Here is a 144,179-nt window from a genome sequence, read left to right as displayed (position 1 = left end):
GAACCGCGCCGCCGGGCACGGAGCAGCGGACCGCGCCGGGACGGCACCGCCCCGGGCACCAGGGGAAGCACCCCAACACCGCACCCCACAGGGGGCCCAGGGAGCGGCCAAGACGCAACCGCCACCGAGCAGACAACGGGGGGGGGCGGAACCACCCCCGCCCGACCACAGGGGACGGCGTCAAGAAAATTGACTAATTAGCATGCAGTAACACCAAGTGTTGATGCTTAGTGCCCACTAGAAATAGATCTTAAGGAGTTATTGAGTATAGTGTCGTATAGTGTGGTATGCTCGAGCCCACTAGCAGCAACTAGGTTCCTGACTATATAAAAATAAAAACAATCAGATACAAAATACCAAATACAGGAGCAGCGAAAACAGAAGTTGTAACGATGTGGTGGCTCTCGTTAACAGGCAGAATCTTGGCAGGATTAAGTCGCCAAATTTAGATTAAAATATTCTATGTACATAGACCATATTTGTTTAAATCTTGATACTTGATTTTTATTTAAGGCAGAGATTTTTTCCATTGAGATATAATTTATTAGTAAGTTTAACCAGTGGTCGATATTTAGAGATTGTTTATTTTTCCAATTGACAAGGATTATTTTTTTAGCAATAGTAAGGGCTATAAATATAGATTGAGATTGTTTACATGGTAGCTCAGTTATTGTTAAGTCACCTAGTAAACACAATCTTGGAGATAAAGGAAGCCTACAGTTTAATATATCAGCGAGCTTTTCCAAGATTTTAGTCCAGAAATGCAGCACTGGAGTACATGACCATAAAGCATGAAGATAAGTATCGGCAGTGTTTTGTGAGCACTGGAGACAAATGTCGGAGTCAGAGAGTCCCATTTTTTTCATCATATATTGTGTAATATATGTTCTATGAAGTATCTTATATTGGATAAGTTGCAAATTTGTCTGTTTGGTCATTTTAAATACATTTTCACAGATTTGGGTCCAAAAGTCTGGTTCCGGAACTTCTTCCTATTCCTTTTCCAAACGTGCAAATGCTATCCGTTGTCGATGCTTTTATTTTATTTTTTGTACATTTGTTTTTTCATTTTATACATGTTCGAAATAAATTTATTCACTCATTCCATATCCATTGTGGTGGCATAAAGGCTTTTTTTTTTTTTTTTTTTTTTATTTTTTTTTTTTTTAAATGTCATCTGCACAGTTTTAGACTTGTGCCATTTAGTGCTCTCCTCCTTTGTCTGCCATCTCAGTGCGTCGACCACAGCACCAAATATCAAGTGCGTGTGTGGCAGAGGTGGCGGGATACAGTTATAAATGGCCATCATTTCCCCAACCACTCCGTCGTTCTCCATTGTGGAGCGGACGTCGCCGCGGGGCGTAAGGGAGGTGATGTGTGTGTGAGTGTGGGAGGGCGTAGAGGGTGTGTGTGTGTGTGGGATGGGGTTGGGGGGAGAGGGGGGGGGGGGGGGGGGGTAATGGAGGAGGCAGAGGGGTCGAGAGTCCCACAGGAAAACTGTGACAGCAGAGAGTCGCGGCACAAAGCTGCGATGACATCATGTGTGGAGATGGGAAGACAACCGGGTAAATTTACGAGGTGCGATTTCATTTCATCCTGCGGTACAGCAATTTGGAGGTCAGGAGTCGGAACTTTATCGGTCAAACAAACACGTTCATTTCACTTAACTCTTTGACTGCCAAAAACGTTTAATAACGTATTCTAAAATACTAATGAATGCCGCCAAAAACGTTAATTTACGTTTATTACAGGGGGGTTTTTCTCACGTCTTGTGCAGCGCTGCCTTGTCACTAAACAAAAAATAGTGTTAAAGTCACTGTTGTGCAAAAAAAAATTATCTTTTCACAAAAAGCTTGTTTTTCTCTTAATATTTTTGTATTTTCACTTATGTCACTCAAATGACCTAATTTCAAATGGTGATTACTAAAGAACGGAATAAGTTAGAAACATACTTTTTTTTCCCATGAAAGAATGGAATACAATCTTTCATATGGTATCCACCATATTTATGTCGTCATACCGCACAATATTCTGTTTGCTTTGCAAGATGAGTGCAAATGCTCCAAATCGGCTGGTACCGTTGGGGTTTTTTGGATAACGTTTGGCAGTCAAAGAGTTAATAAATATATCAATACCAGCATGTTTATGAAATTGTGCTCTTCAACATGAGGATGGCCAAATAGCACCCGTATGTTCCCCTTTTATGTTTTTCAAAAATGATTCTTTTCCACATAATATGTTTTAAATACAATTCTTCGTGGGGGGTTTTTTTTATCAGCTGGAAAATGTGCTAAGTAAAAGGTGTTTTTTATTTTTTTTGGTTACTAATATAATGAGTGTGGTTAAGCCCTTCGTTTAATGTTGAAGCATCCCCCGCCTCACAATCTTTATTTAAACACATTGTCTATTGTTTATTGTTATAACCCTCTTTGCCATTCCCTCCACCGCTTCTGCCTCCATTGAATTCACTTAAGAACTGTTTCTTAATTGCATTTCATTTGGTTTCCACAGACTTTCCGACTTCAAACTGTTGAAGACTGTTGGCTGTGTGCACCAATTATGAGCTTATACATTATCTCCTTTTCTCTCTGATGGTTTTAAACCAGTTGGGTAGCTACGTCCAAGAGATTAAATTGAGCTGTAAAGATAAACACTTTGACCAGGATGGTCCAGGAGCTCAGTCACTTCCCGATTTCACGAGTTACTGTGAGAAATGTGAAATTGTTTTGGGATTCTTAGACTTTGCTTTTGTCTAATTAAGTAGGACTCTTCTGTCGGACACATTTGCATTTATTTCATTTTTTATTCAAATGCAAGCACAACTGTCGTTTTGAACACTGCACTACAGGGTCACAGTGCGCACAAAATACTCATTTTTGACCACATTACTTCGTTCTGGTACTGGCAGCCAATGTATGCTTCATTTTCTTAACCAGATGTCCAAGTTGTTCATGTAAATTGTAATTAAACCCACAAATGAAGTTTTTGCACGCATGTATTCCATGTCACAAATTTTTATTCCATGCAAACACGACACTTATTTAGAGATCACAAGTTTCATGTGAATTGATATACCTATTTCGTGATTGCAAATTAATATTTTGCATGCACGTTGTACCGGTTTCATGGCCACGCATTCTTTAATATTGCAAGAAAAAAATTGTATATTGGTGACATCATAATGGGGCAAATTTGCGAGAAAAAAAATGAAATGTAAGAGAAATAAACTCACAGTTTTGTGACATTATAAAGTGGCAAATTTGACAGAAAATACATTTACTTTTTTTTTTTTTTTCCCTTAAAAAAAAAAAAGAGATTAAAAAAAAAAGAAAAAAGAAAAAAAAGAAAATACATTTACGAGAAATAAACTTGCAGATTTGCAACAAAGAAAAACTCAGAAACTTGAGAGATGTAGCGTAGCTATAGTCAGGATAAGGTGCTGGCTTTTATCCACCAGGAGCAATATAATGTGAAGATTAGTTGGTAGTTAATAGAACAATCTTTATAAAATGAAAAAGTCAGTTTAGAGACAGATTTCTAAACTTTTGTTACACATGGCAATCTACAACCCTTCCTGACCCACTATCAGCTGACTAACACTAACCAATCAGAAGCTAGCAGTCGTTTTTATCCATCACAGGGGGTGGCCATTTTGCCACTTGCTGTCGATTGAAGGTGACGTCAATGTTGCTCAGGGCTCAGGCAACGACCAATTACATCCCACCTGTTTTCTGAACCTGCACTGAGACCTGAGCAACATTTGATGTCAACTTCAGTCTGACAGCAAGTGGCAAAATGGTCGCCTCCAGAAATGGTTAAAAACTGCTGGATTTTGCTGCTTAACTCATTAACACAATATTAACCAGAATACTGTATTTAGTCTAGTGGGGCTGCATAGAACATATTATTGTCAAAAAATGTTTTGGGTTGACTTCTGCTTTAACCATTCACTGCCAGCCCAGTTAAAAATTATCTTTGACGTTTATATCCGTCAATGGCAGTGAATGAGTTAATTGTGGGGGATTAGTGATCATCCAATCCCTTAAAGATAATAACAATAATACATTTCCACATTTCATTTTTATTTGCGAGAACTAATTCATGTGCAGTTATAGCAACCCATTTGTATTGTTACACAGATATTTTCTGTGTTTTACTATCAAACAAAATCGGAACACTAAATGTGTATGCTGCTTGTTATATTTAAAAAAAAAAAAAAAAAAAAAAAAAAAATCAGGATCAGCAAAAATCGGAACCGGTTGGTCAGACTTTTTAAAAGATTGGGCATTGCTGATTGAACGGAAAATTGTAATCGGTGCGTAGCCACATATTTGGTTTTCGTCATCACAAATTTATATTTTGTACACCTATTATAACATGGCCACAAATTGATATTTTGTCTGCACGTTATGTCTACTTCATGGCCACAAATAACCTTCTGTGTCCATATTTACTCATTTCGTTGCCACAAATTAGCATTTCGTGCACACTTTATACGTCATAGTGACTCATTTTTATTTCATGTGCTTTTTATACCTATTTGATGGTGTCAAATTTGCATTTTTGATTACGTTATATCTATATTTGTGACCACGGTTGAATTTCTCCCCCCCCCCCCTATGTCATGTTAATATGAAGCATTACAATATATTTGAAACGTCTTCTAATCAGCGGCCATTTTAAGTGGCGGGCCGCTGATAGACGAGACCCGTGAGAGGAAAGCATGGGAGAGGAGGCCGCTGTTTGACAGGAGGCCTTTCTAAATCCCACACTCATCCATCATAAGTGGCGTTTTGCGCGCTCCGAAGGCCTCATAATAGCCTTTTGCATTTTGTGCCTTCTGGATTCCATCGAGGGGGGAGAAAAGAAAAGGTGCAGAAGAAGGCGGGGGTCCATTTATTCTCTCTTTTTTTTTTTTTTTTTTTAAACTCATCATCATCCAACTCTCTCCTTCATGGTCTTTTCCCTACATTTTGGGGAAAATCACTATCTGAATTGGAAAAGGGACCCTGGGGCCACAAGGTGCGGCGCCCGTGTATTTTTTATTTTTTTTTCTTCCTTTGGATAATTGACTCTTTGCCTGCTTGCATATAATTCGTCAGTCGAAGAGACGCTGACGACCTCGCAACCTTGCAAACACTCACTTCCTATCTCCTCACGCGCATTACTCACTCGCATATGCACGTGGACACAAACACGCACATTAAAGGCGAGGGTTCTGTTTGACCCCCCCACCCCCTTGCCCCTCCTCCACCTGCCCCAGAGGAGCCAGCAAGCTGGAATGAGAAGAGGGAGCAAGCGGCGAGTTATCGGATGAAAAAGCTGAGATGATAGATGGGCCGCATTGTGGCATTATGAATGAATTAGACCTCCCAAATACCTTGAGCAGTGCAAACTGTCAGCCGGTGTCTTTGATAATCTGCGAGCTCTTTCTACATTCAAAGGGTCCGAGCGGCGTGCGGGCAGAATTAATTGAGCAATCAGGCTATTAGAGAGAAACATCATCCTGAGCCCTTTTTCCTCGTGTAGCGCAATTCATCACGAATGCGATCTCCTACTCCACTTCTGCTCTTCAAACATGAACATTATTGTGATAAGACGCAGGAAGCTTTTGTCTTCTTCCGTACTTTATCATGGCTGTCAGCGGTTTCTTGAGGCCTTCGTCTCACACAACCTGCTCTATTTTTCAAACCATTTATTTTTGGAAAACATACCGCGATGATGTAGACTTCTTTACCTCCTCTTTCTTTACCTTTTTAGTTTTGTGGTTAGTCATAAGCTTTATTCAGAGGTGGCAAAAGTATTCGCACCCTGTGACACACAGATTTTAAAATGTAATTAAGTACAAAAGTTAAAATTTAATGTATTTTTACTGGCAATTATATCCATACAATACCTGTTTTGATAACTGATTCTTCTCTGACTTGATGACTTGATTTGAATACATTTTTTTTTCTTCAGTAGGTCTTGAAATGTGGTATGAAGTACCACTAGTGGTACACAGCTCCTTCTCGTGGTACATAATATATTTTCATGTAACTTTTTTTTTTTTATATATATATATATATAATATTATACATCCATCCAGCCATCCATCCATTTTCTTGACCGCTAATTCCTCATAAGGGTTGCAGGGGGTGCTGGAGCCTATCTCAGCTGGCTTTGGGCAGTAGGCGGTTGACACCCGGAAATGATTGCCAGCCAATCGCAGTTTTTAAGAAAATATTTTCGGCAATTTTAATTCAATTGAAATTTTATGTGCAATGCAGTTATTTTTTTTCCATTATATTTAAGCATAATGTTAATTTCTAAACTCTGTAATACCATGGATTAAACTTTATTATTATTTTTTTCCCACCTTTCGAAGAGTGCATGTTTTAAGTACAGTTCAGTTGTATTTAACTTTTAACTACAATGCATTTTTGAATTTAACTTTTGGAAATATATTTTTTTCTCAAACATTTATTTTGGTGCAATTGTTATTCTTTGTGCAATGCCGCACAGTTTCCTTCAGGAGGTTATATTTAAGCCACAGTGTCAATGTTGAAACTGTGCAAAATGTACCATGCTTTTACTAACAATGAGAAAAAAAAGAAAAACGAAAAAAAAAAAAAAAAAAAGTCTTGTTACATGTGTTTTTTTTTTGTTTTGTTCTTTTACAGAATGGATAAAACGAAAGTATGACTATAGTTATATTATAACATTAATTTCATCATTCAGTTGTTCATCTCAACCTTCTATTATTTATTGAAAGGAATCCTGCTATGACGCAAGCACACGCACAAACACACACAATGACCATATCGCAAACACACGGGCATCTAGCGCCCTCTGGCGGAAAACATAGAAAACTGTTAAAGGATTAATGCTACTATGCTGTGACACATTTCATATACTTACTGTTACTTATGATAACAATGAGTGTATAGTTAAAGTTATTCAGGAAAAAATGAATTTATTTGTATTTTTTAGCATTCTCTATTGTTCAATAAAGCATATTTAACCTAACAATACAATAATTAATAATTCACAGTAAACACATAAATTGTTTAATTAAATGCAGACTGATTTAAACGTTTAATCCAAAGTTGGTACATTTTAGAGTTTGTTGGGGGGAGTATTCCTGGCCAAAAATAATATTTGCTTATCTACGGTACATAAGACACAGTATATTTATCATTTGATCCACGTTACATTATCCTTAAATACACCCATTATGTTACATGTGTCTTGTTTGTCCACGTCTGCCGGTCTTTACTCCTTTTCGAGACGTACTTCTGACTTGATCCAGTGAAATTTTTCAGACTCCACTGACACACAGAGTGACCTGTCTGTTGGCGTCGTCAACGCTATTATTCTCTGTAAACGGGGGGAGAGGCGCCATTATTGCCATTAATATTTTTTTTAAAAATGGAGATAAGACCAACAATGAGCCCTGTGATGCGTATGACACCTGAGGGATTGATCCCGGCGTTTTAGCCACACTGTAGAGAATCCACAGAGGAACCATGATAACTGAAGACAATGCAAGTAATAGTCCCAGAGCATGTCCCCACCAGGGGTACTGGTAGGTGTTATTGTATTTCAAAGGCGTCAATTGGACAAGAAAGGAAAGTAATACACCCTATGGATGTAAGACACAAGAAAAGATGCAGTTATGATGGGCATAACAAAGAGCTGTATCCAAAATTCTGCTTCGATAATAATGCCCACTTTTGACATATCAGAGAGGTACTTAACAATGTGGTATAATCTGGTGGCTTGTGATAGAAAAAAAAAACAAAAATTTATACAGTAATGTGTTTCTTCATACTATTTTGCCTCATAAAAAAAAAAACTTTCATATTTTAAATGTATTGACAAGAAATTAAAAGGCTTCAACTCCATTGACATTGTGCTGCTCCTTCACATGTTGGCCACCTGGGGGCAGTATAATACATATACAGTATATTGATATACATGTACATGTAAACGATTCCAGCTGCTCAGTAAACTGCAGTAATAAATGTCTTTTTTTCACAGACGATAAAGACTATAAGGCCTGTGACGATGCTTACAAATTCTGCCTACATGTGTTTCTCCACTGTTCAAATATACACTGATTAAAGTAGCACTAAGGAACTTTTCAACCTTAATCAAATATTTTCATAACTCTTCTGATGAAACATGGACTTCAAACTAGTTGAATGGTACCTTTGCCACGGCTTGAGGGGCTCTGTATCATTGTTACTGGCACGAAGCAACTTTGAGGAGGACGGTAGGAACACGGAAAACTACAATTGTGCTGACTGCTTTATGGCATACGTCACTTCCCCTTTTCCCCATTTGTTACAAAGACAGAAGTCAATTTGAATGTTGATGCACGATTACTGCTTTCCTGGCAGAAGCTGCAAAACAACTGAAAAGTTTTGTCTGAGGAAACAGCAAAAGGGAAGCTATCGGGATAAAAGGACAATCAAGGATCAACATTGGCCCAGATTTCACTCGCTGCCGTGAGCTCAAAAACGATACAATGCGGGTGTCCTCAAAGGAAATGCGGTCTTCCTTCAGGCATACCATTACCACTTTTGTCCGTATGGGGCGGCTATAATAAACGTAAGTTGAAAGTTCCTCAGTGTTGCTTTAATGAAGGTTTGTAACACAGCAACACCAATGCTATTCGTTAGCCTCTCTATGGTATTTCTCATTATTTGTTAGCATTGAGCCAGCAGAGTGGTGGTTTTAAATACACAACATGGACTCTTAAAGTTGTTGTTTTTTTTTAAATGATTGTTCTATCTGCCAAACTGTTCCTTGATTTGAAGTGAGTTGAGTTCCCTGCAAGTAGATTTTATTTATAAAGCACCTCTCACGGTGAAAGCAGAAGTGGTTGACAGTTAACTCATTCACTCCCAGCCATTTTCACATTTCGCAATCCCGTTCACTCCCGGCTGTTTTACTGGATTTTGACTGATTTTGCAAGGCCCACAGAATATTGTGTTCTATTGCTATAAAAGCATGGGACCTATCAAAAGAAAGATTAAAGTTTCTTCTTTTATCAGGAAAAAAAAAAGAAAAAAAAAGAGTATGTTTCTATCTGTTTCCGTTTTGCAGCAATTAGGATTAGAAGAGAGCTAAGTTTAATCAGTTTTCACAAATCTATTTAAAATTGTAAGTAATTGAGCTTTTTTTCTCGATGGCCCTGGTTGATCTCCTTTGCTCTGCTGCCACCAGCTGGCCGTTTGTGTAATAACTACCATTTCTGCAGCCGTTCTTTGCAGTTGAGAGGCTGCATCAAAGCCTTCTGTATGCTCTAGCATAAAAACAAACAAACAAAAAAAAAAAAACATGTATAAATACGTCTTTGGGACACTTAAAACGTAAAAAAAAAAACTTATTTACACGTTATTGGGAGCAAATGAGTTAAGATCCAAAATAGTAGTCGTGAAAATATTACAAACATTTCTGCAATTGTTATTGCAGGGTCAGAGGACTGAAAGAATGGAGTTTACTTACAGTAGATAAAAAAGGAGTAACGTACTTCCAACAATATTTCATATAAAATGAAGGCCGATAGCCAATCATATCCTTGATTCTATTGTAATAATTATCAGCACCTTGGAGACAGATAGAAAGTTATCAGGTTATGTTATGGATCACATACAGTATCGTGATGGTTTTTTTTTTCTTTGTGTGTGTGTCCTTAAAGCTCACCATATATCCATCCTATGCAAAGTGACTCCAGAAGGGCAAACGTGATCAGGGGGATGCCACTGCAGGCATAATAGTCAAAAAGCTGAAACACATACAGTCCTCCCTGCAGGCCATAAAATCAACATCAGAAAGTGGCACCAGAAATCTGAGGCATCAAAAAAAAAATCACTAATATCTGTCCAGTAAATCGCAAACACAAACATGAGCTGTAAATATTTGAACGCACTCACCTCAGTGACCATACATAGACCGACGCAAAAGGAAATGCCACACAGAACCAGCAGCAGGATTTTACGTCGGTGTCCAGTGAAAAACACGGACGGGTACAAATCTGATATCGTTGTGACCAGTCCTTCAAGATACACAAACTGTGGGGGGGGGAAATTATTTTTTTTATCAATATTTTTGAAACAGAAGTAAATGTTTTGAAGCTATCATTAGTTTGTTTATTTATTTACTCTATTATTGTTTATGTACTTTCATATCACGACTAATGTGCAATAAGAGGGTTTTAGTAAACAAGCACAATGTCAATAATTAATTGAATACTGATTTAATTATCTCTTTATTTATCTTCATAATGATGGGCAGAATTATTGACACAGCACTTGGATAGCATTAGATTGTACCTACCTAGCGTAGTTTTGTGGCGAATTAATGTTTTGAAAATAATTTTACCTCACTGTCGATTCCCAGGAAGATAATCATGATGAAAAAGAAGGCAGCCCAGAGTTGCGGCAAAGGCATCATGGCTACTGCCCGAGGGTATGCGATGAATGCGAGGCCCGGACCTGCAAGTGACCCGTAGCGGAGGTCAATACGTGTCATTGAGGTAAGGAATGACAAATGAGGAGAAACCGCATCTGTCATTGTGTGAAGAGCACACTCGTGCAAATAAATAAGATGGCGAAAATAAAAGTCGCAGTATGATTTCAATAAACAAACATACAGTGTTGGAATGTAATTTGTGCAATATCGTTGTACGGGCAACAATTGTAAAACAAATTGTGCAGTGGTGTACAATTGTACTACATAATATGAAAAAAAAATCCTGTCACACACACACACACTACTGAAATGCTCTCTCATGAACTATTGAAATGTTTACACAAAAACTACTGATGGGCTTTCACTCACTACTGATTTTTTTCTTCTGAAATGCATTAAATAAATTTTTGCACTTCTAAAACGCTCGCCAATATACTACTCAATCACTCTCATGCACTAATAAAACGTTTTGTTCACATGCTGTACACTACTAAATTGCTCACACAAAACTGAAACACTCATACTACTGAAATGCTACTACGGAAATGCACGACTCAAACACTCTCTTATACTACAGAAACGCTCATGCACCACGGAAACACTCTCATACACCTATGAAAGGCTCTCTCACACACTCCTGAGATTCTCTCACACAATGATTTTGTCACTTTTTAAAACTTCAGAAACACTCATACACCACTGAAAGACTCTCACACACTTATGAAGCGCTCTCACACACTACTGAAATTGTTTTACACTATGAAAATGCTCTCACACAATTTTTGTGACTTTCTCAAAATACATAACCACTCATACACCACTGAAACACTCTCATACACTTATGAAGCCCTGTCACATGCACTCCTAAAATGCTCTCACACTATTATTTTGTCACTTTCTTAAACTATAGAAACACCCGTACACTACTGAAAGACTCTCACACTCTTAAGAAGCGCTCTCACGCACACTACTGAAATGCTCTTACACAGTTTTTTCACTTTCTAGAACTTCAGAACTCATACACGACTGAAACCCGTCATACACTTTAAGCACTCTCACAAACATTACTGAAATGCTCTCACACATTATACTTAAATGTCTCGCACAAACTGCTCAAATGTTTTTCACTCACTCACTCACTCACTCACTCACTTCTAAAGTGCTCTCAAGCAAGTTACTGAAACACTCACCCACATACTACTGAAGTGAGCTCTAATACATACCATTCACATACACTACTGAAACACTGAATTGCCTCAGTCACGTTTTTTTCCAGTTGCTCATACTACAGAAACGTTCACAAATTACTTTTATATGTTTTTTGTAGGGCAGCACGGTGGATGACTGGTTAGCACGTCGCCTCCCAGTTCTGAGGACTCCGGTTCAAGTCCAGGCTTCGGCCATTCCTGGGTGGAGTTTGCATGTTCTCCCCGTGCCTGCGTGGGTCTTCTCCGGGTACTCCGGTCTCCTCCCACATTCCAAAGACATGCATGGCAGGTTAATTGGACGTTCCGAATTGTCCCTAAGTGTGCGTGTGAGTGTGGATGTTTGTTTGTCTCTGTGTGCCCTGCGATTGGCTGGCAACTAGTCCAGGGTGTCCCCCGCCTACTGCCCAGAGCCAGCTGAGATAGGCGCCAGCACCCCCCGCGACCCTTGTGAGGAATAAGTGGTCAAGAAAATGGATGGGTGGATGGATGTTTTTTGTATTTAATATGTGTGAGAGATAATTTTCAGGTTTTCTGTTGTGAGTGTTTTAGTAGTGTGTGAGGTAACCCTGAATTATGTCTCTAAATGAGACTGTTGTCGTCGTCAAAACATTACAAACTTGTTACTGTCACGCTTGGTGTCTTTGTCATTTCAAAGCATATAGCAAATTTTCTACAATGCACATTATTTTGATGGTTTAAATTTGACAACAGGAAATTGGTCACACCTGATTCAGCAACTTCCGAGATGTCCACACCCAGCTCATAGGACATAAAGCCAAGCACTGAGAAGATTGCAATGCCAGCGACAAGGCTGGTTGAACTGTTCAGGACGCACAGTGCAAACGTGTCTCTGGAATGAAGAAAGTCACACGTGGAAGACGGATGAACAAAGCAAGTGCGAGAATGAGTTGTTCTTACTTGTAGCAGTTGTTATTGAATTGGTTGTAACTTCCCAAAGATGCCAAACAGCCTGTGCAGACAGCATAAGAGAACAATATCTGGCTGGCGGCATCCATCCACACCTGTGTTGTATATACAATACAGAACAGTGATCCAACTCTGACATGAATGTAAATAAATTTGACATGCCATTGGTGCAGATCGGGAAGAAATCACGCGTTTGCTGTCTTTCCGAGAAAGTCTGGAATATATTTGACTTACTTGCGGCTCAGACAGACGTGCGGGATCAGGAGAGAGGTAAAAGCGAATTCCATCCATGGCCCCGGGCAAGGTCAGACCACGGACAAGCAAAGCAATCATCATCACGTAGGGAAACGTGGCCGTGAAGTAGACGACCTGGAAGGAGGTCGCTATCAGTACAATAGTTTGACTTTTTTTTTTGGTGTGCTATTTTTGGTGTCGTTATTGTTTGGCATATCACCTTTCCTGAAGACTTGACACCTTTCCAGACACAGAAGTAGCATATAATCCAGCTGAGCACGAGACACCCGGCCAGATCCCAGCGAATACTTCCCATTTCTTCAATCCCTCCAGACAAATTCAGGACCCTCCTCCTAAAAAAAAAAAAAGACATTTCGGAAGACGTTTAGCCAGTCTCACTGATTGGCTCATGTCGACAGTGAAAGAATACATACTGCCAGAATTCTTCAACTGAAGATGTTGCATTTGCGGAGATGTTGGATTTGGAGTGACTGTTACGATAATCAACACAGTCGCCTTAAAAAAAAAAAAGAAGAAGAAGAAATTACGTTAGTGTTTTTGTCGAATTTGTCTTTTACAGTGTTAATCACTCGGGGGGAAAAAGAAACACACATCCGGCATGGCAAATAAAGAAACTCTCTTGTGCTATGTGATCTGCAGGTATGTTGCGTTATCATTAGCGTTGTTCCGATACCGTTTTTTGGCTCCCGATACCGATACGCAGCTTTGCATTATCGGCCGATACCGATACCATACCGATACTTAAGGTTTTTTTTTCCTCAACATGAAAAAGCTGTCCTGTCATTGGTTCAGAGCATTCAAGGGCCAATAGGATATCTTAGATCGGCATGCAGTGAACATGTCACATACCAGTGAATGTCGTGCACCAGCAAGACACAAGATGCTGCATCCAAAATTATATATTAGCGTTGGAATTAATGGTATCGGCATGTTACTTGTGAGTAGTCACCGATACTGATACCACTGTTTTAATGTAGTATCGGCACCTCTGCCGATACCAGTATCGGTATCAGAACAACACCAGTTATCATTCATGACGTCAGGTGAATATGGCGTACCTGTGTTCCAGGTGTTGTTACAGCTGGCCCAGGGGAGTTCATCATGGAAGGACGAAAAGAAGTAGAGGAAGCCCCATGCCAGGATGATGACGTAATACATTACCGTGAACAACATGACCACAAGACTGCCATACCCTAACCCTGTAAACAGTATGGATGTAACGATATCTAAACATCACGATACGATATTATCACGATATTGTGGGGGTGTTGGCGATATTTAAAAAAGATCACTATATTGTACAAAAAAAAGACCTCATACTAAAAAAAAAGCACAAAATTGTACTTTTGTACATAACAGCAATGCATATAAACCACCTATAATCTCTAATTACAATATTGAGGCACTTACTTGCTAATGCAAGCACACATTGATTGCTCCACAAGCAAATTCGGTTCCCCTTCATCTGCCAATTAGCATAGATTTGAAACATAGAAGGCCAAAACATCCCTAATGAAAATTACATTGCACTAATAAACTACCCACTAGAGGGTGCTAGAACTGCACAAATGGAAATCAACCTGACTTTTTTAACTCATTTGCTCCCAATAACGTGTAAATACGTTTTTTGTTTTATGTTTTAAGTGTCCCAAAGACGTATTTATACATTTTTTTGTATTTTTATCCTAGAGCATACAGAAGGCTTTGATGCAGCCTCTCAACTGCAAAGAACAGTTGCAGAAATGGTAGTTATTACACAAACGGCCAGCAGGTGGCAGCAGAGCAAACAAGATCAACCAGGGCCATCTAGAAAAAAAGCTAAATTACTTGGAATTTTAAATAGATTTGCGAAAAGTGATGAAACTTAGCTCTCTTGTAATGCTAATTGCTGCAAATCGGAAACAGATAGAAACATACTTTTTTTCCTGATGAAAGAAGAGACTTTAATTTTTCTTTTGGTAAGTTCCATGCTTTTATAGCAATTGAACACAATATTCTGTGGGCCTTGCAAAATCAGTCAAAATCCAGTAAAACAGCCGGGAGCGAACGGGATCATTTCTGTGAAAATGGCTGGGAGTGAATGAGTTAACAGATGTGTTCCTTTTAATTATTGTGAACATGACGACGACGATATTGTGGCAGTTTAAATATCACAATATCACGATATTGCCCATATCGTTACATCCCTAGTAAACAGTTAAGCAATACTAATGTCAACCAAAATTCTCTGTCGTCTGCCTCTGTGTTGAATGTTCGACCGTGTACCTTCAAGTAAAGGACAAATTTTCCTCCAGCACGTGATACCACCTTGACCGGTTAACTGTCCCAAAGATACTTCCATGAAGAAGATGGGGATTCCGCAGGTGACCAGGAACAGCACGTACGGGACCAGGAAGACACCTAAGGAGACAACTGGGTGACAAGTGCAGTGTGTGACGCTGATGTTGCATCCTTACCGCCTCCATTCTTGAAGCACAGATAAGGAAATCTCCAGACGTTCCCCAGACCGATGATTTCGCCAACCACTGCGAGAATGAACTCTCTCTTGTTGGCCCATTTGCCTCTCTTGATCAACAGAGGGTCCTTCGGATCTTGGTCACCTCTCAGTGGATTCACTTCGCCACTATTTGTTGGCTCCATTTGCAGTTTGACCTTGATCTTGAGAATGTCAATGCGATTTAACGGACCTCACGCATTCAGCATCCGGTGGCAAAAGTCCGATGACAAAATAGTTTCCACTGTCAATATGTTACGAGCTACTCGGACTTCATTTGACTGAAAAATGACCCCCGCAAATTCGAATCCCGAACCTCAGACCTGTGAGGCTGATATACTAACGGTATTCATTTCGTAGAACGGACTGTCTAACTAAATTCTAAGGAGTACCTAGGTTGTAGTTTGCGATTTATAACTCAAGATATTCATTATTAACTCCTCACTAACCATCTTAACCAGGTGGTTTATTCATTGACTGTATGCTTCGCAGTACCAAAGTCAATTTAAAGTGCTTTTATTATCATTTTTCCTTAACCAATTAAATTACATCAGGTTTATTATTCCACGTCTTGTGCACCCAATCAAAACACTGCACAAATTTGTGAACTATTAAAAAAATAATAATAATTATTACACGCTACTGCAGTGATCAATTGAATTTGAATCGTGTTAAAACGACACTAAATGACAGAGAATAAATTTTAGCAGAAATGACCAGATAATATTTATCAGTAAAACTCAATTGAAACATCAATCATTTAAGGATTTCATTGAATCATGTGACAACAAACAGCATTAATCATGATTAAAATGTCCCGTAAATGTACCTTGAGCTGTAAATGTACCTTTTTTTTTCTTCTTTTTTTTCTGATGATGTGTTTTAACAGATTGTTAAGTATCAGTGATACTTTCATAAACTTGACGCCCTCCAAGTGGATTGGACCAATCGGAAAAGAGTGATACGATCTCTGCTCCTCAGTGCAGTATATCCACTGTTCTTTTTTTTTTCCATTTGACAATTCATGCCTGTAAAGCTGAGTTTGAGACACCCAACTTTGATCGATAGTCAATAATCAAACTATATTCAATAAAAAGCAGTTGGTGTAAATATATACAGTAGTTTATCAAATTGTTCTATGTGTGAATGTTCTCTGGTTGCTTTCTCTCTATACTGAAAAAATATTATGTCCTAATGATATAAAATGATAGCCAAAGCCTGAGTTTTGACAAAAGCGAGCCTTTTCATAAATAAATTAGCCTCATTTCCACTTGAATGCTCTGAGTAGAAAAATTAGCACTTGTTCACTTGTTTGTCTCCTTCAGCTAAACTTTGTGGTACATCTTGAGTAATAACCTTGGTTATTGTTTCACCAGTGAACACACGAGACACGACACGTGTTAGCATTTAGGTGGAATAGTGGGAATAGTGTCAGGTTGTAAGTAGTGTATAAAAGCGCTCCATGTTAGATTATTAGCCATGTTTAGTCTTCTTTTGTCAAAAACTTTATTAATTAGGAACTATTTTCATACTCCACGTGCAATTACTTTTAAAATGATACAAAAACAAAGAGAGTATAGAGTATATGCCACAGAATTGGCGGAACGGTTTTTGCACATCAGTTTGTTTCCGGTTCGGTTTGCGACGTGTGGGCTGCGTCAAAAATACTTGTGCTTACGATTTTGTGCCCCTCGGTTGCGCGTTCCGATTTTATGCCCCTCGGTTACGCGTTCGCAACCCGGACCGGAAACAAACTGATGTGCAAAATCACGTCCCGCCTCTTCCGTGGCATATACCCCATTGTGTTACTTTTGCCTATGACTAGCATACAAACCAGGCGGATTGTTATAGTAGTCAAATGACATTTCATTACGTTTTAAAATCAAAATAAACAAATCAAATTGCAACAATACAAACTCCAATGCTTTTCAATGAGCGGAGCGCTTCCTTTTACCAAGTTGACCGCCATTTTGACTTGTGACGTACGCTTGGAATTGCCAGTGGGTATGAATGCGGCGGTTCTTTGTCTATATGTGCCTGGTGATTGACTGGCGGCCAGTCCAGAGGTTACCCTGCCTCTTGCCCAGTTGGGATTGAGCGCCAACGACCTTTGATCCTGATCAAGCGCTGTACAAAATGGATGGATGGATGGATGGATGGATGGATGGGTTGGTTGGATGGATGGATGGATGGATGGATGGATGGGTTGGATGGATGGGTTGGATGGATGGGTTGGATGGATGGATGGATGGATGGATGGGTTGGTTGGATGGATGGATGGATGGATGGATGGATGGATGGATGGATGGATGGATGGATGGATGGATGGATGGATGGATGGGTTGATGGATGGATGGATGGATGGATGGGTTGGTTGGATGGATGGATGGATGGATGGTTGGATGGGTTGGATGGATGGACTTGGATGGATGGATGGATGGATGGGTGGGTTGGATGGATGGATGGATGATGGATGGATGGATGGGTTGGATGGGTTGGTTGGATGGATGGATGGATGGATGGACTTGGATGGATGGATGAATGGATGGTTGGATGGGTTGATGGATGGATGGATGGATGGGTTGGTTGGATGGATGGATGGATGGATGGTTGGATGGGTTGGATGGATGGACTTGGATGGATGGATGGGTGGGTGGGTTGGATGGATGGATGGATGGAGGAATGATGGGTGGATGGATGGGTTGGATGGGTTGGTTGGATGGATGGATGGATGGATGGACTTGGATGGATGGGTTGGTTGGATGGATGGATGGATGGATTGATGGATGGATGGACTTGGATGGATGGATGGATGGATGGATGGATGGATGGATGGATGGACTTGGATGGATGGATGGATGGATGGATGGATGGATGGATGGATGGATGGATGGATGGATGGATGGATGGGTGGGTTGGATGGATGGATGCATGGATGGATGGATGGATGGTTGGATGGATGGATGGATGGATGGGTTGGTTGGATGGATGGATGGATTGATGGATTGATGGATGGATGTTGAAGTTGTTATAAACAGGTGTTCTTTTAGTAAATCTCCTGACATATTGCAGCCAATGGGTATGCTAAATAATTCATAATTCAACCAAATGATTGTTGTGTAGAAATGACATTTTAATAAATAAATAATATGAAACAAATAATAATAATAAGGGTCCCTGCAGGTAGTCTGATACATTGCATGCGCTTTCACTTTCAAATGGTGATATTTTAATGTCATCACAAGAGGGCAGCAACATATCCCTAAACTTCCACAGTCGGCCCGTCATTCACAACCTTGATGTTCAGAATCCCATAATGTATGTAATTTTTGATTATGGCATTTTTTGACATCTATTAGCTTTGCTGTGTCAGTGAAAAGCGTTAAATCTCTTTCGGCAGTAATATGAATGATGGAGTAATTTGTGTAAACGGCCATATGAATTTGTCCCCACTGTGCCAGGTTCAATGTCTGACTTCTAAAAACAACAAGTAAGTTGTTGGGGGGTTTTTGGGGGGGCGGGTTTGGAGGAGGGGGAGCGGTTATGACATAGATGATTGGATTTTGACAGATGAAAGGATCAAAGGTCGTTGGATCACGTGACAGCCTGACTCGCGCCGTTCTTTTGGATCTTGTGCGCGCTTCCGGTTGGCTTTCGCGTCGACCAGAGCGTACCAATCAGAGAGCTTCCTTTCCTCAGCGAGCGTCCCGTTGCTATGCTGTTGCCATTGGCTGGAAGTTGGAATCTGTCCAGGGACCACCTTATTCGCAGCAAGGTGGTTGAGCATCAGCTCCTGTCAGTTCCCCCGGTGTGTTGAACTCTAAACGACAGCTGAGTGAGTAAAAGTTTTTAATAGATACGTAAACTTAAATTCGTTAATATTGTGACGTTTGGTGATTTTTATTTTTATATTTTTTTCCGAGGTGGGCGGACAGAAGGAAAGAGTGGGTTAAAAAGCTACGTTCGACACATGTGTCGCGAATACAAAATGGCAGGAGGATAGTAACGTTACTTTTCTGTTATTTTGCGCAGGTGTCAAAAGGACTCTCACATAAGTAACTAACACTGCTAACTGTGAACAAACCAACAATTAAATGCTACATTAGCCAGTTGTGACTAAAAAATATCTATATTTTTCTTGTACCGTGTGTCTTTTTCAGGTTTGAGAATCTTTAAATGCCAGAAGCTGGCACAAGAAACACGTTCGACAAGAATCTTACACGCAGTAAGTATATGTGGCTAGCCAATCGCAGGGCAGGTATTGACAAACAACCATGACACTCACATGTACAATTTGAAGTCTTCAATGAATCTGACGTGTGTTTTATGGGATGGGGGAAGAAATAAAAGTACCTGGAGAATACTCAAACACGAAAACTCGTGAAGGCTGGAGCTCGAACACAGAATCTCAAACCTGTGAGGCGAGCATGCTAGCCACTTATCCAGAATTTATACAACATGCAAATTAAACTAAGAGACATTTACAGCAAGCAAGTAGAGCCAGAGCCCAGATTTGAACCCAGTATTTTAGAACTGTGAGACACTTGTGCTAACCACTCTGGCACTGCACCATCAACATCAAACAGCTTAAGACCATAAATGGGGATATAGTTTTAGAAATTTTCTTAGTAACATGGAGGTAACTTCTGAGTTTTTAAATACACAAAAATATAAAAATGGAATAAAACTTCATGTATTGCCCAACTGTATCGCTAACTTTAAAAAGTATTATATTTCCTAAAACACATGAACTGAGGCAAATTCAGCTGTCTTAAATGAATTCTTTGTTTACACTTAGGAAACATAGGAGCATGACAGGCTCACCAGGAGATTATTACATAATTTTATGAAGCTAAAAATACATGAAGCAAGTGGATGGTAGCTTAGTGTAATTAAGTACAAGTAGGCTACTCAAGATATAGAAATTTGTTGCATTCAAACTAGTATGTCAAGTACAACGTATGCAAATATTTACTTCGGGAAATGTAACGACATAAATGTAGCATGTTGCCGCTTACCTCTGGTAATATGATAAAGTATGATAAGGGCAAAAATTTGTTTACCACCGTTCAAGTAGAAAGAACAGATAATTGTTTTCAAATGTACTCAACTTAACTTTATGTATATAGTACTTGAAAAAACAACTTCACTTGAAATAAAGTATAATACCAACAACAAAATCATACATCAAATACGTACAATTATTGTATTACAATATAATCTTTTAGGGTTAAAAGCAGTAGGGGGTCAAAGAGACACTCCTGCAGCGACTCGTCTGTGTATTAACAGGCATAACATCTACTTTATACAGTGGATGTAAAGTTCATTGGAAAATGTCAACTATTTTTTTTTTTTTTATTTTATTTTTTTTTTAATGGGAACGTCTCAGAAGCGTGGAACTGCCCATGTGGATAACATGTTTGACTAGCAAATACTTTTGAACATACTCGCAAATACATTAAAACATTTAAATATGTTTGAATGTGCTTGCAAATATGTTCAAACTAGTGTTGTTCCGATACCGGTATCAGGAGAGGCCCCGATACTGCATTAAAACAGTGGAATCGGCATCGACAAGTACTAACAAGTAGTTATTTCCGACACTAATATAGGACTTTGGATGCAGCATCTTGTGTCTTGCTTGTGCACGACATTCACTGATGTCTGACGTGTTCACTGCATGCCGAGTTAAGATATCCTATTAGCCCTTGAATGCTCTGAACCAATGGTAGGACAGCTTTTTCATGTTGAGGAAAAAAAACAAAAAACAAACTAGGTATCGGTATCGGGTGCCCAAAAAATGGTATCGGAACAACACTAGTTCAAACGTACTTGCAAATATGTTTAATTTGCAAAGTACTATACGTTTCAATGTACTTGTTGGCTAAATGCTTCAAGTGCAACTCTCCCCCCAACCAGACTTTGGTTCCACGGTCCACCCCTCACTAATTTTGCTTGGAGGACCGTTGGGGCTTGCGAGGGGGGAGAGGGTTGAGCGAAATCTGGTTGTGATTGACAGCAGCAGGGAAAACTACAATCTAAATAATTTATATACTACAATAAGCTAAATAAATTCACCAAATGCTATGCTAATAAATCATCCATCTATCCATTTTCGTGACCGCTTATTCCTCACAAGGGTTGCGGGGTTGCTGGAGCCTATCCCAGCTGTCTTTTGGCAGTAGGCCGCGTACACCCTGAACTGGTTGCCAGCCAATCCCGGCGCTAATAAATCACTAACCGGAAAATCGATATAAATATGTTTGCAAATGCTACAATGCCAACTCCAACTAGTGAAGGAGGCGTGTACAAGTGTGATCCGGTGGGTGGCAGACAACTACATCAGTTTCACTGGGATGTTGGGAGGTCGCTACTAGTCCGTGCTCATCTAATGAGAGGACAAACAGCCAAATTGTGTTTATCCCAATGTTTAACCTGAAGATGGCGCCACACAGCCGGTTTTTACCCCCACATTCAAGCGTTCAACATGCATGCACTAAAATGTCAAAATGACCAGAACATGTAGACAGCATTGGTAGACACCCAGTTTATCAGAAAAAAAAAGAAAGAAAAAAACATTTTGATTTGGCAATATAGGAAAAAAAAAAATGTCCAACGGAACTCATGCACTACAAACATGATATTAAAATAAAAAATATATATATATATATTAATAATGGAACTCATGCACTACAAACATTATATTAACATTTTAAAAAATTATATTAATAATAATAATAATTTTTACTTATTAATTTTCAAACATATTGGTAAAATGTAGGCCAAATACTAAAAATAGATAGCAATATTTTTTTAAACATGTGCATGTCTTAGTCAATAGTACCCTGATACATTATGGTGGCTAAGTTTTAAGTATTTAGCCTACAAAAATGTTCAAACGTACTTACAAATATACTTAAACGTATTTGCAAATACGTTTAAAGGTATTTCCAAGTACCTTCGCGTGTACCAGCAAATACTTTGGGACATATACGTTCAAACGTACTTGCAAATGTGTTTAAGCATGCTTACAAATTATTATTTAACTATTTTCAAATACGTTTCAGCATATTTGTAAATGTGTTGCAGGTACATTCGAGCATACCAGCAAATACATTGGAACGTATTTAAACACGTTCCAACATACTTGCAAAAGTTTAAGCTAATGGGCAGTTCCATACTTTTTATTGACAAACATGCAGGCATTTCTGATATTTCCACAATGCAACACAATGCAAAAGCTTCCTTTACACGGTGTAAACAAATGGCATATTGCATTTCTTTTGCCTGTGACTAGCATACAAAGTAGGCAGATTGTTATAGTAGTCAAACGACATTTAATTAATCACATTTCACACAAAAAAAAAAAAAAATCCTCAAAAAATCAAATTTCAACGATGCAAAATCCAATGCTTTGCAATGAGCGGAGAACGTCATTTCACCGAGTAAGACCGCCATTTTGAATTGTGACGTAAGCTCGGAATTGTCCACTGTACAGTAGAAGTTAAATAAATAAATAAATAAATAAATAACCACTCAAGCAAAGTGCATCTCGTATCAAAATGAAAGACACCTGGAAAATCTAGTTAAGTACAATAATAAGAAGTATTTTCAGTTTGTTACTTTCCACCATGAGAGTCCAAACTTTTTTTTTCTTTTTTTTTTTTTTTTCCCAACGGCTGCAGAAGCAACAAGAGTCAGGTTGGGCCCGCCCTCCGTGCAATCTCACTGGAGGTTCGTCCTAGAAATTAGCATAGGGCCAATCAGGACCGCATATGCAAATGTCTCCCGTGACTGCCATTGTCCTCGGACGCTCTTATGTGAAGTTGCTAGATTTTCACGCCTCAGTTCAGTTGCACTCGAAGCAAGCGACGCTCAACACGCCTGTGTTTAGAAGACAAGAGAAGCCTCCAGAAATTCGCTTGAAATTGGATTTGGGATTGTATGTACAACATGACATTTGAGGAAATAAGTGGGGATTACTCTCAAGAAAGGTATGGATTCACTTTTGCAGCACTCTTCCCTTGATCATTTTATTTTTATTTTTGCTGTGTGTGGTGCGTGCATGCAGACTTGCCGGCCGGCGTGTGAGTATGTAGACGCGACGAATATGTAAATGAAGTGAGCGAAAAAAAATGGATATCAAAGTATTCAGCAAAATCTGGTGCACTTTATTACCTCAAACGACGCCGCAAACGGCTTGAAAGTGAGGAAACGGCACTGTGCATGTACACGTTCAAAAAAGTGCTAACATCTGCCTCTTGCGTTTGCAGTCGTTGGCCAAAAGACGTTCAAAGACAACAAAAGAGGATTTTTTTTTTTTTAAGAGTCGTCTCGCAATAGCATCGGCAGTAAATTACAACTTTTCATGTGTCCTTTTGCTAACGAGTCCACTTTTTTTGGACGCCGTTGCAGAATGGATTCAGTGGCGAAAGCCTTAGAAGAAATCCTGACCAGAGCCTTGCCACAGGACTGCATAACTGTGGGCGTCTATGAGGCAGCAAAGTCCCTCAATGTGTAAGTACAGGATAATAAATTCCTATCATCACACCATTCATCCTTTCATGCATATCTACATTTTTTTTTAAATTGTATGCACAAGACTTTTCTGTTGTTGTCAACAATCGTCTATTGTCACGTTTTCCTCCCCAGGGACCCCGACAATGTGGTCTTGTGCATCTTGGCGGCCGATGACGAAGACGTGAAAGACGTGGCCCTGCAGATCCACTTTACGCTCATCCAGGCTTTCTGCTGCGAGAATGACATCAACATCCTGAGAGTGAACAACACCCGGCGCCTGGCTCAAATTCTGGCGGCGGGAGGAGGAGGAGGAAAGCAGAGCGGGGGCGAGCCCTTGGACCTGCACTGTGTGCTTGTCACTGTAAGTACATCGTGATGTCATCACTGCGCTCAAGTCTATTTATCTTTTATTTATTTTTTACCCTTTACATTTGAAAGTAGATCTCTACTGTCTGAATATGCTCATTCATGCAGTCATCTCCGTCTCAGGGAATTAAATTGATTGCAATTTGCAACTGGACTATTCAATTTATTTTCTAGAAGACGTTTCGCCTCACAGCAGTGCAAGGCGTCGTCAGGTCATGCACATAAGCTCGAAAACCCAAGTCAGAGGCAAACCCCACCAAGAATGGTATCAAGCTGTCGGGATGCTAAATGACTGTTTTTCAAGTACAATCGGCATTTGGGTGGAAGTACCATTGTTATTATTCCATTTTATTGTAGGAAAAAAAGGTTGTGGAGCTTCCTCAAGGCCACATTTGTTCTTTGAAGGGAAGACTTTGTCTAAGTACGCCAATAGGTCAACTACATACGTTTGAAATTTTGATTGATTGAGAGCTTGTATGAACATGAACCAGGGAGCATTGACAAAAGCAACAGATTCAGAGGAGCAAGATTTCCCCCATCCTCTGTTTTAAATTACATGCACTTGCCATTGAAAAATTCCCTGTCTAACTTGAGAAAGAAAAATCCACAGTTTAGCCAAATAGCTATTAGAAATTAGCAATTAAGAAAAAAAAAAATCAACAAACAACAATAGTCCAGTTGCCTTTATTCAGCCTTTGTGGATTACCATGAAGTGGATGACTGACAAACTACTCACACAAAATTTTAGCAAGCACACGAGTATTATTTTTATTCCTTTTGTCAATAAGTAAGTAATTAAAAGTAATTTTTGAGTAATTATGCTATTAAGTGACAAGTCAGTTTTAGTTTTTCTACTTATTAGCTAATGTTGCATTTCTATGTGAGTCCGTTCACATAAGCAAAGCTATGAGAACACGTTCTGATAGAATGTCCACTTGTCTTTTTTTTCTACTCAATTACAACCACTATGCAAGATAGAAAAGAAAGCTTTATTTTGTGTGCGCAGGGTTTTTCAGTCATTGCACCAAGTTCTCCAAACTGCTAATGGCCTTGGTTAAAAAAAAACAACTTTTTGTTATTAATGTACATTTCAGAGTCTATACTATATATTAGCGGTATTAGTAGAGTTGCAATTAATGAAGTAATCGATTTGTCAAATTAATCGACAACTATTGTGATATGTGATTTGTCATTGAGGGATGTTTACCTTGAAATTATCCCAATCCGAAATTCTGAATTTCCACCTCAGTAAACAGTAAATATTCTCCGATTTCTGTCATCCTTCACAATAGCAGACTGATCATCTTTGAAGTGAATGAAAAGACATTTGGACACATCTGATTTTGCTTTGAAAATCCATTTTCTGATACATTATGGATCAAAACAGTAACTATATATTTAGAAATATTGATCTTTTTAATCCGCTGCATCAGATCAGATTCAGTATTGTCCGACGCTGAAAATCAAGCTCCTCAACTTGGGGTACAAAAAAAGTAACGGGACATCCCGACTTCTACAAAAGTAGAATGTCAAATACCTTTGCCAGATGTGCAGTATAAATGTGCACAACAGCATATTAATAACATGCAGTTAAACAAGAAATGCAGACTCTTGACCGGTAGCATGCATGAAGACGACATCAGGTGACTGAAAGTCCCGTGCGCGTTTCGGTAAACACGCACACGACTCCTCCCGCCTGCGACTTGCGAGGAATGTCGGTAGAAGGGAATACCTCATGCGCGCACACACTGACGCACACAGAGGCCGCTTGTCCGTCGAGGTGCCGCGTACATGACTCAACTCCTCCTTTCTTTTCCAGAGCCCCGAGTCTTCCGTGTGGAAGGACCCCGCCTTGAGCAAAGTCAACGTCTTCTGCAGGGAGAGCCGATGTATGGACCAGTGGGTGCCCATCATCAACCTGCCCGAACGATGAGAACAAAACCAAGAAAGGACGTTGAGAATCTGCACCCGCAGTGGATGTAAAATCAGCTGCAGATCAAGTTCCGAAGCACTACTTGGGTTGGATAAAAACAAAACCAAACAAACCAACAAAAAAAAAAAAGACAGACCCTGTTGTGTAGTTGCGATGAATTTAAAACAAAGAAAAAAAAAGTGGGATGGGGATTTCCACTTGTTCAGGAGTTGTTGTCTGTCTGTTGTGGCCCGGTGTCGTCACGGATGACGAAAATGGAGCCAGCTGGTTTGCTTTTGTTGGCGTCAGAGCCGGACGGACGTGGCGCACGCAAGAAAAGATTACATCACGCGCGACGGCCGCTGTTGTTGCTTCACGGCCCCGCGTGACGCCTTTCAGGAAAGGCGGGACGCCGAGCTCGGCGTCTCTCTTCAAACGAAGCACTTAAAGCACTGGAGCTTTTTTTTGCTATTTGAGTTCATATTTCACTCAACTGTTCATATTGATGTTGATATTTTTTTAAAAAAAAAAGGGAAGGGCTGTTAAACATCCAGTGAAGTGTGTATTTAATAATTCCTATGCCAAGTTCAATTGTTGTGTTACCATTTAAATTATTTTCAAATATATTTAAGGATATTTATGTTCTTCTTTTGTTTTTTACTTTTGCAGAGTTTGACTGGACACTCATGTTTTGATGTCAATAAAAAAAAAAAGTATTTGTTCTGAGCCAAAACAGCGTTTCTCCTTTCATTTGCGCAAAATAAGCGTTGTGACCTTTAGCATGCGGTTGTAAAGGGCGAGTCACGTGCGGATCACGGGGGTCACGTTGGCCTCGCTGCCATCTCGGAGCGAAAGGGAACAATAATCCTCCGCGCTCTCGCCGCTCGGCTTCTGCCTGGCTCAGCACCACCGTGCTCATTCATCCGTTCATTCTATTTGTTGTAAGCGCTCGCTTCGCAGTCTTCCCAGCTGATTTCCTTCACGGAAGCATGATGGCCTACTTTTGACATTTTCACATGTACCGTGTGATCCAGCAGGGACCTTTAGTGACAACTTAATACAGTTTTGATATAGTCACTATGACGTTGCCATTTTTCAGTTTTGTCTGACCAATCGATCAGAGGATGTCAAAATGCTGACATCCAAGGCCGGTGCAGTGGCCCCTTGAGGACAAATTTGAAATGTGATTGGTAATAGAAACGGTGCCATTGCTAATTTACACAAGAAAATCAGTGTATACCAGGGGTCAGCAACCTTTCCTGTCAAAAGAGCCATTTTAGCCCAAATAAATTAAAAACAAAAAAACTGTGATGAAGGAAACACTGTTTTGTGACAGCTAAGGCTGTTTGAAAGCGCTATATAAATAAAGATGACTTGACTTTAGTGTTAGTCTAATGCACTGATAATGCAAGTGATAATTAGAGCTGCAAAATAACAGAAAAATGTGCAGCATTCAACACTTGAAGGTTCATTTTCTTCTACCTTTTATCTTCCATTTTTTTATTTTTATATACTTTTATTTTTGATGCTTTGCTTTTCATACTTTTTTAGACTTTGTTTTTCTGTCAAATTTCCGACATTTTTGACAATTTTATGGCTATGTTATGGTAATTTTCTGCCTTCTTCCTTTTTAGGACTTGCAATAGCTTTTTTTTTTTTTTATATATATATATATATATATATATATATATATATATATATAATGGTAATTTTCTGCATTTCTTGTTACTTTTTTGGATGGTACAGCTATTTATTTTTTTTTATTACACTTTTTTTCTGCCTTTTTTCAATTTCTGACATTTTGTGGACATTTTATGGTCATTATCGGGATCTTGTTTTTGGAAATTTTATGGTTACTTTTAGAACATTTTATTTCCTGTGTTTTCTTAATTACATTTTCTGACTTTTTTTTTGGTTTTTTTGTTGTTGTTTTTTTTCAATTTCACGGACATTTTATGGTAATTTTCTGCTTTTCCTCTTCCCTTTTGGAAATTTTATGGTCACTTTTTGGACATTTTATTGTATTTAAAAAAAGAAAAAAAAACTTTTTCATCTTGAATATTTAATTATTCTTTAAAAAAAATCAAAATCATTACTTCATTTCTAGATTATTTATCTAAAAAAAACACAATATGTACCAAAAATATTTAATTTCTACTTCTTCCCCCCCGAGATCCATAGGAGAAGGACTAAAGAGCCACAAATGGCTCCAGAGCCGCAGGTTGCAAACCCCTGGTATATACCTAATTAAACCACAAAAATCTCAACAGCTGTTTGAGCCCAACGGCCAACCCATAAGTGAGTAGCGTCACCACATATTGTCGTGAAGTTTGAGTACGCTTGTGATTCTTGTTTGCTACACCGATTATACTCTCAAATAAATTCTTGTTGCATAAATTGATGAAGCCTAATTAGAGGAGAGGCAAAACGTCTTCCCAATTGCAATCGATTCAATGACCTGAGAATCAAGTAAGAGTAATATTTTACGTTTACGTACATATCAGTGAAAAGAAATTCCATACTTTCTCCAGCAAATAGAATGAAAACAGCTGGGGCCCCAAAATTGAACCCTGTGGAACACCATCCGAAAGTGCAACCAGGCTGACACAAAAAGGCCTGCCTGCCAAAGTAGAATCTAAAATGCTAAATACAGACAGATACATTAATACATTAGGCTCATCCTGAAATGTTGTGCAATATCCCTGCCAAGTTGAGTAGTCATGTTGCAATGATGACGTCACATGAACCACTGGCACTACTGATTCTCAAGGTCCTGCCAAATTGTTGTTGAAGCCTGACTAGAAGAAGCTCATCGCACGGGTCTCCACTCATGCGCTCCAAACGCCTCTTGCGCTTGGCTCCGCCGTTCTCATAGTGCTTTTCCAGCTGCGCCACAAGCAGGTGATGTCACCGGGTTGAAATCAGGCAGGCAATCCCCTTGCAAGGTGATGAGTCACCATCACGAGAAAGCTACGTGGTCTTGCGGGGTTGCACAATGCAACCCGGAGGTGTCATGTGATACTTCACGTTGCAAGACAACACCTTTTGTTATAGGATCCAAAATAAAAAACAAGAATGGGCTGGATCACATTTGCTAACAGATTATTCAATGTGTCATCATTCACAATATCCACCACTAAACTTTGCCTTTTTGTCTATTAGCTTAATGCTAACACATAACGTTAGCTTGATGGAAGAGTGTGACCCTAATGAGGACACACGCGTCATACAAAATGGAAGTGCAGGCTTGTCATCATTCTATCAACGAATGTACAAATCGAGCAATAAAAATAATAAGTAGTGTGCAAGTCAACAAAGAGCAAATGATGTATCCACCCATGACTCTGATGACATGTGGTGGCTAAGTGACGAAATTTTCGAATGAAGAGGAGAGGACAACGCGAGTCTGGGAGGCGTGTCCCCAAATAACATTTGACCGCTAACAAGCTTTGCAGGGCACATTCCATTCTTTTCATTTATTACCAATGCTGACTTATTGTCATTTTCAGCCATCTATTGTTCTCAAATGCAGGCAGGACTAAAACTGCCAAAATAAAAAAATAAATAAATGACTAAATAAATAAATAAATAAATAAATGACTAAAATATATTTCAAAAATTAAACACAAATGTATTTATGTATGTATGTGTATGTATGTATATATATATATATATATATATATATATATATATATATATATATATATATTTATATGTTCTTCTCATTTCCATTTTTATTTATTTTTTGGGATATAATTTTCAAATCATGTTTTTTTTATATTAATTTTTATTTTCGGTTTTAGTCATTGATTTATTTAGTCGGTCATTTATTTATTTTGAATTTTGGCTGTTTTGGTCCACCATACAAAACTGCCAAAATTAAAAATAAATAATTAAATAAATAATTTAATAATAAATAAATAAATAAATGACTAAAAGTGAAAATAAAAAAAAATATTTTTCACTTCAAATCATAATTTTCCTAAGCATTTAAAAAAAAAAGAAAGAAAAAAAAAAAGAAAGAAAGGCTGACCCATGCCCAAATCACTTATTTGAAAAGGAAAAGCCTACTAGAACAGCTGAACTTTATTTGGGGTTAATCAAAGGCCCTTAAAATGGAGGCAGCTGTGTGAGCTTGAATGTGATTGGTTCATTCTCAACACAGCCACGTCCCAGTTATGAGGGTGTGCACACTTGTGCAACATTAGCTCAGTTGTTTATTCTAACTTCCTCTCTTGAAAATATTTTTCTTTGATTTTATTGAGTTGTCTAATACAGGTTAGTAGTTTTGGATTTTTCCATTCGAGTTAGTTTTTATTTTGTTTTTGTTGACTTTTATTTTTTTAAATCCAGAAATTCTTTTTTTTTTTTTTGTGGCAAGTTTTTTAGTTTTGATTTTATTTTTAATGCTGATTTAATTGAGTTTTATACAGAAGCATTTATAATTTTTGACAGGTGAGTATATACGTTTGAACTTAATTGCAAATACTTTCAAGGCTAAATGCTACAAACGGAGCATATTTTCCCATAATGCTATGGGGCATTACTTGCATATACATGCACAAGTGGAAAAATAAATTGTCTACATTATACCAATACGTTTGAAATTAAGTAAAATAATGTTTTTTCATCACTTTTATGATTTATTATTCCGTTTGCAACGCATGATTTAGGTTCGCCTTTTTTTCTTTTTTTTTTAGCATAATGTAACAGGTTATTGTGGCATTATTGGAAAATATGCTACGTAAAATGTGGTTTTAATTAGTTTTAGTTTTCTTAAAAGCATTTGCATTTTTATTTTATTTAATTGAAAAAAAAAAGTTTTTTAAAAACAATGATTTTAAATGTTTTTATTTTGTTAGTTTCAATCAATTGTAATAAGTTTTGAACCGGTTTACCTTGCTCTCATTTCTGCATATGACAAAAACATTGCATTTGAACAGGGGTGTGTAGACTTTTCTATCATGTGATAAAACTTGCTGCCAACAACACATTCAATAGTGTGCAAAAGTCAACATGGTGTAGTATAATAGGGGGAATTGGGGTGGGGGGGCTAAAGTTTAAACAAACTGCCGAGTGGCGATTTAAAAATAGCCCACAAGAGCAAATAGTCAGTAGTGGATTCCAAGTATGACCCCGCCCCCGAGGCTTGTGGGCCCCTGTGAGTCCAGTTGGCACTGTGTGAAAGGTTGCGTGGCGTGTGACTCAACAGCGTGATACCTTGGAACTGCTGCGGCTCATTGCAAATCGGGGCGGGGTCGCGCAGAACTTGAGGCTTCCGGCAAAAAAAAAAAAAGCGAATCCTAGAAAGTCTGCCAGGGTTCACGTGCGGCCTTTTATCTGGGACACTGAACCGGGAATAAAGTTTGAGAACATTGTCAAAAAGCTGCTTTGAAAGTCAAAAGGTAAATGTTAGCTTATAGCATATGTCACGTAGCGCAGGATGGTTGACATCAAAAGGAGGATAAAAGTGTGAACATTCAAATGAAAATGATTTGGTGCACTCCACCCAAAACGTTTTTCAATGTTACTTCCCTCATCGTAATGCATCCCGCACTACTGTCGTGACAAACCTTATCAACAACAAACACTGAAGTGGAACTGGAAGGCAAATTCCATCGAAGGGCGGGTTGTCACATCTAGTTGGCCATTTAGGCTTGCATAAAAAAATGCAGAATGAAATATTACTCAAGTATTATTACAGTAAGCAGTGAGTAGAGGAATATCATTATATATATATATATATATATATATATATATATATATATATATATATATATATATATATATATATATATATATATAAAACAATCTGTTGCATAATAAGTTTCATGTTTGAACAGCATTGAAAGGCTTAATGTTCCATGAATATAATATTTTTCCATACTTAATGTGAATCCTAACCCTAAGTAAGACATTATGTAGAATATTTCCATCAAAAATTCATGTTTACACATCGATTTGGCTGCATATTGAATTAATTCAAGAATTGTGCACTGTTAATATTGCGATATATTGCCCAATAGATTTTTTAGATTTTTAGATTTTTTTTTTTTTTCCTATAGTATATATATACATTAGTGCTGTCAAAATCAGACATTAACACATTAATTAATCACCAAAATGATGAGAGCATGCATGGATCAAAAAAATGCTGAAAATGTCCTCATGACATTAAATGTTGAAATAATTAACACAATAACAGGCACTTTTCAAATTTAGTGTCGATAAAAAGCCTTTTTAATTAAGTGCTTTAATCGTGATGAATCAAAATCGAAAGCTGTAATTAATCTGATTAAAAAAGACAAATTCTGTACTCATGATTATGATATAATACACTTTCACCGAAACTGTAGTTTGCGTCAACGCTCAACATAATGACATGTGTCGGTCGTACATTAGGTTTTACATTTATGATGAAATGTTTCCAGTTTTGCAACACGACTTTCACTGCGGTTGTTGTGAAGGCAAGGCGGGCCCACTGTTGTACATTTCCACTGGAAGCAAGGTGCCACTGCAGTCCATTCACTCGACCCCCCCCCCCCCCCAACCCCCCCCCCCCCCCCCCCCCACGCCCCCTTCCACGTCGCTCCCCCCTCTCATCAGCACATTCCAACACAGTGACACTGTAACTGCCACGCTGGATTGTCACACTGTGGCACATTATTGCGCATGCGTGCTCGGCATGTTGCGCGGCCGCTCAGTGGACACTTGATTAGGTACACCTGGCACAAGCGGGAATATCGAAGGTGAGAACGGCATACAGAGTTTTGCATAAATACTAGTATTATCATTATGATTATAAATATTAATGTAATAATTTGCCATCCTTTTTGTACTGCTTATTCTCTCTAGGCTTATTGTATAACAAAAATATACAAGTAATTATTAGCAGTATAAGTTTTCAATCAAAGTGTTTGTCAATGCTTAATTAAAAACAACAGGTTTTTATTTTGGATATTTCACAGTTAAATAAAAAAAAAATGGAGAAACTTTTGTTGACTTAGAATACATGCACATTTAAATATATGTGGGAAAAATCAGCTTTCATATTTCTGATTACGTAATAACTAATGTGATGCTATTCCTGCCATCTTCCCATTGCGTGCAACTGAAGAGAAGAAAATCAGGTCCTCCGGTCGGACAGAAACAAAGTGAGAAACACCCAAAGAGGCCACCGACAGAGAAGTGAAACAAAGCAGGCCTTTTCCCAAAATAGTAACGCGACTCTCCCAGAGCTAAAAGCGGCCTTTCTGCATTGAAACATCTGCTGTGTGGTTTTTAACAGCCGTGGTGACGGACGGACAGACGCCCAAGTTTTTCCAGCCCCCAGTCCGATACACTTTGATATACAGTTCATACACTATTTGCAAAAAGTTTGGCATTTTGGGCTCAAATAAGGAGCAGAACGGCAGTTTCCAAGTATGTCCAGTTTAATGCCTTTCTGTGACTCTTCCAGTCTCTCTGATGATGCACACGTTTATGTGTGAACTTATGTTTGACCTTCCCATAGAACTGCATGCAACTTTCTGCTGACCATGTGACTTGTGCAATTTTCCTATTTTTTCTTGTATTAGGGCAGTGCTTCTCAATTATTTTCTGTCATGCCCCCCCTAGGAAGAAGAAAACATCTCACGACCCCCCCCATGACTATAAATATAAATAAGTAAATATAATTATCTCCGTCTCTCTCCACCTGTCTTCTCCTCCGTGTCAAATATTTTTTCATGGTGTCACTTGCGGGTCCGCGAAACTTCGTGCCTACACTTCATACTCATACTCTGTGCTGTGTGCAAAGCGCGCATGCTCAGTGCAAACAAAACCCCTACACCACCATGCGAATGCTTCCTGCGCACACTCTGCCAATGAGAGCGCCACTGCCCCCTAATGTAGTGGAGGTGCAATTGCACTTTATTCTAAGACAGTAAAAAAAAAAAAATCTAAACAAAAAAAGCATGTTCCCCGAGGTCAAACACGCCCCCTTCAAAAAAAAGCTCTGGTGTTTTCTAGTAGGCTGTTCTTGACATTTGTTTTCCATTGAGCAGAAGCCTTAAGGTTTTGTGCTAACACCAGTGCTATTTAAGAACTGTTCATAATTCGCTTGAAGCTGAGGAAAATTTTGCTCCGCCAAAAGTTGAACCTTGGTCTCATCAGACCACATTTTTTTTTTTTTAATAGTAGGATTTTTTTTCTTGATTTCATTTTTTGTTTTACATCACAAAAAAAAATGACATTTGAACAGGGGTGTGCAGACTTTTTATATCCACTTTCACCTCACTTGCATTACGAGACTGTGAACAAAATCACGCAAGCACGAACAGACTGCATTTCAAGCACCAACCTCTGACACAACACATCTTTATTGAGATATTAGAACATACATCATCGCAACGCTTCACTTGGTTCATCTTCATCCGAAGGCCGGCCGGTATATATTATTAATTAATAGTCAAGCTGTCCCTCAAAAAGCAGATTTGGACAGTTACTCTATCAAATAGAACAGTTGCTTCATGGACACGAATGACGACGCGGCAGTGGCAAGCTAAACATTTCATAAGAGGTTGATGGGAATTATTGCAAATAAGGGGAATTAACTGGGTGAAAAAAATACAGTTAGATCTCAATAACTGCAGAAAAGAGAAGCACCAGGCAATTCTAAGACACACGCAGACACAAAGATGGCACAGTACAGTATTATCAAAAATGACTTTCTTCTTGCAAATACAAACAAAGTTGTTCTCCCAGTAAGTGTTCTTCAGAATACAAGGCAAGCACACAGTAAGGCTGTCAAGAGTGAGAGTGTACGACATTTTTTTTCTTGTTCCAATAGACCACCAGAATGTGGATTGATTTGCATGTTTCCACCACTCGTACAGTTCAGCATAAAGTTTTTTTGTATTTTTTTTTATTTATTTTTTTGCACCCTAACACTGAGGTGCCAAATTTGTATGATATGAGGTCGACTTTGGTACTCAAGGGTCAGATTAGGTCCAAAAATAAAATAAAAACGTGTATTTAAAACATGAAAAATAATTCAATTTAATACTAGAATTTTAATATAATTATTTTAATTATATTTACAGTGGTGCCTTAAGGTTTGAGTTTAATTTGACCATGCTCAACTTTCACGAGAAAAATTACTGTATAAAAACCCCCACAAAGTAATAACATTTAATCTCCACCAGAGCCGCAAAACACAATTGTGTGTACGAATGTATTGTAATCATTCTTCTTCTGCAGTGTCTATTTAATTGGTGGTTGGCAAAAAGAGTTTAATGGCACATTAGCGCCACCAGCCGATATTGTCCTTCCACTGCAAGGAAGCCAACATGGCCGCCGGATGCCGAGAAGTGTGCTGCCGTCATCTCACATTTTTCTAAAAAAGAAAGTCAAGAAACTCATATCTCAAAGGCACCAATGTTTATGTAAAATTTACAATCAATCTATTGAGCAATTTGGCTATTAAATGAAATGAATAAAAAAAATACATTTAAATTAAGCAATTTTACAGAGAATAAAACAGCTAAATTAATGCAATAAATAACAGAGAAAACTGTTAATTGGTCCAAAAATAATCACGAGGAACACGTTTCGATTATGATTTATGCTGAATGGGCTTGTTTGTGAAATTCATAGGCAGACTAAACTGCTATGACGTCAATTATTATTATTATTTTTTTTTATTTTGCACTAATGACACAGCTGTCATCATAGCAACCTGCATTGGAATACGGAATGCCGGAAACTCAAAATGTGTCAAGGTTGATCAATTCAAACTGTAGCGAGGTGAGCTGAACTCAACAATTTGCTGTAGGTGGTCTTAAAAGGCTGCATGACACGTTTGGTCCATGAAGTTTAATGTCATCATCATAATTACACAACATTAGAAGGATGTCAGCTGACCAAGGAATCGTTTCCGTCCGGAACATTACATACAGGCAATCTATTATACAGTGAACCCCCACTAAAATGTATGATTTTTATGCATATATATATTTTAATTGGGCGATCAATTTAAAAAATATATATATTATGACTAAAATATATATATATATATATATATATATATATATATTATTTTTTTTTACTCATTTAACACTTTTAACAGATCAATAGAGAAGTGAATTGTAGGCAGAACATTTAAGTACTTATTTTCTCCAGGAGAGAAAAATCACTGAAAAATCGTACAATTTTATAATATACAATTAAATCCGAATTAGTGTCGTACCATATTGTGCCACAGCATGCTGAGTATGCTTGTTTTGTGTTAAAATAGCAGTTGTTAGAGAGTTTACAATTATTGTAACATTTATGCTAATTTTGTTTCATTTGCATCTATTGTGTTTTGCATTATGTGTCATTGAATTGAGAGTATTTGTTAAATAAATGATATGACATTTTGGTGTAAATATACATTTTATTTATTTATTTATTTTTGTGTGTGACAGTTTTACTGGAAGCTCCAACTGGCACTAAGGAAGGACTACTTAAATACATTTCAATTTTAATGGTCTCAATATATTCTGAATGGTTTTGAAAAGTATCCCAGTATTCACTGTATTTAATCTCCAAAGCAAAAACGATGTTAGACTATGAAATAACACTTAAAAAAAGGAAACTAGTCTGAACCTGACGTTTCAAGGTGATAACCACCTCAATATCCATTACACGGAATGTGGATTGTCATGGCCGCCACGATAACGAGCTCAACTGAGAAACCCTGAATCTGCAGCCATATGAACCGGATCGTAAAGGTCAAAATTGGAAGACAAAAAAAAAAAAGGTCAAATTGAAGCAAAAGGGCTGCATGAACCTGCTGAGTGATGATAACAGTCGCTGCCCAGTACGAGAACTCAAGTGAGCTGAGGACCACCAGTGAGCGACACCAGGAGGTGCCTGTTGTCATGGTAACTCATGCAGGTGGTCACAGAAGCAGACCCAAGAGTGGCATTTACAACATTTAAAGACTTGAGTGTTGGGAGCTGCAGAACACGTTCTTGGCTCTGTACAAAAAGACATTTTAGAGGAAAAAAAACAGGAAAAAAAAAAAAAAAAAAAAAACCCAAAACAGAGTTGCGTCAGTAATTTGTTAACACAAACAGACGAACGAGCCCATGGTAATGTTTACGATCACCATCCACCCCGAACACAGCAACATTTAATAAGCGAAAAACGACTCCCGTGAAGGCAGAGTGGGATCCCCCTACAATATAGTGCAGGGTTTTTTGTCCTTAAAGGGATTGTCTGACGCGGGGATGCCCATGAGGAGAGGATCGGTTTTGGAGTGATCATTGCAGTAAGTCATAAGGTCCGCAGACGCCTTGGATACCTACACACATACAAAAAATGAATTTTTGAAACATTCAAATACGAGGCACAAGTGATGGAACTTCTCCTGTAACGTCCCCCATCAAATTTCCACGTCCTAGCATTCCATTAGCTGTATGTTGTTGTGTATACATGTGTGCCTGTTTACTGAGGTTTTTTTCTTCTTTTCTGCTACCCTGAAGTAACCTGGCATTAGTTGTTTAAAAACATGACACAGCATGAAAAGATGTATGGAGAGTTTTAGTGGTGACGGTACCTTTATCCTCTCGATGTTGGCCTCTATCCTCAGCTGCTGCACAGTCCGCCTGGCATGGGCGATGTTATTCGAACTGTGAGGCTTTGAAGACATCTTTGTTGGGCGATCAACGCTGGAAGAGAGCATAGCAAGGGACGCACTGTTAGCATGGAACATAACAGCAATATGTCAAAAATCCTTAGAGATGACGTACATAAATTACATTTGAAAAATATCACAGCAGACTACCAAACAGTAAATGTCAAAAAATACATTGCAGATTTTAAGGGTGGAACTGTATCTACTTGTCTAAAAGTTTCAATCTTCTGCCAATTTCAACAATATACAGATATTTCCACGATAATTTTCATTTTATTTATGCTTTGAAACACTTTTTTTTTGCCAGCATGTTTTTCCTAGCAAGTCTCATCAAAATAATTTTCATTATTTACAGATAATATAAAATTAAAGGCTTTCACAAGAATGTTTTCAAATGTAAATTAAATTAAAATTATTAATATGTATTACATTTTATTTTATTATAATTATATATTCATTATATATATGTTATGTTATTAAAATGTATTAAAAGAACTGATTATTAAATTAAATTAAAGGGCTTACACTTGAATTTTTTTAATTTAAATTAAACTAAAATTATTAAAAGGTATTACATTTTATTTTACTATAATTATATATTTATTATATATGTTATTAAAATGTATTAAAATAATTGATTATTCAATCAAATTAAATGTAAGGGTTTCCCTTGATTTTTTAAAATTTAAATGAAAATTATTAAAAGGTATTACATTTAATTTTATTATAATTATATATTTATTATATATTGTATATGTTATGTTATTAAAATGTATTAAAATAATTAATTATTAAATTATATAAAAATAAATTTAAAGGCTTTCGCTTGAATTTTTTAAATTTAAATTAAAGTTATTAAAATGTATTACATTTTATGTTATTCTAATTATATATTTATTATATATTATATCTTATTAAAATGTATTACAAATAATTGATTAAATATCAAATGACATTACATTACATTTATTGGAGCCAAAAGAAGTGCCTGCTAGTATTTTCTAACTGCCATCAAAATTTGTGCACAACATTGATCTAAGTTTCTGCTATCACCTGTCAACTCTTTTAATAAGCTGAATGAATGAGCAGAGGATTAAAAAACAAAACCAGAACAAGGTCTGCATGCTTGTTGTCATGTCGGCCAGCTGAAGGCTGTAAATCAGCGAGCCGGCCGTGGAAAGAAACAACACTGTCGGGTTAATGAACGTCATTTCACCTTCCACACTTCCTCTTGCTTCATTGTTCCCAGAAGTGACATTATTTCTCTGGCTCGGCGCCACCACTCACAGGCTACTTCATTATGAACACATGCGCAACATAATTACATCCAATATAATCATTTGACCTCTGGATAAATTGTGTTGGCTATTGTGGTTGTTGCAACTAAACAAGCAAAATAACACATCAATGAAAAATATCACAATTAATGAGTGTTAAAACTGAGCAACTAATGGTCTAAATGTTGAATTTGAATGTAGTTTTTATATTGCACAATGGGCTAGTGGTTTGCATGTCTGCACCACAGTTGCGATGTTCCGAGTTTGAATCTCGGTTGAAGTTTGCATGTCCTCTTCCGGCCTTGCGTAGATTTTTTTCCGAGTTCCTCCCACATTCCAAAAACGAGAAGGTTAATTGAAGACTAAATTGCACATAGAAAGCAAGTTATTACATTTTGCCCGTGGCGTGGGGGTTATCTACTGAAAAACAGATTCCAGAAAATTGCTTTTCATTTGTTTTCATTTTCAAGTAAAAATACTGCATCAAGATATATACCATAATCACGATATAAATTTGTCTACGGTGAACCACGGTGGGTGAAATATAGCATACGGTTGTTTTTCTATAGGAGCCCTGTGATTGACTGGCAACCAGTCCAGGATATGCCCCGCCTCTTGCCCAAGCTTAACTGCCACAGGCTGGATTTGAATATTATGCAGATGTACCTAAACGTTTTTGGTGCATCCTTGAAATATTTGTGCTTTGGCATTTGTGAATTTGCATATTTGCAAACCTTTTGGGAGAAGCGAGCTTATGAAGCTATCATCTATTTATTTGTTCTTTTTGCTAGTTTAGTACTCAGGCCTGCATCTTGGTGCAACTTGGTTGAAGTGAGTTGAGGGGCTTCATTTCATTGCGGCACGTTCGCGCTCAATGTGACCTAACGAGGCCACATTGTTCATTCAGTCTGTTTGCCCAACAACATGACAGTTGCAAAACTCACACAATGGCAGAAAACGTGCAGGTATTTTTTATTTTTTTTTGCACACAGAAACCAAATGCAAGGTCAAGATTCCTGCACTGAAACGTGCAACCGAACGGCGGATGTGCGTGTGTGTGTGTGTGGGAGCTGCAACAGGTTGAACTTGTGATTCCGCTTCCTGCAAATCATTGACAGACCTGATGGGAACAAGACCGGACACGTCCAACATGGCATGTGGGAGCTGCACACGCTCCACTTGCACCGTTCCTCCCTCCCTCCCTCCCTCGCGAGCTGACTTCCGCTAAACTGCAGTTTGGTTTCTCAACAGAATAGTACGCACATTACTTCCTTGAACACATTCTGCAACACACTTTTTCTTCTTAAGACACATTCCGCTTACGGCAAAACTATTCTTATCGGGCGACAGGAAACGTCTAATAAGGCCTTCCCCGTGGTCGTTTCTGGAGAAATGCACGTGGAAAAAAAACTGTTTATGGACAGGATAACGTGAACGAGAGGAAGGTTGCCAAAAGAAGAGATTCGCCACTTCACTGCTATTTGGCCTGGATTAGTGCACATACTTTCGCAGAAGAGAAGTGCAAATGTACTTGTAGAAATAGGTGAAGGGACTTAAAAAAAATGGGACAATCAGTGACAATAGAGGGCCAAATACTATGGAGGACCAAAACTGCCAAAATTAAAAATAAACACAGATAAATTAATGAATAAATGAAAGCAAAGATTAAAACGGATATAAAAAATAAAATTAAAATTTTTAAAAAAACTAAATAATTGTAAATGGAGGACCAAAATCTGCCAAAATTACAAATAATCAATACAAGACATGCCCCCTCTTTTGAATAATATTTCAGGACATATTTTATGCTGACAGCATGTATTAAATAAATATGAGAGCGCTAGGCTTTTTATTTATGGATTGACATTAAATTCTATTTATATAGTTGTTTTGTATTTATTTCCACATTTATTTTTAGATCTATTTTTTTTATTTTTGAACCTCGTTTATAATTTTTGTATTTATTTTAAATTTTATTTATTCATTTATATATTTTTGTTGTTGTTTTTGTTTCCATTTATATTTATTTTTTTTTGTATTTCATATATGAATTACGGTATATTTTTATATCTGTTTTTCTTTTGACTTTGATTTTTTGTTTATTTATTTATTCATTAATTCATTTGTTTATTTTAGTTGTTTAGGGCATTTTTCTAAATGAGAATTAGTTCTCAAACATTTTTACCTGGTTAAATAAATAAAATAAAATAAATACATTTTGGGCAGTTTTGGTACTCCATAAAAGGCAGGCAACCAAAATTTGTACCCTTGCATTCGAGAATGAACAAACTGCCCAAATGGAAAGCTGCACATTCTCCAGTGTGGCACGATGTTTACACTTTGTTCTTGGCGGGCGCTGCAAAACCCGAATCCCCGAAATGCAGCGTGCTCTAGGATTATTTTATTATTATTATTATTTATTTATTTTTTTTCGCTGAGTCACATGGGCTCAAAAGCGCACCATGTTTTGGCCCACGATTTACCCTGCATTCCAGTACATTCTTCATGGACAGGCACATGGCACATTCTAAAGTGGTCCATCACTTTCTGTCACGGCTTTGCAATGGATGAAATGTGGAAATTCCCCTGGCCGGGCTAGCTCCACATACTGTCACTCAATAAATAATCAATCATTCTGTCAACAACTAATTTAATTCACTAATTCAATTACATGTACTCTTCTCACACTTGCCGCCTATACTTTTTTTTATTTTATTTTATTTTTTATTTTTTTATTTTTTTTTATGTAAAATAACACTGTGCTTAGCAGTACACTATTTTCCTCTTTAGAAACATGAGTGAGGTTTTAGACAAATTTCTCCCCATAGATTTTGGTGTATGAATCGAAGTGACGTCAAACCATAGTTGCGATTTTGCCAACTAAACCAGCACTTTTGGGTGAGTCTGGTCTGCCTTTGAAAAGTAATTAAACTGCTCTCGCCGGGGTACTTAAGCGCTGCTGGCTAGTACTGTTATGCTAAATTCACACTGACTGTGGAGCGGTTTCCCTACGGCATAGGTATCAAAACTGTAGTCCTCAAGGGCCGCAGTCCTGCAGGTTTTGGAGGTTTCCCACTTTCAACACAGCTGATTCATATGTAAGCTCATCAGCAAGCTTTGCAGGACCCTGATAATTATCCTGATCATTGAAGCAGGTGCGTCGGAGTAGAGAAACCTTGAAAACATGCAGGACTCTGGCCCTCGAGGCATCTTGGCACATGTGCCGTACAGCATCTGCACGGGCCGCAATTCACACCGCCTGCGTTGCGTGAGTTGTCCGTGTCCAGAAATCTGCACCCGCCAGACCACATGATCACAGGGGTTCACGCTGCAGAGTTGAGTTCACATTCATGCTCTTCTACCACGGCTAAGTACCTTTTGTATTTAAATAGTGTTATTTTGTCCTGTTTAATTTATTCTGAGCTCATTTTTGTCTTTTAAATGTCACTCATGTCATGCTATGTAGCTAGCTAGCTTCCCTCCCAAAAAAACAAGTTCGAAAACGGTTTGATATTGAAGTATGCCGGATCTAACTTAATGCCGACGCCTGACTTCCTGTCCGGCTTGTGTAAGTTCTTCAGGTTCATGAAAATCCGCATGCGGAAAAATAGAAAGCTTGCGGAAACCTTCCGCAGCGCCACATCCGACCCGCACCGCATACGCACCGCACTGCAGCTGGTGTGAATTGACAAGCAGACTCAAATGCTTTCTATTCCGCATCCATTCCGCAGTGTGAATTGGGCGTTAGTCACGTAACGCTGGCAAAAAGCAACGTACAATACGTCAATGTTATTAAGTCATTTTTTAAGTCAAGTCAAGTCATCTTTATTTATATAGCACGTTCAACGACCCTTAATTGGCAACTGAATGTGATTTCAGGACAAAGCTGTGTTGTTGACCTTGATAGCAACAGTTAGCAGTTAGCAAACACTGACAGCCAAGTCAAGTCAGCTGTTCCGCCGCGACACGCTGCTGGGAACCACTTCAAAATAAAAGCGTTACAAGGAATTGTTCTGCATGGATCATTTGGTGAGGTAAGGTTTATTTTGAAGTTGGCAAGCTCACCGCGTTGCTGTTAGCTTGACTACTCCTCCTGGACAGTGTACAACGTAAATAAGCGGCTATCTGAGGCACAAAAAAGCACCTAGAGCATTTTTTTTTTAACCAAGGTAATTGAATTACTTGAGGGCTTGTTTCAAGTCCTACTTGCAAAGCATCCACGGCAAATACGACCTGGTTGACATTTACACATCCTGTCCTGTACAGCCTGAAAATAAAAGTAAAAAACAGGAAGCAAAGGAAATTCTCGATTTTCTGACTTGGAAGCACCTGAGTAAAGACTTTTTTTCATTGTCTGCAAAAACAAGCGTGAGACATGGAAGGGGCTACTGTCAGTGCACATAGCAAAGTGAACAGTCATCAGTGGGAAACGCTCGGCGCTGAGTCATGAAGGCGAGGCGGCGGCGGCGGAGGTGAACGGGGAATCAAAATCCTTTCATTCACACAGGATGAGTGAAGGAGTCAGTCTTGTCATGCAAGCTTATTAGAATAACTGACCATCAGACTGATTAAAAAAAAAACAAGAAGTCTGCTAACTTTGCCAAAAGTTGACCAAAACCCAGACTTCGGCAAAAATGGCTTCACATGATGCAATTCGAGCACCACGTGTGCTAAAGAAAACTGCATTCATAATCATACTGCTGACTCGGGAATCGGGGAAACAGAGTCCTTTGTGTTTAAGTGGCCTTGAGAACGACGCAGGAAACAATGGAATCGCGAGAGGCCAGTTTTCCTATCCTATGAAAAACTGTCAAGCTGTACTGCAACTTGAGAACAAACACAGAACTATTCGTTTTCTTCTCTAGGGCGCCCAAAGTTGCGGGAAGGCTTCAATGTCTCCAGGCAACCATTTAGCTGGCACATCACCTCAGTCCAAGAGTGCAGTCCCTGTGATGTGATGCCAACAGCTACTCGCGCCACTGCTCCAATTAAAACTGCAATTGGAAGGCATGTTTGATGCAATATATGCATGTAGAAGCCTTGCTGGAAAAAAAAAAAAAGTGAACTCTGAAGATTAGAAATAGACCACCTCTTGCAGCCCACTCTAGCAAACGTGCACATGCGCGCACACGAGACATCCTGGACCACCAGAGCAGCGCTGCCACACTGCTATGTTGTATCTTACACACACACACACACACGCGTTTCATTAAGTCTGCGTTCAAAGAGCGAAGAACAGAGAAGCCTTATGACTCAGTGCCGTTAAGAGCAACACTCCAAAGAAAACTCTTAAATTTTGCTGCTGACGAATACAAACAGCAACCACTAAAGTGTAAAAGAAGATGCAGGCCAGTCTAGTGTACAGTCTGTGTGGTCCTGCAGGGTATTTGAAATGCTTTCTTCTTCTATATGACACCTGATGATGAACATTTGGTGCATTGGCGACAATTTTCCCGATCACAGGGCAGTGTCCAATAATTCCTGATTTGACTTGAATTGCTGGAAATTTTCCAACTCTAGTTCCTCAGCTCTTTTCTAATTTTCCTTTTCGAATATCGTGAGCCAGGAATTGAAGTTGTCGCCTCTCAACGATCCTGAGCAATTGTCCACCGGTGTCTAGATGCAGAAGTTTAGACCTCCTCATTAGTGGCGTGATCAACGTAGGAGATTAGTGTTTTTGTTTTTTTTTGTTTTTTTTTGCAGTCAAAGGTGCTTTCCTAACGGCGGAAGCTGGATATAAAGTGCTGTAAAAAGTATAGTCCCGCTCCTAATTTTTGATTTCTTTGCAAACAAGGTTTGTCAGAAAAGTTCCAGGACTGGTGTCACAGACAAACCCTAACAACAAACAGGTTTTCCCCTTCAATGTAATTGCTTTGGAGTATATAGTCCAACTGTAACTTTCTGCAGTCATTGAACTTGTTTCAGTATACTTTTATTTCTCAGGTTGTCAAACAATGAACAGAGTGAGTGACGATAAAACCAATGAGACCAGACTTCCTCGGGAGAGTCATCACCAGTAGTGAGTCACGGAGAGTTCTGGTGCAACCTGGAGGCCGAACGCCAGAGCCTTCAGGGAAGTGTACGATGACATGTCTATCGTATTCTTCAATGTGACAGTCATGCTCCACTGAGTTGCCAGACATTCGACGAGCGAAGAGATCTTGCAGCATTTGCTTCGTTCAGTTTGCAAGGAAGGTGACGGGACAACATCCTTCACCATGACCTGACACCTGCTTACAATGCCCTGAGCAATTCCTGGCCAAGAAGAACTCTGCCCTGCTGGAGCACCTTCCCTACTCACCCAACCTGGATTGTGTGAATTTTTTTCCCCCTCATTCCCAAGCTCAACAGACCCATTCCAGTCAAAATGGCTCTGATGACTCAGCTGCAGAGGATCTGGGAAGAATCCTTCGAGGACTGCATGAAGGCATGGCAAAGGAGGCTGGGAAAGTGCATTCGACTCCAAGAGGATTTCTTTAACTCTTCGATTTTTCAAGTTAGAGTTGAAATATATCAAATGTGACACCAGTCTTGGAACTTTTCTGACACACCTAGCTCACATTTATCACATGTAAATGTTTTAATACAAAATGAAGTTTATGAATAAACGGGAAAAAAAAAATAAAACCTTCCAGCCCTATGTGAAGTAATTGCCCCCCTCTTGTTAAGCATGACTAACCAATGTTTTTGGAAAGCTGAGTGAAATTTCACAGGCCACACCCATGCCTGGATTACTGCTGGACTTGTTGAATCAAGTGATCACTTAAATATTACCTGTCAGACAAAACCTAAAAAAGAAACACACCATGCCACATAATTCCAGAACAAATGAGAAACAAAGACCTTTGGGACTGCAGCAGACCATGGTCAGACACATTATCTACAAATGGGGAAAACTGGGAACAGTTGAACCTTCTAGAGGTTGTCGATCAACCAAGATTACAATGACAACTGAGCCAATAGGTCACAAAAAAAAAAAAAAAAAAAGAAAGAACTGAACACCATCCAAAGACATCACCAGTCTCAATTAAGTGTAGTGTTCATTAGTGTAGACAAAAAGGAAAAAGAAAAACCCACAAAGGGCCATCTCACATTTGCCAAGAAACATCTCAATGATTCCCAAAACCTTCGGAGAAGTATTCTACGACGAGACCAAAGTTAAATGTTTGGTAAGGTGTGTGGCCCATTACAGCTGTTGTAAAAAAAAAAAAAAAAAAAAAAAAATTACAGAACCTTTGACCGAAATTCGAAAGCATCATGCCAACAATCAAACACTGTGGTGGAAGTAAAATTGTCTGGGGCTGCTTTGCCATTTCAAGACCTGGACGACCTGCTGTGATTAATGAAGCAATAAATTCTGAGGATTACAGGCGAACATACTGCCATCACTTTGTGCCTTCAAGCTCAAACGCTCTTCGGTTATGAAACACGACAAGAAATGAAGCTTTTGGAGAGGCCGAGTCAAAGTCTGGACTTCAATCCAAATGGATGCTTCAAACAATTCTCGTCCAAATTCCTCCCCAAGCTACGGGGAAGACTCATTAGCAGTTATCGCAAATGCTTGATTTTGGTTAGTGCTGCCAAGATTGCTGCAACCAGTTATTAAGTTCAGAGAGCAATTATGTTTTTACACAAGGCTAAGTTAACTAGTGTTCGGTTTTTTTTTCCCCATCTAAATTATGAAAAGATTTTCATTTTGTATTTACTTGGGTTGTCTTTGTGAGATAATAAAATTGGTTTGATGAACTGAAATATTTAATTGTGATAAGCAAAAACAACCAAAAAAGATAATGTACTTTTTCATGGCCATCTAGACTGGCTTGAGGCTTCTGTTATTGTTGCTTTACCTGTAGAGTTGGTTGAGAGAAGATCGTGAAAGGTGGGAAGGACGGCGCTTTTCTACACCTCAAACTTGAATTCTCACTTCAAAATAAACAAGTTGAATTGGCCCCTTTATGCTTTGTAGGGCTGTAAGGTCAGGGCAAGGTTGCGGTTGGGGTTAGAATTGACAAAAAGGGAGCAGCAGATATTTGATTAGGCCAAAGACCTAATATAGACAGAAGTAAGATTAAAATGCAACTTTTTTTTTTAGGGTCATCAGTTATCATTTGCCCATGACTGGATTTACTGCCTTGCTTCCATTAAACCGCAATGCCCATGGATCTCTTATGACACACACTAGGGTTGGGTATCACTGGACTAGTAATAGCCAATGACAAATAATGAGTTATTCATGTGAATTACAGTGTCTCACTGATGTGGCTTCAATGTAGCACTATTTTTGTAGGTGACAAAGCCACAGCCATGCCGCCTACGCACCCTGCAGTGGAGATGATCACTTGGGTGCTAGAAGTTCTGTTTGTTTTTTTGTTTTTTTTTAATTATACACGCTTTTGAGGTTCATTCCAAGACGACACAATAACACCCTGTGCGCTGCGCCACCCGTCTATGTAATAAGTTGTGATGCCTCGACGTACGAGTTTAACGTGTTACGATTGATTTCCTAAATTAATTTATTTGCATTAGGGTTGGGTTGAAATAATAATAATAATAATCTAATAATTGACATTAAATCGATTTTCCTTTCAGAGTCCAATAAGAGTCATAAAACCATGAATTGATTATTTTAATATCTCTTCCCCCCCATAAATTTAATAATTAAAAATTATAAAAATAATTAATAAATGAAAAATATCAATTTAAAGGCCGATTTATTTTGTATCTTAGTTTTCTTGAAATTTACTGTTCACATGAATTTAAAATTATTTTCTTACATTTATGAAAGACCTGACTTAATGCACTATTCAGAATCTTTTTAGTTCATATTCACAGTTATTGAATTAGAATTATGAAAATATTTTCAGCTCATCCTTGCTAATGTCAATGCTTGTATAACACATAAGTGATTATAACACGTTACTTTCCTTATTACACTAAATCATTTGACCATTCACTGCCTCTGCAAAATTTACTTTGGAATTTAATACACACACAAAAAAGGAACTTTTTAAGAATACAATAAAACCAAGAGTGATGGAAGACAAATATTTTCTTCATAGTAATTGAAACATTAAAACATGCCATTTTAGAAACAATATTGGATTTTATTTTATTTTTTCATTACATCCTTTAGATGACATCCTCCTGAAATCCATTGAAATCTGCTGTTGAGATTCCTCATTGACCGCTGGACAGCTGGGGTTCCATCATTGTTTGATTGCATATTTTAAGGTTTTAATTATTATGCATAAAATATTTTTGTTCCATCACGCTTGGTTTTATTGGATTTTATTTTATTTATTTATTTATTTTTCACCCTGTATGTATTTGTGGAATTTTTATCATGTCCTTGACATTTAAAAAGAATTGATGTTCCATAATTAATCAGTATCGGATCCAATTGAAGTGAAATCAATCAAATCGGGAAAAATCTAAATCGAATCAAATTGAACTCTTGGGAATCCAAATTGAATCGAGTATAGCACATTAATTTTCCCCATTGAAGTTAATTGGAATGTAATTAATCAATTCCATCTGGTTAACCATTTGTCCTGTTTCATAAATGGCTCAAAGCGTATCGACAAGTGAGGCTCTAACGTGAGTCCCGTAAAAACTTGTAAATTGGGGTACTTGCAAGTCAAGGTAGAAAACTTGTCAACTAAGCCTCACTGAAAAGACCCTCACCCACGTTTACACGTTACAACAGTCCTCTGCACATCTGATGGCAGTTTGCATCCGTGTGAAATGGCGCAGCAGGCAGTCAATTAAGTGCACTGTAATTCAGGCTTTACAAGACAGCTACTGCTCCTGTCCACAAACAGTTTTTATTGTGAGCACGTCAAAGAAAGTTCATGCTAAATGTTTCTATGTCACCCAGAACTTCAAAGTCTGTAGGGCTGCAACTACTTTTAATGATCGATTAAGCTGTTTATTATTTTGTCAAATTGGATTTAAAAAAAACCCAAAAAAACCCATTTAATTTCCATCCCTTTATTTAAAAAAAAAAAGGACATTATTTAAGATTCACATTGCAGAAAATGCACAAACATAAATTACTTAAGATTCAGTTACTGGTAGGGGTGTGCCAAAAAATCGATTCATAAAAGAATCGAGATTCTCATTTATTAATCGACTCGAATCGATATTAATATCCAAAAATCGATTTTATTTAAATTAGAAATGAAGAAGAAGGGGAAAAGGCAGTTGTGGCCCACATGCTGTTTTTGTGGAAAAAGGCACTTACAATACAAAATTAATAATGTTTAAAAAAAAAAAAAAGACACTTTAATGTCTCTATTTGTCATTTTGTCTTGCAAAGCAGACTGGAGTAGATCATGACAATGTTGTGCATATCTGTAAATTGAAGCAGAAATCATTTGTCAATCAAATAATTTTGATTGAAAATCGTTTGAATCGAGAACCGAAAATCGATTCTGAATCGAATTGTAAACCCAAAAATCGTAATCGAATCGAATCGTGAGACAGTCAAAGAGTCCCGGCCCTAGTTACTGGTTTGGTCCGTTAACAAGTCAGAAATCTGGCAAAAGTTGGTTGACATGTATTGGCCAAAAGACAGTAGTGGATGCCCCCCCCCACCCTCTCAGGTGGAGCGCCCCACTAATCCCTACTTTTGCACGCCACTGCCTGTCTTAAGCGTCTCTGTGTGTTACATATGTGATTTTCCAAAGTCACTCAAGTGGCAGCTTTTAATACATAAGGTTAGTGACGAACAGTTTTGCGTAAGAAAGGCAAAGATGGAGTCTAGATTGCTATTTTGGACAAAGGAGAGTTTCAAAGGCCTGGACGCAAGCCACAAAGCAGTCGACTGGTTGCCACTTTTGGCGCATACAAACACACACACATCCTCCCTCTCATGTGCACCCCTCCCAGTACAAACTGCGCGAGGAGTTTCCCAGTCTGAGGGCCAAGCTAACAGTAGCCTTCTCATGCTCCCTGTCGCCAGTCAGCACTTTTCCAGCTGAGTGAGAAACCGTCGCCAGCTACACCTTCCACATGACCTCTCGCTTCACATCAATTCTCTGCACTCTTCCCCCCCGTTGTATAAACAACCACTTGTTCTTACTTGGTTACCCTGTTTATAAAACGTAGTAATACTCACTCAGTCATCAGTCCTGTTGTTTACGAGCCAGAGGGGTTGGTGAGACTTTTTCTGTGAGGGACTAAATTGTGTGGCCAAGCACTTGTTCATGCTGTGAGAACCGCCAGTGACATCATTACTTTCCCACCAACGAAAAAAAAAAAGAAAAAAAGAAGCAGTTACTGTTTATGGCTGCTTTCTCTGACATTAACGTACAATTGTCTTGACCTAAGACTGGGAGAAGTCATAATAAGTTCCACAGCTACTAAGTATTTTTTGTAGAGATAGACCGATGTGCTTTTTTCAGGGCAGATACCGATACCGATTATCGGTAGTCAAGGAGGCAGATAACCGATATTTGAAGCCGATATTCATTTGCAGTAAAAGTTAAAATGTTGGCACCAAATTTTTGAATAATGCAAACCCTAACCGTCCTTTACAATGGATTCTCACACTGCACTTTTCATTTTACATCCTTCCATCTGCAATAAGATGTTGGTGGCGGGGGGAGTTAAATGTGGGGGCCAACGTGACATTACCTTTTATAGCATTTGGGATACTTGTAGTTTTATTCTATAAATGTTATATTTTTATATTTTGAAGTAATAGGAGGAACCCTGTCATTCAAAATGTGCATCAGCTGTGGCAGTTCTTGCAGACCTTATTATGATTATTGTTATTGTTACCATATAGACAGTATTGATAAGCTTAGGATCTTAAATCGAGAACAGCAATATCATGCTACTCCTCTCTACAAGAGAACTGTCAAAAGACACTTCATCATGTAGTTTACTGCCACTTAGGATGCCCCAATCAACGCAGAAAAAGGTAGAGTAAAATAACTTGGTTATAATAATAGTAAGAATAACTTGGTTAAACAGACATTGTTGCAGTGGACCGCTGCCAGTTTCTGCTGTTTAATGTGTTTTACACTTATAGACACGTGTGTGTATATGGGCACACTATTCTCTCACTACTGTACTGTACTGTATCACTTAATGGCACAGATGTACTTGTCTAAGTAATAACTGGGCTGCAACATTGCTAATTCACATTAACAAGCACTATCTTAGCTGTCCACATGAATAGTTACTAACACACGAGAAAGTTATACAACACACCAAACATGAGCTCATTATTCAAAGTATGATGCACGTAACGAAATTACATCACTGAACATTAATTGCAGCCGACTACGGCCGTAGATGTTACATATTAGTGGCATCCATTGAGAGGATAATGTCTAACATATGGAAGAGAACACGTTCGTGTAGTTAAACGGTGTTTGAGACACTTAATTTGTTACGGAGCGGACTTTAACGAGGTGCACAACGAGCTGTCAATCAAATCGACGTCGAAGCTTAAGGCACACAATGGCAAACCAGTGCGACAAATAAACACAATATAAAGTAACTAAATGCTATTTAGTGTCACTGTGGCATCTCACTGCATAATAACCGCTATGCAACAAGTAGTGGACGTGACCCAGAATGCAACGTGTGCGTCACGAGAGGTAAAAATAATGACGTTACTCTACTCTTAACATGGAACTAGAAGACAATATAATAATGACAACTGTTAATATTTGGAACCTTTCTAACAAACATTGTTTACTTAATTAAGTGAAAATGTGTGTGATTCCCTCCCCGAGTAGTTCAAGTAGAGAATTAGCTACTGGATGTTAGCATACATGCTAAGCTGAACACACCACTGTTAGCTAGGGGGGATTCAATGCAAGGCAATGCAGCTCCATTCATATAGTGCATTTAATACACAACAAAATTCAATGTGTTTAGCTTATTATGGTGAAAAGTTCGGCGGAGTCTCTTCTCTTTTAACTTACCTTCGAAGCATGTGTCTCGCATTGTGTCCGTGGGTGCGTGTGTGACCGGCTACTGTGATACACGGTATACACTACTGATTGGTTCTGGCTCTTGCACGGCTAACCAATCAAATGCTGCTATGGGCGTTACGTTGCTGGAGTTGGACTCCATAACAGACAGAGACGCTCTGGGCTGCATTCGAAGCGAAAAGACGGAGTTTTAAATGGATCGCTTATATCGGCCGTCAGATTAATAAAACAGGCCGATACCGATATGTACCAATATGTCAAATATCGGCCCCGATTATCGGCCCGGCCGATTATCGGTCTACCTCTATTTTTGTGACATGATGCAGGACATTGGCCCAATCAAAAACACAGTTCATATATATATGAATCTTTTGCACAATATTCAGCTTACCTATAAGTAAGTTTTTTTTCCCTTTGTTTATAATAAGCCAATACATTTACTGTACCTGAAAAACAATTGAATTCATTATAGTACCAGTTTAAGAGCGTCCAGATTTTCAAAATCAAAAACCGGGATTGTTCAAGCTCAGCTTGGCCGATGAGTGGCGACCGCAGTGGATAGCAGAAGTACATTTCCCATGATGCTTAGATGCAAAAACATAAACATAAACATGAAATAGATAAGTACGTTGTAAATAATTCATCCACTATGTTTTTAAATGGTGTTAATGATATTGAAGTATTAAATGTTGTAAAAACATTAAAAAATAAAAAGTCTACCGACTATTTTAATATTGATATGACACTGGTAAAAAGTATTATAGAATATGTTGTAAAACCTTTTACATATATTTGTAATTTGTCTTTCCAAACTGGTATATTTCCATCAAAAATGAAAATAGCAAAAGTAATTCCTATTTACAAAAGTGGTGATAGACATATATTTAGTAATTATAGACCAATATCATTGTTGCCACAGTTCTCAAAAATTCTAGAAAAATTATTTTTATATAGACTGGATAATTTTATTGAGAAACATAAGATTTTGAGTGAATATCAGTACGGTTTTAGAGAAAAACGGACCACCTCAATGGCAGTCATGGAACTTGTAGAGGAAATAGCTACCAACATAGACAATAAAAAATTTACTGTTGGGATATTTATGGATCTAAAGAAAGCATTTGACACCATAGACCATTCTATATTAATGAATAAATTAGTGAAATATGGTATAAGAGGCTTAGCATATAAATGGATAAAAAGTTATTTGGATGATAGATATCAGTATGTGCAGTTTAAAAATACAAATTCAAAACAATTGAAGATTACTCATGGAGTTCCTCAGGGGTCTGTGCTGGGCCCTAAATTATTTATATTGTATATGAATGATATCTGTTGTGTCTCGAAAATACTCAAGAATGTCTTGTTTGCGGATGATACAACTTTCTACTGTTCTGGAGACAACTTGAAGCAGCTTCTGACTACTGTGGAGTATGAATTAAGTACAATAAAAAATTGGTTTGATATGAATAAATTATCATTAAATTTAAATAAAACCAAGTTCATAGTTTTCGGTACTAGACCAATCACTCATCAAGTTAAAATTAGGGTGAATTTAATTGAAATAGAAAGGGTGTATGAAAATAAATTCCTTGGAGTAGTTATTGATGATAAATTATGTTGGAAACCACACATAGAAAATGTTAAAAGGAAAATGTCAAAAATCATAGGGATACTCTATAAAACCAAGGAGGTCCTGAACATGAATTCACTATATACATTATATAATACATTATTATTACCATATTTGACCTATTGTGTGGAAATTTGGGGAAACACATATAAAACAAATACTGACACTGTTTTTAAATTGCAAAAAAGAGCCATAAGGATTATTAATAGATCAAAATATACAGAATCAACACATCCACTATTTATTAAATTAAATACAATGAAATTTTATGACTTGGTTGAGTTTAAAATAGCACAAATAATGTATAAAGTATACAATAATCTACTCTGCCACAGTACTCAAAAGTTGTTTGAAATTAGAAACTGTCCTTATGATATAAGGGGTACAAGTGTATACAAAAAACTCAAAACAAGAACAAATATTAAGCAAAGGTGTGTCTCCGTTAAAGGAGTTAATTTGTGGAATAACTTGGGAACCGAACTGAAAAGATGTAATTCACTTGTTGAATTTAAAAGAATGTTTAAAAGTAAAATTCAATATTATTATTTAAATCAGATATAAGTTAAGAAGATTGTAGAAATGATTTATTCATTTACTTATTTTTCTTTGATGTATTAATATGAGTGTAATGAAATTTGTATATATGTGTGTTACTAGTGTATTTTTATTTCTATTTTTAATTTATTTTTTTATACGAGTAGCATTATATTTTCTTTTATTAAAAATGTAATTTATTATAAATAAGTGATAGGATATGAAGAATAAGGGGTAGGACTGGATAAGTTTTCAACTTCTTCCTACTCCCTTGAACATATACATAGATATTTATTGGATGTTTCTTTTATTTTATTTTATTTTATTTATTTATTTTTACTTTTAACTTTGTGTTTATATAATTATACGTGTATATGTGCATATGTTCAATAAACAATAAACAAAACAAAATAAACAAAAGCAGTAAGGAGTTCTAGTTGTGGTCAATGTCTCTTTCCTGCTACCAATTAGATGTGGACGCTAATGACAATGCAAACTTGAATTTGGAAGTAAAAAGGAAGGAATATAACAGTTCAATTTCCTTTCAATGGGTGAATCGCATGAAAACGCTACAACAACTATGAGATTGCTGCATTTTTGGGACAAAACCATCTTAGCAAAATCCGCCGGGATGCGGGACCCAAGGCTCAAAAGCAGGCCTGTCCCGGCCAAAACGAGATGCCTGGTCACCATACACTAATTGACAATGTAGCTTTTTAAAGAAACACCTCGAGTAGTAGCTATTGAAAATCCTTTTCCAAATTAATTATTGTATTGGTGATTCCATTGATGATTAAAGTAAAAATTTGTACTACAAATAATATACAGGAGTGTACCAAGGCAGCCACCTCACCCTATGGAAAGGTTTTAATTTTTTATTTTTATTTATTTTTTTACTTTACTTACATTCATTCTTTAACCTTTAGGATCCCTTGTCATACACTGGCCAATAGCAGAACCCAAGAAGATTTTCACTTTTGGTAAAGTTTTAAATCCATCGGTGTCGTCCATCCATGTCACGTCTGTCGTATTAGCTAGCTATTGCTAAGCTAGCCAATAAGGCTAGCTTAGATCTCTCTGGTGCAGCAATGAAAGTGTACAAACTCCTTTCATGCTAGGACGGCAACAAAGGCCAAACGTGAAGTGACAAAAAAGGTGTTGATACACTGCCTAGATGGGCTTTAATCAGTGTTATTCCGATACCGATACTGGTATCGGCAGAGGCCCTGATACTGCATTAAAACAATGGTATCGGTGACTACCAACAGGTAACATGCCGATACCATTAATTCCAACGCGAATATAGGACTTTGGATGTAGCATCTTGCTCGTGCACAACATTCACTGATATGTGACATGTTCACTGCATGCCGATCTAAGATATCCTATTGGCAGGACAGATTTTTCATGTTGAGTAAAACAAAAACAAAACCCTTAGGTATTGGTATGGTATCGGCATCGGCCGATACTGCAAAGCTGGGTATCGGAATCGGCATTGGGGGCCAAAAAACAGTATCGGAACAACATTAGCTTTCATGATTGATTTATTTAATGAGCTGGCTAAGCATTCCCGTACACATGGAAACACTTCCGGGTGTCGGATCTTAATGAATGCAGTTTGAGTTTTTTTAAGTTCTATTTCCATTATTTCCCGTGGAAAAACATGCTGAACAAATGGGCGGTTGTTGACCAGCATCCCAAGGGAACGGATTGCGTTCCACTGTACAGCCAACGTGTTATCGGCTGCACACCAAGTGAGAGGTCAGCTGAAGGAAGCAGAAAAACTGCTGGTGACGTGGTGTTGGGTGCGAGGACCCTGACGAGAGCCAGAGCTGCAGCACCACCCCGCAGCAGTAGGTATGGATACAGAGATAAGTGGCGCTGACACGACCCCACCCACGCTGCACATTCTGAACAAAAAGGAAATTCTGGGAAAGGCAATGCTCTCTCTCTTATGCCAGCCTGCAAGAATGCCTCCGGGTTGAGCAGCTGAGAGGTCTCCATTATTCCTTAGAAAGAGGATTTCTTAGAAGAGGGTGCGTGAGCAAAGGTTAATGGGACCTTGGTTAAACATGTGCCACTGCTAGAAAACACAACGTTGTTATTCCTGCGTTGCCGTGACGAATTCCAGTCTAACTTGAATGGTCGTACAGCAGATTCTAAGAACGAAGAAGAACAACACAGGCTTGTGCAGTCTGCTTGCGGATCAGAAGAAGAAATGAAGAAAAGTGTCATTTACAGTGACAGTCATGTGTAAACTGTCTAGACAAGAAGACTAGACAAGACTCACTTCCAAACCCTCGATTCATGCGCAATTTCTTGTGGCTCACTTGAACTGTACCATGAACGCTGTCTAGTACATTAATCCTCAGTTACTCGTGGGGGATAGTGAGCGAGCCTTGCCCCAAATTTGTTTAATTGCTTATATAGTGGTGCCTTGAGATACAAGTGAGCAGACTTGTGAGTTTTCTGAAACACAAGCCATCACTCAAGACTTTTTTTTTTTTTTTTTTTTTTACTTGCATGCAAAATGCAAACTGTGAGAAACGAGTGCTGAGTGTGGTGGCAATGAAATCAACTCACTTCACAACAAGCAGCAGTTTGGCAGATAAGACTTCAAGCTGTTTATTGCCAGTCCCAGTTGAAATTTATGGTCAAACATAACATAGAACAAAGACGGTAATGAATTTAAGCCCATCAGACCCCCATTTTTGCTAGGCAAAATTTATTTATTTATTTATTACTGATTTTGACTAGTTTCCCACATAAGAACAACATGGACTTTTTCTTTTCTGGGGCTATCCCATGTTTTTATTTATTATAGTGGATGCCAGGAGAGTATGTCTGCAACGCGTTGTAAATTTACCAAGCCTATATGAACATCATGCAAATCAACTTGTGATTATGATTGGTTAGCTAGGATCTAATCATTAACCAGAAGTGTGTTGACATCATCCAAATTATGCGTTTTTATTGGTTTAGAGTAGACAAGCAAATATGACATGTCCACTGGAATCATCTATGGGTCCGAAGGGGTTAAAACAAAGCCAGTTTAGCTTAATGCTAACAAACAATGCAAAATGCTATGGTGTAGAAACAATATTCACAGGCATGTATTCTTTATCTTCTGCAAAAAAACAAGTAGAATTACTGTTATTTAGTTATTTAGAGTAGTTGTGAAACTCTTTTTCCTTTTTATTTGCATGACTGCATTATACTGCCACCAAGTGGCCAAGTTGTGCACATCAGAAGAAGCCACAATGAATCAGGCATGATTAATTTAATTCTGCACACTCTATTTATAACTTGCAATATTATAGAGTGCTATTTTACGTATTTAAAAAAATAGTAAATGTTAAATGCTACGAGCATTGTCGAACGAATTATACTTGCATCTCAAGCACCTATGAATGGGCTCTCTGCACAAATCTATTACTTCCTGAACTCATTACCACTCCTTCATTTCCTGTCTTTCATGAGTGGACAAGCTGATTAATCCAGGTGTGCCTGATCTCAGTAACCACGACGGCAACGGCCAGACACACCTGGATTAATCAGTTTGTCCAATCATGGAAACAAAGGAGTGGTTTTAAGTTCAGGAAATAGTCGAGCTGTGCAAAGAGCCCATTAACAGTTTAAACTGGAAATAAATAATTGAAGCTCGTTTATCGCGAGGGACGAAATATGTGATACGCTACCTTCCAACCCAGGCTAAACTTTGCTCCTCCCCTACATACAAAGTTTGTCTCCTAGTCAAAATGCATCACTTCACACTTCCTGAACACAAAATAAACACTAATTTTTACGCAAAAAAAAATAAAAAAATGCTAATAGGCAAATTTGTAAATAGTAAACGATGCAAGGAAGCACAGACTGTAACAACTACTCGCAACAACTACTTTTAAAAACGTCAAATCAAGAACACTTTAGCAGCTCTGAAAAAAAAGTGGTGTGTCAAGTTAGATAAGGTGAGCACATCAGCGAGATAGGCAACCAAGGGAGCTAATCAGTGTCCTCAAACATGCTGATGTTTGGAACAGGATTACGAACAAGACTGACTGCACATGCAGTGGAACAAGACTGACAAGGAGCAGCATGTGTGTCAGGGACTGCCTGACATCATGAGAGATAGCTGCGATAACACGGGGGCACGGGAAACTTCCTGCATCGCAAGGGTTAAACGGGGGCCACAATTCACACATGGTCAAATCTGGACACGCTATAATTACAGTCCGCAGTCACTACAATACACAAACTAATCTAGCGAACTCGTGATGGCTACATTGTGCACGTACACTGATCACGTTTGCAGAGTACTAAAGGGTATGTTTTGATATCTTTAAAACAGCATGTTTGTCAGATCATTGGCACAAAAAAAGCATCATATTAAAAAATATATTTTGCTGTCATGCAATTTGACATTCCAAACTGCTAGATTGCTAACTTTTGCTTATACTTGTATGGCTACATTGTTGACCCCTTATACGTACTCATTAAGGACGTAAGTAAATTTGGGTGAAACAAATGATTCCAGATATTCAAAAACTGATTCAGTTAGAAGTTCAAGGACACCACTGGCTCCACCTACAGGATGGGAATGGAATAGTATTGCCCTGAACATTACATGAGTTAAACGGATAAGATTATTTAGCCTTGGCGGAGGGCTGTACGCTAGTTATGCACAATATTCATTCTAGTTGTTTTGTGTTTGAGTGCAAACCCCCCCCCCCAAAACATCCTTAACGTTATGGGTTAGAGCACCAATTACCATTGCGCAAATGCGCTGAGTAGTACCCTGGCCTGCACTTGTGGCCTTATTCTAGCTGCCCTTACACAAGCAGTGATCCGGGTATTAAAATATAGCTCCTGAACTGCTGAGTGGGACATTACAAGCTAGCAGGGTCAGGCATGCTGTTTGGCTATTGTTGAATTTGCAAATGATCAGTTGTGGGTGCTGTGTGGTTTAAGCAAAAATGTATGCATGTGACACGTGGATTAGGCCAGATGACGGCGAAGAAAGCATAGAGAGGACTTATTTTTTTAGAACTATAATTATCAATAAAAATGAGCTATATACAAACCTATTCGTTATACCCTAACATACCAGCAGATGGAGCCAAAGCCCTGGAAAAAAGGCAAGTAGTAATGGTTTTCAATTGAACTATGTTCAAGTGATGATTCTCAGCTGCGGTGCACCGGTCAATTGGCGGGGATCGAGATCAGCCCCCGATTTCCTGGAGTGGTGATCGGCTAATCCCCTAAAATAAAACCGATCTAGGCCACCGATCTCATGTCCCTCCACAGAAGTCTGGAAAAATCAGCATTTGTTCTCTTTTGCTGTGAGATGACTAACAGGCTTTTCATTTTTATTTGAGAGAACTACTTCATGTGGAGTTAAAACAACCCGATGGTATTGTTTCACAGGTATCGTTCAATGTTTTACAATAAAACAATATTGGAGCATTGAAGGTGCATACTGCTTGCTATGGGAAAAAATAAATAAATCGGGATCGGCAAACATCGAGATGGGCAGGTCAGACTTCTTAGAGATCAGCGATCAATGAAATTGTGTTTGGTGCACCCTTAATCTCAACTGTTTGAAGATCTTTGTAAATCAGGGAGGAGCTAAGTTTAGCCTGGGTTGCAAGCGAAAGATATAGTCATTTATTTTTAAGGGGAAGTAAAACATACTTGGATAATACTTGTAAAAATATCATGTTTAGATTAGTGGGGGTGCATACTGCATAGAACATATTGAATTCCCCTTTAAAGGTTGTAAAACGAGTTTAAATTGGGCATCACGGTGTGTGTTACAGTAAGCTGTTGGTAGGGGATAGTGATTTTTTTTTTTTTTTTTTAATCCTTACATTCCTTGCACAGGCGGGGCCCCACTAGTCAGTCATGTCTTTGTTGATGCTCACTAAGCATTTAGGCACCTCTCTTTATGCACAAGGTGCCAGGAGTCTTGACACAGGCGGCGGGCAGGGCCGTGACTGTGAGTGCCTCAATGATATCATTAGCAGTGGGCTATTTTTGGTGCACGCGCTAACAGGTCGCCTATGTTGTTGCTGGCTACCACGCAGACAATTTCAGCCTAAAATGTCAGCAACTAGCCGCCCGTGTGGGTGCCAGCTGGGTATCATCCAAATGATCAAGGTCCCGGCAGTTTCCACTGAGGTGCCTAGGAGCCTCTGGTTCCCCAGTAATAGGCCATTATCAAGCGCAGAGCAGCCCAAAACAAACACAGGCATGTGGCAGATAATACCGCTCAGACGTCACTGCAGACGCACGGTGACATGCAGCAGACAAAAGGCAAGGCGGAGAAGGTGTCAGGCACAAGACTCTGCTCTGTTCTCAGAAAACAAATAGTGGATTTGTCAACTCTCAGTGCATCAGATTTTTTTTTTTTTATGAGTTTCTTATAGTATGCAGGCAAGGCCGATGTCAGGATTGCACACCTTTAGTGCACAGCAAAAAGTCAAGTTTTAAAATGACTCCAACAGAGTCAATTTGAACAATTTTTCGCGGTTTATGCAGCTCCACACTTTACAGAGTTAAATTAACATTTTCTAAATACAGTAGTTAACCATTTTACACAGTGCCAGAGTTACTTAACATGATGGGAGTGGAAAGGTAACACCGTTGAGAGATATTTAACAACCTGATAATGCAATTAATAATGATAATAATAATAATAATAATAATAATAATAATAATAATAATAATAATAATAATAATAATAGTTTTTGTATTAATTACAAGAAAATCAATTACACAAATTAGCTTTAATTAACTTTACATTAGCTTTCAGTTTCAACACATAACATTAAAATGACTTTTTCAGCCATGGTGCCCCATTACTCTAACACAAACTCTTTTGTAACATTAAACTAAACATGTCTTTGATTGCAACACATAAACATAACATGATTAAATAAAAAAGTACATTAAACTGTAAAACTTTATGTAGAGTTGGTTTAAAGGTACTGTCTGATGGATTTCCATTGTTGTTTGTAAACACAACATTCAAAACGGATGCTCAAGGATGCCGAGGGGAGCAGCCAATCAGGAATGAGCGTGTAACCAGTCCACCAAACAAGAGTGGGGGTTCGTACAGTGACATTTGCATATGCCACTGATAGTATCTGGCCTCCACAGCTTGGCTGCATGGAAAACGGCGAGTCTCTGCTCAGAAATGTCTCGGACAGGCCAAAACAAATCCAAAACAGTAACTTTAACACCCACAAAAATAAAAAATAAAAAATAAAAAAAACTCAGTCAAGCAACTCCACGTTGCCCTCCATTTAAATCAGACAAAGTTGAAAATACTAGGGCTAACATACTAGAAAAAAATAGTGTGTTAATTCTGAGTTAATTTAAGGTTCCTTTAACGCGTGATTAATGACCGCCCCTTACTTGGAATGCCTGTATTGGGGGAATTCCAGTCGTAACTTAGCAGACACGTCCAAATCAAAATTTCGCAGTAATACATTTAATAATAGTGCATTTATTTGTGGAGACAGGGGTCAAGTTGTACTTTGCAATTTTAAAAATGTGCAGAATTTCACAAGTTACTTCATATTAAATAGCATATAGCTCTTAATATGAAAAGAAAAATGCACTGAGCTCTCACCAACATCTTACAAATGCGAATATGCCATCTAGTGGCAGAAAAATGACTTCAACAGAAATCAATATCACACTTGTTTTTTACAGTACAGTGCATCTTTAATTTTAACGCAATTTTATGAAATGTTATGAAATTACTGTATCAATGACAAAGATGCATTCAACTTTTTTTCCCACTTATGTTAATAAGGTATGAAAACATTTTAATGTACATTTAGAACAGATCTAAAAATTAGTTAACTGAGTCATGTGATTAATTACGATTAAACATTTGAATTGCCTGACAACCCTAGAAAATACACTTTGGGTGTTAAAATCAGCTCAACAACACATTTTAACGCTCCAATTTTTCTTGAAGCAACATGCTGGGTAGTAATGAGTTCTACAGGGAGAGAAGAATTTTTAATGTTAAAAATGCACATGGTCTGCAGATTTTCACCAATAGCAGGTGGCTCTGGAACTCCGCGATAAACTCACTGTATTGTCGTCAAAAAATTAAGTGGCATTTGCTGAATAGTAAGGCAGAGAGGTGCTGTAAACGGGCAGAAGACAAGGGAGAGATAAGCGCCCATGTCAGTGCGTACATGCATGTGTGAACGTTCTGCAAGCCGTGCAGCTGGGCTGCGTGTATGTTGCATTTGGGCCCGAGCCAAGAATCAGCGGAGCGCCATAAAACTTAAAGCTATTGTGTGTTCTATGCCTTTTGCCTCAACTCCCCCTTGCCTCTGAAAGCTACTATTCATGACAAGGACAGAGGGACACTACACAATGGATCTCAATTCTGCCCTGCCTATGTGGAACAATAAACAAACGAATTCAGTCTTTCCAGTCTCCGCCCACCCGAGTGGTTGCATGTACGTTGCAAGCGCTGCATGCCAGCCAAGGTGGAGCTGACAAGGCCAAAGGTTGAGCATGTTGCTCGAAGGCCATCAAACCGTCTCACGTCCCAGCTGGATACGAGGTTGGGGAGGGTGAAACAACAACAACTGCGTACACGGATGGAATAATTGATAACGGCTTTAGACGTCACACAGCTCATTAGAAGGACGTAAAGGTTATAAAAGGCTGCTTGTTTTTCAAGAAAGGGGAAACACGATTAGTCACGCAGGGTGTTATAAGTGATGGTTAAGTGTGTGTGGGAAAATGATTGCATTCGTGTCCTTGAAAGTGATTTGTTTCAAGTCCCATGTGCATCATATGATTTTATTGCAGTGTGTGCTTTAGTTAGTTAATTATGGTGATTTATTTGCTTAAATTGTGTGTGGAACTGATTGCTGATTAATTACATTTTGGAAAAAAAGAAGCAGAAACAAAATGCAGTAGTTGGTAGGGGTTGAACCAATTAATTGACTAGTCAACTATACAACTAGAGCTGTCAAAATTAATGAATTAATCGACAACTATTTTAATAAATCGAGGATTTCATTTCTGTAGTCCTTCATGAAAGAAGACTGATTATCTTCTATGTTTAATCAAAATAAGCCATTTGCAAACATACCGGGAACATAGTACAACAATCAATCCACCTTTTATTAATTACTATACGAATACAAAGTACGACATAAACAGCAATTACTGGTCAATAAAAACTAATCAGGGAAAAAATGCTTTTGTAACACACCTTAATGCAAAAGTAAAATGAATCAGATTAGTCGATTAATCGACTGAATAAATTATTGGCCTCAACTTCCACTCAGCCAATTTACAGAAGACTTATGACTCGCCAGTCTGCTGCCGTCGCCGGACTCAAACGCTTTGTGGAGCAGCGACATGTCTGGCTAACAAGGCGACAAGATCCGTCACAAATATATCAACGCATGTCTGCAATAACAATTCCAACCGCTGCTTGAAATATTCATTCCAGTGGGACTAAAGGACTGGAGGTGATGGACAAGGGCAGCGGCTTGGCACGCCCTCAATTGAAAACTAACCAGTAGGAAAAGCCTCTCTGTTACTTCTTGGTTGGCCGCTACATAAGAACTTCCAAATATGGGCAAGATTGTGCCTGGATGCTGTCATCCTTGCACGCTGCCTAACGGTAAACGCTAAGAAAACTAAGTGCAGTGAGAACAAAGCCTTTTGTCGTTTAACTGTGACTCAATTTCAATCGTGGTCAAGAAGTGCTTATCACAACACTGGCATGTAAACAAGAGTTCAAAACATTGAGAAAGATTATCCCATTCCTTGATAGCAAACCTGCTCATAGTTCAAGAGAGTTTATCTAGGCTTGCAAAGTTAGCACTTTCAAATCTGTCTTACATATGTTGTTTTGCATTTTCTTACAAACCTACTTAGTGTTAACACAAGTGTAAAGATTTACATACGATTTTCTGTCATCACTAACTCCCACAATAAATACAAATAACTTTCCCTGAAGTTTCTCTGTTATGTGGACCGGGAAGCCTGTTAGCCCAAAAGCTAGCTGGTAGCTAGTGCCTAATGCTGCAGCATTATATAAAAAAATAAAATAAAAAAAATAAAAAAAAGGTAACACAATGAGATATATTCCAGCCACTAGAGGCTTTAAGCAAAAAATATTTCCACCCACATGCCAGAAAGCTGAGTCATTTTGAAGCATGACTTCCTGTTTTTTATTTTTATTTTTTTAATTCAATCAATTTGGCAGGCTTAACAAAAGTCCATGGTGAGGCAGATTTATAGTACAATTTTATTTTGATATTGCAGGGACTTTCAATGGCAATTACTTGTAAGTGTTTAATTGGTTGCTCATTATCCCCTACAAGGTAAAAAGAGTCACATTGCCAAATAGTTGAAATAGTTGTAGTGTCAGTGTGGGTGAAAATAATAATAATAATAATAATATTAATAATAATCACATCCAGAGTTAATTCAAAAGCGGTAATCAATCTAAATGGACGAGGACAAATAGTTGCAGTGGAGAAAAAAAAAAAACTACAAAAAACAACAACAACAACAACAACAACAACAACAACAACAACAAGCTGCATGATTTCCTGTTAAAGAGCTTTAGGCCAACACGATGGATGTACTGTACTGTAGATACAGTTTTCTGTATCACATGGTAATAAAATTAACAATAATAAAAGATTTGAAGTGCCGGGATTTGCCATGTATGATGCCACTGCTTTTACTGGTTTCCTTTTTCTTTTTTTTTGCCTTGGTATTGCGGTCCTGTATGCAGGTACTGTATAGTACACAAGCCAGCATTTTGCTACCGTGACAACTCTATTTGCCTATGCATAATATCTTTATGTACACATTAGAGCACTCGTCTGACTAGCTCACCTGCTGATATCAGGTACCCGTGAAATGCAAATCGAGCACGACAATGTGATGTTATGAAGAGAAAAGAACCGGGATTTTTGTTGTACTGAACTTAAATCTCAAGTTGCACAGGACATTCATTCGTGCTTTGCCTCATTAAACCGCAGGACATTTGAAAAAGTGCCCAGCCTGTCCATGGGAAATTTATTTGCCTCCAAAGTGCCAGCCTTTGCCCTTGCAGATCAGAGTTCAACTGTTCAACCGGGTCAGTGTGGATTTCCTTCTCCTCCCTGAGTTGGAGCACTTTCGAATGTGCGTGCACTTAAGGGTGCGCAAAGAAGGTTGCAAATGTGGAGAGATCACAATGTAGATGACATCAGAAACTTGGAACCTTAAACTCCTTAAGCAGGGGGAGCTAGCTGGCAATTGGTATCATAAACTATGTCCAAGACATACAGAGTACATCTTGGACAAAAGTGTGTACTTCCAGCGTGTTATGTGACTATCAAAAAACAATCTGTCTTGGCAATGCTGGAGAACATACACACTAAAAACATAGCGGCAGTCACTTTGCTCCATCAAAATACAAACAGGGAGATAACCCAAATGGTCACTGCGTCTTTATCTCAGTGTAGTTGAGTCCAAATTATCTTCGGGCAGGAAGGGACATTTTGGAAGCAGGACACGAATAACATGCACATGCTTTGAAGACAGTACGCTAGCCTGCGCGTGACCACTGACGAATCTCACGAGATATCCTGATACATTCTGGTGGAGTAAAAAAACGAACAATTCTTATCTTACACTAAGTCACACCATCAGGTTATGACTTTTTTTCACCGTGAATTTACACTATAGTTTCAAGATCCAGGTAATAGATATGACAATGTTGACGATTCACAAGCGAGGTGTGTCAGTGTGCCACATAAATCAAAGTGTAATAAATTCCCACTATTCACATTGGATAGTGACTGTGCCCGACTGCGAATAGCGAAAATGTGTGGGTAATTGACACCCTCCCCTATAAAATGAATATAATTCACCCTGACATGAAAAACAAAATTCCACAAATAATTGATGGTGAAAAAAATGGTTGTAATTCCCTGAATAAGACATTTGTGCACATCATAAAAGAATAAGTTTTAGACAAATATAATTCAGTGCATGACAGCATCCCCTCCAAAACCGGCAACAAGTACGTTTCATTGCACATTCTGCCAACAAATATTCCTGCCCCGAATGAATTTAGGTCCCAGTACTTCCCTTATTATAATGGCTTTAAAATATTTTATTCTTAACTCAAAACATATTTGTATCCCAATGAGCGCCGGCAAACGTCTGCGAGGGTAGCGGATATTGATTTTTTTGGGGTCATTCAAAATCACAAACATTTGGCAGACATTCAAACAACCCAGGCTAAACTTGGCCCCTCCTTAACATACAAAGATGAGTTGTATCACTTCCTTGGCACCAATTACTACTTTCCTATTAGCCATAGCTTTGAGCCAATCGTCATCTTAGAAAAGTATAGGTATGAAATTGGTATAAGTGGTCGACGGGAAAAAAAAACACAACTGTGTGTCGCTTCACGATAAAGTCAGTAAAAGTCATTTGGTTAAAAAATATCTACAAACACCGAAAAGAGGAAGGATGAACATGAAAAGCAGTCTGATTCATAAGCGTCAAATCCAAAAATCCAAACTTGTGACACTCCAAATTGATTGGAATGTGGCTCGGAAATGCACGAGCTAACTAAAGTAACGTGAGCCAGCCTTTTCGCTCGTTTCAACTCGACACATCAAGAGAGAGCGCTCGCACAAATAACACTATCAATCAGGAGCGGGTGCATCAACGACCTCCCCTCCCTCATCATTTAACACTTTCAAAGCCATGTCGGCGCAAGAAAGACGTTTTGTGGGTCACACGGAGGCCGCTTCCTGAGCAGGCCGCCCCTCCGTCCCTTGAAGAAGTGACATCGTCTTCTCCTCCTCCCTTCACTTCCTTTCTCCTCATGCACTCACCGTTTCTCAGCACAAATGGGTCAAGCGCCGAGGTCATTGGGTCCACCTGCGCCATTCATGCGTACAGTTTATTTTCATGCTAGCACACTTAATACACGTTGCACGTGTGTTTATCATTGCAGTACATGCCCTCGTCAAAGAAGCATATTACAACAATGATGCGTCAAGATCCACACACATAAATCATATTTCCAAAAGCAGCATGCCAGAAAGTGATGTTAAAAAGTATATGCTATCAGTGTGACTGTGTACACAAAGAAATATGTTTCTGTGCATTCAGCCAGCATAAAATTTGTGTCGCAAAGCCTACAGCCGATTGCTTCTTCGCCAAAAAAAAAAAAGAGAAAAAAATGTGCACACAATCAGATAAGTGTAAGATGCCCAAAGAGAGGCAACTTTTTTTTTCTCGTAAAGTTCAAGAGGTGACCTTACACAAGGAGTCACTGTAGTAGGAGCATTGCTGTTTAAAATATAGGAAGGAGCTTGTTCCATCGTGCACAAGAATAAATGACTTGAATAAATGCAAGTGGAACAAAGCTCCAGAGCTGTTGAAATGAGGATGAGTGTAAATGAGACACCTGACTGTGAGGACGCGCACAAGAAAACAAGCTGCGACTGTGCACGGCTCGGACACCTGCTCACACAAAAGATGTAGTGGTGGCATAGAATAAAACATTTGGGAGCCCACAGATGCGCCATCACACATTTACTACAGGTGGCCTTTAGGGTCAAAATAGTCTAAAAGCACACACATACACTTGGCCTCTGTCTGGGACACAAACTTACTTCCCCATGCATTCAAAAAACAAATGTGCAATCCATCAAAACGACAAACTCCCCCCACCATTAAAGCAACTTTGAGAAAGTCACATCCTATTGTTTTTTGTTTTTTTTCCCTCCAACCTGTCTGACGGGAAACTGGGTTACACTAGCGCCGGACTCTCAATGTTGAACAGGATATGACCAAATATGGGCAACTACAGTGGAGTAAGTGCTGCTAATCAGAGGAAATGTAAAGTTCCAAGAGGTGCGTCTTCCTGTGAGTGGGAGTACTTCAAAGGCTGTCAAGAATGACTGCTGTTACATATTTAAGATGGAATGTGGAGTGTGTGAACCGGGAAGTCATGCAGTTTATCAATATAGGGCATAGGTGGCAGTGCAATCCTTGCTAGTTTCATTTCTTCCGACATGGGACATGAATTGGACTTGTCAAGTTATGAGCCATTGCTTGGACTTTTTTTTTTTTTTTTGCTTTGAGCTTTTTTTGCTGAGAGTCAAAATTCGAGTTAGGAGTGAGCTTCAGATATGCTGCCACTCAAAGTAAAAGCACTTTCAGTCATCTTTTGAACGATACAAACTCGAGGTGCAACAATTAATTGATTAATTAACAACTAGTTGATAATAAAATTAATTAGGGCTGCCCAGCATATCAAAAAAAATATTGATATCGCGACACTGGCCCATGCAATATGCATATCACAGACATTCAATAAGTTTCATATGGTATTTTATGCTTTTATTTGAATTTGACCAGTCAGCTGCTAACTAAAATGCATCACTATATTCAGTAGGGCTGGAAATCTTTGACAGTCTCACGATTCGATTAAATTCCGATTTTTGGGTCTACGATTTGATTCAGAATCGATTTTCGATTCAAAATTATTTGATTGACAAATGATTTCTGCTTCAATTTACAGATATGCACAACATTGTCATGATCTACTCCAGTCTGCGTTGCAAGACAAAATGACAAATAGAGACATTAAAGTGTCTTTTTTTTTTGTTTTGTTTTTTGTTTAAACATTTATTAATTTTGTATTGTAAGTGCCTTTTTCCACAAAAACAGCATGTGGGCTACAACTGCCTTTTCCCCTTCTTCTTCATTTCTAATTTAAATAAAATTGTTTTTTGGATATTAAATATTAGGGGTGTTAAAAAAAATCGATTCGGCAATATATCGCGATACTACAGCACACAATTCTCGAATCGATTCAATAGGCAGCCGAATCGTTTTTTTAACATCCATTTTTGATTGAAAAATATCAAACAGAACGTCTAACTTTCACACCTTTTAAGCATGGAAGAATGTTATATTAATGGAACATTAAGCCTTACTATTTTATTTCAATGCTGTTCTAACATGAAAAAGGTTGTTAAACCTGTTTGTTAAATACAGTGGCTCACAGTTATAAAACTGAAGTTTCAGATCAATAAATAATAGAATTTCATACAAATCTTACAGTGTACATGTACAAGTTTACTGAATGGTATTTTCTAAATTTGAGTAAAAAAGAAAAAAAATCGCATAAATCGACTTGTAAATTCATATCGGGATTAATCGGTATCGAATCGAATCGTGACCTATGAATCGTGATACGGATCGAATCGTCAGGTACGAGGCAATTCACACCCCTATTAAATATCGATTCGATTAATAAATGAGAATCTTGATTCTTTTATGAATCGATTTTATGGCACACCCCTAATATTCAGTAACTATATTCCACGATTTTCCAATATCGTGCAGCCCTAAAATTAATAATTAGTTTTTATAACTGATAAATTGTTACAAACCTTTAATTTAAAATTTTTAACATGCTCAGAATTTGAGTTCCTTAAAAGTAAATATTCTCTGTCCTCCATGAAAGTGGACTAATCTTTGTTTTGAACCAAAATAAATCAATTGATTTTACTATGAAAAACAATACTCAATAGTTTTGTTTTTTTAGCTATTTTCCCAACGTTACAGACCAAACCAGTAGCTGAAACATAATTTACATTTGTGTTACTGTTAATTTGAAATAATATCCTGTTTTTGAAACAAGGGATGGAAATTTAAATGTTTTTTAAAATGTAATTAATCAATTGATAGATTTTTTTTTTTTTTTTTTTTTTTTTTTTTTTTAGAAAAAGAGTAACTGCCACATTAATATAATACTGAAAGAATCATTAGTTGCAGCCCTTGTACGAACCTTGAAAACCGCAAATCCAAAATGAGAGAAGTCTAGCAAAAAGCTACATTAACAAACTCACATTCAGAAACCAAAACGGAGAATAATGTTTGTGACATCACTCATTAGGCCACGCCTCTTAAGGACACACACAACACTACAGCTGTTCTTGTGACCTACAAACAGTAATTACACTTAATAAGATTAAGTTCATTTCTTTATATATAAAGTTGTTCTGTTCAGGGGGGAGGCGAATTTGATTATATAAGAAAAAAAAAACACATTTTCATCACAATTACAAGATTTGATGGAATACATCAAGTTTTAATACTTGCTGGCGAGTGCTCAAATCCAACCAACTCGCTGCGTCAATACTCATAAGTGAAAGAAATTGGGAAATGTTACAATGCCTTGTTCTTTCAGGAACCTCAATGCATTGGTTGATCTGAAGACTTAATTTACTTTGTATTACTGGCTCTATTCTGCATGTGCTGGTTACTATAGCGTCTATCCAGTAAATAATGCCGACAACAGCGTGATGTGCATGGGCGCTCACACAATCAATGCCACCAAGCAGGTCAAATAACTGTAAAGTGACTCATGCATCAGGTGCAAAACACACCGTCCGCAAGAAAGTCCTGTTTTTTGGTCTCTCTCACAGTCGCTGTAGACAATAGAATGAATATAATGGGCACTTTTAGAGGAAACTTACAATAAGGCGGCCCCACCTGGCAATGCCAGAGACAGACGGTGTAATTGTTGTGTCTGAGAAAGGGTGTGCACTGCACAGGAGATGAAAGGACAGACAGTTAGTGTAATTGGACCGTGGGCTGAATATGGAGCATAAACTGTCAGAGTGCTCCACCGTGTGGCAGAAAGAGGTACAGCAAATGGGCTATTAGCACACGTTTTTTTTTTTAACCACTTTAGCTGTCTTAAAGTAAATTAATTGTACTGAAACTTCCTTAAGGATGGAGATTTTTGTCTGACTGATTTTTAAAACTTTATCTCTCCACAATAATATACTGTGAATAACAATTTGAATAAAATGGCTCTTAAGTTTCAACTCTAGAAAATTGTAGTTTGTTTTCTACCAGGTCACAACATTTATCAACTTATGGATGAAAGCAATTTCATGTAAAACTCTTAGTTTATGAATTAAATGGTTTGCTGGCTTCTGTACCCTAATGGAACAAGCTTATGACACAATTCAGCTGACAATAGAGAAGAATTTTCACTGAAAACATGAGTCACCAACCTTTTTTGAAACTGACAGCTACTTCTTGGGTACTGATTATTGTGAAGGAAACCAGTTCATACAGACCTATGGGGGAAAAAAAGAAGTCAAAATGTCTTTAATTATATGTAACAATCAATGATAATCAGCTTTGTAAAGTCAGTGATCATGTTAATTGATTTCTCACTATAATTATAAGATAATTTAACAAAGTAGGAAACATATGCACCACTTTATTTCTATGAATCTCTGCAAGTATTTATATTTTCAAATGATCGTTTCTACAACATTCTTAGGAGATCACAATATCCTATCAATGGTGTGCATTTTTTTTTATTTTTTTTTAAGAAGAGATTTGCAGGCTACTCATGTGGTCCTTGGGCACCAGGTTGCCCCAAGGATCATGAGTACATTGCGGTCACCATAGTTGGTGACCCCGGATCTCAGAAATGGAAACTCCCCCTGCAGGCTGACACTGATTGTGCTATTAGCAATATAGGCAATATGTACAAATGCCTTTTTTTTTCCTGCAATCTTTACATGGTGCAAACAAAATTGATGTTCAAGGGATGAAAAAAAAAAAAAAAGTTTTACTAAGAACTATTGTTAGCAACAACATTAAAATGCACTAACAGAAGCAGAAAACAAAGTGTCTGTAAAATTACTGAACAAGTCTAACTGGTTATTTGGTGCAAAAATGAAAGTTTACTATGTTAGTGACATACAGTGACAGGCAAAACAACAAAATGCTCTTCCACTAGATGGCGCAAGGTACTCTTGATCTGGATATTTGCTTTTGCCATGCATATAATACAAATAAGTATTTATTTATTTTATTTATCTTTTTGGTGGTGCGCAAAGACATTTTTCTGATGTAAAATATCTTCCTTGACTCAATTAAGGTTGGCAGACACTAAGCTTGTTAATGTCATCTCCAGTCTCCTAGATAGAAAACAGTCATGTGATTAGCAGAGAGGCGTGGCTGCGCACGGCCGTCTGACCATGACAGTAAGGCCACAAATAGACCTTCTGTTGTCACTTCTGTAGTTGGACTATAAATTACCGTCCATCCATTCATTTTCTATACCGCTAGACCTTATTAGCATTGCGAGTGAGTTTTCCCAGCTGACTTTGGCCGAGAGGCGAGGTACACCCTGGACTAGTTGCCAGCCAATCACAGGGCACATATAGACAAACAACCATTCTCATTCACATCTATGGACAATTAAGATTAGTTTAACATGCATGTGTGGGGGGAAGCCATGCAAACTCCACACAGGAAGGTCGGAATTCATATTCGAATCGCAAACATCAGAACTGTGATGAAGCCGTGCTAACCACTAGGCCACCCGTCCAGCCGCTATAAATAACCTTTAAACTGTTTTTCTTTCTTCTAAATCATTTACCCATTAGTGTCCTATCTGTCCGGAAAAACACACACACACACAGTCGCGCACACACACATGCATTCACAGATAGACCACATCATGCTTGAATGTTGGCATCAATCATTGTAAAAGACTAATGGGATTTTTCATATACTGTACACATATAGAATGTGAAGTTCTGAGTTAACATTTTGATAATAGATATGTGAAACAATTATTCTAATTAGATGTTTTTTCTTCTTAATAAACCACCACGCCCAATGAAAAACAACCTATCAGAATCAGATGGCATGACCGACAAGGTGTCAATGGTTTATGAAGTGAGGCTACATTCAAATCTAGCTAGCTGTTTTACAACTAAACTACCACTTTAATTATTCATTAATCTGTAGATGATTTTTGTTGTTGTTAGTTCTTATAGGGTGATTCAAAAAGAATGACCCTATTTCATAAGCAAATGTATGAATCAGAATGAGGGAGTGGGTGTTTGAAAGATCAGATTTCCCAGTTTTCTATAATTGTCACGTGACACTGACAGACTCATGCGTCTGGCAGCGAAACCAAAAAAATAAATAAATAAATAAATAAATAAATAAAAGTCTTTGTGCTTGGCCTCCTAGATCTCATGACCTCAGTTTGTGATTTTTTTTTTTCCTCTGGGGGGGTTTGTAAAGGATAAAGCCTTTGTTCTGCCATTACCAACTAACCTGGGAAACGTAAAACATCGAATAACAACAGCGATCAATTCAATTGATCCCGATGTACTTTAACGTGTTTGGGAGGATTTCTCATATTGTATTGATGTTGTTCGTGCTGCAAGAGGCGGCCATATAGAGCACTTGTAACATGTGAAATAAAACTTAACTGGTTAGTAGTATAGAAATGTTGTTTTTTTGCTATTTTTTCTTCATAGAAAATTTTATCATGAAATAGGGCCATTGTTTTTTTTAATCACAACCTGTATAACAGAATCAGTACTTGAATTACTCAGTTTCCATTACAGTCATCCCCTGTATATTTACAGCTCTTTTCTGATCATTTTTGTGCTCTTTGGGGAAACACCCAAGGATGACACAAAATGGCGTCAAAGAACAAGATTATCAAAATGATGTCTAACTGCATATGGCTTGAATATATTATAGGATATAAACATCAAGGTAATTAAATTATAGAAAAGCTATTGCTTCCTTTAAAAAAAATAATAATAATTTGTTGCTTGAACAATGGAGCAGCCTGATGTGCATCTAATCGAATTTATTTAGTCTGAGTATTTTAATGTTTTTTGGGTTTTTTTTAAAATACAATAATTTCAAAAGATTTTACATCGTAATGACACACTGGCCATATGTCGTAATTTCTTGTTGTCTAATGGTCCATTCACGCTTGCTCACCAAGGAGAAGTGTCGCGTGACCGCTCTGTGTACATCCACCATCAATTATCAAGAGAAATTTCAAGACAGCATGATGTCCTTGACGCCAAGAAGTAACATCTGCTGAGCTAACACTGGCTTCTTAGTCCAGAAGTAGCACAACTTTGACAATATGGACTTATCATGTTTGAAGACAAAGGAAGATATTGTGCAAATCCAACTTGGGAACAGCGGCCGCATCACGAGGCAGCCCCACAAACCTATTTAAGCACAGAAAAGCACCGTAGGCAAAGAGAACATCGTCAAAAGTTAACCAAGTATTAGAATATCAACTACTTGGTGTGCAAAATCTAAAGTTCTTTCTTTTATCCAGGTACTATTTAGTATCTGTATATACTGCAGTTAAAAAAAATAAAAAATAAAATAAAAAATACAAAAATGGATTAACTATATTCAAGATCAGGTAACCGAGCAAGTTGTAGAGGTGGGAATGTGTCTCAAGGTTTAATCTTTAGGTTTCAAGAAAGTCCCAATTTACTGCGTCCAAAAAAAAAATGCTGCACACTTTCTCAGCTCAGGGAAACTGAAGTGTAAATATTTATTTCAGGACGAACATTGGTAACTGCATGCATTTGAAGACAGGCTCCTGCCATCTCATCTGGTAGTTATCCGTTTGGGCTAGGTGTAGTTTTTCACACTTTGAGGACACACCATAGTCCTCCTGGGACTCATAAATTCTTGATGTGCATACTGTGCCAGTGTCCCACTAATAGTAGCTAACACTACTGATTAAGTGACATGCTAAACAAAGAATTACACAATCGTATGATGTAACTCATGACGGTAGCGGCAGAATGAATTGTGAAGTCTACAAACCCACTTTGACTGCATGCAACAAGACAAAGACCCAAAACACAGATAACACAACAAAGGACTTCCATCAAGGGGAAACAGTGGAAGGCCTAGATACACCAATCCGACGTCGGGAGTTGGACAGCGTTGGGCCGACGGCATGCGCCGTCTGATCAGTGTATAAAGTCGGAACGAGTTGGAATATGTCGGGAGGCGGTTCCAGCAAATTTGACATGTTGAATCGGCGACGGGGCATTTGATCACTGTGATTGGCTATTAGTTAGCGAATCAGTGCACGAGGCAAGAACAGCAAGCGATAAACGCGGATAAACAGTACTGATGGAAAGTCTGGACCATTTTTTTTTCCACGCTCATTTTGCGCATCGTCACCCTGTTGTACCCTCCGCATTTGAACGTACAATGTCTGTCTGGAAAGATGATCGGGAAGATGACTTCGTCTCTTTGGTTCAAGAGAGACCGGCATTGTATGATATTACCGTTAAAGGGTATGCCATGCCGCCAAAGGTATGAAAGCCAAACTATGGCATGACACGGGGACGCGACTGGATATATAGCAGGTCGGATTTACTTTTATATACGATACTGTACAAAAAGCCGGAGGGTTTTATTCATGTGGGAGGACATTGTGAGAGAAAAAGTAACCGGTATGCATTGTTTATTTTTTTTTTATATCCTGCCCCCATAAAGAGGTTTCCGGTTGCCTTTAGGAATAATGACTAACGCCGCCAATGGTATTGAGAGGAATTACTTAGCGCGCATGCGCTGAAGGTAGTAATAGTCGGGGTCGGTGTGGTGTGTATGTACGTTATTTTTCTAAGAAACGTGTCAACGTCTGGGCCGACGCCACAGGGGGTAGGCCGACATCAGATTGGTGTATATTGTTCCCTCGCTATAACGTGGTTTGCTTTTCGCGACCTCGCTCTATCGTTATGTACCTATTTTATAAAATGTATGAAGGTTTGAACATTGAGAATGTTTAAACAAGAGATAAATGTAAGAAAATGTAAATAAACCTAACTACTTCGTGGATCTCATTTATTGCGGGTATTTTTTGGAACCTAACCCCAGTGGAACATGAGGGAACACTGTATCTAGGCTTTAGACTGGCCAAGTCAATCACCAGACCTTACCCCAATACAGCCTGCATTTTATCACATGAAGAGGATAGACTGAAAGGAGAAGAAACAGCCCAAAACAAACAAGAACTGGAAGAGGTTGCAGTAAAGGCCTGGAAAAGTCTTGTGTAGTCAATTGATTGCAGTTATTGCAAGATGATTGGTCAATTTCAGTGGATAAAACTCAAAATAATATTAGAAATTAAAAAGGCAAGGTGTTGAGTCCATCACATTTACAGTACAGTATTTGTGAAATTTGTACTGGTGGCCTGCTGGTGTCGGCGTCAGTGAACTTCGGGTGGTCCAACAAACTCACGCACTGGTGAGCCACCATTAAATTTAGCTTTAGTTTTTAGCTAACATCGGGCTTATATTATAGTTTCCACTGATCCATCAATGAGCACTACTTTACAGCGTGTTGCCAAACAATACAAATGATCAGTTTGAGCAATGTGACATATGATTAAAAAAAATAATAATCTGGTCAATGTTATGGACGTAACGACGTAGCGTTCAGTAACAAAATATAAACAATCCACAACAGTTGGCAGCTATGTATTGACATAGCGATGTGATGACATATGCGCCTTTTCTTTCACAGTTGGCGAAAAGACCTCCACCTCATAGTGTACCTCCCAGGAATAACGGTGAGAAATGAAAACAGCCATGGGTTTTTCCTTTTCTTACCCATTTACAAGGGTTGCTATGGCAACACTTCCTGACTGCTTTGCTGAGTATAAATCTGAGGTTGATGTCAACCTGATTAGGGAGCGGGTGCTACAGACATGACTTCCTGTGTAAAAGTTTCCTCAAGAATCACGCGTGAAATATAAATTTCAGACATATGCAGCACAACACAATGACATTTTTATTTTTTTTGTTTAGTTTAAAGATTTTGTGTACTGATACCTATTCTGGGCAAATTAAGACTTCCAGTAAAGCTTGGTATTCCGTGAACGCATGTGTTCCGTTGCCAAACCAACAGTAGGGTGTGACTGTATCACCATTCACCACCACTCCTCTAAGTACATCTGCTCCTAGCTACAGAGGAATTTCAGCAAAAGCCAACCAGTGGAGGCGAAAGCTTGTGACTAGCAACACAAATAATGTACATACTTGTCCTTATTAAGATTTCAGTGAAGCGGATCAATTCACAGGAATTCCAATATTAAATCCTGAATCCTGATGGTCGGTTATTGCTTTCTCATAGTTTGTCACTGTGTATCCGCATTCACAGCCTCGACTCAAGAGTCAGAATCAAATCCAGTTGTTTGCCACACTCATAAATTAAATATGACATTCTGAGGAGCTAAATAGCATTCAATCGTAAAAAGTCAAATTAAACAAACATTCAGAGGCAACACAATAACATACCGGGGTGGGCTGCCGGGCTAATAAAAAATATTTCTTTTTTTTTTAATTGAATGATTGTTACATTTGTATGCCAAATATCCATCCATCCATTTTCTTGACTGCTTATCCCTCACAAGGTTCGCGGGGGGAGCTGGCGCCTATCTCAGCTGGCTCTGGGCAGTAGGCGGGGGACACCCTGGACTGGTTGCCAGCCAATCGCAGGGCACACAGAGACGAACAACCATCCACACTCACACGCACACCTAGGGACAATTCGGAGCACCCAATTAACCTGCCATGCATGTCTTTGGAATGTGGGAGGAGACCGGAGTACCCGGACAAGACCCACGCGGGCACGGGGAGAACATGCAAACTCCACCCAGGAAGGCCGGAGCCCGGACTCGAACCTGAGTCCTCAGAACCGGGAGGCGGACGTGCTAACCACTCGATCACCCTATGCCCTATGCCAAATATTTAATACAAAAAAAGAAAGAAACCACAGATGAATATAGATGGAAGTCTTGTGTTGCTAAAGTAAAACTCTGGTTAAATGGTATGTATTCGTAGGCAACTTTATATTTGTGTTCCTTTATAATAAAAATAAATAAATAAATAAATAAATAAATCATTTTATTTCGTTTTCTATACAAAATATATATTGTATTAACAAATGCAAAAATAGATCATAGAGAATTGTAATTTTAAAGAAAAATACTATAGAGGACCAAAAAGGAATTTATTTTAGGCATTAGATTTTTGTAATTAATTGGCAGATTAAAATTGGTAAATTGTATTTTTTTTTCTGCCAAATTATCAGTATTTGCCTAAAAAGAAAAAAAATCCATTATCAGTCGAACCTGGTATTGTTTTTTATAATTATTAAATTATCTTTTATTTATTATTTTATCTATATCTTTTATTTAACACGGTATGCTGTCGGTTTGAAAAGTAGGAAGAAATAAAACATTTAAACATTTACAGGAAGTCCTACCCTTTCAACATTGTGACATGAACTTGAGCTTTGCAACATCTGGGATTTTCCAGAAAATGATTTCTGACTTCCAGTCGAGGCAACTATTTCAAAACCTTTTTTTTCTAAATGCCCAAACCACAGCTAACAAGTGAACAGTAAATACAGTATATGTATATTTGTGTCACAAGAGTAACTAATGTGTTCTCTTACTAACCACAATATAAGATAAACAATCTAACACGCCAATGAATGAAAATCATCATCTTTAGCTTGGAGTGATAGATGAACACCTTGTACTTGTAGCACCTCTTATTTGGAGAACTGGGTAATGAGCAGAGGTTGGGAGTTAAGTCACATTATATAAGTCCTAAGTCTAATTCAAGTAAGTTTCACTCAAGTCTAAAGTTGCTGTGGCTCAAACACTCATTTTGCACTCTACACAAATAAAATACACAAAATATATTGATCAAAATAGAAAAGTGATTGGAATGAAGAAACAAACTGTGTTATAAAATGGACCATGTTCTACTTTGGAGGTTCCACTATACTATCCTGACTCCAAGTGTTGCTCTTTTACGCCTGACTGTCAGAGGCTCACTGACAGAGCTGCCAATCGAGTCGGGCAACATTCTGCGCGAGAGGAAGTGCAATGCTCACTACTTCCAAAAGAGCCTGTTACCCAGTAACATATTAAAGCATTGGTTACGGCCGTGTGTGCCACTTCCCACGTGATCCGAAACAGTTTGGCCATTGTTCGGCGAGCAAAACCCAGACGGACACAAAGGGAACAAGAGCAAATTGATCCCCTCCTCAAAAATCTGAGCAGGGGACTTCCCATCGTTATGGAAGTGTATCTATGTCTTAAGATTGAATTTCTTACAAAATTGTTTTTAACATAACACACTTTTTTTTTTTTTAAATCACAAAAAATAACATTTAAAAGTAAAAAAAAAAAATAGGATTCTAAAATTAGAAGACGATACTGTGAATCTGATTTTAAAATGTTTAAAAAAAAAACGTAAAGGCATACTAGTGTGTAATAATTAGCGCCATCTAGTGGTGAACAAAAAATTCCTTCATTTTAAAGGGACAGAAACTTGAAAAATCAACTTTTTGGAGCTTTTAGCCATGTTAAAATGCTAACACCTTACCAAACACACGGCCGAAGTGGTGTTTCCCTCTATTCGCCCCTCTCTTGAGAAAATCAAGGTTATTCTGCACTCCAAGCACCAGCCCCTCCCAACCTGAGAAAACGAGCTATGGCACTCTTTGATGTCATAAGGTATAAGGTGCGGACCCCCCCCCCACCACCACACACACCGCCTCTGCGGACTATATGTACGTCCACTTTCTCTGAGACCTCCATGGGATATTGACAAAAGTAGCCTTTATCAGTAAACATTCTGTCCAAATGAATTCAAACCAATCAATTAACCTTCACATTTGCAATGCCAAAGTGCAATGAAAATAAGCTGTCTTAAAATCCCTCAAAGGTTCTGGCTGACGCTTGTGTAAGCTACAAGCAATACTTATGCACGATTGAACCTAACTGAACAAATACAATTGTGGTTAGTGCGCTCGCTCTATAAGCAGCAAGTCCCCGGTTCGAGACCAGCTCTGGGGGTTTTTTTCTCCCCTCCTTCTTTCCTTTTCCCTTCTTCCCTCCCCTCCCCTCCCCTCCCCTCCTCCCCCATTTCTTGCTTTCTTGCGACAAGGAGTCGTTTTGTTTCAAATGTTTATTGAAGAATTGATGCCTTGCATTCAGAAGAGTGTTCAAACGCAGTAACCTGGCTCTCGCAAGATGAATTCTCGCGGTATTTGTGAGTTCACAAACCCCGGAGAATACATCTTGTCCCGCTCCCGTTGATTTCTGCCAATGGACCAATCACAGAGCAACATTGTGTTTGGGAGCGGGATATGCAACTGTGAGGGAACCAGGAAGCCAGCGCTGACGCTGGAGCCAACAAACAAGCTGAACATGGACGAATAGACGCTGCAATTAATTCTGTTCTTGCAGAATTACTCACCGTTTCCTTGTTGAATGTTGAACTGGGAGGGGCTTCGTGCATTTCTAGCTGGTAAGATGTTCGTGGAAGACAAAATTTTCACCCATGGCCGTGATTGGTTAAAACAAACGTGTAGAATGCTGCATCGTCTAATCAGCTCGAATTATTGTACAGAAAGTCCCGCCTTTCGCGACCAAATTACTGTGGAGGGGTACCAGATGGTTATTGCAGAGAACTCACTTGAGTGAAGCGCATATCCGTCTGGCTATTGCCAGGTTACAAACACAGAGTTCCAACAGCAGACTGCAGTCGGCTCATCGGGGGCGCGGCAATCACACGGGGAGAGGTGGGGTTATACTGAACCGGGCGTTTTACTTCTGTGTGAGAAAACTAAACTGCAAAACACCTAATATTTCATAAAAAATGGCATTGCCATGGTGTCAAAGGTAAGATTGAATCATTATATGCCTATAGTTAACTGTTGGAAGGGCTTAAAATACCGTGGTGTAATCCCTTTAAAAACCCACTATTGATTTCAATAATATGCTATAAAATATGACCTATCACATCAACATACATTTGCTTTATTATGTAATTCATAGGTCTGTAAAGCTTTTAGGACCAGAGCGTTATGTTCTGATCTCTTTGTTCTGGTCAGAATCAGAGCTGCAGTGTTCTGAATGAGCTGTAGCTTTTTAATGCTATTTTGAGAGTCCAGTCACAAGACTGTTACAATAATCAAGCCTACTTGGAGATAAAAGGATGAAAAAGCTTATCCTGGTCTGCTAAGAGCATGCGACCCTTCACTCTGAAGATGTTTTTGGCTGTTTTAGTCATTGATTTAACTACTGAAAGTCAGGTCTGAGTCTATCAGCATCTTTGGTTTCTCAAGACAGTGACTCCAGGTGTTTTCTAACAGCAATCCCCCTTTTTTTGTATTGCCGAAAACAATTACCTACTTTGTGTTGGTTTAGCTGAAATTTTGGTTCATCCAGTTGTTAGTTTGCTCAAGACAGCAACACAACACGTTCATTGAACTGCTGTCATTTGTGGATATTGATAAATGTGTGACAACAGCTATAACGTACACAGATTGAACAAAAGTCGTCCCAGTACTAACCCTTGAAGGACGCCACGTCATAGCCATTCGATCAGATTTGAAACTTCCAATGATCACAAAGTAACTCATTTCCTCCAAATAGGACCTGAACCATTTTATGACTGCCCTATTTAATCCCACCTAACATTCCAATTTGTTCAACAGTAAATTATAATTAACTGTATCAAACGCTGAACAGAGATCCAAAAAAACTAACATCTACCAAAGTTCAGTTAATCATGTTACGCTTCATTGGTCATGTAACGAACGGTTCTACACTGAATTTTTTAGTCTGAATCTTATGGAAATGTGACGGTAAAAACAATGCCAAAAATGTAATTTTTAAAACAAGTTGCATATAACTTAGTGTAAAAAATTGTGCGTCAAAAAAATCAATGCTGCAAATATCACGCAGAAATGGGGGTGGGGGTGAGGGGGGTAGGGGGGTGTAATCAATCTAACTTCTTTCAAGTCATCTAATATCAAGCCAATCATCTTACGCTTTATTGGTCATAAGACATTGCCACGCTTAATTTTTGGCGTTGATATTTGACACTAAATCTTTAGTGTAAAAAAAATCAGCGTGCAAAATCCAAGGCAAAAATACCACATCCGGGTAACCAGGGAGAATACAGGACAAAGCAATCCAACCTTCCTTAAGTCCAACTAATGTTACGCACATTTGTCATGACCCGTTCAATGCTGTGGCTGAATTTTTTTTAACTCAATTTTCAACTTTCACCGCTGAATTCTTTTGATGGTGGAAAAATTCTGAGTTTGAAATTTGATGGTAAAAAACACAGAAATTCAAACTGATGGCATCGATCCACAACCCTTTCCTTTTAAACTAATCCAACCATGATGAAGCACGTCACTGCTGCCATCTTGCCCACCACTCTTTGTCTTACTAATCAATTTACATGCATCCCACGTCACCGAAAACCCTGCCAGCGAGAAGCGAGTCTATTCAAATGCAAGCCATCCCACCAAAGCATACGAGAGAGCTAATGAGGGCAGAAACTGGTCTTTCGGGGTCAAAGGCCACATTTTTACCGGGAGCAACAAGATGCTGCCGGTCAAAACAAGGAGACAAAAATAACACCCTCATGAATGTTGCCTTTTTTTTTTCTTTTGTGAATAGAGACAAGCGTTTGTTCAGAAGGCATAACACCAGGCAGCCTCATGACCAGAACCTGATGGCATCACACAAGAGGGCTGTTCATTTCCAGTACAGAGTTGCCCGCAATATCAGATTTTAAAGCAATCTTTCTTTGTGTTTTAATAGTATATAGCTAACCCCTAGGTAGCAACAATCAACCAACAAACATATGAATAGTTCATAAAACTTTTCTTTAATACCTCAGAAAGTCTGAATTAAGTAGCAGTTATTTGAAGATCTATCCTGACCCTGACATCTATGCTAATTTCCCTTAGCTAGTCCATGATGTATCCTATTACACTGTATTAAACTTAGCAGATATTTAGGCTATTTTGTATCATCATATACCTTGGTTCAAGATTTTGGTGTATAAATATGCAATGTTTGTAGTCCCAGTAAAGTGAAAATAAATATATTTGATTTGACAACACAGCCTTGTTAACAACCCTGCCAAATTTGAATGATTAAAAAAAAAAAATAATAAATAAATAAATAAAATAAAATAAAAAATAAAACGTATGCAAAGTAAGACTAAAAAATTGTGAAAAACGAACTCAAAGTACTAATCTCCGCTGTCAATCCCAGAGGTCGCACTCAACCATCAATCAAGTACACCAATGCTACGACCTGGAAAAAATGTATGCTACTTCATCTAGCATCTTTCTCATGCCTACACATAGCCACATGTTGGAGTTGGAGATACAAAAACATTTCCGCTTAAAGCCGGTAGTAGCTGGAATGTATCCCGCTTGTCCGTCACGGCTAATTTCCATGCCGCTACGAGGCATTCTAAAGCAGCCACGCCAGTGCAAAGTCTCTTGTTACAATAGTGTTAATTTTATCAGGCATTTTAAAATTAAGTCTGTTTTAGTCCAGTTTCAATCACGCATCTTAGTTTTTATCATAGTATTAGTCAACCTCATCCCATTTTTATTTAGTCAACTTTTATTCAGCTATAATTCTAGCATTTTAGTCTTTATTTTAGTCCAAGAAACATCTCAACATTTTATTTGTCAATTTTAGTCAACAAAAACTGTCAACATTTTAGTCTAGTTTTAGTCAGGACAATCATTTCTAACCCTGTATATTTTTTTTTGTCAGCAGATAATGTTGAACATTTCAGATGTAAAACAATTTCACATAAAATGTACTTCACACAAAGTTACAGTATATTAACAAGTAGCTACTATGACTCCATAATAAGATAGTAAGTTAGCCAGCATTAGTTAGCGGTCGGATTAACATTATGGACAGTTGATGGATTAATGTTACGTTACACGGATAATTTACTTTTTTTTTTTTTTTTTTTTTAAACCGTGACTCCACCTCCTGTCTGTTCCATGTGTTTGTGCATGTTGCACTCATTAGCTGCAGATTTGAAAGCAGGTGTGTCACTGTCACATGAGACAGATTAGCATTGACAGACAACATCTTACAAAATCATATAATTTTCGTCTTGTTTTTGTTCATGAACTAAAATGTCCATAGATTTGAATACAGTTTTTATCAAGTGAAGTATATTTTCATTTATCAAATCTGGCTAAAAATGGTGTAGGCATAGCTAGCTAACTGCATGTAGCATCTGCACTAGATAACCACTTATACAAACAACGGTGCTTTAAGGAGGGCCGATTCATGCTAAATGCCCAAACGCATCACCGAGCCCCATTGTAGCCATAACAATAAATAAATAAATAAATAAATAAATAAATAAATAAATAAATAAATAAATAAATAAATAATTCTCAATTTTCACAAGTTTCAAGTTCCACAATGAATGTAAAGGAAGAAGTTGGTTTAAATACAATGGTACCTTGACTTACAAGTACCCCAACTAAACATGGGCCTATTACAGGCTTGGCAAGATTTCAAAAACTGCTAACAACAGATGTCACTTGTAATAAGCTTTTCTTTTTCTGAGGGGATGTCTAAGGAGGGCACAATATGATTGACTGCTTGCACAGTTGAGTAGAGCCTCCTACATAATGGAGGAAAAGGAGAGAGGGAGCAAGACGAGATCTGCATTGTCCTAAAATACATAAAAAAAATAAATCATGCCACCATGTGCTAGTTAGCCCCAATGACAACATGAGTGGCCCATGGGACAGTTCTTGCCAGCGATGAGACACTGTGAAGTAAGGAAGAATGTTAAAATTTAATTAAACTTACGATAAATATTTCTTCTGTAGTATTCTGCATTTTTGTTTAAAAAATAAAATAGACTGTCTTCAGTAGGGAAAAAATGTTTTATTTACCCTAATTAAAAAAAAAAAAAAAAAGAAGGCATTTTTGACCTTACTCCCATGATACCACAATATTTTTGCTCATGGTTATCGGTCCATGCCTAACCCTAATTTAGGAGTTGTCTGATTTATAGGCCTTCGCTGGGTGAATATTTTGCTTTGATGTTGCATCTTGAAATTTTAGGTAACATGGAGAAAAAGAAAAAAAAACAACGTGTGAAATGAAAGCACTGTAATGCCCGCATTTTGGCAAGGGAGAACCAGAAATCCCTGACACACTTTCAGCCGTTTATTGAACGGGATCAAGTACACTCATACGGCACTGCTGTATGCCACAACTCACACCCAGACGCTCACACAGAGTACAGACTCCAGGTCCTAATGTCACACACTAAGCTGAGCCCCTCAAAAGCACACATTCCACTTATACTACATTATGTGCAAGTAATTGACATTTCCGAGTTTACGTCAAAAGTCAAAATGGCGATCTAATGCTGCATTCAAATACAAGAAGAAAGTGAGATGTCGGACTTTTCCAATTTCAACCAAGAACTGTGCACGGGAATGTCCCTTTGTGCTTGGAGGGGGGGGGAAAAGATCCCAACACCATCGACCGGCTTCAATATGACGTCACTCGTCTATAGCGACACAGACCATGAATGGCAAAACAATCTACACAATTCTAAACATATTGATCTATTTATTATGACATTAATGTAGTTATTCTTAGTAACTTCAGGTAACTACTAACCCAACATCATTTGGACTGACTGCATTAACCAGTAATCAGCCATCTTTGTTGTTTACATTTACCTCCAACACTTTGAGGTCGGAAGTGGGACAATCCGAGTGGGATCAATCCGACTTCCCACCTGCCTCGAATGCAGCATTAACTCAGTGAAAAGAAGCGTTCCGCTAATTGAAAAGCATTGGACTTTGGATTGTTGTAATTTGATTTGTGAGGACTATTTTAATTTCAAAATGTGATGAAATGTCATTTGACTACCATCTACCTGGTGTGTGTGATAGGCAAAATGAAATACTTGGATGTTTGGAATTCTCAATTACACTTTTTAAAACAAGTTGGGCAATTTTTATTTACATGTATGTTTTTGAATTCAATAGAATGCTATTTGGTTTGTAAAAACATAAAACCAGTGTGTTCCTGGGGGTCTGAAATGGATTAATGTGATTTCACTTAATTTCAGAGCGCATTAATAGTAAGTCACGGTACTGTATAATCTGGAAAACACTCATGGATTTACTTTCTGGAAAACACAAACAGTGGGAAGCCTGCAGGAAGGAATACAGTACAGAACAGTACTCACAAGGCCCCAGCACAGCCTTTAGCTTCCATCACTCACCTGTTGAATGCGTCAATAAAAGTCAGTCCCATTTCTAAGCTTGGTTTGACAAGGTTCGATCTACATTAGAGCATAAGACGCCAATGCGAGCCTGCCTCACCAAACAACTGGAAGCAGGCGTAATGTCGAAACGTGGAGACAGTAGTGTGTCTTACCTGGCCGAGGTGGTTAAACGAGCCCTCAGGTCTTTCCGTGTCTCCTTGCACTGGGTCGAGCTGTATCCGTCAACAGACGCTTGGAGGAGACCTTTCCCTCGGCTCTGTAGCACAATGTCACAACTACTGAACTGTACACTAAATGTGTTTACAACACACAGGAGACTGCCAGCTGTAAAAATGGACATGAAACACACACTGCCTGCCCACTTGAAAGCCGTAGAGTCCCGCCGCTTTCACTTTTCCGCTGACGTTTACTGTTGATGATTTACTACTTCTGACTTTTTTTTTTTTCCCCCAAAACCAATGCGAGTTCTCGTCTCCGTTCCTTTTCCTCCTCCGACAGGGCGCTTCGAGTCGACAACACCCGAATTTTGACGGGAGGAGAGAGAGGCGGTCCAAGTGAGACTCTGGCGGATGTTTACCAGCAAGTTAGCGGTTGAGGAAACACTGCTTCCTGATGTAATTTTCAAAATAAGACACACATAAGTATGGTGGTTTGTAGGGGTGTTAAAAAAATCGATTCGGCAATATATTGCGATACTACATCGCGCAATTCTCGAATCAATTCAATAGGCGGCTGAATCGATTATTATTATTATTTTTTTTTAAAGAGCTCAGAATTGTTCATTCGGTAGTCTTACCGATTCAACGTCTTATCATCATTGCCTTTTTTTTGTGTGTGTGTGTGTGTGTGTGTGAATCGATTTTTAAACTTCCATTTTTAATGGAAAAATATTCAACAAAACGTCTGACTTCGGGTTAGGATTCACACCTTGAGCATGGAAGAATGTTATATGAACGGAACATTAAGCCTTAATATTTTATTTTAATGCTGTTCAAACATGAAACAGATTACAACCTCTATAAGACTGAAATTTCAGATAAATAAATAATACATTTTCATATAAATCTTACACTCTACAAGCTTACTGATTAGTATTTTTTAAATTTGAATGAAAAAAAATCGCAACAATCGACTTATGAATTCGTATCGGGATTAATCAGTATCGAATCGAATCGTGACTTGTGAATCGTGATACGAATCGAATCGTCAGGTACTAGGCAATTCACACCCCTAGTGGTTTGATACCTGGCTGGACCTTTGGTGGGGGCTTCTCCAGAGGTCCTTCTAGGGCGTGTTGGTGGCCCCTCTCACTAGTGTTTGTCATAATTTTAATAAATCAACAACAACAAAAAGACTAGTAGCCTAAACATTTTCAGTTCTTTTGTCATTCCCTGTTGATAGCTCCTCGTTATTTTTGCACAATTTGCAGGTTAATAAATGAATGCACTTTTAAAATATGACCGAGAAGACAGCCTGGCATGCCTGGCCAAAACAAGCAAGTCCCTGGCTTATTGCCTTGTGACAAGAATCGTCTCTGGACTTTCCTGATGTACACCATCTCTTAAACTCAACACTATCACATTGTAAGTATTGAAACCATCAATATGATTATTTAAATAGTATACATCACACACAGAGCCTGATGTGTGATCATGTGTCTTTTCTACTCATACCAATCACAGGACGAAAAATACTGACATCGCTGAATGCCGGTGCTCTGTTTTTGTGAGGACACATTTGTAATCTGATTGATTGTGGACCTGGACTACTGATTTTGGAGGCCTTGGCCAGATTAGATTGAAATGGCAGCATATAAAAATGAAATCTGGATTTAAAAAAAACAACAACAACAACAACAACAACAAAATCAAGATAACACTGCGGCTGTTGTGTGAATAAATTAATAAAATTTAATGGAGCAAATTAACTTGTAAATGTAGGTTAAGTGCAATAAATATTTAAAATACTGGATTTTAATTTAAAGGTAAGAGTAGGTTAGACACCCAATACCAGTATATTCTTAACTATCTAAAAAAAAACAAAAAAAAAACAAAAAAACAAGTGTACAACTGTTGTTTTAATAGATTTAGTATATACTCACCAATTTCATGGTTGATATATTCATCCATTGAAAGTACAAGTAAGTTTGATCCAGATTGGTGATTTGAATGTGTTGTATTCAGTGGGTCCCAGTTATCTATTTCATGATACCTTTATTAAACGTCAAGAATAAACAGTTCTGATACTAGACTATAATGGTGGTGCTCTCCCCACATATGTGAAGCCATTCAATCAGTATTTAGTGACTAACATTGCGGTGCTGTTTACATCGTCTATGATGTGCATTTTTGGAAGATTTCACCGGTCTTCTTGGAGTAACCAATCATCCAAAGGCAAACCAAAAATTACAATCAAGCCATTTTACACTCCCCACATGGTATGAAAACGTTTACACCAGAATTTCTCGTCTTCACTGGGGTTGCTTTTAAGCCATTTGCGGCATTTAGCTTGATCGCCTGAATCCATTTCCGTATAGGTTGCAGCTTTGCCAGATATTCTTGCGTCCAGCCAGGGCCACGCAGAGTAAGGGGGGCCAATGGGGCAAAGTCACCGGAAAACCAAATTTTGTTGGGTGGGCATCCAAAAAAGGAAACGAAAACAGTAATGCACAGTTAATTGGATATGTAACTTTAATCTGATTACCAGTCTTGAAATAATAATGCATTCCATCACTTATTACATTAATAAAAAAAAGAAAAATGTGGTCATGTACGCATTACTGATATCACTGGAGAAAGGTGTAAATCAAGAGCTTGTACTATGTTCAGCCACACGCTCTCATGACCTGACTCCAGTCCTGCCTCTCTTACGAAGCCCTACGGCGCCGGGCCTCCAGCAACATCGTTGCCTCCCCCAGGGTGGGACCTCTTCGCCGCACTGAAAAACATACATTCATTTAATGTGGGTGTGAAATTCTTCAAAAGGTTGTGTTCTTGCTTTTTTTTGTTCTTTTGGGTTGAAAACGGAGTGTTTCTGTCACCTGTAGTATCCGACGGTCTTAAACGGCCTCCGTTTGGTCTCCGAGGAGACTCCCCGGAGTGGTGCGGCAGTCGGGAGTAGAACCCCGGCGCATCCTGGATCACTATCCACTCAAAGTTCCCATCCCGGAGAGGCCGATCGTTGATCGGGTCGAAGTTGTAGCGGTCCATGAACTCCTGCACGCCAGCCACGTTGGACATCGCGGGGGCAACGTGGTCCTGCTGCTGCGCCTCGACCCTCTCGGGCGGCGGACTTGCATTGGAAAGGCGATTGTTTGACATTTTTGTTGTACAAAATCTGAAACGCCAAGTAGTAGTTCTTTGCAAATTCACAATGGGAATGTATGAGCAGCTTCTTTGACAGACTGGCGTAGACAAATGATGCTATGGCTTGGCCACAATTTACAAAGTGTCCCATGAAGATTGCTTTGTTACAAAAAGACTTAAACAATTTCGACATCATAGAGAATAAAGAAAATGGAAAAAAAAATAAAAAATCAGATCATGTTCATGCTCACGGCCAGCTGTTGCATCCTATAAGGCAGGGGTGTCCGAACTACGGCCCGGGGGCCATTTGCGGCCCACCGTCCATTTTTCAGTGGCCCGCAACATATGCTAAAAATGGCATTTGACTCAGTTCAAATAAAATAAACAAAACAAAAACGTTTGGAGATGGTCAAAGTAAGAAGGGAGGGTATCGAAAAACAGGTGCCATTAAAGGTTATTTTAGTTAACTAAAACTAATGAAAAAAACTAAAATAAAATAAAAACAATATTGTTACCGAAATAAAATAAAAACGAAAATGTTTTAAAAAAAAATGAAAACTAACTGAAACTACATTTTATGTTTATAAAATTAACTAAAAATAACTATAATAATTATAGCAAACATGTCCTTCGTTTTAGTCTTTGGCAATTAATTTAATGCATGAGCCTTTGGGGATGATTTTAAATGTGATTATTTTTTTATTTTTTTTATTTTGATATAAACCGGAAAAATGACGTTAGAAAGTATGTCACACCGAAGTGACGTCATCTAGTAGCAGCCAATAGAAAAGCACCTTCAGACGACGTTGCTCCCATGCTGTTTTTTAAATATTGCGCACAAGTAATACACACTTAAAAAAAAAAAAAAAAAAAAAAAACTAAGACTAATACTGAAACTAACAAACTAAACTAAAATTTAGCATTTTTTTTTTTAAAGAACTAAACTAATAAAAACTAACAGAACCACCCTGAAAACTAATCAAAACTAACTAAAATGAAAAATTCCAAAACTATAATAACCCTAACTGCCATATTACAAATAAATTGGTTTATATACTGTAGCATTTTTCTAAATATGCAAAAGCACAAATAAATTATTTGTACTATTTTTAGAACTAAACACATTTTCTCTTCATAACATTATGTGGCCCTTGCGTCCTTCTGAGTTTCTTTATGTGGCCCTCAAATGAAAAAGTTTGGACACCCCTGCTATAACGAGATTGTTGCAATTTACAGTCTGAAATAGATTTTTTTAATTTTATTCGGGCCCGAGCAGCGACCACTGCAATGTTGTGCTTGTTTCTGTAGGAATTATTATTATTGTCCGCAAAGAATTGCATTTTTAAAGGCCTAAACATGAACAGGACCTAGCAAAAAATGGTAATTTACAAGTTGTCATAGGTTAGTTGAACCTATGACAACTTTTAAATTACCATACCAAAAATATAATAACCCTGGCTAGTCATTACCTCAAGAAAGATATATTTTACCTGTATTTATCCAGGTATGGCAATGTGGCAATTTGCACATTATGTTAAACAATACACATTGCAAGAGCTGTAAACATATACAATAAAAAAAAAAGCACAGTACACTGAGCAATAAAGATTAGCATCCATCCATCCAGAAAATGACCGTATATCCATAAAATTGCCAGAAATGTCAGAAATTTAATAAAAAGGCAGGAAAGTCTAAAAATGTATGAAAAACAAAGTATGAAAAATTACCCCAATATAGCACACTGTTTTGTTTATCACAATGTCCAAATATTTTGTGGCTCCAGGCAGAGTTTGTGTTATTTATTTGGTCTAAAATGGCTCTTTTGACAGCCCTCAAATGAAAAAGTTTGGACACCCCTGCTATAAAGAGATTGTTGCAATTTACAGCCTGAAATAGATTTTTTAAATTTTATCAAGGCCCGAGCAGTGACCACTGCAATGTTGTGCTTGTTTCTGTAGGAATTATTATTATTGCAAAGAATTGCATTTTTAAAGGTCTAAACATGAACAGGACCTAGCAAAAAATGGTAATTTACAAGTTGTTATAGGTTCCTATGAAAATGGTAATTTACAGTATTAGTTTTAGTTTTTATTACTTGCGTGCAATTTTTAAAAAACACCATGGAAGTGATGTCATCTGAAGGTACTTTTCTATTGGCAGCTGCTAGATGGCATCTCTTCTGTGTGACACGCTTTCAAACGTCCTTTTTCCGGTTTACATCAAAATAAAGCTGCTAAAAATCACATTTAAAATCATCCCCATAGGCTCGTACATTAAATTAATTACTAAAGACTAAAAGGATCATTTTTGCTATAATTATAGTTAGTTTTAGCTAGTTTTATAAACATAAAATGTAGTTTCAGTTAGTTTTCGTTTTTTAAAAGGCATTTTCGTTTTTTTTTTATTTCGTTAACGAAACTGTTTTTTTGAATTTCACTTTTAGTTTTTTCTAGTGTTGTTCCGATACCATTTTTTGGCTCCCGATACCGAGACCGATACCCAGCTTTGCAGTATCGGCCGATACCGATACCATACCGATACTTGAGTTTTTTTTTCCTCAACATGAAAAAGCTGCCCTGCGATTGGTTCAGAGCATTCAAGGGCCAATAGGATATCTTAGATCGGCATGCAGTGAACATGTCACATACCAGTGAATGTCGTGCACCAGCAAGACAAAAGAGGCTGCATCCAAAATCCTATATTAGCGTTGGAATTAATGATATCGGCATGCCGATACCGATACCACTGTTTTAATGCAGTATCGGCACCTCTGCCGATACCAGTATCGGTATCGGAACAACACTAGTTTTTTCGTTAGTTTTAGTTAATTAAAATAACCTTGTCACTAGCTAACTAATTTAATAATTATAGTATATAATAATTCCCTAAGTTAATTGTAACTTGATATCAGAAAAAAATAGTTAGATGTAGCTAACAAATGAACATGGTGTAAAAAAACAAAACAAACAAAAAAAACATTCTTCATATAGACAGTTTGATTCCAAAATATAGTAGAATGATTACTACAATGATCAACAGGAGTCAAATCTTCTTGCTGCATCTACAGCAAAAGCAAGACAAGAGGCAGCATGAAAGAGGCTCCTCGTCCGTTTGGTAGCGTCCGGACTCGGGCTCGTCTCTGCACTCAGCTATGAAAGCCTGGAGCTGGGACACGGGCACTTTTTCTTGCTGGTGATGCTGCAATAGAAACAGTTTGAAAACCAGGTTGGCTATCAAACGCAGGATGCAGCGTGGAACCTCCAAAGTTCAGTTTACTTTGTTGGGGAAAATTGGACTCTACAAACAGAATTCAATAGTTTAAATAGCAATCATCTAATTTGGTGAGACTTCAGTTAAATGACCGTGTACAGGTCTCACTCGTGTTTAATTGAATTGTTCTGTTTTCTGTTTTGATTCAATTCAAGCCAACGCAGAAGTCATCCGACTTTCAAGGTTCCGTTGTATTTCTGTGGCGACAGTCTGACCTTGATAGTCTCGTAGGTGTCCGTGATAAGCGCGATGAAGAGGCTGAGCACCATGTAGATGAAGAGGGAGATGAAGGAGTAGAGGTAGAGGCGGCTGAAGAGCCACACCATGTAGCCGTTGTCGGGCATCTTCATGAAGGTCGCGTACATGTCGTCGCCGTTGACCAGCGAGAAGAGGCACTCGGTCACCTTGTCGAACGTTCGAAACTGGGACAGGGCGATATGTTGGTGAGGGTCTGTGACAGTGGTTGCTTGAGGCGGGCACATACTGACAGTCGGGCCCAATTTGAGCATTTCAACCCCATTCTGATCAAAGTTAGAAAAAGCCTGATTATCGGGTGTCTCTGAAAATTTATCCTGAGTGATTATCCGAAGTATGGTTTTTCCCTCGAAAATCATTTACAGTAAAAATGAAAAGAAGAGCCAGAATGTGTTTAACAGACAAGCTAACAGGTTGCCTATAGCTTTTTCAAAATTTTCATCTACTTTTTTGATACTCTTTCTTTACCCTATGTTTTATCACAGTCACTTTTGGTCAAAATTTACTTAGTAATTTTATCATGGCCTATTATTGTTTATGTATACAGTACAGTACAGTACTTTACATTTTGTTATCATTGTTTACACAATTGTATTAACTTAGATGGATTAATTTTTTTTTTTTTTCATGTTTGTTGTTTCACGCTATTACCGGTAGTTATCTTACTCAATTATTTTTATGATTGATTGATTTTATGTGTTTTGTGATTTCTAAGTATGTTTTTATATTTTATCTGGTTTTATTATCTTATTTTATGTGCAGCACTTTGGTTCCATTGTGGATTTTTAAATGTGCTATACAAATAAAGTTGATTGATTGATTGATATATGATTTGTAAAAATATATATAAAAATATAAAATATATAAATATAAATATAAATATAAATATATATATATATATATATATATATATCATTGATTAAATTTAAAATAAAAAACTTATTTTTAATGTATTTTTTTTTAACAAATGACATTTATTTTAATTCATACATTTAGAAAATGTAGTGTGGTTTTCCCATCTTTGTCAACATTTTGACATTTTGCTATTTTTTAGGGCACTTTTGTTGTCAATTATTCCACTGCTGACATTAACTTTTTATTCATATATTTAATTTTCTTTGGTAACTTTCTTACATTTTTGCATTGACTAATAGTGATTAAGTGATTTTACCCCCCATTTCTTGACCATTTTGGTATCATTGTTTACAAAATTGTATTACCATTAACTTAATTGATTTTTTTATTTCTTTCATTTTTTGTTGTTTCACACTTATTTTACTAATTTGATGTTATAAATAAATAAAAAAATAAAAAAATAAAAAAAATAAATAAATAAATAAACATTGTTTTGATTACATTTTTTAAAATTATTTTTAAATACTTTTTTTTCCCAAATTGCATTTATTTTAATTAATAAATTTAAAAATGTAGTGTGTGTTTTTTTTCATCACTTTTGCCAACATTTTGACAATTTGCTATGTTTTGTGCCAGTTATTTCGCTACTGACATTATTTTTTATTCATATATTGAATTTTCTATTGTCATTTTCTCACTTTCTTTTCATTAATAAGGATTAAGTGATTTATTAATCCTTATTTTACTGTAGCATTATTTTTGACATATTTCTTAGAACATTTTTTATTTTTAAAATATATTGTAGTGATTAAGGGATTTTTAATACTTTGATATTGACATCTATTTGTTTTTTTGTTTTTTTCAATTCATATTAATTGACAGATTTTTTTTTTTAATTATATTTTATTATTTTTTGTGTTTGTTTTTTTTGTCAACATTTTGACAATTACCAACTAGCATACTTTCCACTTTGTATTTTGTCTGGATGCCATGTGGCCTTCCGCTGCCCCTCACAGGTCAGTGCTGGTACTACAGCAGATACTGTTATTAGGGGAAGAGACGCATGATTGTTAGCGTAGATATTGCTGTGTGTGATGTGCTGTGTTGGTGATTTTTGAGACATGAGTACACCACACCACTCTTTTAGAACTGAAGAACACATGCTGATAAATTTCCTCGTGTATGGAGTCTCTTGATGGTTGAGATGTTAAAAAAAAATAAATAAATAAAAATAAAATAAAAAATAAAAAACCAAGTGCGAGTGTAATGACGTGGCTCAGGGACATACTTTGTCGTGGTAAGGCCCAAGCACAATCCAGCCGCAGAAACAGTAGCCGAGGTAGATCATGGCAGCACAACAGCAGAATCGGATCACGTTTGGGAAAGCTGCTCTCAAAGTCAAGATTAGGATCTGTTCAAAAAAATCAAATCAATCAATAAATAAATTCCCTTTCTCCTCACACAAGCTTGCATTTTGCCTAAAAGTGAGCATTCTCACATTGTATTTCTTGAAGAAACCGAGGTACCGAATCACGCCCACCCACACCATCATGGTCGCCGTGCCCAGCAGGATGCTGCACTCGTCGTAACTCGTCATGAACTGAAAGAAAAGAAGAAAAAAAAAGAAAGTACATCTGCGTCAACAGTGGAAACATTTCTGGATGCTAACTAACAATGCTAACTAACTAACAAACGTCTATAAACAAAAACACACCTTTGTCTGTATTCCGATCTTGAAAGCTGAGCCGGCGATGGTCAGAGTGTCGCTGAAAATGATGAGAATGTACCAGCCATTCACAAACTCCATGCGGTCCAACATGGTCACAATCTTATTGTAGTAGGCATGGAAGAATGTGTTGAACTCCTGCAGGGAAAATACAGAAAGAATTACGATGATGGGAGTCAACAAATATTATTTTTATTTACGTATATACTGTACTGGCAAGCATCTGCATAAAAACAGTAACAAAACCAACAATGGAATGGCCAATGGAATATAATGGTATATTACAATTTATGTTAAGTTAAAGTGGAATTTAAAACAATATATATATATATATGTAGGCCAGAACAATGAAGTTGCGCTGGTCCTCGGAATGAGAATATAGACCGAACAACCACATATCTGAAGGTAACTGTAAAATAATGTAAAGTAAGTCTGAACTTTACTATTATTTTTATTTATTTACAATTTTAGGGTCCATCCAAGTGCTCTTGGGGTGCCCTTTTGACGCACTCCTGGACCTAAAAGTGTGTTTTCTAGCAACCTGAAACATTTGCAATGTACTGACAAACGTGAATCTGCCAAAATGGTCAAAAATCAAACCCCCAAGAAATGAGATTTTCTTTTTTTTGGCATTTATGTCAGTGTATAGGCTTTCCTACCACTAATAGACCTTGAACTCTTTTTAAAAAAAAATTTAGTTCTTTAATATTTAATTATTTATGTATGTATTTATTTATTTGTTAGCAACTTGAAACAACAATTTGGCAACAGCCTCAGCCCTGTCAAAAGTAATGAAGAATGAAATACTGTTTTTTTTAAGAGTCCATTCTGGTCTCACAGAGGCCCCTGGTGTGTTAGTGGAAAATTCACTAGAACCCGAACCGAAAAGTGGTCCAAATCTACCCTTTTGAAACAGCCGTAGACCAGCTGAAATGGCTGAAAACTGATAGACTCTCTTAAAAGACATTTACTTGCTTTGGTGCTGCTGTTTTGGGTAGCAACTGAGTTTAAATTGGGTGTTTAAAAGATAGTGTCTATGAACTACATCATTTATAGTTACTACAATACAATTTTCTTTGTGTTTATTTTTTTTTAAAGAGGACTAATCGATTGAATAATCGAGATGAATCAATCCTAAAAATATTCGATAGTGACAGCACTAGTTGTGTTGCTCACAAACTGGAGGTGGATGCCATTGATGACCGAACGCCCGCAGAGGATCAGCGAGGTGAAGCAGGCAAGGATGACCAGAGAATCGAAGAAGAGCAGGAGATAATCGTTTTTCCCGGCTATAGGCACAAACCTTTGAGTTAACAGCGGCTGGGAGCTGCGTTGAATTTCACAGCAAAACCGTGATTGTGAACTTACAAGTGCCCTCCACATTCCAGTCCCTGCATTCGTTGATGGTGACGTCGTTTCCGACCCCCACCTTGATACTTCCGCTATGAGCGTGGTTATCAAACGTGATCTGTAGGGAAAAAACAAACAAACAAAAAAAACAGGCGAGTCAGCGCCATTTTGTTTGCGATTCTACAAAGGCGTTGGTGGGAACTGAACTGACCACCACGTGGAAGACGTAGCAGTCGGGAAGCTCGTGGTGCCTGACGGTCTGCAGATTGATGGTCTTCAAGGTAAAGTAAACGTTGACTGACAGCAGCCTGGGCACAAAACAAGAGTACGTTGGCATCTTAACACTCTTGAAAGGCATGCGCTATACTCATAATTAGTGTTGTTCCGATACCGATACTGGTATCGGCAGAGGTGCCGATACTGCATTAAAACAGTGGTATCGGTATCGGTGACTACTCACAAGTAACATGCCGATACCATTAATTCCAATGCTAATATAGGATTTTGGATGCAGCATCTTGTGTCTTGCTGGTGCACGACATTCACTGGTATGTGACATGTTCACTGCATGCCGATCTAAGATATCCTATTGGCCCTTGAATGCTCTGAACCAATGGCAGGACAGCTTTTTCATGTTGAGGAAAAAAAACCTTAAGTATCGGAATGGTATCGGTATCGGCCGATACTGCAAAGCTGGGTATCGGTATCGTATCGGGAGCCAAAAACCGGTATCGGAACAACACTACTCACCTCCTAAAATCCAAAGAGAAGTTCAGGGGCGTAGCCTGACTGTTGTTGTCCAATGGCAGCACAGGGTAGATGGAAAAGCAATCTGCGTATGAAATCATGATATCAGCTGCATTCCTCCTTCTGATAAACATCAGCTTCCATTTTTTTCCCCGTTTTTTTTTTTTTTTTGCGGAAGCCATACTTTATATCCTCTTATTTTCCACTGACTCAGATTCCATAAATATAATAAAAGCATGACTGGATTCAATATTTTGTTCTTCTTTAAAGTGAAACAAGACTCTTAGCATTTGTGTTATTTCTTTCTTTAATGCTTAATAAAAGCATCATCTTTCGAAAGATTCAAACTCAATCAATGATGGAATGTATATCTCGTTGAGGGTGGATGAGCTATTACTTTTCTCAGCCGAAAGACTTTTTGGTTCAGAAATACTGGGACTTTATCTACAGTTTCTGAGGTAATTGCATTCTGCAGATATCGAGGGTCAACAACGTGATGCACCTGAGGATCACATCAGTCACCTGTGGGCCTGTTCTGAGATTAAATCAGCAGTAATGGGACATTGTGATTCCCACGACAATCATCGGCGATACAAGTATAATTATAAAAATATAAAAAGTGTGTTGCAGTGAAACTGTGATATAGCAAGGAACCACTATAAACAAAGGCAATTAATATGAGCTAATTTGTTATATCAGAAGTTTGTATTAAACTGGTAGACCTTTCCTTTAGCTGTATATATATATATATATATATATATATATATATATATATATATATATATATATATAAGGAATTTTATTCTTCCAAATATTGGAATCTCAATCAGCCTTAAAAAAAAAGTCCTTATTGGTCAGGGTCTAATCATTTATTATACACTCGAAAGACTACAATATATTTATATTTTTTGAAACAGTGTGTAGTAAATAATACGTTACCGGTATCAATGTGTGGATCGATGTAGAATGTCTCATTTCCAGGGTCAATATTGCTGTTCCTGTAAAACTCTTGGCAGACCAACAGAGGCGTGTACTCGCCATCAACCCGCTCATAAGCCAGATTGCCTACTGTCAGGTTTTGCAGTTTAATGTACTGCGAGAAGAGAATACCAACAAAAACTAAAACTTTACCATGACACAAATTCACGACAAAGATTTCACTGACTTTACCCGGTCAATGATGTAGTAGATGTGGTCGTACACATCATATTTAGTGTGCAAAACGTGGCCCCCTCGTTGGTGGTCCTTGTATCCTTTGAGGAAAAGATGTCGGAACGTCATCAGGTTTTCATCTTTGAAGGTGACCATCATCTCATTGCTCAGACCGAACGAGACCAGCTGAAAAAAAGAAAACACGTCAAAAATGTTCTGCGCTTCATTATAAGCAGTCCGGGTTTTGTACCTGGGCGGTGATGAGGGCGATTTTTAATATTTGCAGCATCAACTTCCACGGCTTGCGTCCTCGGGCTTTGTACTTCTGGCAAGGGTTCATGAAGAAGTACTTGAGCCTGCGCCTCAGGTCCTCCACCACCCTGGGGTCCATGTTGGGGGTGCGAAGGCTCCATCTGCAACGGCCGTTGGCTCTCCTCTCCTCCCGGCGGGCTCCCAAAAGGGGCTCGGACTCGTCCATGGGACCGAGCGCAGTCGGACGCTGGCGAAAGCTTCAGCGTGCATCAGACGAAATGCACTTCAAGTTAACGAACGGCGCCATCATTCCAGTCATTCTGATGTTTATCAAACTGGTTTGCCTACATGATCTTTTACCAACCTTCAGACAACGCAAAATTCACTTAAATATGAGCATTTTAAAATTTTGAATTAAAGCATCAAAGACCTGCAAAAAAAAAAGGGGGGGGGGAGTAATGAGGGTCAAGGATCTATCAGAAACATTACATATGACAATAAAGTCATCTCTAGATTACTGATTTTCATTGTATACATTTTTAGCAACATTTTGCCTAATTATACTACCAGATGGGAGGGTAAAAAAATGTGACATACAACAAAAAACAATGTAACATTGCATGGCAAAATAATAAAAGAAAAATCACACATGCTGACAATCATCTAGATTACTGATTATTAATTTGCAAACTAGAAGTTGGGGTAAATACACACAACACACAATCATAATGATAACACTAATAATAACATAGGACTTACCTATGAAAAGTGGCTGTGCATCGATGGAGCTGCTTACATGACAGTTGGCTCTGAGTGCCTCAGTGGTGACACTCATACTTCTGTGTCATGCTTTCCAGTTATGGAATTTCCAAAACAATGTTTTGGGGAGGGAAAAAAAAAAAAAAAAAAGAACTATAGGTGTCAGCATATGTCTGCTAAATGGATTTATATCTAGCTTTGCATTTATAAATAATTTTTATAGATGCATCGCTTTGAAAATACTATACACTTTTTAATTGTTATTTTAAAATATTTGGTGTTGTTTATAAATAATCACATCAAATAAAAAAAAAAATATATCAAATGTATAAAGATTTTGTTTTTAATTAATCCTCACTTTAACATAACTTTAATGAAATAAATGGACACAAAAACATTTTTTAACTGAATTACATTGAAAATATTTTAGAAAATTTTAAGTAGTTTAACAATTAACTCATTGGCTCCCAAAAACATATAAATACGTTCTATTTTAAATAAGTGTCCCAAAGACGTATTTATTCATTTTTTTGTTTGTTTAAAAAAAAAATATTTTTCATGCTACAGAAGGCTTTGATGCAGCCTCTGAACTGAAGAAAACGGTTGAAGCAATGGTAGTTATTACAAAAACGGCCAGCAGTTGGCAGCAGAGTATAAGAGATCAACCAAGGCCATGTTGAAACAAGCTGTTTTCCCCATAGTTTTAAACAGATTTCAGAATAATGATGAAACGTAGCTATACTCTAATGCTAACTGCTGCAAAATGGAAACAGAAATATACTACGACTCTAATCTTTCTTTTGGTAGGTTCCATGTTTTTATAGCAATATAACAATATTCTGTGGGCCTTGCAAAATCCGTCAAAATCCAGTCAAACAGCCGGGAGTGAAGGGGCTTGCTTCAGTGAAAATGGCTGGGAGTGAATGAGTTAACCAATTTTAGGACCACATAGCTAAATTCATGTTTACTAATACTGTAGTTTGACCTACACCGCTGACCCCCTGTAGCGCTATGGTAATTCAGGGGCATGATCACGAAGTGCTGTCTCCAAGAAAGAAAATACAATCACTTTCTTTAAGCTCTGCCCCACCGGTCGTCATGGTACTGTAATTAAAGTCATACACGAGATTGGTTACATTGTAGAGAGCAGGTGGCTCATTTGCATGAGACATCATCATCTCCTTAAAACGTTTCACAAGGTTAATAATAGGTTGTGTAAAGTGTCATATAAATCCTAATCCTTTCCATGTGTTTTAAATAAAGACTGTTACGGACAAGGCACAAGGCACCTAGGAAGGAAGTGAACATTTTCAAGAAAATAATGATATTTCTCTTTTGAGTCATATTCATGTAAATAATGAGTTTAATCACAATACTGTATTATTAAGTTTGTCTTGTGTTTTATTGAACATTTCTGAGTAGACATATGAGAAACAGCTGCAACAGTGAATGAATGCCTCTTATGTGGGTTTTCTCCATGCACGCCATCTTCCCCATGTTCTACAAATATTACATATTAATTGACATAGGGCAGCACCGTCCCCTAGTGGTTAGCACATCTGCCTCAAAGCTCTGAATTTCACGGTTCAAAGCTCGGCTCCGGTTATCCTGTGGAGTTTTATTATATTATGTGCTTTGCAAGTGTCCAGGGTGCGCACCCCACATCTGGCCCAAAGTCATCTTGGACAGCTCACTCATGACACTAACAATTATCGTTGTAAAATCTGTATACAGCTCTTTATTATGTCTCACTCCAATGTGTCTTTTATGGACAAAAAATCTGCAAGTGAGTGCAAAAAGCACACTATGCTTGTCAGTTTAGGATCAGATAGACATTACTAATTTAAATGTGATTATAATTTTTTTTTTTTTAATTCACAGAGATTATTTGTACATGCTGTGGTGTACTGTACAGTGTAGTGACTACATCATGTTTATACTAGGGCTGAACAATTATTCAAATTCAAACCAACATCGTAAGGCAGTAGAATGCAATTTTCAAATTGCACAGGCAACAATTAAAAAATATATATATATTTGGTCGGTCAGTTGGCTTCTTTTAATATTTACAGTACATAAAAAACTAATTATATATAAATTGCGAGCAGTCCAAAAATGAAATGTTGAAGTAATGTCTGATTTATGACTTCCTAGCTTATGTTTACACAACACTTGTTCAGTAGAATTGAGTGAAGTTGTCATAGTGAACTCTTGAAGGGGAAGTCAACGTTAAACATTTCTTGACAATAATATGTTATATGTGACCTCATTATTCTAAACATGATATTCAGATGAATATTCTATTTGTGGAATATGAGTTATGCAGCAAAATCCAGCCATTTTTTTTTATCAATTTCAGGGGGCGGCCATTTTGCCACTTGCTGTCAACTGAAGATGACATCACAGTTGCTCAGGGCAGGCAACGACCAATCACAGCTCACCTGTTTTCTGAAGCTGAGCGGTGATTGGTTGTTACCTGAGACCTGAGCAACTGTGATGTCATCTTCAGTCGACAGCAAGATATTGATATTATATTATATATTATATTATTGATATTATTATATTGATATTGATAAAAAGGACTTCTTTAAATGATTGCAAGTCAAAGAGTTTAGTTGAAGTAGATAAACTGTCAACTGTGAAACTGAAATATTTATGTACAGTATATCGGATATTGTTTATTGTGATAGAGATTAACTTATTGTTTTCATTTATTAAAAAAACACACACAAAAACACACACACACACACGGGAAAAAGGACCTTTACAAAATAATTGCAATATTGAGGGTGGAAAAAAAATAGCAATTAGATTACTTTGCTAAATTGTTCGGCCCTATTTTATACTGTAATAAAAAAGCAGCAGGATATCATCTTAATTGTGTGATGAGTGTACCTGGCGGTCCCTTAAATGCAAAAATACTAACCCTACTTAGTAAAAGTTGCTCCGATGCGACGCAGGAGTGAGACAACGTGAGCGGAGGGGTTGGAAGTTGGGGTCCGCTCCACTGCCAGTGGACCCCGCGTCTATGCTGGAGTGCGACCCCGCCAGCTGCTCCTGCTCCTCCTCCTCGGGCAGAGCGGGAGCTCCCGGTTCTCCTGGCCTGGGGAGGCTGGAGGAGGTTGTGGCGGAGGAGGAGGCCACAGACGTCAGATTGCCGCTGTTCGGCAGTGACGGCGCGCTGGGGCGCACGCCAAATTCTAAAGTGGAGGGGCTTTGTTGTCCATCCAGGTAGCAGACCAAGGTGGAGTTGTTTGAGAATGTACCGGAGAGCTCCTGGGTGGAACATGGAGGGGTGGGACTGTTCTTGGGTGAGGGACTGGAAGCTGCGGCTGCAGAAGAACAAGAAACAAAGACAGTTGCATCTCTATGGAAGAGGATTAGGGCAAGTAAAGAGAGGAAAAAAAAATTGGCAGGATTCTCACTTTAATCTCTGAATTCCCACTTTAAACTGAGCATTCTGACTTTAATCTGAGAATTTTGACTTTAAAGTTCTCTTTAAAATTCTCACTTTAAAGTCAGAATTCTGACTTTATTAGTGCTACTATTATTCTCACTTTAAAGTCAGAGTTCTGACTTCATTTCTGAATTTTAGAATTCTCATGTTAATCTCAGAATTCTGACTTTAAAGCGAGCATTCTGACTTTAATCTCAGAATTTTGACTTTAAAGTGAGAATTCCGACTTTATTCGTGAGATTCTGACTTTATTCTTATAATTCTCACTGTAAAGTCAGAATTCCAACTTTAAAATCTCAGAATCTCAAAATTTGGACTTTAAAGTCAGAATTCTAACTTTAAATTCAGAATTCTAACTTTATTATTGCTACTATTTTCCTCATATTAAAGTCAGAATTCTGAATTCAAAGTCTGCGATTGGCTGGTGGGGTGTAAACACTGTCTTTCCACAGAAATGTCACGCTGTTTACAAAACAAACACAAAATGGCAAAATACAGGCTGGGGGGGCGGGGGTTTAGGACAAAATCACCACCAGAAATTAAGAGAAGCCCACATCTGTAAATTTAAGTAGTTTGTTTTTTTAAATCCTGTAATTAAAAAGTGCATTTTCCTGAGTGAAACCGGCAGACTGGGCTTTTAAAGTGAGAATTCTCACTTTAAAGTGAGAATCCTGCCAAACTTTTTTCTCCCTTTAATGGTCCTAATCCTCTTCCGTACAGCTCAGTAAATGTGAATATTGTAGATTAATTCATTTTAAATATGAGTAGAATGTTCTTTGTATGGGGAATTTGTGCTCCCTTGTGGAAGACTGACGCAGTCCCGAATTGGATTATTTTTTTCTTTTTCTTTTGTTACTTATTAGCTAAATTAATACAGCAAGTAAGATGTGACCTCCGAACCTCTAAGAGACTCCAGCTTCTCATTCTTGGCCTTCTGCACCTCATCTGTGATCTTGTGGATGATGAAGTTTTGCGAGCGCAGCTCCCGGATGGAGTCGACCAGGACGTCGAGGCCACGCGGGTTCTCGGTTAGGATGTCCAGCAGCCACCCCGTCCTGCTGGTCTGCGTGCTCTTGCTGTTGATCTCCTCGGCATCGTCCCGGGTCAGGATACGGCGGGAGCGTAAGTAGTCTAGGTGGCACCGGGCCCGGATCTTCTCGCAGAGGTAGTGCCGCATGCGCGTTAGGACCTGGCGGATGGTGTTGAGAGAGCTCTTTTTTTTTAAATTATCTGCTTTTACAAGAATAAAAATGTACTCTTTTGGTAATCGTTAGACCAGGGTTTCTCAACCTTTTTGGGTTTAGGGACCCTTTTCCAAGTACCCCTCATAATCCTATCCCCAATTAAACTCTTTAACACAGTCATAAATCTCATGGGGATTATTATTTTTTTAATGTCTCTAAATATTCATGCAGTTATGCTTTAGGCCAGAGGTGGCAGTTGCGATAAAAAGGGAGCAAGTCCATCATGCTCCTTTAAAATTGCCACAATATCATTGTCATCATCATATTGGGCATTCTTTGGCAACCTTTTTTTTTAGACCTACACTAATTGCCAGAACAACACATTTGAGATCCTCCACAAATGGAATCAATTGACGTGTATGTGGATTTGCAAGTGCCTCAATATCAAGTGTTATTAGTGATTGTAGGTTGTTTATGTATATCAATGAGGTTCTTTATTTTTTTATAATATTGTGAGTTTTTATAAAGTATTGTGAGCTTTTTCATAGCGCCAACTTCCAACATTATTGTGAGAATTATCAGATTTTGAGGTTCATATTATATAATTATCATACGTTTGGATATTGTTACATCTCTAATGTGTAGTGAGATAGCTGCTTTCTTTCTATGTAACTGCTTTATGACATGTGAATTGTTGGCATTTGTTTGGGCCCTAAACCTAAGTATATTTAGACCTACTACCTACACCGATTTATGAAATTATAGTATTTCTTATTATTTCAAGGCAGGCTGGCTTTACAGGTGTACACTGTGGGCTACGGTCGTTTTACAGTTACTAGGCCAACGTTCGAAGTTCATTTAACGCTAAAAAACAAAACGTTTTTGGGATTTCAGGTGTAGGCTACGTAATGTTTCAACTCGCGATTCACGGCAAAATAGCGCACGGTGGTGAGTTACCGGTCACGGACAAATTCTGCGTACACTTTACTCTAGAAGAAAAGAGGGGGGGGGGGGGGGGGTAATGCTCAACTTTACGTCGAGCATTTGGGATAGAGCTGACGTACTCACGTCTTTTTTAATCTCCGCCATCTCATCTTCACTGAGTTGAGGGACATCCATCCTCGCGACGATTTAAAAAAGTACACAAATAGAAATAAAACAAAATACAGGCGTTCCGGTAAAATACCAGTGGCCGCTCAACTAAGCTCGGCATTAAGTTCTTATCCAAAAAGGTTACTTTCGAGTTGTTAGTTTCTATATCGCGGTAAATCAGAAGTATTCACTTATATTTTTTTGTTTCAGCAAAACGAAGAGAGGGAAGCCCTGACTTCCTGATTAGTCAAGTTCACGTCGACACAAGTCCAACGTCACACGTCACTCAAACTCAGATGTGGTGCAATGGCCTCCCTCGGCCATAGGATGTCGCTATTAAACATGTTTTAATTTTAAGTAAAAAAGATTGCAGATTGCGTTTGTCTTTCTGAATATAAATAATTTATTATTTAAAAATGTAACGTTGGTTGCATTTATATTAACTAGACATCTAGCAACACAATTCATTCCAAACAAAAGTGCCGTATATAATAAACTAAACAAATAAATAAATGTATGCTGTGTATTTACATTAATCATCACGCATTGCAAATACATCATAATTTTCTAATGTAGCACTCAAACAAATACAATGAATCTTTGTTTAAAAAATGTGGAATTATTTACCAGAAACAGTGCATATTGTTCCTTAAAACACATGTAATAATCCATATAAAAGGTTTTGCACTCCTAAACAATGTTTTTCTCTATGAGAAGGAAGTGAAACTAACTCTTTCAGTATGAGTGCTCCCAGTTGTGTTGTTAATTGTGCTTTTTAATTTTTCTAGTAACAAAGAAACTAAAATCAGTGCATTATTCAATATTCATTCAATGTATTGTAAAATACATGATATACAGATTTTGTGGTAAGAACCTATATAGACAAACAACCACTCACAATTTTGGACAATTTTGTAATGTGGGAAGGTGACGAACTACTTGTAGAAAAAAAAAAGCCCCTTTTGAAGAACATCAAAATCAGAAGGACAATAAATATCACTTGCTGAAAAGTAGGTCATTTCATAAAAGTCGAGGACCAAAAAGTGGATATTTGATCTTCAAATATCAACATGTACGAGTTTTTGAGGAAGTCCACGTAGTTCTGCATGCTCTTCTTGTGGCTCTCGCACTTGTCCAGGCTGAGCTGCAGCTCGTTCACACGCGCCTCAAACTGCTTCGCCGCCTAGACGGGCACACACAACATCTCCCGGTTTGAATGTTGAGTACATTAGTGATGTGAGGGGCGGGTTCGGTACTCACAGTTACTTTGCTCTGACGGAGAAGCCTCAGCTCGTTAACGGTGACCTGAAGGGCCTCATCTTTGGACAAAACTTGCTCTTTGACATTTTTCACCTGTAAATTAAAGAATGAATTAAGAATGTTTTTATTAGATGTATTTATTTATTATTTTATGTAATAATAATAATAATAATAATAATTATTATTATTATTATTATTATTATTATTATTATTATTATTATTATTATTATTATTATTAATTTAATTTATTATAACATTTGAGAACCACAACAACCAAGTACCTGTTGTTTGAAATCCAACAAGTCTGCTGAGGATTGATTCAGCTGCCGGTTGAGCGCTTCGCATTCGGACGTCCGTTGCTCCAGCTGGCGTTCGAGCTCCGTGCACCGCTTGGAGCGCTGCTCAAGCACCTGGCCGCTGTGGCAAAGAGATTGCTTGTGGACCTCCAGCTTCCGTTCCAGCTCCAGCTTCTCTTGGCGCAGCTGCTCAAGCGTCCTAAAACAAATATTGAAGAGTCTGATTTTATGCGCTTTCGAAAAGGTCCGATTTATTCAATTCAGTCTTCTGTGTTGTTTTACTTTTGCAGGGTGTGCATTTCTTCTTGCAGTTTTGAACTGGACTGTTCAGCGGACTCTCTTAGCTCCACGGTCGATTTCACCAAATTCACCTGAGTCTGCAGCTGTTATTCAAAAATGCAGATGCAATGTTAATCATTTATTATATATTAATAGCAAAATGTTTTGGGGATTTTTAGTAACATTTGCTGTGAATTTTTTTCTTCCTTTTTTTAGACTTAAGATTATGGGCCGAATCAAATGCACTATCATCTGGTCAGATTTTGAATAACTTTCATAGTTTTGTTTTCAACCTTGCGTCTAAAAACTTCAATATTAGACATTTATCATACTTAAGATAAATTATTTATTAGTTTATTAGTTAGTTAGTTTAGTTTATTAGTTTTATGATTTTAATGATATATCAGTATTATCTCACTGTATTTATAATGTCATTTCTAAGTAATTAGAAAAGTAATATTACCATATACACTCTAATAATCTATCAATATTAACTAATTGTGTTTAGCTGAATTATTTTTCTCTAACTGGAAATATACAATAACTTTAATAAAATTATGTTTCTGGTTGTGTAAAAATGTTCGATGTTTATCATGATCTTGTGTTTTGTGATGTGTTTTGGTATTTTATTAAAAAAAAAATTAAATTAAATGCTAATTTTTAATCTTATATTAAACATCATTACACTAAAACAATATCTTATTTTATATACATTTTTTTAATATATTTTTTACATAATTTGTCTAGTTTATAATTTTAGTATAAGTATTTATCCATTCATTTTCTGTACTGCTTACTCCTCACAAGGGTCGTGGGGGTGCTGGAGCCTATCCCAGGCTTCGGGCAGTAGGCGGGGGACACCCTGAACTGGTTGCGAGCCAATCGCAGGTATAAGTATTTATAAATAGTGAAAATATACATTTATCCAGTTTATTATTTTAGTATAAGTATTTATAAATACTGAATATACAATTATTAATTGTATTTAGTTATCTTTTCATTTTAATCCAACATCCATCCATTTTCATAAACGTTTCTTCCTAAAAAGGGTCGCGGGGGTGCTGGAGCCTATCCCAGCCGGCTTCGGGCTGAACCCTTAACTGGTTGCCAGCCATTACGCAATTACAATACATGTAAAAAAATAAATAAATAAATAAATAAAAAAAAATCTAGAAGTACATATTTCAAATTGTGTGCATTAATGTTTTTTTAAGTAATCATACATTTATTATAATGACCCATCTACATCATTTTATTGTATTAGTTTGACCATTTTTTAAAATTTAATTTAATTTCAATAAAAAAAGACAAACATGACTAAATGACTTTTTTTTTTTAAATAAAATTACTTCCATTTTTTAATATTGATGTAGTTTATTACATATTTAATATTAAATATTTTTTTTATTAATTTCAATATAAAAAACATACATGACTAAATTATTTTTTTAAATAAAATTACTGCCATTTTTAAAATATTGATGTCGTTTATTACATATTTAATATTAAATATATATTTTTTTAATAATCCTACATTTTACTGATATTTTTTTCCATTCCTTCCTAAATCCCTTCAAGTTGTATTGCCTCATGTGTGACATTCCCAGGATGTCCAATGTGAACCCTTCCTGCCTGCACACCTCATTCTGCAGCTTGTTAATGTCCTCTGACTGTTCTGAGCACTTCTTCTCGGAGGTTTGCAGCTCCTCCTGACAAGCAAGCAGCTTCTGCTCGGTTTCTTGCAGAGTTTTAGACAAATGCTGCAGTTCTTCAACACGACCCTGCAGCTCCTGCCTCACCTGATAGAGGGTTAGACTAAAATGTCAGCAAACTTGAGATCTGCTCTGCATGTTCCGAAGCTACCTCGAGCTATGCTACGTTCCAGAATGAGGAAGACCATTTTCCTGTGTAAACATATCCGAAGCTGAAGCATTTCTATTGAAATGAATAAAAAAACAATTAATCCATTCTAGCCGCCCCTAAAATACCAAAAACGTGTTGTATTGTTTTTATTATTATTTTTAATGAGAAAAAAATGACCATATAATAATGTAACTTGTAAAAACTAGGGGTGTCGGGTGATTAAAATTTTTAATCCGCATTAATCGCAAATTTTATATCTGTTGTAAATGTACAATAAAATGTACAGGCTATATACAGTATATATATATATATATATATATATATACAGTATATATATATATATATATATATATATATATATATATATATATATATATATATATACAGTATATATATATATATATATATATATATATATATATATATATATATATATATATATATATATATATATATATATATATATATATAGTATATATATATATATATATATATATATATATATATATATATATATATATATTTATTTATTTATATTTAAACACTATATCAATATATCAACTGAATGGCCATTGTGCTGTTGACAACCTTAGCCACCTGGGGGCAGTATAAGACCCGGTCAAGACAGATAAACTGCACATAAACGACTAAGTTATAGTAGCAAATCCAGTAGCAAATCAATGTTGCTGTCAGCTCCTTGCACAGGGTAAATGATATATGACTGTGTGCTGTTGTATTAAATATGTGGTTGTTTTAAATATATATTTAATTGACCCAATTTTATGTCCAGTTTGACAGTAAACTCCAACTAGCATTGGCATTAAACAGCTTGAAGCTGTTGAAACTTCCACGGTGCTCCTCATTAGGCTCATGGGTAAGCTGAAATGAACAATTACCTCATTAACTTTTGTGTGTTCTTCATCTTGCATTCGGTGAAGATCCTGTGATACATTTTCATATCGGAGTCTCACATTGCTCAACTCTGCGTCAAGCTCTGCAACCTGAAAGGAACACAAAGAGTTCAAATTATCCAGCCATCCATTTTGGATCGTCCATCATTTTCCTAGCGGACTTTCGGCGGCCAATCACAGGGCATAACCTTTTCACGCAACTTTGGACAATTTGTATTGAAAAAAAATACACTTCAATATACAATAGTTTGGTATTACTTTGCATGTCATTTCCTGAGTAATTTAATCATGAGTTGCATCTTCACCTAACAACTCCTTAATTCTGGTTCAGAACATAAAACGGTGTTACCATTATGTGCTCTTATTGAGCTGTATTATGTTAGATTTGATACAATGTTGAGAGCTAACAAGTCTTGGTCATGGCTGGCTAAAAATGTTACAGGAAATTGTGTCCTTGCGGCAGTGTGTACTAGTTTTTCACCACAAAATTATTTTCAGCACCACTTGATGTGTGGAGGTTCAAAGTTGTTGAACATTGATTTGCTAATCAAGGCTTTCTGAGCTAGAAAAAAGAACCTTCAGGAACAGTTATGCAATAAACCAAATATGTGCTTTTGGATTATGTGGGAGGAAACAGAAGCACAGTAGAAAACAATGTAAGCTCCACAAAGGGACTCAAACCCAGATTTCCTGACAGTGAAGCAGACGTGGTAACCAGTCACCACCAACGCTAACCTGGTTTTCAAACTGTTCAACTATGTGGTCCTTTTCACTCGACGCACTCTTCTCTTGGACCAGAGCTGCCTCGCAGTCAGAAAGCTGCTTCTCCAACTGCTCAAAGGACAGCTGCGACACACATGATGTAGATTTCGTGACACATTTTGGAAAATGTACTTTTTATGCCTGCATGCAAATAGTTGTGTGTCTGTAGTGCCTAACTCATGAAATATGAAAATAATCAACATACCGTATTTTTCGGATTATAAATCGCAGTTTTTTTTCATAGTTTGGCCGGGGGTGCAATTTATACTCTGGTGCGACTTATGTGTGAAATTAACACATTATTATATCATTTCACATGTTATTTTCACACTAAACCGCAAGAGGGAGCTCTAGGCCTGTGTTGATAAGTTCAACATTGCCGGTAGAAGAGCATCGTCTACCTCCCGACTTGGGGGAGTTGTTTAAAAGTGCCACCGAGGATGAAGATTTCATTGGATTTAGTGATTTGAAGTGAAACTGATAGTTTGGTAAACTTGTTAGCATGTTCTTTATTCTAGAGTTATATGAATAACTTGTAGTGAATTCACCCACAGAACGTTGGGACGAAGGGAGAGTTCCGGGTGGGAAGGTTTTGTTATGTGGAAAAGGGGAGTTAGCCTGTTAGCTTCTAGCTGAGTGGGGGGTTGCTGTTAAGACCTCAGAAGCTGATGTCAATAAAACGCCAGCCTTTGGATCCGTGCTTCAACACTCCGCCTCCGACTCCCGTCACTGCTCGCTACAAACTCTTAATATGTTACGTCGTTACTGACATTACCAGGCATGTCAGTCATGTAACGTTAGTATACCGTACACTTATTCAGCCTGTTCTCTTTTATTTTTAAGATGACATGTATGTTTTTGGTGTTGGATTTTACCAAATAAATTTCCCCCAAAAATGCGACTTATACGCCAGTGCTTCTTATATATGTTTTTTCCTTCTTAATTATGCATTTTTTGGCTGGTTCGATTTATAATCCAGAGCGACGTCTAATCCGAAAAATACGGTAGTATTTTTATTTTTTTTTCCTGCCCATTTCTGAAAATATGTCAGTGAGTGAGCCATTCTGTACTTCTGCCCCACTGTTATTTAATCCATGTAATGTTTGATGGTGTGAACACGTGTTCGCCCCCTGGTGGTTGGCTGACTAATGGTTGAGAAAGAAGAGCCTGCATTAAGTAAATATCATCAGTGATCTGGGTAATTGAATTGTGGCTCTCAAAATTATAATCATGATAACAATTAGAACTCTACTTCTTTAATGTCTGCTCTCTTGTCCATTGTAAAAAATCAAATGTGGCGCTTGAGCACAAAATTTTGCCCATGCCTGCATTTATTTGATGTTGAAGGTGCATCATCTGCTTTGTACCTTGAGCGTAGCGTAAATGGCGCTGAAGTGCTCCTTTTCCTCTCGGAGTCTTTCGAGCCGCTGCTTCCCACCTTCGTGTCCTGTGGGGGTCTCAGCCGAATCCTCCCTTTCCGAGCTGTCTGAGCTGGCCTTCTCCAATCCTCTCCTCTCATTCGCTCTCGCCCGTTCCTTTTCCCTCTCCTCACATTTTTCCTTACAACCCTTTCTCTCGTTCTCCCTCTCTCCTCTTCCCTTCACCAATTTTCTCTCTTTGCCCTTCTGTTCCTTCTTCCTCTCTTCCCTTACCACCCATTCACTCTCCTCCTGCTCCTTTCTCTCCCTTCTTCCTTTCACCCATTCCCTCTCCCTGTCCTCCTGCTCCTTCCTCTCCTCCTCCCACTCCTCCCTTCCCTTCACCGATCCCCTCTCTCTATCCTTCTGCTCCTTCCTTTCCTTCACCCATTCCCTCTCCCTGTCATCCGGCTCCTTCATCTCCTTCTCCCACTCCTCCCTTCTCTTCACCCATTCCCTCTCCTCCTGCTCATTCTTCACCTTCTCCCACTCCTCCCTTCTCTTCACCCATTCCCTCTCTTCCTGCTCATTCTTCTCCCACTCCTCCCTTCCCTTCGCCGATCCCCTCTCTCTATCCTTCTGCTCCTTCCTCTCCTTCATCCTCTGCTCCCTTTCCTTCACCCATTCCCTCTCCCTCTCACCCGGCTCCTTCATCTCCTCCCTTTCCTCCCTTCTCTTCACCCATTTCCTCTCCTCCTGCTCCTTTCTCTCCCTTCTTCCTTTCACCCATTCCCTCTCCCTGTCCTCCTGCTCCTTCCTCTCCTCCTCCCACTCCTCCCTTCCCTTCACCGATCCCCTCTCTCTATCCTTCTGCTCCTTCCTTTCCTTCACCCATTCCCTCTCCCTGTCATCCGGCTCCTTCATCTCCTTCTCCCACTCCTCCCTTCTCTTCACCCATTCCCTCTCCTCCTGCTCATTCTTCTCCTTCTCCCACTCCTCCCTTCCCTTCGCCGATTCCCTCTCTCTATCCTTCTGCTCCTTCCTCTCCTTCATCCTCTGCTCCCTTTCCTTCACCCATTCCCTCTCCCTCTCACCCGGCTCCTTCATCTCCTCCCTTTCCTCCCTTCTCTTCACCCATTTCCTCTCCTCCTGCTCCTTCTTCTCCTTCTCCCACTCCTCCCTTCTCTTCACCCATTCCCTCTCCTCCTGTTCATTCTTCTCCTTCTCCCACTCCTCCCTTCCCTTCACCGATCCCCTCTCTCTATCCTTCTGCTCCTTCCTCTCCTTCATCCTCTGCTCCCTTTCCTTCACCCATTCCCCCTCCCTGCCATCCAGCTCCTTCATCTCCTTCTCCCTTTCCTCCCTTCTCTTCACCCATTCTCTCTCCTCCTTCTCCCACTCCTCCCTTCTCTTCACCCATTCCCTCTCCTCCTGCTCCTTCTTCTCCTTCTCCCACTCCTCCCTTCCCTTCACCGATCCCCTCTCTCTATCCTTCTGCTCCTTCCTCTCCTTCATCCTCTGCTCCCTTTCCTTCACCCATTCCCTCTCCCTGCCATCCAGCTCCTTCATCTCCTTCTCCCTTTCCTCCCTTCTCTTCACCCATTCTTTCTCCTCCTTCTCCCACTCCTCCCTTCTCTTCACCCATTCCCCCTCCTCCTGCTCCTTTTTATCCTTCTCCCACTCCTCCCTTCTCTTCACCCATTCCCTGTCCTCCTGCTCCTTCTCCTTCTCCCACTCCTCCCTTCCCTTCACCGATCCCCTCTCTCTATCATTCTGCTCCTTCCTCTCCTTCATCCTCTGCTCCCTTTCCTTCACCCATTCCTTCTCCCTGTCATCCGGCTCCTTCATCTCCTTCTCCCTTTCCTCCCTTCTCTTCACCCATTCCCTCTCCTCCTGCTCCTTCTTCTCCTTCTCCTCCCTTCTTTTCACCCATTCCCTCTCCTCCTGCTCATTCTTCTCCTTCTCCCACTCCTCCCTTCCCTTCACCGATCCCCTCTCTCTATCCTTCTGCTCCTTCCTCTCCTTCTCCCACTCCTCCCTTCCCTTCACCCATTCCCTCTCCTCCTGCTTCTGCCTCTCCTTCACCCTCTCCTCCCTTACATTCACCGATTCCCTCTCCTTGTCCCCTTGCTCCTTCACCCTCTCTTCCCTTACTTTAGCACATTCTCTCTCCTCCTGCTCCTCCCTTACATTCACCGATTCCCTCTCCTTGTCCCCCTGCTCCTTCACCCTCTCTTCCCTTACCTTAGCCCATTCTTTCTCCTCCCGCTCCTCCCTTACCTTCACTGATTCCCTCTCCCTGTCCTCCTGCTCCTTCACGGTCTCCTCTAATTGCTTCTCGCTTTCCTTCAACTCCCAATCCTGTCTTCCCCTCAACTTCTCTTCCCATTCTTTCTCCTTCACCTCGCACGCCATGTGTTCCCTCTCTCTCTCCTTTTCCTTTATCCTTGCTTTTTTCCTTTCCCTTTCTCGCTCCTTCACTTTCGCCGTTTGCCTTTCCATGTCCTTCTGCAGCTTCATTGGGATGCCGATGAGTTGCCTTTAAGTATAAAAGTTAAAGGTAACATATTATGCCGATTTCCCCTAACATATACACAATTTACATGCTGTCAAAATGGGCTTGCTGAGTCTGAGCCTGTTTTGAAAGGGGTGGTCTACACATGCAAATGAGCCACTGCTCCACCCTGTCCTATACACCCTCCCAGCTGACGTCACTGCTTAGCTCCCGCTGCGCCTCCCCTAACAAATGAATGTAGAGAGCTTGATTTTTGGAGAGCGTTTTCGTTAAAAGGTGGGAAATATGTCAAGTGTCACAAAAAAAAAAAAAGCCCCGAGTAGGACACTACATTACTGCGACTCATTGAAACCAGTCATTTGGAGCCGCTAGCTACAAAAGAAATTGAGTTTGTTGGAGGGCAAAGTGGAAGTGGAAGTTTAAGGTATGTTGTTTTTGGTTGAAACAGTATGTCAGTCACTACTTTCATGGTGCAAATTGTTAATCATTAAATCGTTTGTGTCCGGATATACTCGTCTTGCTGTATATTGAAGTCTTCAAGCTATCTTAGCTTGCTAGCTGCTAACAAACAGACCGCATGTTTACAACACATTCCTCAGCAGAGATCAAGCCCGAGTTAAAGTGTTAACTGAGATAATCGTGTCGTTTGGCCGTTGCTTGAAAATGGCAAATCTTTGCCCAAAAAAGTTTTTGGCAGAGAAGATCGTTACAGGTGAGTTATTTAAATCACTAAATAAGCGGCTGCTGCTTGTGAAAAAGAAAAAGACGGTCTCCACTACAACAGTAAAATCTGTATTTTGACTCATGGAGGCTGCACGTCATTATAGGTTAGGGTTAGTCCTCAAGAGTGAATACTCGTACAGGTATCGGTCAGAAAAAAAAAAGGTGGTATCAAACATCTCTAGTGCAAAGAGTTGTGAACAGTTACACAAAATTCAGAATGGCAATTTTACATAAGCCCACTTTAACAATAGTGTGCGAGTTCATAAACAACCTACTTTTGCAGTAACTCCACCTGAGCATCTAGTTTGTGGTTCTCTCCGGTCAGCTGCTCCTTCTCCTGCTTCCACGTCTCTCTCATTTCTAGGAGAGTTGACAGCTGGGAGTCCTGATCGGAGACAAAAATTGTCAATAAAGTGTTCCCAATATGAGAGTCAAGTACATGGACTCTGCTCGCACTTTATCCTGCAACTGACTGAGGCACTTTTCGAGGGTGGCCTCGAATCGCTCAGCTTTCTGCTTGTGCACACGCGAGGCTTTCTTCAGGGCCTCCTTCTCCTGCGAGGTCCGCTCCGTCAGAGCCGCCAGGGACGCTTTCAGGTCGTCTATCTCTGACTTGTGTTGAGTCATGGATCGCTCAAGAGTCTAGAAAAAGAGAATGTGGTTGGAACATGAAGATTTTAGGTGGCCGTTCATCTTGGCGGAGAAGAGTGGGGACAAACTCAGGGTTTCTTACCCGCACTTGCACAGTCAGTCGATTGTTTTCCGCTTCCTTGTTGCGAAGCTGCCCCTGTATACGGGCGCGTGTGCCTTCTGCAGACTTAGCTATGGTAAGAGCACTCTTGATATTTTCCTGTGATCAATGGGAATGGGAAGGAAATTGAATAGGGAAGTCTTTCCCAATATTTGAGCCAAGATATCTATTTTACATTACGAGAGTAGAGGTGAAACGAGCCCTCAAGTACTTCACGCAAGGATTTTTTTTCTGCCAGTCGTTCAGCAGCTAAATCACCCGTTTTCTAAGTTGTTCAGTTCTCAGATAATGACCAATCATGTCTCACCTATTTTCTGAAGCTAAGCCATGATTGGTCATTACCTGAGTCCTGAGCTGTGATGTCATTTTCAGTCAACAGCAAGTGGCAAAATGGCCGCCATGAGATAGAAAAAGGAAACGGGTGGATTTTATTCCTTTAATCATATTCCACAAATGCAATAATCAGAAAACATGGGGGCTCAGTGAACATATTGTAAAGAAAATGTTAGGTTGACTTCACCTTTAAAAAAAAAAAAGCTGTTTTCCATGTCACTGTGGTGCACTTCTACTAAATGAGGATACATTGTGCAGCTGTAGCTAACATGTCGTATGTACTCACCTGTTCCTTTTGTTGCAGATACATCAACTCCTCCGCTCTTCTTTCTGCTACACCAAGGTCACCTTTTAGAAGCTGGTGAGGACAATTCAGAGAAAACCACAATGGATATTATACATTACATGGACAAAGTGGTGGGACAATAGGCCATTACACCAATGAAGGAAGTGTAGGTGGTTCCAGTCCTCTGGAAAGACTTTCTTCAAGATTTTGGAGTGTGTTTGTGGGAATTTTTGCAGTGAAATAGTGGTTCGAATCTGCCTCACAGCTGAGTGTAGGCCTTGGTCTGAAACCCACCACTGCAATATTAATTAAGACTACCACAATATAGTCTGTGCAAGTATTAGCAAGCATGTGCCTCAATATTAAGTGTCATTCGTGATTGTACATCGTTCATTGAGGTTAATGTTACCTGTACTATTTGAACTATAGCTCAGCATCGAAAAAATTAAAGATTTTATTCAATATCTCAATGAACATAAGAACTATTTCCAAAATGTTGACAAAATATTTTCTGTAGAATATGAGCTTAACTCAAAACATGAAAGTAAGGCTGTAATAGAATGCATAGATTACAAAATCTTCAGTTTAAACATATTAACAAAAATTAATGCATCCCACAACGAAAACGCAATCTAGTATTTTCTATGACCTCCATGACTGTTATGGATAGCAACATGTCTGCTGGGCCTGGAATTAACAAATTGTCAGTTTTTTTCTCTGTTTCTACTTATTTGTGCAAAATGTACTTTCTAAATTAAAATGTAAAAACTACTTTTTTTGTGGGTACTAATTTACAAATCTCGTTTGCAATCAATGACCCACATTTGTGGAAGTATTTTGTCGTATAGTATCACATTGAAAATCTTTATTCTGCCACAAACTAAAGGTGTTCTTACAAACCTGTTGGGGTGTAGTATGCTGTGCACTATATATGTGTAATTCTGACCTCAGTTAATTAGCATTGTATGGACAAGACATTTAAAATTACTTGATTAGCCAAGCCTATTTCTCTGTCACTACTGGTATGTACAAAAACAATATTGTTAATTTTTTTTTCAATGTGCGTTTTTTTTTTTTTTTTTAAATATCACCACCCTACCCACAATATTGCAATAATGCAATAATTATTGTATCATGGGGTTCATATCGTGATATTGTATCATGATGTTTGGATATCATTACATCCCTACTTCTCACCCAAAGTTTGAGACCCTATTGAGAACAAGCACTATTAAAAAAATAAAAAAAAAATTAAAAAAAATGGATGGATGGTGTTACGCCGCTTCAAATTTCAGTTCCTACACTGTAGTGTCTTTTTGCATCAGTTTAGTAGCATGGATATACTCATGTTTATTTTTCACATAGCACACCTGATTTTCACGTTCAATCTGTAGGATCTTATTCAGCAAAGCGTCAATCTTGGTGCTCGTATCAATACGATCGGTCTAGTTAAAAAGAAAAGAAAAACAACATTTGTAAACTTTCCATTAAAGTCCAAAGTTCAAATGCATGCAAATCAACCTCCTCGTCCAGAAGCTGGTTCAGTGTTTCTCGCACAACCAGGTTGATTTGACGAAAGTCCTCCATCTTCTGTAGCAAGAGTCCTCTCTGCTTGACCATGTGCTGCCTGTTGACTGCGGACGATTGTCCATCCTTTAATAAACCAGAAGAGGAAACATGAGGAATCTGCAATACTCTGCTCATGACACGATACGAGTCAAGAAGACGTACCTTCAGGATTTCTTTAAACGACACAAGCTGGGCAGCTGCTGAGACGACGGCAGTTTCGGCGTCCATCAATTTCTTCACGAACGAGCCACACCCTTTCTCATGCTCCCTGGCATTACATGGACTAAATGGATTAAGTGAAGATAGAACAGTAAGATAAGTGCTCTGCTCGATGACAGCCGACTGAGTATACATCATGTTCCTTTACCAGTGGACCTCAACCTGTGGGGTTTTGTTGAGGCCGGTGCTGGTCCAGATGGTCTTTGAAGATTCATGAGTGCCTTCGAGGTCTGCACAAGTCAGAGTCACACCCACCTTGGCTGAAGAATTGCAACCAGCAGGTTGACGTTCATCCTCGGGACACATAATGCCTGTCATGGATGCAGCAATAAAACAGAGAGCCTCTATTAAACATTTTGTTTACCCTCGTGAGTTATTGCTAAGTCATTGGGTCCATTGAAAGGCACTATACAAATCCAAGCTATTATTACTGTTGATACTAACACGGTGGAAATGCACTTTAGCTATATTTTAGTTTGGGTATTAGCTTCTGTCGTCAAGATATGTTGTCAGGGAAGCGTGGTGGAAGTGAAAATCGCCCCTTTATGACGTTTAACCATTTCGTTTCAATCGAAAAAAATACACCTTACCGTACACAGAGTAAAGCGACAGCTTCGCTTTATTTAAATGCTCAGATACAGCATGTTGTTCGTAAAGAAAGACGTTACTCGCGGATTTGGTTTTGTTTCGTACGGCGAACACTCCAAAACACCCGCCCACTTCGTCAATCTCGGTGATTTGAAGATGATTGGCTAGTCTAGGGACTGTGTCGTGACGTCACCGCAATCTCTTGCCATTGATTCGCTGCATTGAAGCCAGCGTAGGCGGTGCCTCGCGAGATTTAATTCGCCGACAGCCAATGAGAAGAGAGCGATGCCGCTGTTGGCTGAAACCATAGAAACTAAACGGAAGTTTACCGTCGGGAGCTCAGCTAAGCAAAGATTTACGAGTATTGTTTTTTTGTTGTTGTTATTGTTATTTTATCCTAACCGAGCGCTTCAAAATTAACTTTAAATAGACATAAAGGCGGATATCACTAACAGACAACTGACACTTGATGAAGCTAACGCGTAGTCGTGGCTTAAATCGTAGTTAGCTTGACGGCTAATGGTACTTGAGCACAATGTTCAAAGCTAAAATACTCCTAATTGGTCCAAACGAGGTAAGTAAATATACACACCTTTAACCGTATGGTGTTTCACGTAACTGTTTGTTCACGTGTTCAGTCATAAGACTAAATGAGACATCGATACTGATCCATGTTTCTGTGAAAACAACACAAGCCATGTAAAGTTGTCATTTTTATGACTAATACGACGCTGTTTATTTCAGAGTGGGAAAACCGTTCTTGCAAATTTTCTCTCAGACACAATAGAAAATGTGGGAGGCGAGTACAGACCCACTCAAGCAGTCAGGTAAGAGCTACATGACAATCCTCTCAAATATCTTTTTTTTTTTTTTTTTTTTTAGTTTAGGAAAGACATGATTGCACGATCAAAATAATAGTGGTAGTTTTCCGCTTGCTTGCAGGATACTAGAATTTGAATCACAACTTGATGGTAGCGGTGACTTGAAATCATGCGAGGTTGAGCTGTGGGACTGTTCCGGCGACTTCAAGTGTGTTCGATAAACCTTCTTTATTTCACTTAATTCCCACCATGAAAATTGATATATTTTACAGATGTCTTCCTCTTCCAGGTTTGAGTCGTGCTGGCCTGCGCTCACCAAGGACTGCAGCGGCGTGATGATTGTTTTTAATCCCGATGTTCCCAGTCACCTGAAAGAAATTGAGACCTGGCACTCGATGTTCATCTCCTCGCAGGGCTTGCAAGACAGCCAGTGTCTGCTCATTGCACATCACAAACCCGGCAGTGCGATCGAAGAAGGTCGACTGCCTTTAGGTAATCCCATTTTCAAATCCTCTATACGAAAAATGAACCATTCTTCACAACTGTATTGTTTTCTCTTTTTTTTCTTTTTAATGCAGCATCACAGCTGAGCAGAATTACACTTATTCACTCTGAAATGGAGGAAGAGCCCGAGGACCTAAGGCGAGCTTTCTGCAGATACTTGGGGAAAGTTGCAATTACACTTTCAGAAAGTCGAGAGCGGGAGGAGATGTCCATCATCACGTAGCAGTAAAATCTCTTAAATAGTAACAGGTAGCTTACAGCATTTATTTTTTTTTCTCCCCCCCTGAACATTTCTAAATTATTTATCAGACATCTCAGCTGGGTTAGCACATTTTACAAAACAAGTAGTTGACATAGACTTACATATACTTGTTGTTTATGTTCACTGTGTAGAACATGGTCACCAGCGTTTTTGAAGCTAATATATAATATCAATATGCAACAGTTTAACTCAAGAAAAGTAAATGGGCACAACAACTGCATCAACAACAATAATAATTGTCGTGGTTCTACAAGTCTTGGAAATTGTTTATAAACTACTTTAACAACATTCCTCAGAAATATCAATCCCCCATCACTTGTGAGCTAATTTTTGAATGGCATGCGGGGGCTCCTCGCGTGGCTTGGGTGCCACCTGGTTACCTGGCACTATGTTGGTGACTTCTGGTGTAGAACATTAGATATTAGTGTGCTTGTAGTCTTTATGTTCAGGACACACTTAAAGTTATTTTTGTTATGATTCACAAGTAAACATCTTCACAACTGCATATTTTCGCTTGCATCCAAATAAACAAGTAAACTACGTGTCATTTAAAAAAAAACAACAACAAAAAAAACACTCAAAAATGTTTGTAAAGAACACATCCTAATAAGGACACATCCTCCCAAGTATATGTCATCTCAAGAATCAGTCTACGTAAAAAAAAGTTATGTCCCCCCTACTAAATGTTGAATTTGAATTTCATTTATTTCATGCAACGACTTACATTGAACACAGGAGTAACAATTCAGTTTCATTGTATGAACAGAAAAAATAAGAGAAAAAGAGGAAAAAATATGATTTTGCCTGAAAGGGAGTGGGAAGAATAAAATGTATTTAATCCCACCCCAATCTCTATAAAACACAAATATACAGCACTTCCTGCAAGTTACAGTATTGCTATCTTAAACAATTTAAACAATTTTATCATAATATAAAAACAATATCATGGCATACGATTAACTGAATTGTTAAGTGCTAATAATGGTAATATTACCATAGGCAACACATGAACATAAACAATCAAACAAACATATCAACTATAGTATTAGACAATACCAACAGTGATAACAGCAAGGACACACTTGCACACTTGCACCAAATATTTATAAATTCAAGGCCCTCTCGCTAAAATATTGTGACCAAACCATGTTTTTATATTATATCTGGAAATATTTTGGGATTGCTTATGTTGAATACCCATACTTTTCCAATGTTTCATGCCACATACTGACACGCAAAAACGTTTGTAATTTATTCTGAATTTAGGTAGTATAAATTCTCCATATCCTCTCAAATTATGAACTAACTCTTTTAGTTTAAATAATTGCTTTGTATAAGATCAAAGTATTATATTTAACTAGATCTTTAAAGGGCGGCGTGGTGCATGAGTGGTTAGCACGTCCGCCTCCCAGTTCTGAGGACTCGGGTTCGAGTCCAGGCTCCAGCCTTCCTGGGTGGAGTTTGCATGTTCTCCCCGTGCCTGCGTGGGTCTTCTCCGGGTACTCCGGTCTCCTCTCACGTTCCAAAGACATGCATGGCAGATTAATTGGGCGCTCCTAATTGTCCCTAGGTGTGCGTGTGAGTGTGGATGGTTGTTCCAGAGCCTGCTGAGATAGGCTCCAGCTCCCCCCGCGACCCTTGTGAGGAATAAGCGGTCAAGAAAATGGATGGATGGATAGATCTTTAAATATAAGTAATTTTGACGGAATAAAAAGATTGTGTGTATGTTCAAGAAATCTAACCATGTGTATGATCCGCAAAGCACGTTTTTGTAATATGACTTTCAACTATTTGAAGTAAGTATGTTCAAGTGACGGGAAAATAAAGGACTGAAATAATGAGGCTGGGATGTGGCTGTGTTCAGAATGAACCAATCACATTCAAACTCGTGAGTCAGCACACAACTGACATCCGTTAAAGTATCTCTAATTAGCCCCCCCCCCAAAAAAAATGTTCAGCGTGTTTGCATCAAACATACCTTTTGAAACTTTGGTTAAAAAGTTGAACCTTGGTTTCATCTGTCCATAGGAGATTTTCCCACATGTTGAGTCGTTTTTTTTTATGGTCTGATTGCGAATCGCCAATAGAGCACTATACCTCGAGTGAAATGTGATGCTAGCAGAATAATACGTAGGATGCTGTTTTTCTTCAGCTGGAACTGAGGCTTTTGTCAAGTTGTGTGAATTTATGAACAGTTTAGAAAAGCAGTCTAGTATTTGCACAAAACATTGAGGCTTTTACTGGGAAGCAAAAAAATTAAATAAATAAAATAGTCACTAAACAAGTCTGTCAGCCTTGTACAATTGTGAAGTACACTCAAAAGGATAGACATCCTTTAGATTAATCATCCACAAAAGCAAGCAACCTTGAATTAATACAGTAAACTCACAATGTATATCCTTGTCGGTAAATGCTCTCAAAAATATAAATGCACACACGTGACTGTAGATAGGACATTTAACATCCATTGTGTTAAATAAGTCAGTTTTTCACTTCAAGAAGAGAAAATCGTACAAGGTGAATGAGTCATTGTTCCAAATGGGCAGACAGAATGCTGAAAATAAAAGAGGTTGGGGTGACCAAGAGAGCAAATATCCTTTTACACGGTCTAAATCCATGCGATTAAAGACAAACGTCATCAAATTTGGCCAGTGGCCTGCGCATAATAAGATGGGCCAACATTCGGCCTTGAAGGCACCGTTTATTCAGTCGCCTCTTAACCTCGCATTGCAGTTTCATATTTTCACTGACGCATTTGGTCTAATAATCGTCTTATTCCCCCGTCTGGATGTCTCTTAAAGTGACTCACTGGCTCGAAGCACATCTTCCATCACTATCTTCATCAATATCAGACTGTCGGAAACGGACTGCACCGGAGAAATATCGCAGCTGTGCTCAAGCATTTATTTTATTTTTTTTATCTGTATGCGTACTGCCAGAGATAATGCGAAAGAGGATTGTTGATTGCATTTGCATAGCTGCTTATCTATCAAAATGTGATTAACTAGTGTCTTATCTTTTAATTGCCGCTGCTTGAATGGATTCTCGTTATCGGCGGTCCAACATTAAAAAAAATGTACTCTAGAAGAATATTTTCAACTGCTCTTTTGTTGTTCCTTGCTTTTATTCAAAGCAAGAACCTGACTGTTAATAAAGGTTCTTTTGAAGGGCCTGTCCACTAATAACCCATTATTATTCTGTTTCTTTGCCTCACCAGTAGTCTTCATAGATCATTCAATGTGCTGCATGTTGAAATATCACAAAATATTCAGTCGATATTTAGTAGACTTTACACAGCTGATTGGCCAGATTGGTTCAGTGGATATTTTACATTGTTTGTGCCGGATCGGATCGGTAGATATTTTACATTTCGATGAAAAATATCGATCGGTTGTAACGTCTTAATTTGCCAATAGTTCAGTGACATCAGTGATTGATCTATAAAATAAGACAAAATAAGACTCCATGTACGTTCTGTGGTGCCATCATTAAAGGAAGGCTCCTTTAATTTTACATGTATGGCTTGATCGGCAGTAAATAGTTAGTTTAGCTACGAAAAATGCATAAGAGCTGAAGAATACACCCTTATATTGATTTATTTAACTTTTCTTCAACATAGAAGTACTTCCGTGTTGGAACGCCCCCGAGTGGTGACGTCACTAGTGTGTATACTCTCTTGGCGAACAGTAGTTCACGCAGACATAACAACGAGGAGGACACAAACTGTCACTTATGCCTTTGTGTATTGCAAAATTTTGCAAGGCGTCGGCAAGGAAAAACCCGCGAGACCCCCCTTAAAAAAAAAAAAAAAAAAAAAAAAAAAAAAAAAAACACTTGAGTAGACAATGGTTTGTTTGCTAAGTGCTGTCAACCTCCCGGCAAGGACAAGCAGGCGCGTGTGTGCAGCGAACATTTCAGGCATGAGGACTTCGAAAATATGTTACAATTTGAGATGGGGTACGCCACACGCCTAATACTAACGCCCAACGCAGTACCGAGTATCTTTAAAGAACCAGACGTGGGAAATAATCAAGCCGATGGAGGATCTCTGGCGGCTATTTCCGCAACTGCTAGCAACACGGAGCCTTCACTGTCACCAACAGCCGGCACAAATCGAGTCCCTACCTACGGCCACTGAAAGATCTCGGAGAAGCGAAGCAAATTTAAAGCGAAAGGTAGGCATGTTTCGTTATTATACTGCACGGACTGTTTTATTTCATAATTCATTTGAGTGTGAACATCGTCAAGTACGGGGACGAGGACGTTATGTTTTATTAGCTCGTAAGTTGTTTATACTTCACAAATTGACCATGTTCATAATCTTATTTTACCAAAAAATTTATAGAATGTGGATTAGTGTCATTATCATGTGTCGTGTGCGACGTACTACATTTGTGTTCTGTCCCGCTGTTCTTCCTGTGGTAACCAGCCTAGGTAACGGCGTCTCGCATTTCCTTACTTCATTCTGTCTATAAATAAACACGGTTAATACACAACCTTCTTGCAACCTTTCGTTTACATCATCGGGACGCTACGCAAAAAAAGAAAAGAAAAAAAACAGCTAGGGGAGGTTGGGCGCTGTAACGATGATACATTTAATTTTACTATTTTTTCTTTTTCCTGAAATAGTTCGTCAGTTCCACACGTTTTGCATTGCTCGTGCTGTGTGTCACGTTACCTGTTGGATATTGGCAGTTGAGATTGTCCGCAAGGAACCGATCCTCGAGTTCTTTCATTTCCAGCCAGCACACATTCATTAGCGGATTGTCCATTCCTGTGCAGCTCCCGCACCACCCCCCCGCCTGATTCACTCGTTCGTTAAAGTTTATTTTGTGCCCGAAAAGACCATCTGGCGCCACAACTTTCACATCCAAGGCAGACTTTCCTTCGGTAGGGTTATTTTGTCGTGTTGGATCGAAGCGATAAGGTTTAATCCTTCCGGGTTTGACGCTAGATGCACGGCTGCGTTGCATAGTGCTTCCATAGTGTAGCGTTTACACACTAGTGACGTAAACATCCGGGTTATTTAGTCACGTGTAACAAACATGCCGGCGTTCGATTCATTTTAACATCGGTTTAAAAGTTATTAAATGTACATAAAAAAATAATCACGTCACCAAATTAATTATTGAAAAAGTAGCAACTTTTTGCTGCTAAAAATGGATCAATAAGTAAAGTGTTCCTTTAAGGATACTGTACATGGTTAATCAGCATATTAAATCAGATAAAAAAAATAAAAAAAATCCAGTATTTTTAATTAAATACTCTTTGGTGGTTTTGTTGTAGTGAATGCTTCTCAGCATTTTTGAGTTCCACTTTATTTTTTTCAGCAGTAAAAAGTTAATATTTTGTCCAGAATGAATTTTATAACTTCGTTATTTTTCATGTAAAAATAATGACTCCTTGGGTCATGTATCAATATATACAATACAGTTTGGACATACACATCTCATTCAATTTGTTTGTTTTATTCTCATTACTATTTGCATTGTCGAATCTCACTGAAGGCATCAAAACTAAGCATGAACACATGTGGAGTTATGTACTTAACAAAACAAAAAAAAGGTGAATTAACTGAAAACATGTTTTAGATTCTAGTTTCTTCAAAATAGTCAACCTTTTGCTCTGATGACTGTTTTGCACACTTGGCATTCTCACCTCTGGGAACAAACAAATATTAAGCAAAGGTGTGTATCTGTAAAAGGTGTTAATTTGTGGAATCATTTGGGAATTGAACTGAAAAATTGTGACTCACTGCTGGAGTTTAAAAAAATGTTTAAAAGTAAACTTCAAAAAAAAAAATACCTATGTCAGACCAGAATATGAAAATTGTACATGAGAGTATGCGTAAATGATTTAGATAGGTATTATGGTATATGTTTAGGAAATTTATGTATATATGTTTTTGGCAAATGTGAATATGTTAAAGTGCACTTGTGTATATATACATATATATATATATATATATATATATATATATATATATATAACTTGGTTTATATATTTCATTTTAATAATAGTAAATTAGAATTGTATTAATAATGAAATAAGTTTCAATATATTTAGTAAAAGGGGTAGGACTAGATAAGTTTTTAACTTCTTCCTACTCCCTTTTGAACATGTAAGTTATGATTGATTGAATGATTATTTTATTGGGATTTTCTTCTCTTTTGATTGTTGTTTTTTTTCTTATCTCTGCTGTTCATCTGTTTATTTGTTCAATAAATAAATAAATGTGACAAATGTGACCGTTCAATACTGTTGGAAAACCATTTCAGGTACTACTTTTGAAGATCATTGAGGGAATGAATGCAAAGAGTGCAAAAAAAAAAAAGAAAAAATCATCAGCGCAGACTATTTTAAAGAACCTACAATACAAAGCATGTTTTCAATTATTTCACCTTTTTTGAAGTATATAACTCTACATGTGTTCATTCATAGTTTTGATGCCTTCAGTGAGAATCTACAATGTAGTCGTGAAAATAAAGAAAATGTATTGCATGAGCAGGTGTGTCCAAACATTTGGCCTGTACTGTATTCTACTATGTAAATAATGAATACAATATATATGATAAAAAAAAAAGACCAATGGAACTATGTTTTACTTTGATCCTTTTTATTTTTTTATTTTTCCATCCTCCTGGCCGTGTGTTCCCAACTGTTTTTTGGCAATTGACATCCAAATTGCGTTGAGCTCATTACCAAGGTGTTGTCATCTTCTTTGAGGCCGCTTCATTACCCTTTTTTTTTTTTTGTGATCATCCTCACTCCATGAGTCCAGATTTTACGTGGAGCACCATAGCGAGAGCAATCGATGATCATTTTGTGTGTCTTCCGCTTTGGAATAATGGCACTGTTAGTTGCCATCTTCTCACCAAGCCTTTTGATGATGTTTTTGTAAAAATCCCAGACTTGTGTCTTTGTCCTTGACAACCGTTCAACAGCTCTTTTAGTCTTCCGTGGTAGTATCAAGTGTGGACTCGAGTCATGAATTTGACGACTTTAGACTCAACTTGAAAAAAAATGAAAATACTTCCAGAACAACTGTGACTTGTGACTTAACTTGTACTTGAGCCCTTTGACTTGTACAGACGTACTTCTACCTAAACAAAAAGATTAAAATGTATGTAAACATTTAAGTTCTGTCTCGGTGTGTGCGTCACTGCGCGTTTGTGTATGTGTACGAGCTATGCTGACCTGACGACAACACAGCGCAGTTATTCAGACATGTCAGGGGATCCGCAAACACGACGCCTACGCTAAGGCAAACTTCAAAATAAGATGACCAAATAATACATTGACACCAATGCAACAGCCTTGGTAAATTTTACTTTGAAGTCTGTCTGCCTGGTGGCGTGAACACAAGCTTGACTACTTCCTTTTGACATTTTGGCTTCCGTTAGCGATGTTTTTATTGAAATTACTTATTTTCTACCACCATTATCATAATGCCACCCCGAAAGTATATTAAATAGCTCATTTAGGACGCGAAGAAACCGCAAAGTTAATTACGCCGCCATTGTATGATAGAGTACAAGTCTCCGGTATTCGTGGCTAGTAGCTAGTTGTTAGCCTTAGCATCGGCTAGCAACTTTAGTTTGACAGCTTTGACTTGTCAGTCTTGACTCCGGACTTGTCAGTCTTGACTTGAGACTTGACTCGGGACTTGAGGGAAAAGACTTGAGACTTACTTGTGACTTGCAAAACAATGACTTACTCCCACCTCTGGACTATCAAAATTGGAAGATAGGACATTTATTCCTTGAAGAGGTATGCTTCACAATGATATGTTGTAGGGTAACCAATATTTATTCCAGTCAGTAAAATACACATTTTTGACATTACGTTTTTTGTTTTTTATTTTTATTCTATCACTCTAATCAATAGAAAACTAGAAAATTTGAGTGTTAAGTTTGTAACATGGAATCAAAGCTTTTCCCCCCTACTGTAATTAGACAGTGCAGATTCCATTTGCTTTGAAAGGATTTTATTGGTGTATATAAATTAAATTACAAATGGGGGCATGAAAGAAGCACAACAAAATACATTTCATATATAGTGCAATTCCTCCTGGTATGGCATGCTAATGACTGTTAGTAATACAAATGGAAAAACTCATGCGCCTATGATCTTGTCGTAAAACCAAACCAATCGATGCAGATTTCCTCCATTTTGACTTTTTATATTATTATTATTATTATTATTATTATTTATTTTTATTTTTTTAAAGCACTGATCAGGTTATAACCATGGTGGGCGAATCCGTTGCCGTTTCGAGGGGGCCTAACTCCGGTTCCTGCTGAACTGAGCCAGTGCTTGGTAAACATCCAACTGTTATCAGCTCAGTAGGCACAGGAGGTTGAGCCCAGGCAGCAGCGCACCGCCCTATGTCGACCACAGGGGGGAGAAAGAGAGCACACAGAAGCAAAGCTCTTGTGACTGTGTGCATTTAACTGTTGGTGATTCCCAAACAAGTGTGCCGTGTCATGATTGGCGAGAGATCATCAGATGTGCTGTGGGAAATTAACTAATTTCATTTCATTGCTCCAAAACTAATTTGGTTATTTTTTTATTTTTTTTTTCATCTATGCCAGCAATGAATAGTGACAGGTATTGCCTAGTTGCATCTGTTCTGAAAGTACTATATAAATAAAGATGAGTTGAGTTGAGCACAATTAATTGCTCTTTAAATTGGAGTAAATGGAGTGCACTTGTATAGTGTTTTATCTATATCGTGGACCTCCACAAAATTGCAGGGAACCGCAACCGAAACCTGCCATTAAAAGTAAAAGTCTGAGTTATTGACAACAGCCAAAAAGATTTATAATCGCAAATTGTAATCGATGCCATCACATCATGGCAAAGCACTACATGAAGCTGCGCAACTGACTTCAACATAGGTCCTCGGCACCAAAATGCCGCCAAAGCAACAATTTTTCCCCAAAATTGTCTTTTATTAAATATATTGTATTTGTATTGTTATGTAGTTTTATGCAATATTCTGAGCGTTATTGTTTTGGCTCTCGTTCTGATGTTTTGATCGGTGCCACATCCGTGTGCAACTCCTAGAACGACTTCCTTTAGCCATATCATGTTAATACTGATAACCATGTACATTTTTCTCACTACAATCGTGATGAAAATATCATAGCTTTTCATCAACAGAGTAAGTAACATAAGATGAAGGCGTAGTTCATTTGCCCACATTTGGCTTGGATTGTTTTTTTTCCCCCTGACTTTATGACAAATATGTTACATAAGAGTCTATTAGCAGCATTGTGGTCAAAACAGGATTCGCAAAGCCTTACAATATTCACAGTAAAAAAAATAAAATAAAAAAAATCTCTCTCACACACACACAAACTTGAATGCAGCTTCCGTTGTTGACCACACAGACAGTAATTGCGCTGAAAGTTCACAATTACATCGCTACTTGTCCAAGATGAGACATTTCCTGTATTTCCTTCCTGTGTGTGACTCAGCCTTCCCTTGCCCACCACCTCCTATACTCTAACATACCAGGGCTGCTAGCCAGCATGTCCACTAGAAGCTCAAGAAATAACCAATTGACATGATGGACATTGCATTTTAGCCAACTAAGGATGAACATGTGTCATACAATGACAAATAAATGTATTGCATCTATATAAGCAATGTTTTTCCTTAGCATGTCCACTCACCAGCCATGTCATTAGGTACAACTGCACAATTATCTAATATCTATATTATCAACATCTATATATGTTATCAACTGAAGTTTGCAATACTAAAGGATTGACACCTCTTCTTCCAGCACACATACTAAAGTCAAGACAAAGCCCACTGCATACTTTCAAAGCAGCCTTTACAGGACTTTTTAAGCCACACGCCTCATCATCATCAGTGCAGCGTTGTTCCACCACGTTTCCCCGGATACCCTCTTTAAAAAAAAAAAAAAGTCAAAGCAAAGCCCATCAGACTTTAGTGCTGTCTTGATTAAACATTTTGAGACACACATGCACTTCGATATACCAAGTTGGCACTAACCAGTCAGAACAAAGAGTCAATTGGTACTTTTAAAGCATATTTCTTAAAATAAAGCTTTTAAAGCCACACATCCCCTTAATCATTTTTGACAGCTGGCACCAGCGCACTTCCATTTCTGTGCACACACGCTTGTTTAAAAAAAAAAAAAAAAAGTAAAATGAAGCCGCTTACCCACGCGCACACGTTAAAAAAAAAAAAGTCAAAAACAAGCCAATTTTTGTACTTTTAGAATAGTCTGATTATTATTAGTTTCTTAGCCAAAAAAAAGTCAAAAAGCCTTTTGGGTACTTATTAGGGATGTAACGATAGCCAAATGTCATGATACGATATTGTCATGATATGAAGCTCACGATACAATAATTATCACGATATTATGGGGAGGTTGACGATATTTAAAAAAGGTCTCAATATCCATCCATCCATCCATTTTCTTGACCGCTTATTCCTCACAAGGGTCGCTGGCGCCTATCTCAGCTGGCTCTGGGCAGTAGGCGGGGGACACCCTGGACTGGTTGCCAACCAATCGCAGGGCACACAGAGACGAACAACCATCCACACTCACACGCACACCTAGGGACAATTTGGAGCACCCAATTAACCTGCCATGCATGTCTTTGGAATGTGGGAGGAGACCGGAGTACCCGGAGAAGACCCACACAGGCACGGGGAGAACATGCAAACTCCACCCAGGAAGGCCGGAGCCTGGACTCGAACCGGAGTCCTCAGAACTGGGAGGCGGACGTGCTAACCAATCATCCACCGTGCCGCCAGGTCTCAATATTGTAAAAAAAAATAAAAATAAAAGCACAATATTGTGCTTTTGTACAGAACATCAATGTTATGTGGTTGTTATTATTATTATTATTATTATTATTATTATTATTATTATGTTTTATTATTATTATTATTATTATGTTATATTAATGCACGCACACATTTTGTTCCTCCACATATTGACTTCACAGGCATATAACGTTCCCCTTCATCTGACAATTAGTGTAGATTTTAAACATAGAAGGGCCAAAACATCCCTAATGAAAATTAAATTGCACTAAAAAACTAGCCACTAGAGGGTGCTTGAACTACACAAATGGAAATCAACCTGACTTTTTTTTTTTAACAGATGTGTTGCATTTGAATATCGTGAACATGACGACGACGATATTGTTGCAGTTTTAATATCACGATATCACGATACCACGCTTATCGTTGCATCCCGAGTAATTATAGACAAGTCATTCCCAAACTATTCTGAAATAAAAGGTCCAAACAGAGGTTAAACAGATCCATGCACACTCTTCTAATATAGCTAAGTTTCATCATTATTCACAAATTTGCTTAGAACTGTGGGGAAATCAGCCTGTTGTAACTTGGCCCAGGTTGATCTCTTATACTCTGCTGCCACCTGCTGGCCGATTTTTTAATAACTACCATTGCTTCAACTGTTCTCTGCAGTAGAGAGGCTGCATCAAAGATTTCTGTATGCTCTAGCATAAAAAACAAAAACGTATAAATACGTCTTTGGGATGTTTAAAATATAGAAAATATTTACAATATACGTTTATGGGAGCAAATGAGTTAAATACCTCTTGAGCATCATGACAGATTTTCTGTTGCCTGAAAAAAAAAGTCAAAACTAAGCCTTTTGTGTACTATTAGAGCAGTCTTCCTCCCTTGTCTCTTGCTTTTGATGACTGGGCAGCGGCTAGTGCCTAACTTCATAATAGTTGATCCCACGTTGATCTTCACAGCTGTTACAACAGCGGCGCTTCAGAACGCTGGAAATGCTCGCAAGGAGCGGAACTTAGCCACTGTGAACACAGGCTTTTCCACTGAACTGTTCACGGAGCGAGCTAAGTCCTGCGCCTCGTCCAAACTCTTGAGGCATCCAGATGGCTTGTGATACAGTGTGGAGGGACGTTGAAGAGCCAAACGTGTGGATTAAGTTGTAATATCTTCATCAGATACTGATTTGGGGATTTTGGTTGGATAAAGCAAAAGTATGACCCGTGGGCATATATACATGTAAGAGTCACTGAGAAAAAATTAGTTTTTTTTTTTTTTTTTTTTTTTTTTTTTTTTTAAAGAAATGCACTGTGTCCCAAAAGTAACTATCCACTTCTTTTCTATTTTGTTTTAGAAATCATTACTCGGAAAAATCGGAGTGAATGCAATACACTTCCATAGTTTCTAACTCTGGACATTGTTAATGTGATTAAAAAAAACAACATTGTTTTTCTTAAAAATAATAAGAACATTTCTAAGTTACCCAAAGCTTTTGATTGCTCGATTATAGTCAGCATTTATTATTTTACTGTATTTAATTATCGTAGATGACTGGTTAATTAATTCTAATTAAATTAATCATAAAATAACTTTAAAAACGTGAATTATTATATTTCCATTAAATAAACACATTTACATACATATTTTCAACTTTGCTCACCCGCTCGACAAAGCTAAATTATCTTTGGGCCATTTCAAGTCACAAGAATCAACATTGAATGTCTCACAAAAACATCCTGGAAATTTATGGGAAAATGTTTGATACAATATGTGCTTTGAGCATTGGAGTTTGTGCAGGTGTACCTAATAATATGGCAGCTGAGTGTGTTCTGTTCACGTTGAGGTCCATGCGTGCATTTCAGTTGTAACCGGTTGGAAATCCCTGGCAATGTGATTTACATTAACATGAAAAACCAAATCACTCTGCCAGGAATCCCTCCGACTAAACCGACCCTCTTCTCGCAATCCCGCTCGGGAGACGGACGGCAACGTCCATCCCGCGTCCACACCTGAGATGAGGAAAAAAAAGATGCATGTGGTTAGAGGTTACACTTGAGGACAGAATGAGCGCTTGTGTGGCAGATCATCTCATCACTTGCTCATTACGGCACACACACACACACATCACACGCCCTTTGAAGTGTTGACACTTGGAAACCCACACACACACACACACACACGGCACACCTCTGCACCTGGATAAGCACAACAGTGTAAACTGTGCGAACTCTATGTGAACGGCGGATCCGATTTGCATACGCTTAGTTTATTCAAATGCGGGGCCATGTTTTTCTCAAAAGAGCATACAAAATTAGGTTTCTTGAATTGGCGCACCCTCTCACCCCTGAACATGTCCTTAAAAAAAAAAAAATCTTTTGGATACTTTTAGAGCAGTCTTGATCAAATTTTATAAGCCACGCATCCCCTCTAAGACCCCAAAAGAGTTGGTGCACCTATGCTACTCGTGCATCCACCCCAAAAACTCCTTTTCGAGCAGTCTTTATAAAATATAATCTATGCAATAACCTGATAGAGTTGGTGCACCTCATCTCCTACACATAGACCCTACAAAAGCAAAAATAAACATTTGGGGATACATTTACAAAACTTTTTTTTTTTTTTTTTTTTTTTTTTTTTTTTAGGCACGCACCCGCCTCAACATCTCGAAAGAGGTAGCATACCCCCTTTTATAAGCCACGCACCCCCTTCAACATCTCAGCAGAGTTGGCACACTCCATCTCCGCTGCTCACACCCTGAAATAAGTAAAAAGAAATCTCTTGATAGATTTAGAGCAGTCTTTACAAAATCATTGAAGCCACACTCCCCACTTAACATCCCAGCAGAGTTGGCGCACCCCCTCTTCTGACACACTTTAAAAACTAAAAAGCACAGATAAGCCCTTTGGAATCTTTTAGAACAATCTTTATGAAACTTTTTCAAACCCTGCATGCGCTCCAATATTTTGACAAAGTTGGTGCACCCCCTCTCCCTGACACACCATTAAAAAAAAAAAAAAAAAGCACGGTTAAGCCCTTTAGAAACCTTTACAACAGTCTTGATGAAACTTTTAAAGCCATGCACACCCGCCAACGCACCCCTTCTCCCCTGCACACACCCTAAAAAGTCAAAACAAATCAATTTGAATACATTTACATTTACATCTTTTGTAAATTCTTTAATCCACCCACACGTCACCATTACAGGAAAGTTAGCTTTAGCATTTAGCGTTGGATTGCAATCAAACCAAGGTATTATTTTTTTAATCTTGCACACAACAAATCCAAGTCCGTATAAAAAACTAAAACAAAATATAAACAAAACAAAAATCATTTTCAAAAAAATTTAAACTAACAATGAACAGTCCAAAGCTATTATTGACTCAACAGTTTAAAACATTCAGGTAATGTTTAATTAATGGCAATTCATCGCTAAAACACTACTTTTTACTCAAATATTTCCTGCCATTATTTTAGGCTTTGAGGAGGGCAAAAATAATCAGTTTTCTCCTATAAGTGTACTTTTTGTAAAAAATAAATAAATAAATAAAACATCTTCTAAATTCGTATGAAAACAGATCCCCACTTTATCTATTTTTCCTTACTTCTGTCAAAACGATCACATGCGCAAGTTGTCAGCAAGGCTCACCAAGGGGAACATAAAAAGTATCTTTCTTCACTCGATCATATTTTGGATCAGTAAATGATGATGAAGTAAAGATGGGATATCAAAGTGGCCTCTCTTCTCCATCCTGCTTCCAGTTGTATGCCATTTCCCCGCAGATCTGCGGATTGTTTGGGACTCTTTCAGATCATTGCTTCGCATTTATTGCCCCCCCCCCTACACCACTTCTCCACTGTTTTACAGCTCTCATATGAGCAATTCTCCAATGTAGCCGGCAGCTGTTTTCTATGAAAACTCTGTACTGCTGCTGGCGGCAGATAAAGCGATGTAAAGGTAGCAGAGAGCCTAGTTAGAGCAGAGCAAACAGGCCCCCCTTCAAAAAAAACAAAAAGAGTCATGTTTGCGATCAAAACATGACCTCAAATGAACACTAATGCGGCTTTATATCCACTCAATGTGCAAACAAGATATGGCTTGCAATATTGAGCTATAAATCGGGTTCTCTCAGTCGTTTTCCCAGCCCGGGCAGGTCATGGAAGGAAATAAATGTGTAAAAGTTAAAAAAAAAAAAAAGACTGTAATGAACAAGTCCAGCGGAAAGGTGCTGCAATCATGAAGAGGCGCATCAGTCAGGCTACAGTTGTAAATAAAAATGTTCTTAATCTGTTTTGCCTGGCTAAATTAAGGTAAAAAAAAAAAAAAAAAAAAATCAGTCAGACTTTATCCATCCATCCATCCATTTTCTGTACCGCTTACTCCTCACAAGGGTTGCGGGGGTGCTGGAGCCTATCCCAGCCGGCTTCAGGTAGTAGGCGGGGGACACCCTGAATTGGTAGTCAGTCAACCAATCGCAGTCAGTCAGACTTTATTCTGGCAATATTTTCTTTTTTCCATGTAAAATGTCAACTTTATTCTCACATTATTGACATGAACTATATTTAAAAATCTTATCTAATTGTACTAATAGTCACATCTGGTTTACTTAAAATTATGACCCAATTGTGATTTGAATTAAATGTAATAAAGCAAATGAATAAACACGAAATGACCAATTTGCGACACTTTGCATAAAAATACCACAACACAAACTTCACTTTCTTTTGTCTTGCAACAGCCTGACTTTTGTTGCTGTTTTTCTTTCCCATTAATAAAATCAGGAGTATATTGTAATATTTTTTTCTTTATCAACTTTTTTCCCCTGAAAATGATGACCTAATCCTTGTAGTATCTCTTTTTTTCATAAACAAAATTGATATAATATTGTCTATGGTGTTGCAATATTCAGACTTTTCACCTGATATCAGGACAAAAATTTCCTATAAATTTTCCTCATAAAATTACTGCCATTTTTCATTTCACTTAAAATGACAACTTTGTTGTTGAAATATTGCGACTTGAATGTCCTGAATTCCGTAACACTTTCCTTGTAAAAGCACAACTTGAATGAATAAATATTTTGACTCCTTCCCTAAAATATTTACTTTATTATTATTATTATTATTATTATTATTATTATTATTATTATTATTATTATTATTATTATTATTATTACTTTATAACTTTATTCTTTCATAATTAACTGTATATTACTGTTCTGGGGGAATGTATATTGCAATCACTTGGAAAAATATTTGTTTTGGGCTTTTTTTTATTGTAAAAAAAAATATGTATATACTTTTTAAAAAAACAACAACTGGAATTTCAGTTTTTTTCTGTTTCATGGGACAAATTTTTTCTGTCTTTCAGACCCCCCCCCACTGTTTTTGTAATAATAATAATAATAATAATAATAATAATAATAATAATAACAAAGAATTATTCCCCAAAATGTTTTCTTTTCTGTTTTTCAAATATTTTTTGTATTACTCCAAAACCCCCCCAAAAAATTTTTTTCAAAAAACAGGGAAAAAACATTCCAAAAAAACAGAAATATTTAATTTAAAAAAAAATTGCTTCAAAAAACAGAAACTAAAAAAAGTCCAAAACAACAAAGCCCACAAATAAGTAACAACGAAAAAACAGCAATAAACAGTCAAACATAAACATTACAATTCATCATTGCAACTTTATTCCCTATAAAGCAAAGTTTGATTTGTGCCCTAATACTCCTTCATACAGGTAGAGCTGGAGCTGTATAAATGGAAATAATTTGGGAAAACCAAACAAACATGCAAAAAAAGAAAAGAAAAAAAGTTGGCATCTATGGAAGAAATTAGGCATCGTTTTGCGTACACTTTGTTCTCTCTAACGTCTCAGTCCTCCATCGGGTTTATCTGGATCCACAAGTGGCTGACAATAACAGCCTCGGGCGGGCTCGCCTCTGACAGCCAGCCAGTCACGGGAACTCAAATGATTCTCTGATGTCTGCGTTTGCGTCTCTCTCACGCTCGCGTTCTCTCTCTCTCCCTGTCTGTGTGTGGTATTTTTGGACGGTGATGTGCACTGACACAGTCCCACTGTAGGACATTAATGGGCACGCATCCATACACATTTGCCACATCTAAAGTGAAACGCAGCCTAACTAACTGAACGTGACTCTGATTTTTAACCCCCCTGTGAGGCACAATTGAATATCTCGAAATCATAATCGCATGACGGCGGTGGAATAAAATTGTCACGTTTCAAGCAGCGTACAGTTTTTGCTGTCTGATGGCTTGCGGCTGCCCCCGGGCTACGGCTCTTTGACGGCGACGCGAGCCGCCGTCGGCCTGGAGGGTCTCCAGCTTGTCTGAGCTGCATTTCGTTTTCCAATATGAAGGCCTTAATTATCCCTCATGTGCCACTTCATCATTTAATCTGCCATTTGTGTGTCTTGGGATATGCACAAAGATAGTTCTGTGCATTTTAGCGTAACAGAGATGGGAATGAGTTATTTTTGTGCTTGACTAACACAGTATTAAGGGGCCATATAATGTTAATTTGACTTTTTAAAAGAAAAAGAAAAAATATTCTTCCATTCTGATTCATATTGTTTTTGTGTAAAATGTAAGCAGTAAAATCGTTCTGTTTTTATCCATCTCGGGGTGGCCATTTTGCCACTTGCTCTCGACTGAAAAATGACGTCACAATGCCTTAGGGCTCAGTCAACGCCCAATCTCGGATCGCCCGTTTTGTGGGTTTAGTCATGTGACTAAGGCTGAGGCCTGAGGCACTGTGTGATGTCATTTTCAGTCTGCGGCAAAATGGCCGCCGCCAATTGATGTGATATCGTGAGAGATGGCAATCGTTTTTGCAGAAAGCCTTCAATAAGCAAATCATTTTTCATGTGAAAATCAAGCAAAAATTCAGAAAATTAGGCAATAATAGCAGTAAACAAATACAAAAACAGGTGATGTCAAAACACAAACCCTGTTTAGTAACGGTCAAAGTACATTTTGTGACCTGTCAAATCACATTATTATTAACTAACTTAAGAATATCTCTAAAACTCGAGCTAGTTCGAAGACAATGATTTTTAGACTCAAATTTTATTTTTATTTTTATTATTATTATTATTATTATTATTATTATTATAGATTTTTAGAATTTTTAGACTCAGCAGCCCAAAACTACCCAGAAACCATTAAAATATATTTTGGACTCAAAAATCTTTTTTATTTTTTTAAATTTTATTTAAATGTATTTCAATTTATTTATATATATATGAATATATATATGTATATATATGTATATATATATATATATATATATGTATATATATATATATATATATATATATATATATATATATATATATATATATATATATATATATATATATATATATATATATATATGAATTTGATTCATTTTTTATTTTTATGGATGTATTTATTATTAATTTATTTATTTCCTTTAACATCTCGGAAAAGCCTAATTCAAACAAGCCCGTCGAATAAAAGAGAAGCCGGTAGCAAGCATTTCTCATTCCAACGCCTCCTCATCCTGACAAAGCCTGGCGCTCATGTTCACGCCGCTCCCAGACTTGATTAACTGTCACAAGTGCTGGCTTGCTTTTTAAAACAAAAAGAAAACGCTCTTCGGCCACGCCCGTCGTGCTCTGACGCTGAGCCCAAAACACTCGCACGAAGGGTTGGGTGGGGGGGGGGGGGATGCCAGGACTTTAAGAAGTCGGCCTCATGACTTACTTCCAAGCAATCCGTGCTGCTCGTCAGCGCCTCTCCAGCCAGGGCCTTTCTCTTGTGATTACCCCGTGATTTGAACAGCCGACTCAACACTTTTTTGGCAGCAGGCCAAGAGTGCACAAGATCGGCCTGTGCCTTACGCACTCCTTGTCCTAGGGTGACCTTTTGGCTATTTGCAACCGATGTGGTATTTGATACTTTTTTTTTTTTGCTTCTTAAGTTCAAAGATTTGGATGAGCTTGCACGGCATTGATTCCATGTCAACGTGTCTTTGCTTTAGGCAAAGACAAAGATGGCAGCATGATGTCATTTGTAACGCTTGTGTCTATCTCCCTATTTGCGTGTGTCTTACAAACTTTGTGGATAATCCATCCATTCATTTTCTATGCCACTCATCCTCATTAGGGCCTCTGGAGCCTATCCCAGTTGACTTTAGTTGAGAGGTAGAGTTACACCCTGGATTGGTCAGCAGCCATTCGCAGGGTACAAAAGAAAACCTTGTACAAATAGTTGCGTCTCAGGCCGGATGCCTTTCCACCCGTCATGTGTAAAATTACACAACCGAATAATTGTTTTGCGAGCTGCCTACTGTAATTGCGAAAATGTTCACTGAGTTTCAACTAGATGAGCCAGGGCAAAATATCACTTTATTTACGTATTTAATTTAGTTTTCCTCACAGGATTCTTCTGTGCCCTGCCATGTTGTGGTTAACGTGTGTGTTTGTGGGTATGATCATGGGGATATAGGGGGAGGGCTGCATTTTTCTTTTTATTGTATGTTTTCATTGTTCAGCACCTTGAGTTGCGTTTGAATATATGAAAGGTGCTATGTAAATAAAGTTTGATTTGATTACCGTATATTAATACATTTAAAAAAAAAATGTTAAATGTTGGATGCATGTAAACCTAATTTACACATTTACGGATGTAGATGCTATATTTTTTAAATTTTTTGCATTAAATAACCCAACAAATGAACGAAATACATTTTAATTAACCACTTATAGGGGAAAAAAACACAGCTAAATTGATGCAACAAATATTATTCGACTCTTAAAGAGGAAGTCAACCCAAAAAAAAATTTGAGACAATAATACGGTCAATGTAGCCCCACTAGTCTAAATACAGTATTCTGGTTAATATTGTGTTAGTGGAATATGAGTGAAGCAGCAAAATCCAGCAGTTTTTACCAAAATCAGAAGGCCATTTGCTGCCGAGTGAAAATGACATCGCAGCTGCTCAGGTAACAACCAATCACAGCTCAGCTTCAGAAAACAAGTGGGCTGTGATTGGTCTTTGCCTGAGTCCTGAGCAACTATGATGTCATCTTCAGTTGACAGTACTGTATGTGGCAAAATGGCCGCCCCCCTGAGATAGATTAAAAAGGGCTGGAGTTTGCTGCACCATTGTTTTTTTTTAATAAGAAATTGTCTCCTTTGCCACACATCTTAATGTGTGAAGCCACAACAGCTGCGTGAACATTGACTCCAGTACAAGGCGATGTCCTGCTTCAGCAAGTTATTTCCCCAAGAATAAAAACTGGCTCTACTGTTATGTCTCTGATGCCCTAATTTTCCTCAAATAACTAACATTTACAAGATTGAGTGGAACATTATCTCCTTTGCATATCTTGACCTTTCATTTAAATGAGCCACACAAATATGTTTAGGACGAGTTGGCCATGGCAGATGTGGTTTGGTCAAACCCTTCTCACGCCATGTATACCAGCTTTTTTTCCATCTTGCATTTCTGTGTTTAAAGTACCAATGTGGGAAGAGGAGTGGAAATCAACTCTCTAATTTTCTGGCTTACAACATAATGGCGGAGTTGGAATTTGGCCAGTGTGCAAGGACGGCCGGAGTGTAACGTTTAAATTAACACTAGACACTATCTACATACACCTTTGTGTTGAATACAATTGTGTGAAATGGTATCAACTGTAACTTAACCAACAATTCAAATTTCTTAGCACATCATTTGTTATGAGTAGTAAATTGTTATTTTCAGCACTAAATACTAGTGCCCAAACTGATTTAATCAGTCAATATTAGCTCTTTTAAAATTGGCAAATGTTTGTGCCAATTTTCAGATTCAGATTACTTGGTTAATCCCTAGAGGGGCAATTCCCTCAGTCACGACCAGTCGGGAGATAGAACGCGAAGCCTGGCGGGTCACTTTTCAGCACCCTGAGTTTCTTAGAAGGAAAAAACAAAACGGGGGGAAACAAGCAGGGGGAAAAAACAAGGCTCAAGCACTCATTCTTAAGCAGTCAGTTGTTCTGCCTGCAATTAATATATTTCTTTTTGTAAGCATTAAAGGAGCAAAAAATGTAATATTTTATCCATTATATATTTTTCGATTATCAGAATTTTATTCTGCTATATACTGTAATTCATAAAATAATAACGCTACAATCTGACTTCTGTCTGAAATGTCTTAACTGCTACAGAGATCCTGAAATGCACATTTTTGGGGTTACAATTGAACTAGAGCTGTTAAAATTAATCAATTGACAAATAATCGATTATCAAATTAATCAACAACTATTTCAATAATCGAGTTATCGTTTGGGGGCATTTTTTAGTTTAAAATTGTCCAAATCTTGTGATTTCTGTAGTCCTTCATAAAAGAAGACTAATCTTCCATGTTTAATCAAAATAAAACATTTGCAAACATCTGTTTTTCTTTTGTAAACCAATGACCAAACCGGTAACATAGTACAACATCAACCCTCCCTTTTTTTTAATCACTGTACAAATATGAAGTACCAAATAAACACTGGTTAATAAACAGTAGTCAGGTTAAAAAAATGTTTTTATAATACACTTTAATGCAAAATTAAATTGAATCCGATTCTAAAAGTATTCGCTAATGACAGCACTAAAATGATCTTTTTTTTTTTTTTTGCCACCGTACCAGCTGTGTTTCATTTTATTGTTTTATATTTATGGCCCGCAAGTGTTTTCAAACAAATATTCACGGTAATTACGATTGTACTACCCCATTGTGTGGGTTAATAATAGACTCGACAAATGTCGCGATACGATATTATCATGATATGAAGCTCACAATACGATAATTATCACGATATTGTGGGGAGGTTGGGGATATTTTAAAAAGGCCACAGTATTGTAAAAAAATGAGCTCATACTAAAAAAAAAAAAAGCACAATATTGTGCTTTTGTACGTGACATCAATGTTATTATTATTATGTTTTATTATTATTATTTACACATTGAATTCATATTGACTTGCTTCACAGGCATATTAGGTTCCCCTTCATCTGACAATTAGTGTAGATTTTAAACATAGAAGGGCCAAAACATCCCTAATGAAAATTAAATTGCACTAAAAAATAGCCACTAGAGGGTGCTAGAACTGCATAAATGGAAATCAACCTGACTTTTTTTTAACATATGCGTTGCATTTAAATATCGTTACCATGACGACGATGACGATATTGTGGCAGTTTTAATATCACGATATCGCGCATATCGTTACATCCCTAGAAAATAGAACAAAAAAGTTTTCAGATAGTCCACATGCTCTCATTTGCACAAGCGGGATGAATCAGTGTCAAGCCGGCGTGCGATAAGATGGCCGATCACCAAAATGTGTGCTGCAGGACATCGCCAACAAAGGCGCCACTCTTAGACAAAGGCTGTTGGCAGTTCTGTGCAGGAATTTGGGCCAAAAGATGAATGAACATTTGCTTCGTGATAACCATCATGATTAATATGCACCACATCTCTGACCAAAAAACGAAAATCACGTGTCAACTATCAGCGAAATGCTGATTTGGAGGAATTTCAGGAGGCAGAAAAAAGAAAACACCCTTCACTCACGATATTCTTTTTGGGATGAGTTGTGTTTTTCCTGTGGTTATTGCAAACGATTTAACTCCAGAGTTAACAGGCTGGTTTTTGTCAACAGATATTCCATGACCTCCAAATGGAACATAATGATATCATAATTGAGTTTGGCTTTGCACGGCTTCAGGCCCCAACGTGTCCAAACAAGTCCAATCAGAGCCCCCCCTTTTTTTTTTTTTTTTCACACAGCGTCAATGACGTCAACGAAACCTTCAAACGAGTGCAATTACAGGACACGTGATGGTTCATATTTGCCTGTGAAATAGATGGACAAAAATCATTTGCTTGAGGTTTTGGCTCCTGCAGTCAAATGACTTCAGCAGGAACCCGTCGCTCGCAAACTTTCGAGCAGCCACTTCCCGGCAGACTTCAAGCCCAAACAGTCCTCGCAGGCCATTAACTTTATTTAAATCTTAACACACAGCCAGTTGTTGTTTAAAGGCCCTCTGAGGACCCCGGAGCCTTGGATGAGGTCTGAATTCGAGAGGCAAATTATAGCTTTGTGCACTCGGAAAACTTTACAGTAAGGAAATCTATAAATTGGTTGAACGTAATGCATACCTCGCTATACTAGATGCAAACGTGTGCTTTTTAATTGCATGTATACAAAAGGTATCTGGAGTGCCTTTCAACCCATCAAACGTAAAAATTACTCAACCAAGTACATTTTCAAGTGACATTTGGCAGCTTGGTGGTGAAGTGAATGAAAATTGAGTTTTTCCTTCAAAAGTAAAATTCAACGTAGCTCAAAACAGCTCTACCCCTGCTTGTGGCGGTAACGTGAAGATGTTCTTGGTCGTAAATGTAGGAGGGGTG

The 144,179-nt window shown here is 38.1% G+C and overlaps 8 protein-coding genes and 1 long non-coding RNA gene across 18 annotated transcripts; 3 read left to right on the top strand and 6 right to left on the bottom strand.

Moving 5' to 3' along the window:
- Positions 1-7,254: 7,254 nt before the first annotated feature.
- Positions 7,255-15,743, bottom strand: LOC144006547 (sodium- and chloride-dependent GABA transporter 3-like). The gene is made up of 14 exons (XM_077505442.1): positions 15,308-15,743; positions 15,117-15,251; positions 13,910-14,050; positions 13,265-13,346; positions 13,051-13,183; positions 12,831-12,965; positions 12,588-12,691; positions 12,395-12,519; positions 10,372-10,484; positions 9,924-10,061; positions 9,694-9,796; positions 9,496-9,596; positions 7,454-7,624; positions 7,255-7,359 (listed from the first exon to the last, which is right to left on the bottom strand). The coding sequence occupies exons 1-14, from the start codon at positions 15,489-15,491 to the stop codon at positions 7,255-7,257; spliced, it is 1,770 nt and encodes a 589-aa protein (XP_077361568.1). The 5' UTR covers positions 15,492-15,743.
- A 3,311-nt stretch (positions 15,744-19,054) lies between these two features.
- gadd45aa (growth arrest and DNA-damage-inducible, alpha, a) lies at positions 19,055-26,876 on the top strand. Of its 3 annotated transcripts, XM_077517400.1 has the most exons (6): positions 19,139-19,180; positions 19,269-19,400; positions 19,506-19,570; positions 23,761-23,862; positions 23,998-24,226; positions 26,051-26,876. In XM_077517400.1, the coding sequence occupies exons 4-6, from the start codon at positions 23,762-23,764 to the stop codon at positions 26,162-26,164; spliced, it is 444 nt and encodes a 147-aa protein (XP_077373526.1). In that variant the 5' UTR covers positions 19,139-19,180; positions 19,269-19,400; positions 19,506-19,570; position 23,761; the 3' UTR covers positions 26,165-26,876. The 3 variants fall into 3 exon arrangements, with proteins under 3 accessions (XP_077373516.1, XP_077373526.1, XP_077373506.1); XM_077517390.1 differs by lacking the exon at positions 19,269-19,400 and having other exon boundaries at positions 19,055-19,180; XM_077517380.1 differs by lacking the exons at positions 19,139-19,180; positions 19,269-19,400; positions 19,506-19,570 and adding an exon at positions 23,073-23,339.
- Positions 26,877-34,485: 7,609 nt separating this feature from the next.
- On the bottom strand, positions 34,486-86,741 carry LOC144016339 (guanine nucleotide-binding protein G(I)/G(S)/G(O) subunit gamma-12-like). 4 transcript variants are annotated; one of them, XM_077517350.1, is made up of 5 exons: positions 86,581-86,741; positions 86,382-86,485; positions 71,305-71,370; positions 37,728-37,839; positions 34,486-37,472 (listed from the first exon to the last, which is right to left on the bottom strand). In XM_077517350.1, the coding sequence occupies exons 4-5, from the start codon at positions 37,818-37,820 to the stop codon at positions 37,347-37,349; spliced, it is 219 nt and encodes a 72-aa protein (XP_077373476.1). In that variant the 5' UTR covers positions 37,821-37,839; positions 71,305-71,370; positions 86,382-86,485; positions 86,581-86,741; the 3' UTR covers positions 34,486-37,346. The 4 variants fall into 4 exon arrangements, with proteins under 4 accessions (XP_077373476.1, XP_077373483.1, XP_077373494.1 ...); XM_077517357.1 differs by having other exon boundaries at positions 86,592-86,633; XM_077517368.1 differs by lacking the exon at positions 71,305-71,370 and having other exon boundaries at positions 86,592-86,609.
- A 2,160-nt stretch (positions 86,742-88,901) lies between these two features.
- On the bottom strand, positions 88,902-90,869 carry LOC144016332 (uncharacterized). Its single transcript, XM_077517319.1, has 2 exons — positions 89,270-90,869; positions 88,902-89,166 (listed from the first exon to the last, which is right to left on the bottom strand). The coding sequence occupies exons 1-2, from the start codon at positions 89,547-89,549 to the stop codon at positions 89,096-89,098; spliced, it is 351 nt and encodes a 116-aa protein (XP_077373445.1). The 5' UTR covers positions 89,550-90,869; the 3' UTR covers positions 88,902-89,095.
- A 130-nt stretch (positions 90,870-90,999) lies between these two features.
- On the bottom strand, positions 91,000-101,134 carry mcoln3a (mucolipin TRP cation channel 3a). Its single transcript, XM_077517258.1, has 13 exons — positions 99,901-101,134; positions 99,140-99,571; positions 98,908-99,075; positions 98,677-98,830; positions 97,741-97,822; positions 97,202-97,298; positions 97,009-97,108; positions 96,817-96,929; positions 95,629-95,778; positions 95,413-95,514; positions 95,203-95,325; positions 93,020-93,226; positions 91,000-92,732 (listed from the first exon to the last, which is right to left on the bottom strand). The coding sequence occupies exons 2-13, from the start codon at positions 99,365-99,367 to the stop codon at positions 92,577-92,579; spliced, it is 1,680 nt and encodes a 559-aa protein (XP_077373384.1). The 5' UTR covers positions 99,368-99,571; positions 99,901-101,134; the 3' UTR covers positions 91,000-92,576.
- Positions 101,135-101,934: 800 nt separating this feature from the next.
- On the bottom strand, positions 101,935-105,917 carry bcl10 (BCL10 immune signaling adaptor). Of its 2 annotated transcripts, none has more exons than XM_077517271.1 (3): positions 105,610-105,917; positions 104,258-104,546; positions 101,935-103,232 (listed from the first exon to the last, which is right to left on the bottom strand). In XM_077517271.1, exons 1-3 carry the CDS (start codon positions 105,658-105,660, stop codon positions 102,832-102,834), a joined length of 741 nt encoding a protein of 246 aa, XP_077373397.1. In that variant the 5' UTR covers positions 105,661-105,917; the 3' UTR covers positions 101,935-102,831. The 2 variants fall into 2 exon arrangements, with proteins under 2 accessions (XP_077373397.1, XP_077373408.1); XM_077517282.1 differs by having other exon boundaries at positions 101,935-103,226.
- A 22-nt stretch (positions 105,918-105,939) lies between these two features.
- On the bottom strand, positions 105,940-119,479 carry LOC144016293 (uncharacterized). Of its 3 annotated transcripts, XM_077517237.1 has the most exons (17): positions 119,349-119,479; positions 118,907-119,069; positions 118,702-118,822; positions 118,492-118,623; positions 118,341-118,415; positions 116,971-117,042; positions 116,334-116,450; positions 116,057-116,242; positions 115,876-115,985; positions 112,372-114,901; positions 110,978-111,088; positions 110,228-110,332; positions 109,109-109,267; positions 107,472-107,572; positions 107,175-107,388; positions 106,894-106,986; positions 105,941-106,816 (listed from the first exon to the last, which is right to left on the bottom strand). In XM_077517237.1, the coding sequence occupies exons 2-17, from the start codon at positions 119,062-119,064 to the stop codon at positions 106,649-106,651; spliced, it is 4,452 nt and encodes a 1,483-aa protein (XP_077373363.1). In that variant the 5' UTR covers positions 119,065-119,069; positions 119,349-119,479; the 3' UTR covers positions 105,941-106,648. The 3 variants fall into 3 exon arrangements, with proteins under 3 accessions (XP_077373357.1, XP_077373363.1, XP_077373370.1); XM_077517231.1 differs by lacking the exon at positions 119,349-119,479 and having other exon boundaries at positions 105,940-106,816; positions 118,907-119,288; XM_077517244.1 differs by lacking the exons at positions 109,109-109,267; positions 119,349-119,479 and having other exon boundaries at positions 105,942-106,816; positions 118,907-119,288.
- On the top strand, positions 115,096-117,741 carry LOC144016335 (uncharacterized). The gene is made up of 2 exons (XR_013282889.1): positions 115,096-115,301; positions 116,989-117,741. It is a non-coding gene; the product is annotated as an uncharacterized LOC144016335 (long non-coding RNA).
- ift22 (intraflagellar transport 22 homolog (Chlamydomonas)) lies at positions 119,371-124,419 on the top strand. 2 transcript variants are annotated; one of them, XM_077517304.1, is made up of 6 exons: positions 119,371-119,920; positions 120,091-120,173; positions 120,289-120,375; positions 120,457-120,659; positions 120,746-120,920; positions 123,735-124,419. In XM_077517304.1, exons 1-5 carry the CDS (start codon positions 119,882-119,884, stop codon positions 120,892-120,894), a joined length of 561 nt encoding a protein of 186 aa, XP_077373430.1. In that variant the 5' UTR covers positions 119,371-119,881; the 3' UTR covers positions 120,895-120,920; positions 123,735-124,419. The 2 variants fall into 2 exon arrangements, with proteins under 2 accessions (XP_077373430.1, XP_077373421.1); XM_077517295.1 differs by lacking the exon at positions 123,735-124,419 and having other exon boundaries at positions 119,372-119,920; positions 120,746-121,221.
- Positions 124,420-144,179: the final 19,760 nt, after the last annotated feature.

Source organism: Festucalex cinctus, chromosome 1 (genome assembly GCF_051991245.1).
Source record: "Festucalex cinctus isolate MCC-2025b chromosome 1, RoL_Fcin_1.0, whole genome shotgun sequence".
Classification (NCBI taxonomy): domain Eukaryota; kingdom Metazoa; phylum Chordata; class Actinopteri; order Syngnathiformes; family Syngnathidae; genus Festucalex; species Festucalex cinctus.
This window is presented reverse-complemented; position numbering and strand designations above follow the sequence as displayed.

Excerpts from the sequence above, each read along its gene's own strand:
- LOC144006547 (XM_077505442.1), bottom strand. The coding sequence starts at position 15,491 with ATGGAGCCAACAAATAGTGGCGAAGTGAATCCACTGAGAGGTGACCAA. Across the intron at positions 9,797-9,923 it reads GTCTATGTATGGTCACTGAG|GGAGGACTGTATGTGTTTCA; the intron begins GTGAGTGCGTTC and ends TATGGCCTGCAG. Across the intron at positions 7,625-9,495 it reads TTACTCCTTTTTTATCTACT|GGTGTATTACTTTCCTTTCT; the intron begins GTAAGTAAACTC and ends TTACATCCATAG.
- gadd45aa (XM_077517380.1), top strand. The coding sequence starts at position 23,290 with ATGTACAACATGACATTTGAGGAAATAAGTGGGGATTACTCTCAAGAA. Across the intron at positions 23,863-23,997 it reads GCAGCAAAGTCCCTCAATGT|GGACCCCGACAATGTGGTCT; the intron begins GTAAGTACAGGA and ends TTTCCTCCCCAG. Across the intron at positions 24,227-26,050 it reads TGCACTGTGTGCTTGTCACT|AGCCCCGAGTCTTCCGTGTG; the intron begins GTAAGTACATCG and ends TTTCTTTTCCAG.
- LOC144016339 (XM_077517341.1), bottom strand. The coding sequence starts at position 86,569 with ATGTCCATTTTTACAGCTGGCAGTCTCCTGTGTGTTGTAAACACATTT. Across the intron at positions 37,840-86,381 it reads CGTTTAACCACCTCGGCCAG|CGTTGATCGCCCAACAAAGA; the intron begins GTAAGACACACT and ends GCTCTCTTCCAG. Across the intron at positions 37,473-37,727 it reads CCAACATCGAGAGGATAAAG|GTATCCAAGGCGTCTGCGGA; the intron begins GTACCGTCACCA and ends GTATGTGTGTAG.
- LOC144016332 (XM_077517319.1), bottom strand. The coding sequence starts at position 89,549 with ATGTCAAACAATCGCCTTTCCAATGCAAGTCCGCCGCCCGAGAGGGTC. Across the intron at positions 89,167-89,269 it reads AAGACCGTCGGATACTACAG|TGCGGCGAAGAGGTCCCACC; the intron begins GTGACAGAAACA and ends TATGTTTTTCAG.
- mcoln3a (XM_077517258.1), bottom strand. The coding sequence starts at position 99,367 with ATGGACGAGTCCGAGCCCCTTTTGGGAGCCCGCCGGGAGGAGAGGAGA. Across the intron at positions 97,823-98,676 it reads CGATCCACACATTGATACCG|ATTGCTTTTCCATCTACCCT; the intron begins GTAACGTATTAT and ends TTTCATACGCAG. Across the intron at positions 95,515-95,628 it reads AGATCGGAATACAGACAAAG|TTCATGACGAGTTACGACGA; the intron begins GTGTGTTTTTGT and ends CTTTTCTTTCAG.
- bcl10 (XM_077517271.1), bottom strand. The coding sequence starts at position 105,660 with ATGGATGTCCCTCAACTCAGTGAAGATGAGATGGCGGAGATTAAAAAA. Across the intron at positions 104,547-105,609 it reads TGGCGGAGATTAAAAAAGAC|GTCCTAACGCGCATGCGGCA; the intron begins GTGAGTACGTCA and ends ACCATCCGCCAG. Across the intron at positions 103,233-104,257 it reads GAAGCTGGAGTCTCTTAGAG|CCGCAGCTTCCAGTCCCTCA; the intron begins GTTCGGAGGTCA and ends GTTCTTCTGCAG.
- LOC144016293 (XM_077517231.1), bottom strand. The coding sequence starts at position 119,076 with ATGACAGGCATTATGTGTCCCGAGGATGAACGTCAACCTGCTGGTTGC. Across the intron at positions 116,451-116,970 it reads ATCTGCAACAAAAGGAACAG|GAAAATATCAAGAGTGCTCT; the intron begins GTGAGTACATAC and ends CATTGATCACAG. Across the intron at positions 106,817-106,893 it reads TCCGTCAGAGCAAAGTAACT|GCGGCGAAGCAGTTTGAGGC; the intron begins GTGAGTACCGAA and ends GTGCCCGTCTAG.
- ift22 (XM_077517304.1), top strand. The coding sequence starts at position 119,882 with ATGTTCAAAGCTAAAATACTCCTAATTGGTCCAAACGAG. Across the intron at positions 119,921-120,090 it reads TCCTAATTGGTCCAAACGAG|AGTGGGAAAACCGTTCTTGC; the intron begins GTAAGTAAATAT and ends TGTTTATTTCAG. Across the intron at positions 120,660-120,745 it reads AGAAGGTCGACTGCCTTTAG|CATCACAGCTGAGCAGAATT; the intron begins GTAATCCCATTT and ends TTTTTAATGCAG.